The sequence below is a fragment of the Telopea speciosissima genome, chromosome 1 (genome assembly GCF_018873765.1).
Source record: "Telopea speciosissima isolate NSW1024214 ecotype Mountain lineage chromosome 1, Tspe_v1, whole genome shotgun sequence".
In the NCBI taxonomy this organism is placed as follows: domain Eukaryota; kingdom Viridiplantae; phylum Streptophyta; class Magnoliopsida; order Proteales; family Proteaceae; genus Telopea; species Telopea speciosissima.
This window is the reverse complement of record NC_057916.1, coordinates 5,854,040-5,998,218: the sequence shown is the minus strand read 5'-3', so window position 1 is coordinate 5,998,218 and position 144,179 is coordinate 5,854,040. Positions and strand designations below refer to the sequence as shown.

General features: G+C 38.2%; 8 protein-coding genes and 1 pseudogene across 14 annotated transcripts; 4 read left to right on the top strand and 5 right to left on the bottom strand.

Annotated features, from left to right (window-relative positions):
* Positions 1-528: 528 nt before the first annotated feature.
* LOC122657503 (benzyl alcohol O-benzoyltransferase-like) lies at positions 529-2,749 on the bottom strand. Its single transcript, XM_043852222.1, has 2 exons — positions 1,994-2,749; positions 529-1,264 (listed from the first exon to the last, which is right to left on the bottom strand). Exons 1-2 carry the CDS (start codon positions 2,665-2,667, stop codon positions 529-531), a joined length of 1,410 nt encoding a protein of 469 aa, XP_043708157.1. The 5' UTR covers positions 2,668-2,749.
* Positions 2,750-4,746: 1,997 nt separating this feature from the next.
* Positions 4,747-7,392, bottom strand: LOC122647952 (annotated as a pseudogene).
* Positions 7,393-24,286: 16,894 nt separating this feature from the next.
* On the top strand, positions 24,287-29,783 carry LOC122644714. 2 transcript variants are annotated; one of them, XM_043838118.1, is made up of 6 exons: positions 24,287-24,322; positions 24,473-24,709; positions 24,840-24,913; positions 28,325-28,448; positions 28,573-28,857; positions 29,407-29,783. In XM_043838118.1, the coding sequence occupies exons 2-6, from the start codon at positions 24,572-24,574 to the stop codon at positions 29,677-29,679; spliced, it is 894 nt and encodes a 297-aa protein (XP_043694053.1). In that variant the 5' UTR covers positions 24,287-24,322; positions 24,473-24,571; the 3' UTR covers positions 29,680-29,783. The 2 variants fall into 2 exon arrangements, with proteins under 2 accessions (XP_043694053.1, XP_043694045.1); XM_043838110.1 differs by having other exon boundaries at positions 28,573-28,884; positions 29,407-29,781.
* Positions 29,784-36,914: 7,131 nt separating this feature from the next.
* Positions 36,915-48,809, top strand: LOC122644261 (meiotic coiled-coil protein 2-like). Of its 2 annotated transcripts, XM_043837905.1 has the most exons (6): positions 36,916-39,079; positions 39,216-39,378; positions 45,350-45,513; positions 48,033-48,291; positions 48,391-48,515; positions 48,617-48,809. In XM_043837905.1, the coding sequence occupies exons 1-5, from the start codon at positions 37,401-37,403 to the stop codon at positions 48,496-48,498; spliced, it is 2,373 nt and encodes a 790-aa protein (XP_043693840.1). In that variant the 5' UTR covers positions 36,916-37,400; the 3' UTR covers positions 48,499-48,515; positions 48,617-48,809. The 2 variants fall into 2 exon arrangements, with proteins under 2 accessions (XP_043693848.1, XP_043693840.1); XM_043837913.1 differs by lacking the exon at positions 48,617-48,809 and having other exon boundaries at positions 36,915-39,079; positions 48,387-48,511.
* A 7,381-nt stretch (positions 48,810-56,190) lies between these two features.
* LOC122644301 (annexin D1-like) lies at positions 56,191-59,618 on the bottom strand. The gene is made up of 5 exons (XM_043837918.1): positions 59,459-59,618; positions 58,507-58,652; positions 58,071-58,289; positions 57,043-57,255; positions 56,191-56,814 (listed from the first exon to the last, which is right to left on the bottom strand). The coding sequence occupies exons 1-5, from the start codon at positions 59,532-59,534 to the stop codon at positions 56,518-56,520; spliced, it is 951 nt and encodes a 316-aa protein (XP_043693853.1). The 5' UTR covers positions 59,535-59,618; the 3' UTR covers positions 56,191-56,517.
* Positions 59,619-67,768: 8,150 nt separating this feature from the next.
* On the top strand, positions 67,769-80,896 carry LOC122644280 (protein LNK1-like). 2 transcript variants are annotated; one of them, XR_006330269.1, is made up of 7 exons: positions 67,769-68,123; positions 72,509-73,101; positions 73,859-74,225; positions 74,890-75,615; positions 76,246-76,394; positions 80,204-80,350; positions 80,445-80,896. XR_006330269.1 is itself a non-coding variant. In XM_043837917.1 (7 exons), the coding sequence occupies exons 1-7, from the start codon at positions 68,100-68,102 to the stop codon at positions 80,544-80,546; spliced, it is 2,097 nt and encodes a 698-aa protein (XP_043693852.1). In that variant the 5' UTR covers positions 67,789-68,099; the 3' UTR covers positions 80,547-80,896. The 2 variants fall into 2 exon arrangements, 1 of the variants encoding a protein (XP_043693852.1); XM_043837917.1 differs by having other exon boundaries at positions 67,789-68,123; positions 80,215-80,350.
* A 4,994-nt stretch (positions 80,897-85,890) lies between these two features.
* LOC122649081 lies at positions 85,891-94,204 on the top strand. 2 transcript variants are annotated; one of them, XM_043842444.1, is made up of 8 exons: positions 85,891-86,054; positions 86,699-87,234; positions 87,350-87,422; positions 88,689-88,769; positions 88,852-88,915; positions 93,305-93,392; positions 93,879-93,963; positions 94,046-94,204. In XM_043842444.1, exons 1-8 carry the CDS (start codon positions 85,947-85,949, stop codon positions 94,139-94,141), a joined length of 1,131 nt encoding a protein of 376 aa, XP_043698379.1. In that variant the 5' UTR covers positions 85,891-85,946; the 3' UTR covers positions 94,142-94,204. The 2 variants fall into 2 exon arrangements, with proteins under 2 accessions (XP_043698379.1, XP_043698380.1); XM_043842445.1 differs by having other exon boundaries at positions 85,893-86,048.
* Positions 94,205-95,660: 1,456 nt separating this feature from the next.
* On the bottom strand, positions 95,661-131,463 carry LOC122639195 (asparagine synthetase [glutamine-hydrolyzing] 2-like). Of its 2 annotated transcripts, XR_006329487.1 has the most exons (15): positions 131,277-131,463; positions 130,488-130,626; positions 128,529-128,624; positions 128,118-128,259; positions 126,011-126,106; positions 118,929-119,023; positions 116,961-117,122; positions 99,687-99,767; positions 99,368-99,589; positions 97,816-97,950; positions 96,899-96,979; positions 96,733-96,819; positions 96,435-96,542; positions 95,939-96,240; positions 95,661-95,752 (listed from the first exon to the last, which is right to left on the bottom strand). XR_006329487.1 is itself a non-coding variant. In XM_043832023.1 (14 exons), exons 1-14 carry the CDS (start codon positions 131,354-131,356, stop codon positions 95,995-95,997), a joined length of 1,770 nt encoding a protein of 589 aa, XP_043687958.1. In that variant the 5' UTR covers positions 131,357-131,463; the 3' UTR covers positions 95,661-95,994. The 2 variants fall into 2 exon arrangements, 1 of the variants encoding a protein (XP_043687958.1); XM_043832023.1 differs by having other exon boundaries at positions 95,661-96,240.
* A 1,707-nt stretch (positions 131,464-133,170) lies between these two features.
* LOC122648482 (reticulon-like protein B11) lies at positions 133,171-141,553 on the bottom strand. 2 transcript variants are annotated; one of them, XM_043841688.1, is made up of 6 exons: positions 141,253-141,553; positions 140,839-141,019; positions 140,546-140,687; positions 140,340-140,409; positions 140,047-140,217; positions 133,171-133,446 (listed from the first exon to the last, which is right to left on the bottom strand). In XM_043841688.1, the coding sequence occupies exons 1-5, from the start codon at positions 141,347-141,349 to the stop codon at positions 140,051-140,053; spliced, it is 657 nt and encodes a 218-aa protein (XP_043697623.1). In that variant the 5' UTR covers positions 141,350-141,553; the 3' UTR covers positions 133,171-133,446; positions 140,047-140,050. The 2 variants fall into 2 exon arrangements, with proteins under 2 accessions (XP_043697623.1, XP_043697624.1); XM_043841689.1 differs by having other exon boundaries at positions 140,052-140,217.
* Positions 141,554-144,179: the final 2,626 nt, after the last annotated feature.

The following is a 144,179-nucleotide window of genomic DNA, read 5'->3' as shown; positions in this document are numbered from 1 at the left end:
TAGTGATTCAATATCACCTTCGTCCCCTTTATTTGCAACCAAATGGAGCTTAAAGATTTTACGAAGAAAAGAGGAATTTTAAGAAATAAAATTTCAATCAAAGCAGTTTCCTCCACACTCCACATAAAAGGTGATATCTAACAAAAGAATCCTTGGATTCCCTGTCTAAAGATCATCATCATTATAAAAACATGCAATTTTATCCTCTTAAGTACGTTGCACTACCCAAAAGTACATTCGACAATGGGCAAAGATGAATTTGTGGCTTTAAAGGTGAATAGATACACTAACCATCATCAGATGCACTTTAAGATACACTAAACAGAACATCACACTAGAGAGAATAAAGTTCCCATGCTACTCTACTCAATATAGAAAACGAAAGAAAAAGAGCCATTGATGTGCATTTTATCTTTTTCTTTAATTTTTTGATAAGAGACATTTTATTTAAGATAACGTGAGAAACTCATAATTGAGATAAACAAAGATCCTAAAACCATGGATCAGACATAGACATAAAACATTGATTTACATAGAGGATGTTATAAAAGCGGCCTTCGTATTATCATACCGATCCAATGGAGGTTCTTTGAGCATGATTTCAATCTCTCTCATAAACCTCTCCATTGCGGGCCCAGGCAAGTTAACCGGCACTACAATCCCATCTTGCCCTTTATGGTTCCTGAACGGTACGTAAAAGCTCAACAGCCCTGGATTTGTTCCTACACCACCTTTCGCTGCCCCACCATATATCGCTTTCCCCCACCCGAAATCCACGTCTCTAAACCCCGCACGTGTCAGATCCGAAGCCACATAGGTTCTCACAAGTGTAAAGTGGGGCCTCCCCTTCATCACCATAAGATTTGCCACTGATCTCATATACTCCTCAGTCACCTCGGCTTTGGCTTTCTTCACCAATTCCAATGCGTATCCTAACTGATTTTGACGCAGTTTTGCGGCCGTTGACACTGCCATCGCCAAACCAAACGCGTTGCCATAGTATCCAACCGGAAGTGGTGGTTGGAACTTGGCACGTGCGTTGACGAGACAAATCATACGCATGTCCTCTTCCGGGTCGGGTTGGATTGCGATTGTGCGGCAACGCCAAAGGCAAGCTGTCAGCAACTCAAACGTAGAACACGTGCGTAGGTGCGAAGGAATATGCTTCCGCAAAGCTGCCACATCAGAGGGGCCAAAGAAGAAAGAACGGTAGGCCATGTCGTCGGTGACTGTGAGTGTGCCCTTCGTGTCAGGCACTTCATCGCTTAGTTAGTAAGTTTGGGAACGGCAATTGAACGGGAACGGATACGTACGGCAGTTAAACGGATTAGACGGTAATAATACTTTTCAAAAATCCGACTTCATAAAATGCATACGATAATAATACGGTACGCGTTTAATACGGATATAATACGGCATAGACGGCAATAATACTTTAAAAAAAACGGACATATATTCATTATATAACATGCATTCACCACCTAATAAACAAAATAATATCATGATTTTATTAACTAAAATAAACACAATAATATAATATGCTATATAACATCTCTAAGATTATCATTTAACATACCAAAATATCAATAATCTACAAGAAATGAATGTAGATTGTCTGAAAATGACATGAGCAAGTTGAAAGACCAGAGAAACAAGAGGAGAGTACAAGACTTAAGTGCCGCTTTGTTGAACAGAGATGGCGAGGATGATTGGAGATGGAGGGCGGCTACTTTTGCCTGCTACGGTTGGATGTTCAACCCAAATCGAAAGGGACGAAAGGGAAAGTGAAATCGTTTCCCTAAATTCTAATCTTTTGGATAATTTTTTTTTTATAAAAAAAACGTATAATACGTGTATTATTCGAGTATAATACGTGCTTGCTTAAAAAACGCGTTTTTTTATAAAAATACGGGAAAATACGGGGATGGGAGTATTATACGTTTAAAAATACGGAAACGCGTATAATACACGTATGATACGCGACTTTACTAACTAAACTTCATCGTACTCATGGTGCAAGAAAGTCACACGTGGTGGGTCCCCTGCGTTAAGGAGCTCCCTCTTCCACACGGGTGGTACAGAAGGAGCTTGTGCTCCGCGTGCCATCTCAGCCACAGCTGACATGAACTGGACCAAACCAGCTGCATCGCTCATGGTGTGGTTCAACCGGAGAGCAAAGATGAATCCACCACACATCAGACGGGTCACCTGAATAAGTAAGAGAGGGGAGCCAAGGATATCACCCGATCCATGGGGCTCATATAAGAGCTCCTCCAAGCATGGGAACGGTGGTTGCAGCACATCACCGAACTGTTCAAGCCTCACATCAGCGTCGGCTTCGATGAACACGATACCCTCACCGGTGCACTCCACCACCAGCTTCCGGCCATGCACTTCCTTAAGTCTACCAGCAAATGGATAGTAAAACACTAGAGCTTCTGCTATTGCCTTCCTTATGACCGTCACTGGGTCTTTCCCTCTCATCGTTGGCTCGTTTCGGTAGAACTGTATCACCGGAATTTGGAACCGTAGACCCTCTTGATCGTCAATGTCTGAGAGATACTTGAATTCATGGGGTGTGGGTTTAGCTGGTATGACCAACTCCGGTTCACGCCTTTGAACCTGGAACCCTAAAGATGGAGATGATGATGATGATGATGATGCCATAAAGGAAAATGGGTTTGGTTGCTGGAGAATGGAGAAGGTGAGATTGAGTGAGTTATGATAATGGAAGAGAGAGATTTGGTTCTGATGTCTTTTGGATATCAGTGATGATTAGAGCAGTTATTTATGGTTGTCAGTGCGAGGCATCAATAGTAGGACCGTTGGGAGTTGAGGGTTGGTCTAATACGCATCTGGTCCGAGTTAAGAAGCTACGTTGTAAGCTTCTACGTGGATACAATGAACCAATGAAAACTCTTACCCATAGGAGAGGGATTCTCTGGTCTGAGTCGTGATAGGTGATAGGTGGATAACTCAAGATCACAGAATTAATTTTCGTGTCTGCTGACCAGAAAACGTTTCTCTCATTTAGAACGAGATAAACTGTCTAAGGCTTATAATTATCGTGTCTCTGTACAAGTACTGTCTAAGGTCCTCCAGGACCACTCACATGGATTCCACTGTGAGACACAGTGGAGGATATGTTAAATGTTGCACGGAAAGAGCTGTTTTAGATTCATTGCATTTCACTAAAAATTTAAACGAAGCAATAATGGACTTCACTATCTCAACAAAATTTAATGGAGAAAGTTTTCCTTCTCCACACGGTTAAGATTCGTCACATCAACATAGGGTTCACAAACTCCTATAGGGTTTAATTTGTAATGTTCTTTTAAAAATTCCCTTGATACTCTCACACACAGATCTGAAGTCTCGTATAATTCCCCATTCACCGTGGCTTAAGGAATACACGGGCCATATTTAATTGTAAAATTCTTTTCAATTTGACATCATACAAATAAAAACTATGGCATGTTCATTGTTTTGATAAATTTATTTTTTCGATCAAATATTAATATATATGTAATGAAAAAAACATTTTTAGATAGCATTCTAAAATGTAATCTCCTAAATTCCCCTCAGGGTTGTTGTATAGTTCTTCGATCTTTTGCTTTAATATATTTTTATTCACTCGAAGAAAGAATGAATTAATCATGTCTAACAAAACGTTTACAATTAACGGGGAAAAGGGTAAGTAGTATTTCAAGACATGACTAAGGAAAATTTAGAGATCGGTTCCTCTGCACGTATCAATAGGTGAACGTACATGTGAGAGCCAACCACCTGTCCTATTTTTTCCATTTGCAAGGGGAAGAGGGGTATTTATGGAAACAAACTTAAAATGTGATTGGCTCTCACATGTACGTTCACCTGTTGGTACGTGCAGATGATCCAATCCATTCTCGAAAAGTTACCCCTACCTGGCCCTTTCAATGCATTTGATAATCTAATGGACCATTCCTTCTTCATTCAAGCTTTCGTCAGGGGCTTGGATTAAAGGGAAAAAAGGTAAGTAGTATTCCAAGACGTACTCTCTTTACATAAGTGAGTGTTTCAACTACTTTGTTTAGCCTACTATTATACTAGTTTCTCAAACCATTCATTTTGTTGTTATAATCTATTACATCATTTAACAATAGAGAGAATGTTCTCTATGCCGCAGCACTGGCTACACCTAAGCACATGGGTCTGCCATTCAGGGGGGCAAGGTGATCATTGCACCGACCCCCATGTGCCAGGGCGCAGCCTGCGTTGCGGCACAGAGAACAACACCCCTTAACTATATTATCAAATAAAATGTGGGAATTTATTGGAGAGATTTTCCACGACACCAATGTGGGGGAATTTGCATGCCACACCAGTAATAGTGTGGATAATAGAATAATTCACATGGGACCCACATGGTAAAAGTAAGAGAGAGACAATAATACTGAATTTAATGTGAGAGGGAAATAGTACTAGTTTTATTTGTATAAAAACACAGACCTTTTTTTTTTTTTTGGGGGGTAGAAAACAGGGTTATTCATTCAAGCATGCCCAACACCAAAAGAAATAAAACAAGAAACATAACACAAATGACTGACATGTGATACACAAGGTTTCAAAACCGACAAGGTTCAGAAACCAGTGAGAGACATATGGTCCTGACATACTTGGTTACATTGCTTGAGTAACTATAATGGTTTATTGTTTATTAAAAAAAAAACTATGATGGCTTATTAGTTTAGGATAGTTAACTTTGCATCAAAGTTGAGAGAGAAAACTCAACATGGCTGGACGTGGCTTGCACTTAGCCTCCAAGGGCTTCAATTTAGGCATGGTGAGTCTGGAGCCTTCAGTCATGTCGACCAGCTCTTCATCAACCCTTTCCCAGTCAAAACACTGAATCAAAGAGCCCAATGTCAAGCCAACCACACGCAAGGCCAAAGCCTCCCCAGGGCAACTCCTCCTCCCGGACCCAAATGGCATTAACTTGTATCCATCCCTTGCTCCTTTAATGCCCTCCATTCTCTCTGGCCTAAACTTTGTAGGTTCTTCCCATAACTTAGGATCATTTTGGATGGCCCACATGTTCACCAATAGTCTTGTACCACGTGGGATTGTAAAACCTCCTATAGTGCACTCCTCATATGATTCATGGGGTGCTAACAGGGGACCGGCAGGGTACATTCGAAGTGTCTCATTTATGATGCAATGAAGATATGGGAGATTGGCTACATCTGATTCATTGAGTCGTCTACCTTGTCCTACAATAGTGTCGATCTCAGCTTGGGCCTTCTTGAGGACTTCTGAGTTGTTCAATAATAGTGGCATCGCCCATTCGAGGGTCGCTGCTGCAGTATTAGTCCCAGCTGTTGTGAACACCTGCACCATAGTAATCATTATGTCAACTTAAATTGATGTAGGTGTACTAGGGGTGCAAGTTTGCCCTGTCAGCCCAAACCCACTCTAAGTTTGAACAGGGCCGCCTGGACTGAGATACTTGGCCCTGAGGGCGGGTCAGGACTCGAAATTTTTGATCCTGAATCAACGTCGGATCAGGCTAGGGTCGAGGCCTCGAGCTGAGCCTGGCCCAGCCCACCCCAACCCTATTTTAAATTATATATAAAATATATATTGATAATAAGTGATAATATATTTTATTATAGTATTATTTTATGTAAAATTGATAATTTTCTCTCCGATCCAGTCCAACTCAGTCCAATCCTTGCATCTCTTCCTTCTCCTACTCCATGATCTGGGCCAATCAGGGTCAGCCCAGCCTAACCCTGAGGGCGGGTCAGGGTTGCATTTTCCAACCCCTGAATCAGGGTCGGGCTGGGCCTGGGCCCAACGGAGGGGACTAAGGTTGGGTTGGGGTTTTAAAAAGCTTGGCCCAACCCGACCCTGTTGCAACCCTAGAGTGTACTATGTGAAGGACAACTCTATAGTTATATTTAGAACATTGTCACTTTCTTTTGTAGAAGTGTTACGCTACTTTCTCTCTATCACGGAGGGGACTAAGGTTGGGTTGGGGTTTTAAAAAGCTTGGCCCAACCCGACCCTGTTGCAACCCTAGAGTGTACTATGTGAAGGACAACTCTATAGTTATATTTAGAACATTGTCACTTTCTTTTGTAGAAGTGTTACGCTACTTTCTCTCTATTCCACACTTGAAATGATCTCGTTGCCTTCAAATGTATGATATTATTTTGTTAAATCTCATTAGTGTGCTCCTCTGTGCTGCTTGTTCAAAAAACATAAAAAGGAAATTTTTTGAAATCATTAACTCACATGATTATATTATATTAGTAACTCTAAATTATTCCATATTTGGTTATTAAAGTTCACTTTCCTTCATGCACTGTTAATGGCAGCAAGGGAAACAGATGTCATCACCTAATCAGCTTTTATTTTTTCCCTCTCGTCACCTTCCCTTCACAACTCACAAGTCTATAAAGAAAATAACAAAAATTAGTGCTAGATTTAATATAATAGAAAGAGAAGTCTTGCCTGTATGATGCCTATGATGAATTCATTGGTGTAGTAATTTGTGTCAGTTTCTTGAAGAGACAATAGAACATCAATCAACACCTTCTCATCCTTGGATTGATTTCTTTCCATCCTACGCTCTTCAATCAATTCCTGCATAAATCGGTCTCTCTTTCCCTGCAACCTCACCAACTTCTTCTCCAAACCATTAAAGCCAACCCATCTCAACAATGGAAAGAAATCTTCAACGTTTGATGCCCCAGACGCTTCAAATATTTCCTCTACAAGCTCTTGGAACTGTTTTGCCTTTTCCAAGTCCCTCATGTCATGACCTTAGTGCCTCTTCCCAGCAATCATCATCATCATGTTATTGAGAAGTGACTCAAAGAATAAAGACTTCATTTCTACCGTCTTAGTAGAATTTCCGGCGACGGCGTCGAAGATCCGCCGCAATAAAGAGCGTACCTCATTGGTGCGTATTTTGGAGAACATTTGGAGACGAGTAGAGGAGAAGATCTCAAGAGTGGTGAAACGCCTGAGGTTGCGCCAATGCTGACCATAGGGAGCAGAAGGGAGTGTGGTGAGATTGTAATCCAAGTAGTCTCCAAAGAGGAAGTAAGGGCGGTTGGCGAAAATAATGTCATTAGTTGTGAAGCATTCTTCAGTTGCTGAAGGGGAAGAGACATGTAGAAAACGGCGTGAACCAAATTTTAGTAATAAGATTGGGCCGTATTGGGCTGAAACATGGGCTAAGGTGCGGTGGAGTGGTTTCTTGAATAGATAGAGATGGCCAATTATGGGCAAGGAGAGAGGCCCACTAGGTGGAAGGTTTTTATTTTTTTTTGGGAAGAGAGATTTGGAGAAGAAAATTAAGAGAGCTAGAAAGAAGAGAAAGTAATAGAATGCTAACATATCCATTATTGGAAATATTCTTGAACTGATGAAGATAAACAGATCATGGCTTCATATTTATATATTTTTAAGTTCTCAAACTGAATTAGTATCTAATTATGATTATTTCTCAAAGTAAAACTACAATTATTAATGTCATGTTAGATGAAAATAGCAAGACAAGGAAACTTAATTATAACCTAACTTACATTAATATATACATGATTTCTGGGGATTAATTATTAATGTTATGGTTGGATCTACTCTCCACGCTCTAATGAATAAATTTAATTTTAGCGAAAAGATAAAAGAAAGTTTACCTGACTGACTAGATGCATCAAGAATTTGAAAACAGTTGTGAATAATGGCCTCATGAATTTATCACGCGTGCAGTGGGGCAGTTCGGGGTGGAGATGTCGATACCTGACAGCTTGGACATCTAACGTTCTGAGCTTATTGACTTCCGCTTCTTTCTTTTTTTTTCTCTTTTCGAGCTCGACACTGTTAGATGTTCGAACTGCTAAGTGTCAACATGATCTCCACCCCCAAACTGCTGCACTGCACACTTTTAGTCTCTCTCAATGTATCATGTTCAGCTAGAGAAGCTAGAATTGTCATTATCTATAAAAGAAATTCAGGTTCTAGCTAATCTCTCTCTCAATGAAAGGGAAGACTACTCATCCCTCGAGTATCATGCGCAGCTAGAGATGGGGATGTGATGTTAGGAAATGAAAAGGGAGACTACTCATCCCTTGTGTATCAGGTGCAGCTAGAGATGGGGATGGATGATCTCTGTGAAAGAAATAGGTTTCTAATCTCTCTTAATGAAAACTCATCCCTTGGGTATCTTTTTTTTTTTGGTGTAATTCAAGGGCCCATCGGCCATCAACCTCAACAGGACCCCACAGGGAGGCAATGAGGGGACCCACAAGGGGTCAAATATGGTACCCAAAGGCTCCACTTCTTGAAAGCAATTAAATGCGGATTAGGTGTCGCTAAGGAGACTTGAACCACCGATCAAGCGCCTGACGCAATTCTCCCAAGGAAGTAGCGAACCACCAGGGCAAGCCCTGGATCGACATCCCTTGGGTATCATGTGTTGCTAGAGATGGGGATAGTGATTTGAAAGAAATAGGTTCTCTCTCTCAATGAAAATCCATCCCTCGAAGGTGGTCTCTGCCCAAAAAAAGTAATATAAAAATTCTGGTTCTAGTCTCTCTCAATGAAAAGGAAGACTATTCATCCCACGCATGCATGTCATGTGCAGCTAGAGATCGAGATGGGCATACTGATGGAATCTTTGTCCCCTCAGTTCTCTGTCTGGTCCAGTTCCCCTAGAGACTGTAATAAGGGCGACGCAATGATCATCCTAGCCCTGTCCAAACACTATGCCCGAGTGGAGTCCACCCCACCCCACCCCATTATTACAGGCACTGGGGGAATCGGCCGGACAGGGAATTGGAGGAGATAATTTCCGATGAGAATGTCTTTGAAAGAAATTCAGGTCCATTAGGGAGACACTTGCAAAAGCATTGGTTTTTCACTACCCATTTGTCGGTAGGCTTAGGGAAGGGGACCTAGTGAGGTGCAGAGAGAAGAATTAAGGGTGGGCATTTTTGTTTTGTCTAGGGGTGTCAAAAGTTGGCCCGTACTGGTAAGCCCGCTAGGAACCAACCCGTTAAATCCTGAAATTTGATCAATCGGTTAGTAAACAATCTAATGTCAGGCCTAGAACGATTATTATAAGGTGTCTGATTGGGACCAACCGTTTTTAGCCTGTTAATACTTAATAGTTTGATGAACTCATTTATGACTTATTTACAACTTGTTTATAGTTCAATTAACCAGTTTAAAGACCAATTATAGCCAATTAATCTGACTAACTTGACCTCAATTATGGACTGGTAATCAAACGAATATAAGTGTATCCATGTGTAATCTATGAGACCCGATTAACTAAACGATGGTTAAACTGTAATTTGTGGTTCTTTAATATTATTATTATTATTATTTTTGGTAATGTTTTAAACTTTTAATATTAATTTTGATTTCTTATAAAGGTGGATGATTAACTTCAACTACCACATTATTTGAAGTTTGCCTTCCTTTATGGCATCACATATTTATTTTAATTTGGTATTTTACAAAATTTATTTTCCTTCTTTTTATTAATTTTTTTAATACAAATTATGTTAAAGGCTCCATTTGTTTCGATGTAAAATTTTACATGGTGAAAAATTTTCTAATGTTTGTTTCCACAGAAAAGCAAACATTGAAACATTTTTCAACATTTCAAATTTTATTTCTAAAATTTTTTGAAGCGAAAATTTTCAAGTAAAATTTTATGCCGAAACAAATTGAGAAATTTAGAGAAAAAGAATGCAACGTATGCAGTTTGCACTCAAACACAGCCCCACTCTGTACAAAATGAAAAATCCCCAATGATCAATGCCCCTATGCGTGCTCCCATTAACTACACGCTGGTATGTGGGCCATGCAACATAGGACTCATAGGAGCAACCCCTTGTGCAAAATTACCCGATGAGAAACCGGCACTGGACGACTTATAGTAAAATGACAAGAAACTGAAACCCCAAAAAAATAAGGTTTTTTTTCATTAATTTCCATATGTATACATGTAAACCCAAAAACCGGTGAACCGATAGTAGCTTGATAGCAAAAACCGATAAGAAACCAGATCAAAACCATGCCAAAATCGAAAACTTCCTTAGCAATTTGATTCCAGGTTTAGCCAAGTAAAGACTTAAATTGATCCAACCTAATCAAACCACCCAACCCAACCAATTGACACTAGAGTTTTGGTAATCTGTATCGGCATCGGTCTCTATCGATACCAATCTGGATCAATTGGTTAACCATTGTTTTCTTCAAAAATACATTTTTGTACATTTTTACCCTTGCCCGTACTAATCCACCGATATGATACTGATTCCTCAAACCATGATTGATAGCCTTAATTTGCTACATGTTCGCACAATTCGTTGCAAAATACAGGCCATTCCACATTGGCAATGTTTTTACCAAAAAAAAAAAAAAAAACATTGGTGTTAACAACACAAAACTTATCCTCCCGTGTGTCATCTAAGGTTTTAAAACTTGGAATAAAAAATGGAATCGATCAATGATGATTTTGATCCAAATCGGCCTAGATCGATTCAAGAATCGAGAATTGAAGCTATTTTTAAAGTGAAAATCAAATCAGTTGAGGAATCGAGAATCGACCCAATTCAAGATGGATTATAAAGAAAATGACTAGAAATCAACTGATTCGTCAAATCCAATTCCGATTCATGAAGCAACAATTAGGAATGGTGTAAATCGGCCGATTCATCGATCCGATTCATGATTTTTAAAAATTAAAACCATCTTATGAATTTCACTAATAGTATCGAACAAGACAATGAATCGTTTCCCATCTTATATCTCTCTGTACTCGTTGCTTTAGTAATATAATCTATTTTTCCCATTAAAAAAAAAAAAAAAAACAGACAATAGGTCGGTTCTTATTTCAAGTTCGACTCTTATTCCCGCCATTACTAACTGCCACGGTCGCTGAGCGGAACCCTAAAAGTAGGGCTTATAGCTTCCCCTTCTTGGGAGTTGCAGAACATACACAAATGGCTGGCCGGGACGGCGTTGAAGGAACTCGCGTTCTTATCCGGTAACTTAGCAGCCTTAATTTCCTGCTTTAATGGCCTTGGATTTTAGGGTTCCATAAATCAGTCTGTTTCACGATATATAATTTAGGTATTAAGATTTATGTATTACACGTCCAAGGCGATGTCAGATTTATTCAGAAATGAAATTTTGGCTATTTCTAACTGAATTTTAGCTAGAATTGCATCAATGATCCAAGGATTTCAGTAATGAATACCTCGATTATACCCGCCTGTTGAAGCTTTCCTTGGTTTTAACTGATTACAGTGTCGTTACAAGTAAGAAGTGCCTTTGAAGTAATGCAATCACACTAATGACTGCTACATTTTTTTTAAGGTAAACATTGACTGCTACATATGCGGGCCCCTTTGAACCATCAAATTCCCGGAACCAATTTTAAATCTGGTGGCTTCAAAGTGGGGCAAAATATGCAGAAGTCCTCATTGAATCATGATTCATTGGTAGACACAGTAATAAAATTAACTTCAGAAACTTACTTTGGATTATGGAGAGATATGGTGGGTGGGGGAGTATTAATGCTTATTGACTTGTGCATTATTTCATATGTCTTGCTGTACCTGGTTTTGTAACTACAACTGAAAATGGTAAAGGATCTTTGTTGTCTCTTTGCCATCCAAAGCCAGGTAATCTGATAGATGTGCCCAATTTTTATGCATTTCTCGATTAACTCCCTACTTCCTTCTTTAATCCTTATCTATAAGAACGAAGGTGTTGGGGGAACTTTTGATGGGAATTTCTTCAATAATTGCGTTTTAAATTGCAGAATTGTTAAGTATAATACTGAACTTGCAGTCTCATGATACATTTTTTGATGGGCATACCATTATACAAACTGGATTTTTTTTTGATAAATGTAAGCCTTATAACATCTTCCTGCTTTATCATATCAATATGACTTCACAACAGGATTGTTTTCATATTTCAACGTTCTAGAAGCTGATTTTATTTTCACTAATTTGACAGGAAACCAAGCTTATTATTTCTTCATCAACAACTCCCTTCAAGAAATTCATTGGTTCAAGCAATCCTATAGGGGATCTCTCTCTCTCTCTATCTGCATGATATTGAATGCAATGAAGGACCTCTGTGAGCCCCATGCACTTTAGCATATATGCACAAATGCACAATGCTAGTGTACATCTCCACTCTCATAGGCATACAGTTTTTTGCATAATGTCATGCTAGCTAGTATCATTCTCAAATTAAACCCAGCTCTTAGGTTTGTACTTTTTTATCAAGAAAAAATAATGCTATATATAGATATGTAAATCTTTTGTCTCATTGAATTTCTGACTTTATTCTAGTTATTGGTTGAATACACCTTCAAGATGCAGAAAAGGGATGGTCAGGGGAAGTTGAGCCAGTTAGATGACATAATGTTTTTTAGCGGTTATCCTGGATATCAACATCTATTGTCCATTGCAGAAGAGTCCATGAAAGTAGTTTGTGAAATAAAGGTGAACTGCTGCCTCAATTTTTGAATTCTTTGTATGGCATCACTTAGCATCTGTGGCCAAGACTGTAAACTGCAAGCATGATCCATTGGATTGAAGTGCTTTTCTTGGGGTTGATGGAATAGAACAAGGATCTGAAACTAGGTCTGTAGGCCCCATGAATAGGTAGAACTTTGCAATTGAACAGTTTTTTCTCGGGGACCAGTCCTTGATGAGAACATCACAGCAGGATTTAGAACATATCAGATGAGACACCGATGTACACAACAACATATCACTTCATTGTGGCTAGATGTCCATTATTAACTTGTGTGGATGCGTATTTCTATTTACTTATGTGTAGCTTGTTTTATTTTGTTGTTTTTTTTATTTTATTTGGTGTCAAAACTGTTATGTACTAATGTTGTAAGAGAGTTATCAGGGAGTTATTGCTGGAGAAGTAGTTATTAGGGAGCAGTTATTGCTGGAAAAGTAGTTATTAGGGAGTTATTTCCTTCTTTTTTTCATTTTGGGTTTTAAAAGACTGCATTTTGACATGGAAGACAATGAATAATGTTAGAACTTGTGAGATTTTCTCCCATTCTCTGTAGCATGAGGGATTCCCTGCAAACCTTGGAGTATATCCAAGTTGGTCTGAAGCCAAACCCCCTTTCTCTTCCCTAACTCTTGTCTCTTAGGCTACCCACCCTCTTCCTTTCCCTTATTCGTTTTCCACCAGTCCCAATTTTCCACTTTTTGCCTTAAATCATAGCCTCAAACATAGTGGAGATTCATGAATTAACAGCAAGGAGGCACTTGATCACAACATTCCAACTCGTGGGACAGCAAAGGAAGGTACTGCCTATCATGTATCTTTTATTAAATTTCCATGAATCCTAAAATGAATTTTCTGCACTTGTATTTTGGAAAATTCATTATTTATGGCTGCCGTTAAATCTAATTTTCTGCACGTATGTTGTGAGTTTTATGTTAGTAGAGACCCAAATTTATTTAATCCTTAGACTTGTATTAGAATTCCCAAACCTTTCTTGCACCAGTCCTGTTTGTAGATCTTTATTCTGTTCTATCAGTTACCTAATGAAAGTTCTAGTACATAGTTTCTGCACAAGGCTGTAGACCCTAGTTCTATTGTACATGCATCTCTTGTTGCAATGCAGTATTATGTTTATTCTCTTAACTGTACAATACATCCTATTCCATTTTGACTAAGTTTTCTTCTAGTAGGCAGAATACTATGCTGATATGCAAGGTTTTAAATATCGGTATCGGGTATCGTATTGGAGGGTTATTTCACTATCACATCGTATCTAAGAGACAGAAGATAAGTTAAAATAGTTCACAGATACCATGAGCCATAGCACGAAACTTGGCCTCTACACTAGACCTAGCAACCACAACTTGTTTCTTGCTACACCAAGAGACAAGATTGCCACCAACGAAGGTATAGTAACCAGTTTTGAATCTCTTATCATCAGGTGAACCTGCCCAATCTACATCTGTCAAAGCCTCAACGCACATGTGATCATGAGAAGAGAAAAGCACACCTTTTCCTGGAGCAGACTTCAAGTACCGTAAGATACGAAGCACAACCTTCAAGTATGTGGAATAAAGTTCATGCATGTACTGACTAACCAAACTCACTACATAGGCTATGTCTGGCCGTGTATGCGAGAGATAAATCAATTGCCCAATCAATCTCTGATATCTGTCTCTATCAACCGGTTCATCATCCTTGCTCTTGAGATGAGCGTTAGCCTCGATAGTAGGTTTGCATCCTAGCATCCCGGTCTCAAATAAGAGATCAAGAGAGTATTTTCTTTGAGAGAAAAATTCTTTGTGAGGAATGAGCAACTTCGATGACAATGAAGTACCGGAGCTTTCCCAATTCTTTAATCTCAAGCTCCTTTCCCAAATAGGCCTGCTGTTGAGATGTTTCAATTGGGTCACTCTCGGTGACGATAATGTCATAATATGATCACCTGATCGCTTGATGAACAATTCGTGATCAGCATTACTTTGTTTATATCCCACGAACACCATAGCCTTATGGAACTGTCCAAACCAAGCTTTGGGTGATTGCTTCAGCCCATACAACACTCGTTTCTGCTTGCAAACTGTCCCCTGAGTTTCCTTGCAGGAAAACCAGGAGAAATCTCCATATACACCTCCTCCTCATGCTCGCCATGAAGAAAGACCACCTTAACATCAAGTTGTTGCAGTCCCCATCCCAAGCTAACTACACATGAAAGGATAATTCGAATAGTATTTATTTTTGCAACCGGAGCAAAGGTCTCCTGGTAATCAATCCCATAATTCTGGGTGAATCCTCTGGCAACAAGCCTGACTTTATATCTGTCTAATGTTCCATCCATATTATGTTTAACACCCATTTGCAACCCACGTTTTTCTTATTTAAAGGAAGATGTACCAACTCCCAAGTGTCATTTTTCCCAAGTGCCTTCATCTCTTCCATCATAACAACTTTCCATCATGGGTCTACCAGAGCCTCTTGCGAATTTTGAGGAATGGAAACAAAAGACAAGGAAGACACAAAAACACGATAGGAAGGAGAGAGAGAGAGAGAGAGAATTGTATGACACAACATGAGAAATAGGGTGTTGAGTGCAAGTCCTTTTTCCCTTTCGGACAACAATAGGTAAATCAAGAGAAGAATCATGATTACTAGGAGGAAATGAATTACCTGATGGAGTGGATCCTGGATCAGAGGATGGCAATTGACTGGGTAGAGTAGGCACAATGGTAGTGGTGGTATCTACTTGCTTTCTCCAAGAACGATCATACACCTGTAGCGGTCTAGTCTCCCCCTAAATTGGAAGATCCTCCATCTCAACAGACAAATCCTCCTGGAACATCGGACCGTTAAGAGGTACAACCATCGGCACATCTTCCCCAGGTATAGCACTCTCCCCCTGAAGAGGTGGTGACAAAGTAATTGGCCTCAGACTCATGAAAAACCACATCCATGGTTACCAAACCACGGCGAGGTGGATGGTAACACTTATATCCCTTCTGTGTAGCGGAGTAACCAATAAAATGCACTTGAGACCTTGGGGATCAAGTTTGCCGTGGAGACGATGAATTTTGGCAAAGCAAATGCAACTAAAGACCTTTGGGGGAACAATGAAGGAAGACGAACCCTAGAGCACATCAAAGGGAGAACGAAAATCCAAAACCCGGTAGCCATCCTAGTAATGAGATAAGCAGCAGTGAGGACAGCCTCACTCCAATATCGAGTAGGGACATGCATCTCAAACATGAGGGAACAAACCACTTCCAATAGGTGACGATTCTTGCGTTCCGCCACACCATTCTGAGCAGGGGTATCAACACAACTTGTTTGGTGTATGATACCCTGCTCACAAGATAAGATTGGAAGGGGCTGTCCATATATTCTGTAGCATTGTCAGTGCAAAGTACCTTAACTTTAGCATCAAATTGTGTCTGAACCATGCTGTGAAACATCTGAAAACAGTGGAATACTTCATTTTTATGGTACAACAAATAGACCCTGGTAATTCGTGTATGGCATTCAATAAAGGTGACAAACCAGTGATAACCAGAAACAGAGACACAATGGCCAAGGCCTCACAAATCAGAAGGTATCAAAAGAAATGGAGCAGTGAGATACTGACCAAAGCCATTGTGAGAGGCCTTGGTCAGTATCCCCTTCTTTCCCCTTGTTCTTCTACCATATCTCTTGCAACCCTATTCCTCTTATGAAGCTATCAGACACTTTTCTGAAGTTGTGTTCACTGTCCTGCTGTACACCATCGTGAAGAGTTCTTATTGGTGATATCAAGATCAAGTGGAGTCATCCCTATCATCTCCATACCCTGCGGCATCTTGTTTTGGAGTTGCCATCATATCGTTTTCTCTCTATTGCATCTTCCAATCTGTCCAGCAGATCCTTGTGGGGTTTTGAAGAGTTCATGTTCATCTACTGTTGGAGGCCTTCCATTGATCGGAAATGAAACCCCATATAATGGTTAGTTCTGCAGAAAATTAGTAACTAAATCTGGCACTACTTACTAATTTCATACCTATGTTGTTACCTCTCAATCTAACCATCAGTTTGATGAGATTTTTGGAAGAACGTATCCACCCATCAGACCTCTCCTGCAACCCAAATTAGGTGTTGATCTGTTCAGCAGTTCGCTAGATATTGATTGTTGCTAAATCTTTCACCTTACTTTCCATTTTTGTTCTTCCTATTATGACCATCAATCTTCCCAATCATTGTGGCTCCATTGCTCGCTGTCTCTTTCCTTCTATCTTAAAAGAAAATCCACCGCAAGCAGATCCTTTGATCAATCTGCATTACCCACCCACCCATCCACACACCCCCCCCCCAAAAAAAAAGAAAATTTTAAATTGGAGAGATCAAATGCTCACATCATTTTTTTTATCTATGGAACCCCTCCATCACCTTGTGTCTTTTCTTTGCTTAAGGATTCAATTTCTTACCCTTTTTTTTTTTTTTTTTAAAATTCTTGTTAAAAGGAGGCACTCATGACTTGTATAAAATTGTCATCAGTGAATTTTCTTTCAAGACAAATGTTCATTTGCTGTTTCTCATGTTCTCGCTCCTCCTGAATGCAGGTACACCAATTAAAAGCCATCTACCCACACTAGACAAAAACTATGCTGTTCAGAATGAGAAGGATACATGTCTGCATTTTGTTATGCTAGAATAATAAAACTTTTGCTTGGGATTAGACCAAACATCTGTGCATCCTTCTTAGGTTCCTATAGGTCAACAAATCAACTTAATCTGGAATCTGGTCTGTCTGAAGAAGAAATCTTAACAGATATTGTTCTAAGGAATATCTAAGAGATCAAACTGGTGGGATCATTTATTTTGGTCACTTTGTAGCTTAGGAGGCCAACATGGTGACGTGCATGGAATGGCAGAACACAACACACATCCATGATGCATCATGTATTACTCCTGCTACTTATGGAACATCTTTATGGTTGCACTTCTTTTCTGCTTCCAATTCTTGTACTGACTTTAAAATACTGTTTATTCCCCTCCACCCTCCTTCCTCGTTGCAAACTGCATTTATGAACTCATTGTAGCTCCAAAGACCAGTAATCAAAAGATAAGGAGGAAGGGGGGAAAAATGTGGTTCTGAACTTGCTTGCTAGACTGTGATTCCTTTCCACCTCTTTTACTGAAGTGTTTTTTACAAATACAAATTCCGCCTCTCCCTGGTGCAGTAATTAGATGCGGTCTCTTTGGTTAGGGGAGTATTTGAAGGATGAGCCTTTGTTGAAGCTCTTGTGTAATAATCTTATGGTAAGACCTTGGATTTTTCAGTTACCCGCTCTGATACTTCAACCAAAGATTGTAAGTTTTCATTATTCTGAAGATTTTTGTTTCTAACTTTATTTCCCGATTGCATTTTCCTGTAGTGAAGGGGAGAAGGCTGCAATAACATTTTAGAAGCATGAAATATTCTCTTACTGGTTCTTACTTTAAAGCATTCGCATGATAGATATACGAGAGGCAACTAGAAAAATAACAGCTCATGAAATCCTTCCGATTGCTGCAGAGAGTAGTCCAGGGTCTTCTCATTCCTTGCCGGTATATTCTGGATATTCATTAGAATGCCACTTCTTTCACATCTTTCATCTTATCTCGTTTTGTCTCATGGTACAATCTAAAGTTAGTTGGGCTTTATGTTGTATTAAATGTTTCACTGAAGATGGACCTTGCTGTTGATTATCAAAGCTTAACCTAACCTAGCCTAATCCAACTGAATCGTAGTCTACAAACGGTAAATCCTCTAGTTGGGATGTGTTATTAATAATTATAATTTGCCTTTCTCTTCTTAAGGTTTGCCTGGGTTGAGTTGATTTTGTTGGCAGGAAGAATTGAGTCAGGTCACAAACTTTAGTCTAGGTACTACAAGATGTGCTGAATTTTGCTATTGTAGCCCCTTCAAGCATCCATGCACTAGGTGGCGTGATTGTGAATTTTCTCATGGGCATCCATTGTTGGTGTAAGAATTGTGACATGAAACATCTAGAGGGTGGTACTTGGTTAGCGAAACTGAGCTGTATCATTACCATTTGCAAATATTTTGGTCGACAAACTTGGGAATTAGTTCTAAACCCCCCCCCCCCCTTCCTCCAAACAAAAAAAAAAAGACAATCTCTATGCATTAGTTGATGATCTGAACTGTTCGATTATGGTCTAAAAGCCTGCTATAATGGTTCATTAAATCACTAACATCCATGCTGTGTGGTCTCCAGAGAAAAAAGGGATATCTCTCTGAGTTTGTTGAGGATTATATTTGGAGCTGTATATTCCTCATTCTGTAAAGTGTGTAACTGACAACCATTTATTGCAGTGGAAGAACCAAGAAATACATCAGCCATGGAGAAAGTAGAGATTTGGCCAGAGAAAGGAGTGAACAGTTTGCATGAAGCCTATGATATCAGCTCTTGGAAATAAAAGGGTTATGAAGTACCTGGCAATAGGTTATGTGACAATGGTTTTGGACCATGGCTATGGAAACTTTGTCCTCTTAAAAACCGTGCTTGGGTCCAGAGGCTATATTTGAATATTTGAGTTAAAAACATTCTTGAAGATGCAAAAACAGTAGCTCATGGCAGAGGACTTGGTGAACAGCATTTGAGGCACCAGCAGTCTGGTTGAATTGCAATGATTTTAAAAATCGATGCCAAGGAAACCTTTTTCCTTATAAAGAACTTGATTGAGTCTGTGGAACATAGTCTAATTAAATTTTTCCTTAAGCTTGAATGCTTCCATAATTTATCTGTGTTCTTGAAAAAGAGGGATACAGAAGAAGTGGATACAGAAGAAGTGTAGCAGAGTATTCTCTTTTAAAAAGACTTTAATATGTTATTGCACTATATTGAATACAGGAGATGATGATGGAGGAGGAATTTGTAATAGAAGCTTCAAAATGAAAGATATGGGTCTCAAAAGTACTTCCTTGGAGTTTAGGTTCATAAAACCGCATCGGGCCGAAATCGAAACCGACCAAAAACCAAAGTTCCTTAATGGTTTGGTTTTGGTCTAATTCATTCTTAGACCGAATCGATTCAGATCGATTGAAACCAGACCGAACCAACTGTTTGACACCCCTAATTCTAGGGTTCTTTGGCATGAATAAGCCGCATCGGATCAGTTGGATTTGGGAATGGTCATGGTTAATCCTATCCGATTCTCGACTTTTAAAAACAATGGGGAAGGGTTGTTTAAAGTTTAATTGTAACCAGGGACTTTAAACTTGGAATCGGTCCAAAAAAAGCCCTTAAATCAGCTCTTCATATCTGAAAACTATGTGTTCTGGTTTCAAAAATCCTATAATCGGCCGCTTTGGAACATCCAAAATTGGAGTCGGTAATAGCTAAGGATGTAAACGGATTGGATTTGGCTCGGATAGTGCTATATCCGCATCTGCATCAGATTGGCTTTCGGATGGATTCAGATAGTGCTAAATGGATATGGACACAGATATGGATTTGGATATTTTATTCATTTACATGTAAATATAGTTTTTCGGATAGCTATGGCCTATCCATATCCGCATCCGTTTAGCTTTCGGACGGATTCGAATAGTGTTAAATGGATACGGAAACGGATTTTGACTATTCATTTACACACCTAGACTCATAGCATGCTTTCGATCCTAATCGATCGATTTGATTGATCCAATCTGATTTTTTAAAACAAATATTGTAATTAAATTAAGAACTAGACATTTTCCTGCCATCCCTACCACGGTAATAAGAATCAAGAATCAGACTGGTGAATTGGCAGTGACCAATCAAGTTATTCTGGTCAATTCCTGCTAATTCTGCTCCATTCGGCCAATTCACATTGAAATCAACAATGATCGATTCAATTCCTGATTTAGATTTTTGAAACCTTGATCTTGGTTGAAGTTTTGGCTTTTTAGAGGACAATAACAATAAAGAAAACGAAATGGGTCATTTGTCAAGGAAATGAGATGATGGATGATGGATCGTTGTCAGTATTGGTGGCACTAAATTCTTTATCAATGATTGAAAATGGCTACCAAGAATCAGGTCGGCAAGAAAAACAACTGATCTGGTAAACGCAAACAATTTTTGTTACCGTGTAGCCTTACTAAACACGTCCTTGTTTTGGAGGTCTCCCAACCATCATGTTTGTGTTTTTCTGGTGGGTTTATTAGAATTTTATTTTCATTTCAAATTCAAATTATTTTTAGAGAAAAAGAACCCTGAAAGGCAGCATGGCCTTGCACCGTCATAGAAAAATTCTCCTTTAGTATCAATTTTTTCCACTTAATAAATCTTTATTTGAAAATTTTTATAATGTTTTTAGAAGGTAAAATATGATGCAAAATATTATTGTAAGATTTTCCAATGCTTATATACTGTTTATTTTGATATGGTAAAACTATTTAAAATAAAGTTAATTAATATTGTCATAGAGATTTGTTAATTTTTCAAATGTCACAAAGCATCTATTATGTCACGTGGATATATGATATGTCAATTTTTACCATTGGATAGAAAGGACATGGTCTAGATTAGCCACATGTCGAACTTCATAGTCTAATTCAATCAATTACCCTCTTTTATATGGCACTTATCTTATGTATGTCTTTGCATGTATGCCAATACTCTAGACATTACTATACACACCTTGAATTCTGAGTGTTAACAAACGGTTTAGATTAAAAACTATAGAAATGTATGGCTCAGATTTATCTTGTGAGTTTCAAAAACATCACCTTCTATTGTTACATGGATAACTATCCGTACATAAAATACCACTACAATAAATAAAGAAATTGGTGTAACTATAATCAAATTTGAATTACGATGCCCTATACATCATATGGTTGTGAGATCCATATATCAAAATGGGTCCCATAAATACATAGGAAAGATGTATTTATCCATGGCAACAAAGGGCACTCTCAACATATTGAAAATTTTACCAGAGGAGACTATATAGTAAAATTACGTCTAAAATTTATTAGGACAAAATCTGAATAATATGTGGCTCCCGTAAAGCTTTAAATGAAAATTTAATAAATTAAAAAAAAAAATCAATGAAAATTAGAATTTTACATTAAAATTTTCTTCACCCTCTATTATAACCAAAACAATTAGAGTCCTAGGTACAATGAAGTGATAGTTATTAATTATGAATTTAAAGAGAAAGAGAGAGAGGGTTCTTTGAGCAAGTAGTATAGGGGAATGTACCAATGAGATGCAGCGAAACGGGGGTATAGGAGGACAACAAGGTCATTTCATGTGAAAAAAAGGCAGAGTATTAGTGTAACCTTCTTTGGCGACTCAGACACCCTTTTCCCTTAAAAAATTTTTATAAAATTGGAACACAATTGTTTACAATTTTAATTTAGCTTAAAGAGAAATCCTGTCCTCCATCACAAAGCCTCAACAGTAAATTCACTGTTGAGCTGGATGCTCTATCAAAGATGCAACAGTTGATTCATCACCTTAACTAGTCCTTGTTTACATTTTTAATTTGTTTAGTTAGTCTCTCTTGTTCTGATTTTGAATGACTTTCTTGACTAATTGCTTTTGTGGACCAATCAATCTAAAGATCTATAGTAGATTAATGATTAAACAGAAAATTTACTTGTCGATATCATATAAGATAATTTATTAAGGGTGGATAAGTTGGAGCAATCCTAAAATTTGGAAACTAAGTTTCTTTTAGCTTTCCTTAAGGAATCCTAAATATGGTTGCTTGTGTACATTCCAAGTTATTTTGCTAACTTAGATATAGAGGCATAGATAGAGCCCACCCACTGACCCATTTCACTCATATTGCTTCTCTCAATTATTATTAATTCTTAGGGCTCATGTTCTCTGTGCCGCAGCGCAGGCTGCGCCCAGACACATAGGCCTGCCACTCAGGGGGGTAGGGTGGTCATTGTGTCCACCCCCATGTGTCTGGGTGTAGCCTGCGCCCCCGGCACAAAGAACATTCTCCCTAATTCTTTCTTCTGAATTAAAAGAAGTAAAGCTTTTCTTTTCCTTTAGCTTATCATAGAGCAGTGGGGAGTATAAATGGGTTCCTATACATTCCAAGATGTTCTGTACTCCTATGTCCTATATCAGATGAGGCTTATGGGCTCTAACCCTTTGTCATGTGTTTGACATCTTAGCTAACCTTTTACTTAATCTACCCTTTGCTTGAGCTTCCATGGTGAGCCTTCAAGGTTCTCCTATGAAAATCTTACAAACAGGATCTATCAATGGCTTACGTACATGCAAAGGTTTTAAACAGTTTGGCCTACCAAAGGGGTTAGGTGTAATCCATGTTTTGTGTTTCAGACCATCTAATTTCAATTCACTCTAAAAAAAAAAGGGGTGGGGGTGATTAGAATTTATTTGAGATATTAGATATTAATTTTTTCCAACATATATTAAAGGTTTTACTTAGCACTCCCTTTAATATTTTTAGGTTTGTTAATGGTTTGGACTGTTGCATCTTCTTAATCTCTTGGTTTAAAAGAAATTAGTCCTTTTAAACTTAGCTTTCAATATATTCTTTCTTGTTTCATTATATGAAAATAACTTCTTTGAATGATTTCTTGGAGAGGAGACTTTAAAAGTAGAAATGTACACACAAAAATATTTATCAAAGAATTGACCCATGTGTGTCTTTTTGAGAGCTCATCAAAAAATTACTTATAATCTAGTTCTTTTTACTACTTCTTTATTAATTTCTTAAAATTAAGATTGTTTTTTGTATGCATTCTCAAAATAGACTTTAGGTCTATAAGGTATTCTAAAATCCGTGTTTTCTCTACTTTCTCACTTCAAAATGCATTGTAGACCCAAAATCTATCATGAAAATGCATACCAAACACAACCTAAAATATACATTTAGAAATGTTATTAGTGGAGGAGAATTGGAAGAACTATGAAGTGTATGTCCACAAATATCATCTTTAGTTAGAATTTGATGTAACTCTAATAATCAATCTATAGTATTATCAGCCCTGAACCAACCCAAACCTTTAAGCCCTTCTCAACCATAACAAATTTCCGGCTCGCTCAGCCTTGCGGTCTGACCACTCTACTCCCTAAAGCCTATGGTCGGACCAATGTCCTTCTTGATTTGTTTGTTTTGGCTACTTTGTGATTAAAATAAGTTGTTGCCCTTACCAAATCAGGGGCACATTTGGTAATTCAGTTTGGTATTTAATTTGTTTGCCGTTGGTTGACTAGACGACGGTACGGTTTAACTAATTCCATCCAAGTATCCAAACCGGGCAACCGGTCAACTTGCTTCACAGACTGGCACTTGCCCGTAATGGGTATTGATAGGAAAAAACAAGAACCATTGTAAGGAGATAGACCCCCATCAAAAACCACTATTTTAGAATCTTTTGTACTAATATATTGATGCTCCCTGTGATGATCATAGATGGTGGTAAGACATACTGATCCAACGATCTTTACATGGAGATATATCATCCTGTAACATGAAATGCTAGGGTTTTCTAACTTCCAACGGTTTCCATTTCTATAGATTCCAAATTATTGCTTGGTGTCCACAGGTTTCTCTGTGGACCTATTAATTCAAATTTAAAGTGGAGGGGACATGAGAAGAAGGCTTAGTACCAGTTATATTATATTACAGCGACGGTATCGTCTTTTTTATAAAAAAAGTTTAAAATTCGGACTTTTAAAACCAAAGTGAAGGAGCTACAATTCCTACAAAGCTAAATATAATAAAAAATAATAATTTTCAGAGAGAGAGAGAGAGACACACACAGAGAAAGAGCTCCACGACATTTCCGGGATTTTAAGCAGTTTTTTTGTTGGCGTGAAGAGAGAGGAAACTCGGAACCAGAGCGAAGGTCACAGTACTCTTCTCCGCTACTCCTGACAGAGCTACAGATCTTAAACGGAGAAGTGATTTGAGAGAGATCTGTAAATACTGTTTGGAATTTGGTGTATTCTCGCTTGTTTTATTCATTTTCAGCTGAAAACTCAAGCATTTAAGCTGAAGAAAGTGAGAAATGGAGAGAACTACTCCGGTGAGGAAACCTCACACATCTACAGCAGATCTGCTCACTTGGTCGGAAAATCCACCGGAAGGCCCTTCAGCCATTGATTCTGCGACATCTGCTTCACGTTCAGGGATCCGTAATCACCATGTATGTGTTCTCGGTGGGGGAAATGTTGTTAACTTCCACCCTTTCCGCTGTTTGACTGGTTTTCACGCAACTTAAGTTCTCCTCCTTTTCTTTTTCCTTATTCTTTCTTTTATTGGCCGGAAAATTTCAGCCTTCAAGCAAGATCAGTAAGGTCGTCTTCGGAGGACAGGTTACTGACGAGGAAGCTGAAAGCTTGAATAAAAGGTGAGATGTAGCTGAGTCTGAGTGTATCAAGGGTTTTTTCTTTCTGTTTTTCTCATTCCTCGTTTGAAATTGGCTTTACTCTCGGACTTTTTTGGCGATAAATGCTCTCTTATGATGACCTCGTACGGAGATTCTGTTCTTCCCTGTTTTGCTTTTTAACTGCATTGTTCACGGTTTTCGCATTTTCTCGTTTCTGATTCTGAGGTTCTTTGGCCTCCTTGGACTACATGTGCTTTCGGATCTGTAGACATTATCACGTTATCGACATATTTCCTTTACTCTGCACACAGATATGTTGATCTGCGTACTAATTTTGTTATTAATATGCTTGTTCTGCGAGACCAGCGGATTAGGAACAGTATCATGCAAAGTCCTTCTCTACCTCCCTCTGGATTCCAGATTTTTCTTCCGATCTCTTAGGTGCCTTATTGAATTTTGGTGAACTTATGCGATGAATCCTTGCCAGATCAGGATCTTTAGATATGCTGGAACTATAATCATTCTGTCCTGATCTTGTTGAGAAGTCTGAACGTATTCTTAGTTTATTTGACACTTCCTTGGAAATGAGGATTTTGCTAGTGACAATAGTTCTGCTCTTTTTCAGTATATAACATAAAATTGAAAAGACTTTGTTGTCCTGCCTGAGTCGAATTGACTGCTGGAGATAATTTAACCGTTGAAATCTGGACGCCTAGTTACCTTTTCCTGTCTATTTCCGAAGAAGCTCAAATTATGGATTGGGTTCCGGTATTGTGATTATGTCCCTAAGAGATTTCCTATTACGGTTTAGAATGTTTTTCTCCTTCATAGATGCTATTCTTCAACTCCATAAATTTCTAATACATTAAAACCATATTTTGTATTGAGTTGCATGTTATCCTCCTTTTTTTTTTATAGAAAAACTTGTGAAATAGTAAATCTCTAACTTCTTGACTGACATCAAATACAGACGCATCGTATGCATCATGAGAACTCAAGAATTAGAACATGGGGTTAGAGCTGTTGTACTTGTCATACTGCAAGTCTCTATCTTACCAGTGGTTAAGCTCGTCCAATCCAGTTGAGAAGTTCTGGTTTAAGTTCGTTTCATGGTACCACCCGTTATATTAAAATGTTTTAAGGTTCAAACACCGGTTTGGTTACACCTGTTTGGCTGGTGTCCATTTGAATATGCTCTATGATATCCCATATTCTAGACCTTAAAAATCTGTTTCGTTGGTGTCCATTTGAATATGCTCTATCATATCCCATATTCTAGTGTTTTTCTTCTAGATGAATGGAATGCAATGGCTGTCAAATTTTGCTGCATGGCCCAAATGGACATAAATTTTTGCTTTGTTTCCTCTGCCCCCCCCCCCCCCCCCTTTTTTTTGCTTTGATTCATCACCCTCATCCCCAACCAATCCAATTGTTAGATTCTTTCTGTGTTGAATTGTTTATGTCCATGTTAAACGCAGAAGTTAATTGGGTGTACAAGATAGGTTTCTGTCATTGCATTTCAAAGAAAAACAAAAATGATTATAGGGATTTAGTGATATATGCTATGATTTTCAATACTATTTAATGATAATTTTAGAGGGAACTATATTATACAAATATTTTCAACTATATCCTGGTCAATGTGTTTCTGGTTTAATTTTTGTCCTTTGTCTTTGACTATGGTAAGTAGAAAATTTTTTATCGATTACATTCTTATGGAATGATCTTGTGTGACATTATTTTCCATGAATTGGATTTTGTAAGGTCTGTCCTCTCTAGCTGTCGTCTTCATCCAATGTGCATTGCTTCCTCTTGAGTTCATATGCATTGTTGTTTTTGCTAACAACCATTTCAGGTAGTCTTAGTCTCCTAGATAACTTAGTGGCCTTCAGTCCAGAGTCAAATGCCTTTGAGCCCTGAGTCACGCCAACCTATCAGCTGACACTTCGTAGCTAGGAAACTTGCCTTATGTGAATTATCATACACTTAACATTATGATGAAATATGATGGTTTGCTACCATTGTGCACCGCATACTTTTCTGTACTTTCTGATAATTAGTTAGGTACTGTGTTATCCTTCCTCCTTTCTTCTGTTTGAACCAGGGATCTGGGACATTAAATGGAAGCTTAGACTTAAATATTGTGCTTTTTCAAGCAACCTTTTTCTCCTTTTTGTATTATTACAGCATACATAGAATAGAATGCTTAGGAACAATCTAGTGGTTGGTACAAAAATGTTTGTATATTCACTTTTCATTCAGGTGCTCGATTTGGAATTCTCATAGATCCTGAGGAAAGGCAAAAATTACTTTTCAGTTTCTGGCTTTATTTAAGTTCTCCACATTTCCTTTCCTTCAGTCCGCTCTTTTTATTTCTGATTGCAACTATACCTTTCGTTAGTAATGTAAGCCGTTTAAGATGGAGATAATTTCCTTTTCTTTGCTCCCTCTGCATATGTATGTTTGTTAAAAATGTTTTTGTACAACTGAAAGGTCACATACTTTCTAAATTCTAAACTGATGGATCTTGTAGACCATACACTCATAAATAACAATACTTTTCCTTCACATTATGTTCTCACGGATTGACTAGGGCTGATTTAAAGTGGAGCATGCAGTGTATTGTGGATAGTCTTATCCTACGGTGGATCAGGCAGTCCAATCCTAACCAGGATCTACTGGACCAATGTGATCACAGATCCAAGTCCTCAAAAAATGCTTCAGGGTCTAATTACTGTCATGGTGTTGTAATTATTTCCTTTCAATATAAATCATGCTATTGGATTTTCTTTTTTTTTATTTATTGGTCAAGGGGGAGGGGGGAAATACTCCCTCCATTCCTTAAAGACTGTCTACTTGGGGCATTTTAGTTGTTCCATCAACACGCTAATACAAATGTTTGGATTTTCATTGAAGATGAGAGCAAACTTAAAAATATTTAGAGAAAGTGGAAGTTGGAGTGTTAATAATGAATCCTTAATGGAATTTTCTAGTATCAGATTATTGTTGTTGACCATGGCACCTGAGGAAATTATAATGCTAGAAGGTGATGGTTGTAATTTTTGTTTAGATAATTTGTACCATCATGACTGATGAATTTGGCAAAAAAAAATAAAAAAATAAATATACAGATGAGTTAAAGTACCTACGTTTGGAGAAGCACATGGATGCAAATTAAAAGGTGGAAAGGAACAGAAAAATTGTAGGATCTTATCCATGAAGATACTGCTTTTTAAGGGGGACAAGAAAAGTCAATTTTGTATTGGGTGGAATATATTTGAACACTAAATAGGATAACATGTTCAAGCTCATTTTTTATTAAAGGGAATTCTTACCCTGAATAATAGGTTGAATTCAGTTAAATCACACCATTAGTCCGTTACATGTTAAAAGAAGAGTCATATGCTGAAACCAAGTGTCTGCAACTTCCAGGAAACCATGCTCAGGCTCTAAATTGAAGGAGATTACTGGTAGCCGTATCTTTGCAGCTGATGGTGAAAACGGTGCTTCAGATTCTGGCAGTGCCAATCCAACTCCTAGTATACGAATTTACCAGGTGCTTATTTTTTTTTTCACTCTACTGGCTGTTGGAAGTACTTCAGAATCCTTTATGATAATACTTCCTTAAGTGCTTGCTGCATTAACGTATCTAAAATTTGCTTCGTTGTATGATGCCCCAGCAAGCTGTTAGTAGAATCAGCCAGATATCATTTAGTGCAGAAGAGAGTGTATCTCCCAAGAAGCCAACCTCGCTGCCTGAGGTGGCAAAGCAGAGAGAGCTAAGTGGAACATTTGCAAGCGAGTCAGATGCAAAAATGAATAAACAGCTGTCTGATGCTAAGTGTAAGGAGCTTAGTGGACATGATATATTTGGCCCTCCTCCTGAGATTCTACCTCGACCATTGGCTGCACGTTCTTTGGAGCTGAAAGAAAGCAAGGACATGGGGGAACCAGCACCACGAAATGTACGCACATCCGTTAAAGTATCTAATGTGAGTGAGATAATTGTGTGAGGTGCTAATGAATTTTATAGTTTACATTTTTTTGTTTGCTTCTTTTTTGCTATTTTCCCCTTGGATGCCTGGTTTTAGCACAGAAGGGCATGAAGGTCCATACCTGTGCAACCAACTAATACTTGTAGGACATGGTTAGGAAGGGCAGGAGCTGAACCCACGAAGAAAACCTTCTGGATAATTTACTCATATAGTACATATAAGGACCTGGGGAAAGAGGGGTCCTGGGGTTTTTTGATGGTCGGATGATTAGGGAACAAGAACAAGTCTTAATAGGTCAACTGTTATCAGTTGGCTTGTTAAACTAAGGATGTAACATGGCATGGGAACAGGCATAGACCAGGAAATCATCCTTTTCTGGTTGTCCTGACACAATTATCCTCTGCTCCAGTAGATACTTGCTGAGCATTGATTCTGTTTTTCATTTGTGAGAGCAGTATAAGCTCTTTATCAATTACTATCTCTGGCTTTCAGAGTTCTAACATGTTTTCAATTTTAAAGCCTGCGGGAGGTCAGAGTAGTGTCATGTTCAACGATGAAACTGTTACAAAGACTGCGAAGAAGATACATAATCAGAAGTTTCAAGAACTTAGTGGCAATGACATATTTAAAGGGGATGCACCTCCAGGGTCTGCTGAGAAGCCGCTCAGCAATGCAAAGCTACGGGAGATGAGTGGCAGTAACATCTTTGCTGATGGAAAGGCAGCCTCCAGAGACTACTTAGGTGGTGTTCGCAAACCTCCAGGTGGGGAGAGCAGCATTGCCCTTGTTTAACCTTCTTGTCTTATCTAACCCTGTTATTTTACTTTAATTATTTTCTGTTCATGTTTGGTTGTCTCGACCCTTGCAAGATTGGAATATGATTTTTAACGATGGACTGTAAACTAATTAGATTTTTTCACTCAATCGGTGTTATTTTAACGTGCTTGGTCTCTGGATTTATTTTCTTCTGACTTCACAATTTGAACCGATGAGTGAATTGCAATGTGATTTTTTTTTTTTTTTAATTAAGATATGAAATTATGAATGATCCATTTCGTTATGTAGATGACAATACAAACTGTTTGTATCAATCATATTGATCTCACGCTTATGATCTTTGTACTGGGTGAACATAACTGTCATGATTTTTTTGTGAATTTTTCAAACTCACAATGCCCCAATTTCTAGATGGATTCGGATGGGTTCAATGTTCATGTGAGGGGAACCTGCAAATTGCAATCATCTTACCAATGAAGGAAGTTTCGTCTCAATAGTAGTACAATGGGGGCCATATATTTGAATTGGGGTTCAAGTTTGTGGTGTCTTCTTCCTAGGCGTGCAACTGGGCCAGGTTGGGCCCAGGTGTTTGAAGGCCCAAGTCCAGCTCGGGTTGGCCCTAAGCACTGCCCACTGGGCTTTGGACCAGGACCAATCAAGTCTGGGTCTTTAAGGCTAGAACTTGTATTAATTTTTAAGTTTTAAAAATAAAATTGAAGTTCTTGATTGCCTTGATGGTTTATGGAAGCCAAGTCTCTGAGACTTCAATTTTAAATGAAACCCAGACAACCCTTATTTCTTTTATAAATATGTGATTTTTTTTTTAATACACATATATACCTTATATATGTGTAGCTAAGGATCGGGCTGGGTCATCCAGGCCTAGCCCGCAGAGTCTTGAGTCTTGACCCAAACCCTTGTCGCTCCAGTTAATAGGGTATGCAACGGTAACAAGGGTGGATGGGGTGAGTTTATTATTAACAAATAAGAAAGGTTAAAATTGTCTTTTTGGGTTATCATTCAGGGGTATGTACATAATTTTTTAAATTTCAAGGGTAGTAAACATAATTGTTTGAAAATATGGGGTGTTAGATGTAAATTTTTCTTATGTAAAAGCATCTTCATTAAGGGTATTATGGATAGTTAGTTAATTTTTGGGTGATGACATCATAGGGGAGGTTTATGAAATAGATGAAATTCCAAAGGTGGTAAACGTAATTGTTTGAAACCAAGGTAAACGTAAATTTCTCTTTTATATAAATCATTTAAAATTGGCCCATCTGCCTCTTAACATTTCCCTTGCTAGGCTCTACTTCTATGATGCCTTCATAGGGCGTGGATAGAGTTAAGCCTGCAAGCCTAAGCACACCCAATACAGGTCCTAGTGGGCCGAAGTTGTCAGTGGAGCCTCTAATGGTAATGATACTGGAACGGAACGTTAAATGGTCGTTGGTTAAATGGTCGTTGAGCGTGGTGTGTACCTGTGTCTAGAAATGGCCAAGTGCAAAAAGACTGGTGCACCCCGTGGAAAGGCAGAAAGGATCAGGGGTGCATCATCTTTTCGAATTGGGCTGTGTTTGGGCGCAGGTACATTCCAAGGCACAACACCTCTATTTAAGGATTGATTTTACGAACAACAATGGTGGTTTGGATAGTGGTTAGGACTTTCGTAGTTTGATTATTGTCTAGGGAAGGTTTCAAACTGGCAGAGTTCAAAGAGGGGAATTATCAAAATTTAGGGTGTCAGTTGAGACCAGGGTTATGAAAATTGGAATCGGTCTCAGAAACCTATAATCGCCTTTCAAATTTGGAAACCCAGCAATCCAATGAGGAAAAAAAAAACTTAAAAACTCTGTCAAATCATAACGCACAGAATCAAATCAATCACAGCTGATTCCATCCCAATCTTTTTTGATAAATTGATTCCAGCCTAATCGACCAATTTGAAACAGTGATTCCTATTTTTGGTAAATTACATGTCACCCCCTAGTTTTCAAACAAAATTTTGATCACCCTCTGATTTTTGAAAAAACTCACATCACTCCTGATTGAGATCTCAATATGACAAATTAGTCCCTACCGTCAGTTTTTGCTGTTAAGTGATGATGTCAACTAGTTAAATAAATTTGAATCCTTAAACTACCCTTGACCACCAATGTTGAAGATGAAGGAAGGATAGTATTATAAATTTAATTCTAAAGTTTTAGTACAAGGACAAAATAGTTCTTTCACACCAATAACTAACACCAGAGTAACACCATTTCTGTAGAAGAGATGATTTGAGTTTTTTCAAAAACCAAGAGGTGATCTGAGTTTCATTTGAAAATCGGGAGATGATGTGTAATTTACCCTCCTATTTTTTGTTGGGATTTCCCAAGCCGAGGTCAAGTTGAGTCAAATTTTTTTTGGTAAACCAACTTGAGTCTGATTACTTCTGGCAATTAAAAGTTTGGTTGGAACTAAATGTTTTCAAAAAACTAAACTATCGGAGTTTTACGGTTATACCATCAAATCAAAATGGAGGAGCTAAAAAGAGGAGGTCCTTCCCAACTTCCCATTAACTTATATTGACGATAGACCAAAATCAACTTTGAATAATTCTTAAGAGAAAGACCCACTTTAATAGTGCAATAAATGACTGCAAGTCAAGCAAAGAACGTCACTTACACGGTTGAAGGAAAACCCATGAATTATCCCTCCCAAGTCTCAATCATGGATTTAAATCACGGTATTGATATCGGTATCAATATTCGTATATGGGAGTTTGATTCCTTTGTTACTTGTCTTATTTTTGTCATTTACAAGGCGAGGAGGGATAAAAAGCAAGTTATGGTCCAATATCGATATGAAAAAAACTTAATTTTAATTTATTTTACAATTTGGGTCTACACATAATTTGCTTTCTTTTTCATGATGTTCAATCCACTTAATTCCCTTATGTGGATTTGTTCAAAACAAAAATTTCTATTCAACAACAAATTTTGTCATCAATTAATTTATTTTTTAGAGAAAGGCTAATAGTAGGAACAAGTAGGCTACAAACTCTACTAACCGTCATGCAGCTTTAAAATTGTCAAAAAGTAAAGGGGAAAAGGGTTCCTACATGCCTGTTTAGAACCCCATCCCATATGCCTTTTATTTTTTATCACATGGACAAATGATTTAGTATTTTTGATCATTTGATACGTAGAGAATTCCTTAAGTCGGGTTGTCATATATCAAATTTGATAATTTATCTCAATCAAATGATCCACCACGTATGAGATCTTCTTAACCTATTATTTCTTAAATGGTCTTGATTATTCAAAAAGTTTCACAGCATGTAGCCATGAACAAAATTCGAATTGGCCTCAAATTCGGCACGTCTACTATTTGAATGTATGGAAAATAGTCAAACTATATTTAAGCATTTTTTAAATTGTCTTGGGATAAATATTGATGATTAAAATGGGCATGTAGAAAGGGACTCCAACAAAGGGTTTAGGAACTTGGCTACAGAGAAAACCTTAAGAATGAAATTTTGTTATTCTTTTTTTAAGGGGAAAGTTTTCATACATGACTGTGGAAACTGTGTATGTGAGAGGGTGAGAGTTTCAAGACATTAACAATGGGTGGGGGCTTATGACTTTTTCAACTCTTTGTGAAAAGAGACACGACCCTACATGCTTACATGACTGTGTATGAAAACTTCCCCCTTTTTTTAATGAAAAAGAAAAAATATCATTTAGAAAAACAAAACTAGAACACTTCAGTCACACAACGATTTAGCTTTCCTAGTCAATTCATGTGCAACCAACATTGTTGATCTATCCTTTTTACTAATGTATATTGATTTGAAGAAGCTAATTGTTTTTAAACCCTCAGATAAAGGAGAAAAAGATCTCATGGCCACCCCAGCTTACTTTTATGTGCAAGTGTATCAACCATCTCTTTGCAATCAATCCAAACTTCTATTATATTCTATCCTTGTCTTTGTGTTGCTTGTAGTCCTTGTAGCATTCCTCTCACCTTTGCAACTTGTGCGCCGCCTAAAAATCCTTACTTTATAAAAGTAACAAGTAATTGAAAGTTTACAAAAACTGATGTCCACCCAACCTCTCTAGTTTTTTGTTAGTATGGCCATCTCAAATTATGATGAGACGAGTCACATGTGATAATCCTTGTTAACCATCAAATGATGACTCTTTTAACAAAAAAGATATAATCCTCAATAACGATAGAGTCATGAGGCACATTAGAAGCAAAGGAAATAACATTAAAACTTTAGAAGTAGGGAAAGAGACCGCTATTTGGCCATGTGCGATGTGTTGTCCCTATGCCCTCGTGAAATGACTGTCGCATTCCCATAGAAAGACATAAATTTTGGGAGGTGCGGCGATCATTTCGCATGCCCCTGTGTCTAGGCGTAGGGGCAACAAACTGCACACACCTAGGTAGCGTTCTTTCTCCTATAGAAGTATTACAATATTAACAAATGAAATTTGATAGGAATAGAACTTTGATTTTGAAAAAACATATGATATCGTGTACACTACAAAAGGTAAGAAGTAATAGCAACCACTGACAGAATATTCTGACATTGAGATTTAGAAAAAATAGATGAGTAATCCAGATCATACAAATGGAACACAGTAGAATCTTTAGGATGTTTTGTTCAAAAACCTAATGGTTCTGCTGCCCAAATTTATTTAATAACTTCACAGGAGAACAATATATGCCAATTCGATTCAACCTCCTTGTGACAATAACAACATAATACATCTATATTAATTTCAAAAGCCTTAATTTAGTATGAAATCCCCCTTTTAAAACCTTCCATAAAAAACAGTTTAAAGTTGGGATGAACTGATAAAGACCAAAGATATTTCCACAATCTACTATTTCTAACAGCACCCTCTAAACCACAAATACTTCTCACAATATATTTAGCAACAACTTTTTTTTTTTTTTTTTTTGGGTGGTAAATTTTAGCAACAGCTTGAGTAGTAAGCGTATTAGTTAAAATACAAATGCATTTATCACATAAAAATGATGTATTGAAGGAACTAATGTTGTTGTAAAATATAATTTTCAATTTTTAGAACCTAAGGATTAGTCAAATAGAGATATTGACTCCATTCCCTAGCTATATATCAGCACACCACAACATTGAATGTTGAGGAATGTTAGCATCACAAGAAAGTAGACCATTGTATTCTATGAGTCTATATTGCTACTCACATCATTCGAGTGATCCCCCTCCCTCGATAAAGACCGGCTCACCTCCTCGTATGAGGTCGGTTCGTGGGAGCTAGCCTCCACTCATATGGAATCCACTGGACCCATTTAATGGCAGTGGATTCCATCTTAGTGGAGGTCAGCTCTTGAAGAGTAACCTCGTACGAGGATTTGAGCTCAACTCGAATCGACATATCGCCAACATATATTGATAGATAAGAAAGTATATTAAAATTGAAAACAATCGAAATCAATATTTTTTTTTTTTATCGATTTGATTTCAAATGGGTATATTAACAAACCAAAACTAGACCGAACCAATCGATTGACATCCTCATGGTGTATATTCTCAAAAAATTTCATTGGCAACCAACTTATCACATGTCACAATTAGTTGTGTTGTCTAGAAAGATCTTAGAAATAATTACCCACTATAGTAACGTTATTCTAGTTAAATCGGATCAAAGCATTACAAAATTTGATTTGATTTTTTTTTTTTTTTTTCTGATGGTATTACAAAATTTGATCCCATTGGCAATTAGAATGATATTAATCAGATTATTAGATCTTTAATTGAATCGGATCAAAAACCTTAATTGGAAGGTTAAAATTTGATCGGATTTGGATCTAAATCAAAATTCGATCCGTATATCACTTTAGTTTTTACTAGCGAATCATTTCTTGGTAGTTTGAGAGGAGCAAACCGGGAATTTTAAAATTTCAATAATCCAATATGTCATTCTACAATTGGATGCAAAGATATGAGACACAGAAAAATCAGCAAAAAGTAGAAGCTTTCTAGTTAAGGAAAATAGGAAAGCAAAAAGATATATCCTTACCTTTACTAATGGGAACTAGGTGCGTATTCAACCCTAACCTACGCAACCTACGCAAGTTTCCCTCCAAAAAAAATCCTTGTGGTGGGGGTTTTCCATGTATTTTCTTGGGCATCAAGGAAAAGAATAATGAAACAGCAAAAAAAAAAAAAAAAAAAAAAAAACTATTCTCATTAGGGTTTGTGATATTGTGGTTTCAGTCAAATACCATACCAATACAAATCGGCCATATTCTATTGAATTAGACGTTTTTACCCTTAATTTTGATAATTAAAAAAAATTTAATCTTGAATGGTTTTACATTTAATAAGAATAGCTCCATTGACACTGGATTGGTCTTCAAATTCCACTCCAGATCATGGCTTTAGTGCATAGTATCGAATCAGGTATTGTTCAATTCTAAAATCAAAATCAATACTGATATTGATACCTAAAATCGGCACTAATACGGTCGATTCAATACCAATACCTAAAACTGTAATCCAAATTGATAAGAATCTGTTAGAAATCAGTGGAATCGACCAGAATCGATCATAATCGATTCCGATCTGATTCAATCATTTAATTCCAAATTTTAATCCCAAAACTTCTTTCCTAATTTGTTGCATGTTCGTTTCAGGTAGCTTTCAATATGTCTACTTCACAGCAAAACTATCCCGTATATTAAGAAAAATAAGAAGAAAAAGTAATATTTGACTTTGACTATTTTAGAGTCTCCCGTCCTTAGTCTACACAATAAATGGTAAAGTTAGTTTGTAGGGAAAAATTACAAACTAAGAGCAATGTTATACACTTTAATGTGCCGTGTTAAATATCTAATTATGTGACTCAATCTCATCCGTCCAATTATTATCGTAAGCTAAGATCTTTTACTTCCAGCCAATCGTGAGAGATACCTCATGAAATATAGAGCTATTTGGTTGTATCATTTTTTATATTATCATACCTCCTCTAATCGGAGCCCAAAAAAATAAACGGAAAAGGGTAATTTGTCATTTCAGTGCTTCAAGCTTTGCAATATCTTAGGGTGAGGTGGATGATATGGAACCGTTGGATACGAATACTTTCAAGTTTGTAATTTTCCTACCAAAAAAATAAAAGTGAAGTAAATTAAAAATTTTAAAAATTTGATTAAAAAAATGGGGTTTTGATTCAGTTTAAGGAAAACTATACTGTAACTCACAGTAGTATCCTTCTCTCTCTCTCTCTCCTTTCTTCTCTCTGTGTTTGTTTTTCTGTACAAACTACAAAGCGTCTCTCTCTCTCTCTCTTTCTCGTTTTAATGGCGTGAGCGGGTACAGTATCAAGCCGTATACATACGCTACAATGATCGTATAAATGGAAACGAATCTCATCTCCTTCTTCATCTTTGCATGCTTCACCAACTCCTCTGAAATCCTCACACAAAATGGGATAAAATGAGGTGAGAATGGAATTGAAATTCCATCATCACCACCACTACCTCGTTTCGACGATCGTCATCGCCTCTAGTACCCAGAAGAACTGGTAATATCTCTCGGTTATATGGTTTTCAGTCATTCTGAATCGATAACTCTGTGGGTTTTGGGCTTTTGAGATTGGTTTCTGGATTCTCAGTTTCTTATTCCTCCCAATCTGTCTATGTTTTCTTTGTTCTGAATCCTGATAAGTCTGAGATAAAAGAGTTATAATAGTATCGAAAACATGAAGGAAGACGAAGAGTTTGAAATGTTGTTGTCGCAAGAGATCCCTCATGCAACATCTCTCAATCTTCTTTACTCCCATCATCAAAACAGTCATCACGTACATGTTCATGGTGGCCATGGTCACGGTTCTCTTCCTGCGCAGAGAATTCATGGATTGTGTAGGGATGACCTATCGTGTAATCGTAACTATATGTGTGTGCCCCCTCCTACTGGAATCTCTCTGCATTCTGAAGGCTCATCGTCGGGCTCGCTCTCCGGTGGGCTCTCATCCTCTGACGACGGATCGCCGACTCCGCCTGAAACTAAATCACAGGCGCCATCTAGAGATGCTTATTACCCGAATGGATTGTGGTCGGATTCGAAATTGACTGGCTCTACTGCAGTGAGGAACTCCGGCGATAGCTTCGTCGATGAACTCGGTTTGACCGGATATCTACGGAGAATGCATATAAAGTGTTCAGAGACGGATTCATCAACAGAAACGTTCAAGGTAGAGACCCCCAATAGGCTTCAGTTTAATGAACATTCATCCATTAGGACTATCCATGGCCGTTTTGGAGAGAATGGTTGCCATGAAGATTATAGAAACGATTTTTTTAATCACGGAGGGCTTCAATGCTCTTCTCGTGCAGGTCCCACTAGTTTCGACGATGAGACGAGATCTGCATTGCTCAGATTGCAGAGAAATGGTAAAATGGGTAATTTATCAGGGTCGAATTCCTCTCCTGGTCTACGTGAGGATCTGTTTCCTAGGCCTTTTCACTGTTCAGACCCATTGGATTATCCGAGGCGGCAAAGGGAACAACATGCCAGCAATGAAACCTTATGTAATTTATGGTTCCAAGCTGATTCAGGTTTTGGTATGAACTGTTACGATAGAGGAGCACAGTTACTGAACGTAGCCCCTTCTGTGACTAAGGCTTTCTCTACTGATTCTTTCCTCTCCTCACAAAGAAATGGAATGCATTCTAGCAAAGACAGGGTTCTGTTGAATTCACCAAGTCCTCCTCAGTTGACAGACCCAAAGCTCCCTTTAGATGCAGAAGGCTTAAATAGGTATAGCCTCCCAATGTTCAGTGAAACGACAGCAGCATTCCCAAAAAGTTGGGTCACTCAATATCTTCCCTCAGTCAGAAGTAGTCCAAATATTGAAACTTTTAATTGTGAAGATAGCTTAATCATACCAGGAAAAGGGTTGAATTATGTGATCAACAAGGGCACCGATTGGTCACGGGGACACAAAAGTGTTTCCTGCAATGAGATTTGTACAGGACTGCCCCAAGAAAAGGGTTGCGGCTCAGATAGTCAATCCCATTTTGAAGGGAGTTCTGCTTTCAAGTGCAAGAATGGTCGTGATCTAAGGATTCATTGTCCTTTTATTCTGCCGCAAAAACTCAATTCCTTGATGGAAGTCCAAGGTTGTATTTACTTCATGGCAAAGGATCAGCATGGCTGTCGATTCTTACAAAAGAAATTTGATGAGGGGACTGCTGAAGATGTTGAAATGGTATTTAATGAGATTATTGAGGATGTTGTTGAACTTATGATGAACCCGTTTGGGAATTACCTTATGCAAAAGTTGTTGGATGTGGGCACTGAAGAACAGAGAATGCAAATTCTGCTCATGGTAACAGAAGAACCTGGCCAACTTGTCAAAATCTCTTTAAATACTCATGGGTAAGTACTTCACATGTCGTTTGATGTTATTTCCTTTACACATCTAGCTTTCTGAGTTAACTTTGCTTCAATCCTTACTGCTAAGGTGCTCTAATTGAAATGTTTTTCTTTTTTTTCTTTTTTTTATAATTATTAGCACACGGGTGGTTCAGAAGTTGATTGAGACTCTCAAAACGAAGCAGCAGATTTCGATGGTTATTTCAGCCCTTGAACCTGGTTTCCTTGATCTCATCAATGATTTGAATGGAAACCACGTGGTCCAGCGTTGTTTGCAATGCCTTAGCAATGAAGATAATAAGGTATTGATTCTTCTTATTCTTTGTTGAAAAAGCTTAGTATGAAGTCCAGAAAACTTTCATTGTTCACCTGTTCATAGTTCACACCAGGTACTTATATTGTTCATTTAGTTCTCATATGCCAAGTGGTAGATTGGACATTATCTTGGTCTAAGATGATGTCTTTGTGTGGATTGTTTCTGAATCTCGCCGAAAAAAATTCTAGATTCCTCAAGGGTGAGCCTTATTGTTTCTACTGTCTTCGAAGTGCAGTTTCTATCCTATTCAGCTTCTCTAGGGAGACTGCATCCACATCAGTCCCCATTTCTTATCCAGCTGCTTCTAATGATGTTAACAATGCCAGGAAACTGCTTTAGGCATATTTATTGTTAAATGTCCTAAATTAATTTTTTTGGGACATTGGTCCTGTATGGAGGCTTGTTTTGTTCATGCGACAAAATATACTTTAATTAGTATATTCATATGTGATATTTTCTTATTCTTTCTCTGTTAATCTGATTGAGTAACGTAGTACCACTTAAACTTCGCATGACACATGACCCTTTTTTAAAGCTGCTAAATTACTGATGGTTGTTTCTCTCCTGAATTACAACAGTTTCATGTTATATATGGAAGATATAATGTTCTAGTTGCTCTGTTTTTTAGTAGTTTTACTTTCTGAATGGAAGCTTCTTTTGGTCTTCCTTGAGTGGTGGCTTTGTCATTCTTGAAGTTAATATCCTTCAGTCATTGTGGATTTTTTTTCTATTTATTGGATGTTATTCCAAAACACAACTGTCAACATTGCCCAGCTTTTGGTGTTTTCTGTGTCTGAAAATCTTCTCAGCTTATTCACGGGTGATAGAAAATTTCAATCACCTAATGATTGCATTTTACTGGGGAGTTTTCATTAAGCAATATCCAGGTTGATAAAGCCTGCAGGTGTTCTTTACCCAGACAACCTGTCTTCACTCTCCAACAGTCAACATCTATCATTCAGTACTTTCTTACCCCTTCTTCCCTTTTCCCCTCTGCAAACAAAAGAAAGAGAAAAAATAAGGGAAAAAGTTCAACAGAATCTATGTGCATTTCTTGTCAAATAGGGATTTGATGCTGTAGATGGTGCTTCTATAATCATTATAAAAATTAATTGGGTGTCCTCTTGATGATTCAGGTTGTTCCTGAACATTTTAGTTCACCAGCACACGATATCAGTATTATTACAAAGGTCCCATGTTAAAACGTCATGGTCATCTAAATCTACTTCACTGATCACTTTTAAGTTTTGGACAAGGATTTGTCATTCCTTGCAGCCAACTTGTATAAAATAGTTGTGATTCATAATTTTCTTACAAGTGGGCAAGTCTAGGACCTCAAGCATGTTAATTACTATGATTCTGCAAAAAAAGATGCTCACAGAAAAAAGATTGGAACAATAAGAAAGGTACGAGGAACTTAATAAAACAAAATGATGAAAATTATGTTGACCTTTTTCTGTTTGTTTCTTTTAGCTCTGCTTATATGGATGTTGGTCTTCAAATGTGTTAGCAACTGCAGCTTCACGTCCTAGCTAAAATTCAATGCCATATCCTTGACAACCATCCCTCTGCCAGCTATAGGACCTTCCTTGGCTACTTTACCCAACAGCAAATCCATACATTGTATACATCATTCATTTCGTGCCCTTCTACCAATACCAAAGGCTATACATGGACACTGAACACCAATGACAAAGCAACAGTTGAAGGGGAATGACTGTTTGGGTGGAGGGTGAAAAACTGCACTAGTCTGACATAGATCCAATATGTATCCATCTTCTTTATCACTTTCAAGACATCTGCATTTATAGCAGTAGTATTATATTAGTCAAATATATGAATATCTTACCATATCTTGACATTTGGATGTAGAACTCTGAACTCAATGTTTTCTTGGAAAAATAGTACATCTAACTGCATATGTGATGCAGAATTGGCATCAATTGGGTTTCAAACCAGGTCCATACTAGGCCCCTATTTTGGATTATTTAATTCCAATTTCCCAGCTTATAATCTGCCAAGAATAGCTATTGGCCACCCTTTTTTTTTTTTTTTTTTTGGGGAGGTGGGGGCGGAGGGTATATATAACTATTGGTTTGCTGATTTCAAGGAGATATTTCCATAATCGAGTGCTGCCCAGTTGCAGTTGAATTCTGTCCAAGGATTAGCTATCTAGCTTGCATTTTGATCCAACAGTTAAGGAGGAGATAATGATCAGATTGTGTGGGGCCCCATGGCCAGCTAGTGTGGAGATAATTGACAAGATCTTGTGAGCCCCGTGGCCAGCTATTGTTAAAAACCAATGCTAATGCGTGGAAAGCTGTTAGATAGATTAGTCTTTGTTTCTATTTAGGATATAATTCAGTTATTTGATGTAATTAGAGTTAGAGATAACTTAGGATTATTCCCTTTGATGCAGTATAGACTAAAGAGAAAATTAATTCCAGGTTTCAGTGGGCACCATGAGAGCTAGTGGAGATTGAATTGAAGAGCAATTTGAAGACTTAACCTGTCGAGGAGATATCAATCAGCTAGAGTGCTTGAGTTAATTAGGATTAATTTCCTTATTTTTTTTATGTTATCATTTATGTAATTTGAGTCAGTTTAGGAATGACTTTCCTATTGCTATTATGATTTTAATTGTTTCTAGAAAGTTATTAGGTTGTAACTGATTGCTATAAATAAGGTAAAATACAGCCAACGATTTAGAGAAAAGAGAGAATTCTGGTTTGATAGCCGTTAATACTGTGAGATACAGTGAGGGGAGAGATTCCTTGAGAGGGTGAGAGGCCCGGGAGAGAGTGAGAGGCTCAATCCAAACTATCCTTCTTCTATCTTCTTCTATTTTCTCTTTTTTATCTTCTATTCCAATTGATTTCAGTGAGAGTCCTGCCCTGAAAGTTACTGATCTGCTGAAGACCATTTGAAAGCCTGAATCAGCCACTGGAGTTGATGTTTGATTGTTACACATTCAGTTAATCTTGTCCATATTTTACAAGCTTTTGTATATCATATTAATGTAGAAGTTAGTTCAACTAAGAACCAACACTACAGTAGGATCGATGTACTGATAACTGGGGAAATATGGTCCTGACATGCAGTCAAAGCACAATTTGGGCATAAGCACTATCCTTGAACAGCTAACTTGTGTAGGCCTATAAATGAGATGGTGGCGTAGGCGTCCAGCCTCCTTGGTCGCCTAGGCAGGTGCCTTGCCGCCTTGTTGGTGTCGCCTTGATTTTAGACCTTCTCCAACGCCATGGTCGCCTTGCCACCTTGATAACTATGGATGGTGGATACTCGCTTATGGGAAGTTGTGTATGATGGCTTAAGAACATGGTCCTGTCCTGTATGTATAGCAGAGATTAGATGTTTACATCTCCTACTTCCAAGAATTCATGCTCCAGATTCAGAACAACAGATTAACACTCCTGCATTTACATATTAATGCTCCTTTATCTCCTGATCTTAGTTTCTCATTTCTTAATTCAAGCTTCTCTTTTCGATGTATTCATCATTTGCTTCTCTCCCTATTTCAGTAATGGATATCTTCAGTCATGAAATATATCAAGAGCCAGTTAATCCCCATCTATATATTCAAGAATTTATATTTGATAATTTGAATGTTTTTTTTTTTAAAATCCAGAAGTTCCTCTCAACAAATTTTCACTTGAGAACCACGATGTTACATAGAATCCTCTAAAGCACAGCCCTTTTCTATGATATAAGTTTCACTGTCTCACTTAAATGGCAAAGCCAAGCAACAGTATAGCTGAGCATTCTTGGTATAGAAGACAAGGATCAAAGTCTACTGAGATAATTATTAACTCAGGAAAGACTGTGTGTGTTGATAAATCTTCTTTGATGCTACTTTATATTCAAGGGATTATTTAGTCCTTTTACATGCACACACAAGTTAGTAATCTCAAATACCATCATCCAAAAGCTGTTTCATCACCAAAACATGAGGTATGAACCCAATGGTTCAGCATGATTGAACTGTACCAGATCGATATCTCTTTGGGTTGGTGTTGAATTGGACCGGATGGGTTAGGGTTGAACTGGACTGGATTGATGTACAAATCTTTCCAGGTGAGGGTTGAGATGGACTGGATTGATTTACAAATCTCTACAGGTTGGGTTCATGCAAGATATTATTCTCATCTATGGGTTGATGTTGGAAAATCTTTGTTGATGCATGCATATCCTGCTCCTGATGAACATATAAAGGGGAATCATTTACAGTGACGATGGGAAGAGATACCTGTGAATATGGCGATTGAGCAGTTTCTCACATTGGATGCATATTACATCACTGGCCTCTGTAGATGCACCTTTCTGATCAGGTTCACCTTTCCTTTTGTAATGAAGTTTTGGATCATCTGTTAATAAGGGAAACACTTCGCTTTTAGTTTATGTTTCAGATGATATTGCTTAAGCCCTCTCTAGAAAAGGAGTCTGCCTTTGTTTCCAGAAACCCTTTTTTGTTAAGGGGAACATTAATAGGAAAATTAAGACTGTGTTTGGTAATTTCATGTTTAAACGTTTGAGTGTTTTGCAAGGCAATGGCATTTGAAAACAAATGTTTGAAGCAATAAACTGGTTAAGGATTTAAAGAAGAACTAACAAACCCTACATGGTCATGGACGGAGTGAAACTGAATTTTTCTTTTTAATGAATTGTCAAAAGATATTTGGAGAATGTCTTTAGATTCTTGAGTTGATAATGGACTAGACATGCATATGTGGGAGTTGAGAGATGTTAAATAGAGCGTAGCATTAGGATTTGGATTTTAGATATGAGTGCTTATCTTTGGGATGGTGTTCATTTTATATGGTGATATAATCTTTCTCTTTTCCGGCCTCACTCCTGTGCTCTCTCCTCTCTCTCTCTCTCTCTCTCTCTCTCTCTCTCTAGGGGATAGAGGGGAATGTTTCTTCCCAAAATCCAATCTAAACTAGCCAACGATGAGTTCACAACTCAAAAGTCTACCTGATCTCTTGGATCTGTATGGCATGCCATATCTGAGTTTTTAGGAGAGAACATATACAATTAGGGAGAATTGCCCTTGCCCCTAGCAGCCTGGGAAGTGGATCCTCTCGTATGCCTTCCCTTACTATGATTTGTTCATGAGTAGCATTTGGACTATTATTTGTTGTCTTCCTTTTCAACTTGGGAGTTCTAAAAAATATCCGTTATGTATTGCCTTTATCTCATCTCAGTGAAATCAGTGGTAAGCATCACTGTATCATACAATTCGGTGGAGGCCATAGAAAAGAGACTATTCAATGGTAAGCATCAGTAAATGCGATTGTGAAGGCCTTATTAGCAAAGGAAATAAATTACAACCAAGATGTGACAAACTGTGTGTACATCATAGAACCAGTAGAATGAGCATATTGAGAGTTAACTCAAGCAAACATGTTTTTCCTATTCTGTAAATGATGCTTACCATATAGGAGATAGGAAGAACGAAATAAAAATGTGTGTTGATATGTGGTGAAATCTATGCTTGCAGAACTATTATCTTGTCCTATCTTCCTTTTAGCCTCTTGGATTGCTTGCTATGATACTGTTTATGTAACATAAATTCTTGTCTATTGTGTAACAATCTAGATGAAATGGCAGAGTTACTTTAAAAAGGAGGAATTAATAAATGAACTAGAAAAGTGCAGTAGTTTAAAAAAAAATGTGTATTGTGTACCCTCATGGATTGCTTGCTATGATACTGTTTAAGTAACATAAATTCATGTCTATTGTGTAACAATCTAGATGAAATGGCAGAGTTACTTTAAAAAGGAAGGAATTAATAAATGAACTAGAAAAGTGCAGTAGTTTAAAAAAAATTTTGTATTGGGTAAAAACATGTCCCTACTTCATTTGTCAATATTAGTAATTGAAATTTTTTCTAGGGAAAAGTATCTAATGTACCTTTTTTGATTAATTATTTTTGACAGTTCATTTTCAAAGCTGCTGCAAAATATTGTGTCGATATTGCTACCCATCGGCATGGGTGTTGCGTTTTGCAACGATGCATTGCTCATTCAACGGGAGAACATAGAGAAAAATTGGTTGCAGAAATTTGCACTAATGGACTTCTTCTCGCTCAAGATGCTTTTGGGTAATTATATGATAGAAATCATTGTGAATTCTTGTGGTTTGTTGCTTACTGGTCAACATGATCTGACAGTCTCGGTTATTTTTGACAAATAAAATTTTTCAGATGAAGCATTTTAACTATGAATTTTCATTATATTCTGATTCCAAATTAATGGTTATACACGGTAATGATATGTAAAGCTAAAACTTCTATGGTTTTATAACTGTTGTAAGCTTGATTCTTCTTTCTGTGAATGCTTTTGCGTTACATATAGATGCCGAAAATACAGCTAATGAGTAGTTATAAGGAAAGTAAATAAAAATCTACAGGATCCTTCTATGTTCATAAAAAATTGTTTGTGCATTATCTTTCAGTGTCTTTGATGCTCATCTTTTTCTATTGAAAAAGTTGGAATTGGATTGTTTGTAGCTAGCAGTTGGTAATTAATTCCTTTTTTCATATGTGACAAACTTATGTTCTTAGTGGCGAAGGGCTTAAATTTGGGGGTATAGTTTCCTATGTGGGTACTGAAGAGTCATTTATGTGATGAGTGGCAAGCTTATAGCTTAATTTTGGTAGTTCAAGTATAAAAATTTGGAAGAGCTGATGAACATAGTTGTGATGGCGTCTAAGCGATCCAAGGTGTTGGAGGGGGCCTGGACGTCAAGCCGCCTAGACGACCAAGGTTCCCTTCCAGAAAAGGGCGCTTGGATGCCTAGGCAGTGCCTTGATAAATATGCTGATGAACAGGCATGATGAATGACAATAGCATGAGTTAATTGCTGTGACATTCTCTTTGGAAGCTCATAGAATGGCAATGAGCTTGTCACCCTTGCATCTGGTCTACTTTTTAAATATTCATGGACTTTGAAGTGCTGTTATTGTCTTCCCTTTTCTAGCATCAGAAGCTTCTCTTGAGCATTATGATGCTTTATGTACCTGTCCTTGTCATTCTCGAACAACTATTGTCCTTTAAATACAGGGTTGCATGGAAGGAATATCTACAACGAACATGCTGAGGTGTGGTCATTGATGAATGTGTAATATTTCCCTTGTCAGTGTGGCAATTCAAAATTTTCTATCCATATTTGGTGCATGAATTGCTCTTATTTTGCTCAACTTTTCCTTTTTCAAACCAAAAGGCCATTTACCAAATTATTTCTAACTAGTTTAGCAGCCATATGGCTTAACCATTCAAAGAGCTTGTTGAGATTCATTTCAACCTAAGGCCTTATACAAGTGTAAAGCACATGATGCATACTCAAAAATGAAAAGCTGGAACCAGAGTGCTTTATACAACATTGAGAGATAGTAAACTATTTCTTGGCTTCTTAATTTTGAATTTGTTGGAAAAGGCACTTAAGTTGTCATTTATTCCCTTTCAAAAATATCTCTTTAGGTATTTTCTATATCTTTATTTGTCTTCTTTTAACTTTATCATGTTTATACATCATATATTTTTGGCAATATTTATTTACTTCTGAGGAAATGATCTATTTACTGAGCCATGTGCCTATAAATGCCTATGCCCACGCCTTAAGCCTTTGAAAACATTGGATGATACCTTAGCTACCACCACCACATGATATTGTCTCTTGATGACTCAAAGTAGTGAGCCTCAGCAACCACATGAAAATTTTGTTTCTTTATGATGATATGCATCTGTGTTGAGACGGGTTTTCTTCACAATACATGTAGATGTGTGTGTGGATTGTACTGTCACATATTGCAGATAAGATAGCCACCTTGAGCATTACACATGTTCACAATCTTACCATCTCTTTTTGTGTGGCAACATTGCACGCCAGCTTTAAGGTCTGATGGTTGTTTTGATGGGGGAAAAGCTTTATATAATACATGGTTACGGGTCATCAGAAATGGTTATTGCATGACAAAATATCTCAAGGAAAAGCTTTATATAATTCATGGTTACGGGTCATCAGAAATGGTTATTGCATGACAAAATATCTCAATCGGATATTTTGACTGAGGGATGTGATGAAGCTGTAAATGGTACTTGAACAACTAGGGGAAGATAACTGCACCTTTAATAACATGTACCTCAAAAGTTTAGGTTTGACCTTATGTATTTCTATTATTTGTGAACATCTAAGCATATGTGAAGGAGGTTCCATTTCGAGACGTGTGGTTGAGAATGATGACAAGAGATGCTCAGTGCAACCATTTTTCTTTATCTTGTTTGTAATACTTGCCTAGTTTTCAACTTACCTTTTCTTCAGAAAAGTACATGGCCAATTTTCTCCTTGTATAATCTAAGTGGGTCAAGATGTGTTCTTTATTTTATCAAATATTTACTTCAGTTATCTCCAAAGATCCCTTTTCACCATTTTTCACTCTTTTAATGTTACCAATGTATGTGAGTTATGTTGATTGGTTTAAATAAATAGCTAAAAAAACAGAAAAATCATTGACGTTCTTTTTCATATGGTATCTCCTTTTTATTCTCATTTCTGTGGTTTAAATAGTTAAAAACATCAAAACTATTTTTTGATTCTTCTGTTTTTTTTTTTCGGTTACAGAAATTATGTTGTTCAATTTGTCTTAGAGCTAAAGATCTCAACTGCCACTGCCTACTTAATTTCTCAATTTGAAGGGAACTATGTGCACCTCTCAACACAAAAGTTTAGCAGCAATGTGGTTGAAAAATGTCTTAAAGTTTTTGGAGAGGAGAACCGATCAAGGATCGTCCATGAATTTCTGTCTCATTCTCACTTTGAACAGTTGTTGCAAGACCCTTTTGCAAATTATGTGATTCAATCTGCTCTTAGAGTTACCAAGGTTGGTTTTATTTATGATGCATTTATAATGAGGTGCTTGAGAGAGATAGAGGTAGACTTGATCTCTTTGTTTCCTTCTAATTCATTGTTTTGAAGCCAGGGTTCTCTCCATGCTTCATTGGTTGAAGCCATCCATTCCCATGCAGCAATTTTACGCACCAGCCCATATTGCAAGCGTATTTTCTCACGTACACTTTTGAAGAATTGATGTAAATTCTCCCCATGGTAAGGGATGTTCTTCTGCTTCACTATCAGTAGTACTACTATATAATTACCACATTTAGAAATTGTAGTTATAAAAGTCTCTTGTTGGCAATTCTTTGCAGGACTACATGACTCAAGTTGCATGGATACGACTTCCATGGTTTTTTGTAGATTGTAAAAGATAAGAAATTTTGCTTCCAGTTCATAAATGTGGACAAGGGAAATGTATTATTTTGTTGTCATGCAAACTTTTTGAATATTATCATCTTCTATCTATGGAATAGTTGTTGTATGACATTGTACATTGTGTTGTCTTCCCACCATTTCCTTTATGAATTCAGGTCAGTGATTTTTTTTGGAAATCAGGTGTATGGGATTACCTTGTTAGCTTCTAGTTTTTTTTTTTTTTTTTGTAAATATTGTCTCCTTCAATTTGTTCTACATGCAAGACGCTGAACCTCCTGATTACCCCTCTCCGTCTCCCATTTATGTTGAATATTAGAACAGTTTTGAAGTGCTTCGGGATGTAAAATTATCATGTTAATATTGTTCATCACTTCATTGTACCTCTTCAGGACATATCCATGAACAGATTCCTGATTTGTGTCGCAACTCGCAACAAGCATCAATCCAAGCCTTTGCAAAAAACAATTCTGATATGATAGCCCCAGGGTTTTAAAATTCAAGTCATTTTCTTGATTGACCACGTAGTCATTATCTTTGGCGATGAAGTCTCTGTTATATGTATGGAAGAACTATAATATCATTTTTACTGTGAAAAACATCTATATTTAACGGCTCTGCATGGGAGAAGGGTGTAGGGGATTAAGTATTTAGAATGTGACCCAAGATAGTAGTATGCCATTAAAGGAACTCTTATTGGATGTCTATGAAGAGACGAGAATTCTTAGTTACAACATAAGGGAGGAGTTTGGCCCTTTAACATCCCCATCAAAAGAAAAAAGTTAAATTTCATATTTGTACCAGACCGTCTGTTTGCTATAGTGTCCTAGGCTTGCCAATTTTTTGAATGACTTACATATTCTTTATTTTTTTTGGTTAGAGAATGACTTGCATATTCAAAAATGTAATTTGTTTCAGCTGCCGAATCTCTGCTGTTCTTCATCTAATAGCCCAGTAACTGTCATGTGGAAAGTACTAGGGGTAATCATATATATGGGTAATATTGTAAATACAGAAATAATCTACCGCATTTTATTTACCAAATTAGCTTTATTGATGTGGAGATGGAGTATGGAAGACCATGGATGAAGGACTAATGCTAGATGAATGGGACTATAGGCCAACTGAAAATCATAACCATAATTTGTTCTTCAAGGAAGAATACAAAAGACTTCTTACAATATCAAATATCACCATCTAGCCCCTGCCTGTTCATCCCTTATCCACCCAAGAGGGAAAAGAAGAGGAAATCTTTTTGTTACCCTTAAATAGAAATACTGCAAAATTCGCCTCTCAAAACATCTTTTCCCTTGGAAAATATGGCCCGTAGAATTACACTAGGAGTGATCTCCATAGTTTTCTTCCCTTACAACCGAACTGATGACCAAAATTGTGTTGCTCTTGCTCCATGAAGGAGAGTAGCAAAATCACTATAACTTAGCAGAAGAATGCCAACTCATATCAGTCTTCTAACATTGTAATGTTCATGGTGTTGAAGAAGTAGTGGAGATTATAAAGAAGAAATTGTTAATACCTTGTGTATCTGTAACCAAAGTTGGAAATCGATACCATCTTTTGTGAGTTTCAGTTTTCCAATTGTTTGGATGGATAAAAGGAAGATGACTTCAATCAAGTCTTTAGTTGCAGGTCTCTTCTATTTTTTTTTTTTTTTAATAATTAGAGGAGGGTGAGACAACATCTAACAAAGAAACACAATTGAACACTCCAAACCAGAGAAAAAGGATTGGTTTATAGCAGTAGTAGCTAAAACAAATCACCTCTGTGCCAATTCTGTTAATAGAAGTTAGCTCATTCTCCTACGGAGTGAAAAAAGAACATTTGATGCAACTCAAAGTAGAAAACAGGGTAAAGCAATGTACTAGACTACTAGAGAGTGGAATGTCTTTAATTAGGCATTGTAGCATAGTTTAATAGTTTCCCCTATTAATCGTAAATACTGATAATTTTGTACAGAGAAAAAAATGCATTACTTGTATAAACCAAGATGGCGAAAGAGGATTCATATAGCCGCCGTCCCCATTAATTGGGATAAGGTTAAGTTGAGCTGCTGTACTTCTATAAACCAAGATTCCGCTGTTAAATGGAAACTCATGGTCAAGTATGTGGGATAATAGTAGCTTACTATTCACATCAGTATTATGCAAAAAAAAATCTGTTCTAAAACCCAAAGGATCATCTTTTAACCTTGTCGTAGAATATGATATGTGTTGATACTTCAGAAAGAAATTCTGGTTTACAAACATGTCTAACAAGGATAAACGCATATGAATATGTTTAATATACTTCTTTGCTTACAAAACTAAATTAAAAATTTACACCAATCAACTAGGTTGAAGAAGAAAAGAAGGCTGTGTAAAGTGAGAGAGAAAATTTCTTTCCAATCAATACCAAGTATATATGCCATAATAAAATGTATATGAAACCTGAGAAAAACCATCATAGCCAAAACTACTGAAACAATCAGAAAGCTGCTAGTACAAATCAAGTTACAATGGCCAAGGGGAAGCTGGCTATACCTTGCGGAAGTCCCTAGTCATGTGATGTGCAACATCTTCTTCAAGGGATCTCTTAAAACGAGCATGATTAACTTGCCTCACCAAAAATAGTTCATGCGAAGACCTTGTATAAGGTATTTCCATAATGACCTGATCAGTTGAAGTCCACCTCTTGGCAGCTTCATTAGCTGAAAAGGCATCACGTTCAGCAGGATTTAATTTCCACAGAAGTACTGCTCTCTGTGCAAAACACATACATTTTGGGAAGTCAGATGTCATATGTATTAGCACTAGACCTGATTAATCCTACCCTCAACAATAAAAGAGTAGTCCTTAATTGACACAATTGCAATGCCTCTATCACAGAGTCTGTCATTTTGGCAATTATAAAACCAGTATGTTCGTAGTAGTAATCCTTTATTGACACAATTGCAATGCCACTAAAAATGCTAGAATCAGCGTAATTTCCATATGGGGGGCAAATAAATAAGTACGCCAAGAAAGACTGACCTCAAAATCGTTTGTGAGTTCTTTGTCCAGAACTTTAAGAGTCTGTTGCTGGCAATTCTTTGCAGAACTGTATGGCTAAGTTGCATGGATATGGCTTCCATGACTTCTGTAGAGTGTAGAAGATAACCAATTTGGCTTTCAGTTCAGAAATGTGGATAAGGGAAATGTATTAATGTATTGTCATGCAAATTAGATTTTGAATATTATCATATTTTAACTTCAAATTAGTTGTTGTATGACATTGTACAATTTGAGACCTTTCCTGCCATTTTTTTTTAATTCAGCTCAGTAGTTTTTTTTTGTCAATATTCTCTCCAATTTATTTCAAATGCAGGATGCCAAAACTCCTAATTTATGTTGAATATTAGAATAGATTTAAAATGCTTCAGGATGTATAAATAATCATCATAATAATGTTGTTCATCATTGTACCTCGTCGGGACACTTCATTTACGCATTCATGATATTTGTACCAACAATCATCAATGCAAGCCTTTGCAAGAAATAATTCTAAAAAGATTGTCCCATGATTTCAAAATTCAAGATGATAAATGTCTGTAGAAGTCTAACAAGATTGGCAGAGAGATAAGGATGAAGTAGAAGATCCAAACATTAAAGCTTTCACAACAGCAAAATCTTAGAATCAAGTGCAAATGATCATCAAAAACATAATCCATCACTCAACAAATATGTTTAAGAAAGGAGTGACGCGTGCGGGGAAAGGGAAGAATTTACTCCTTGATATCCAGACCATATTTCTAAGGAAAAAGATTTTTTGAGAGGCTGCAATGAAGAATCTTATATCACTTTAGATTGATGGATTATGTTTTTGATAATCACCGATTTTGCTGTTGTGAATACTTCCAAGTTTTGAATCTTCTGGTTAATGGCTATCTCGGCCAACCTTGTTAATTGATTTTGAACATTTCTCATCATGAATTTTGAACTTTGAAATCATGGGAATATGTTCTTGAAGGAACAACATGATTATTTCTATTTTCTACATCCTATCCTGAACAAGTTTTTGGGCATCTCCAATAACATTGACATAAAAACTAGTTTTTAATCAAATATAACCCCTACCCCTAATTTTTTTTTAAAAAAAATTAGCTGAATTCATAAAAGAAATGGTGTGAATGTAAAATTTCCCTTCCACAGAAGCAAAAATGGTTATCTTTCAGAAGTCTGTAAGCCATATCCATGTAACTTGAGCAACGCAGTCGTGCAAGTATTGCCCACAACAGACTCAGACTCTTATAGTGTCCGACCAGAACCAAATTAGAAAGAAAAATTAGAGCAGAGAAAGAAATGCGGAGACCTGCAAAAGGTTTCTTGAGCTGCTTGCAGGGACGGAGACATTGTTTTAAAGCTCCTTAGCAGCTGTATAAGTATTGCAAGTATTGCCCACAACAGACTCAGACTCTATCAACCGATGAAAGAGCCAGGGAAATCGGTGGGTCACCGATAAAACGTGATGGTAGTGAATCGGTTCTGTTTAATTCGGTTCTTATTCGATTTCATTTGATTTCTATTTATGGTCTTATTAATTCAGGGTCTTATTAATTGTCTACAAATATAATTTTATTAGAGAAAACAGCGCTACTGGAACTTGGAAGCAATAAAGTACGTTGGGAAGGAAATCACAATCTCGTGAAGATAAAATTAGGTAATTTTAACTGAGAGAGCCATATTAGTTTTCACACAACTCAACAAAAATTGAAACCAAACCAAAGTTGAATTAAATTTCTCTTATCAAAACCAAAATTAAACAGAATTTTTTTATTCGATTTGGTGGTTAATTTTAAATTCAATTGCTATTGCAATTGCTCATAAATGCCCTAACATGCATGGCTATGATCTGTGAGGTGGTCTTTTCGGCAGTTTTGGGGCCTCATCTATTGGCACGCATGTGCATACGCTTAGTGTTAGCAATGCCTACAGCTCTTTTTCTAGGGTAGTGGTTGTTACCCATCCCCTAGTCTGGATGATCCAGTCAATGGCATGTGAGACTGGGTTAATTTTCACTCCTTAGTTTTGGATATCGTATATCCATACCTTGCGTTTATCATGTTCTCTATCTGTTTTATGTATATTGTTTTCCTTTGCTTGGTGTTGGGTTCGCATGAATGAATACCCTTCTTTCTATAAAAAAATATAAAAAAAAGACCTGTGACGTGGTAAGTGAGAATTTATAGTTATTGCCGACATGAGAACCCATTAATTTGTCTCATTCCCACTCTGAATAGTTTTTGCAAGAGATATTTGAATTTGTTGAATTTGGTAAAGGATTTTGTTGTGCTCCACTATCCTTAATACTCTATAACTACCACATTTAGGAACTGTAGCTATAAGACTCTCTTGTTGGAAATTCTTTGCAGTACTGTATGGCTCAAGTTGCATGGGTATGGCTTCCATAATGAAAAGCAATTTTGCTTCCAGTTCTGTAAACTAAACTTTGAATACCATTGGTTGGAATAGCTGTTGCATGACATTGTACAATGTCTTGTCTTCCTCCCTCCTGATTACCCCTCCGAGTCTCCCATTTATAATGAATATTAGAACAGTTTTGGAGTGCTTTAACGATATAAAAATAATCATGATAATGTTGTTCATCAGTTCATTGTACCTCTTCAGGACATATCCATGAACAGATTAGTTACAACAAATGGGAGCAGCTTGCCCCTAATATAATGGTAATATTGTAAATACAGAAGTAATCTACATTTGGTTACCAAATTGTCCTTCCTACTTACTAATTGACGTGGAGATGAGAGTATGGAAGACCATGGATGAGGACTAATATTGCTAGACTCATGGGACTAGGTCAACTGAAACTCATAACCCATAATTTGATTTTCCAGGAAGAATGCAAAACTCGTGAAATGACATATTTGTTTCTACATGGGTATTTTAGTCTTCCCTCATATAGCATCTCATGGGTATTTTGATTTGGGACATAAGGATTAAGTTTCCCTCCACCACCCGACCAGTGAATGGAAAGCCACCATCCTAAGGTTCACAAAACCCCTCTTAGGTTTTAGTATCTTCGCAAAATATCCTCCTGATACCCTTTCTCACTCTATCCCACCCGGGGTGAATGGGAATGACTAAAGGGAAATTTGGTCCTTTTGATACCCTTTCCCATCATATCCCAACCCACGGTGAAGGAGAGTGACATGGTAGAGAAAATCCACTAAGAAAAGTGCTTACCTACTCATATGAAACTTGCACACAACTTGGACCCAACATGACCCAATACCAACAAGGTCTCTACTTTCTCCATTAACCTATCTAGACCATTAAACCAAACTTTCAACTAGCCTAGATAAAAACCACCAAACCCAACAACCTCTATTGTACTTTCTAAGTATATCAAAAACCCTTCGTAGATCTGCGAGGTGAGTTGATCTACGACCACCCTCTCCTAAGTTTCCTTGCTGACTGAGCTTGGGTTTCATGGAGTAACCTACTAATTCCCTTTCCGAATTAATCTAGTTGCTCCCCCCCCCCCCCGCGCCCCGCGCTTCCCTCAAAGCTTGTTTCATTGAGCTCACTGTCTTTCGTTACCTTCTGTGAACTGTAATTGCCCCAATCTCAACTAGAGAGGGAGAGAGAAAAGGAACGGTAAAGGGAAAGAAAGTCAGCTTTACTTGTGAAGATGCCGGCACCGGCAGAAATCCAGGCAGTTTTCAAGCGGCATTCGAATAAAGGGAGGTCTTTAGGTAAGATCGGGGCTTAGGCTAAGGGGAATTTCTCAATATGACCCCCCAAAATGATCAGTACTAGTCATCTTAGTAAGAGAAACAAATATGAATATTTCTAAGTTTTCTCTCCATCGAAGTTAATTAGTTTAGGTTATGTTAAGTGCTATACAAAGTATGGTTACAAATTCTATTTATAAAATACTAAGAGGTATATTAAGTATGGTTACAAATTGATGAAACCAAAGAAGAAAAAGGACCAGGGAAAAATAAAAAATTAGTAGACCAACAAACACAAATATAAATATCAAATGGTGGCTTTTACAGGGGGTGTGTAGCTTTGGGTGTGTTTAGCTAGACTGCTTCTACTCTGTTAGGACCTTCAGATATGGTATCTGCAAGGAGATCAAAAGGATGGACTGAAAGTTAGCAACAATATTCTAAATCTTACAGTTTCTTACGGAGCTGGAAAATCGTGAGATTCTCCCTGTAACTCTCAGTCTTATCTCATATTCAGACCTGTTTCAGTGTTTCCCTGAAGGCTCAATCTGCTTGAAAGGAAAAGGGAAAGGGGAGTGAAATTAGTTTAAAAAAGAAAATAAAAAATTTTGCAATCATGATTTTGTAACTATCTTAAAACTCTTACTAAATATGGTTATTGAACTTTTCAAATGAATTAACAAAATTTATATTTTAGTATCTTTGCCCTTCATTTACCATGTAACGACGGAGCCGTTGTTGTGCTGAAGTCAAAGAATCCTCAGGGCAGCCAACGTTAAATTTTCAATCCAAAGATACCCCTTTATTGCTACACATATGGACCTACAGTTCATCAAGGGAGTACATACATCCAAGCATGCTTCTTAATTTGTTTAAAAACTAAAATAACAGAAAGAGAGATGAAAGCAACTCATACATATTATGCAGTTACCATTTAATGACTAATACAAGGGTACTAAATTGTATCGCTTTATTCCAAACCACTTATGTAACAAAGAGGGTTCATAAACAACCAGGGCATAGAAAACTATAGGTAGATATGCATCTAAGCATGGTAATGATCAAGATACAGCACTCATGGGAGAAACATTTCTCAAGTTCACAAATTTGCTTTTAAGACTTTCCATGGCCTATCAAGGCAAGAAGCATTGCTTCATAGTCCCCAGTGGTGTCTTTGCTTATGGCATGATCGAGAGGGACACTGTTCCGGCGGTAGTACTCCTCCTTTATCTGTTGCATGTCCACCTCAGCCCGGGTGGTGACAACTCTGGTGAGGGCCCACTCATCTGTTCCCATCTTGTTGATCGTCTGCCTAAGAACCTTCTCAAAGTATTTCTCTGGAAAGGTCAAGCACTTAACAGTGGCTCTCAGAAGTGCAAGGAAGTCATCCTTGGGATCAATTTTCAGATCCTGTAAACATTCAAAGATTAATCAACATTCAAAAAGGCCATGACACAGCAATTTAAATGGCAAATTCTTTAGCTGCCAGTATTAGGTGGTTCCAGTATAGAGGATCTCCATACCAAAAACCAACCTAGTAGCATTACAGTAATTTTCTGATCTATCTATTGCTATTCTGACCTTCAAAAGGACTTTTGGTTACAGTTTGTACAGCTTAGATAACAACCATGCACATACCTTGTTGATAGCATTGCCAAACTCATTATTGTAGTGGTTAAAAGTCGCATTAAGTTGTGCTTTGCTCCTTGTTGTCAGAATCCTGATGAGATCCTCATCATTGTAAGCCTTATCTTGGATCTTCTCATGGAGTATCTTAGCCTCATGTTTTGCCAGTGTCATGTTCACCTCTGGTCCCTCATAACGGTATGAGCTCACAAGAAGAACTAAAAGCTGGGATTAGATGAGAGACAGTCATTAATCAGACAGAATGAGAAAGAAAAAAAAATCTTTAATAGAAGTTAGCTCATTCTCCTACTTGGGAGTGAAGAAAGAACATTTGATGCAAGTCAAAGTAGAAAACAGGGTAAAGCAGTTAACAGACAGTGAACTGTCTTTACTTACAAATTGTAGCATAGTTTAATAGTTTCCCCTACTATTAATTGTAAATACTGATAATATGTACAGAAAAAAAATGCATTACTTCTACAAACCAAGATGGCGAAAAGAGGATCCATATAGCCGACCCCACTTAACTAGGATAAGGCTGAGTTGAGCTGCGTACTTCTATAAACCAAGATGCATCTATTAATTGGAAACTCGTAGAACCAGTATTTGGGATAAAAATAGCTTACATTTCACATTAGTAATATTAAAAAAAAAATTAATTCTAAAACCCGAAGGACAATCTTTTAACCGTGTCACAGAATATGATAAGTGTTGATACTTCAGAAAGAAATTCTGGTTAACAAACATGTCTAACATAAGAAATCAAGGGGTACAATACAGCAACAAGGATAAATGCATATGAATATGTTTAATATACTTCTTTGCTTACAAAAACAAATTAAATTTACTCCATTCAACTTGGTCTAAGAAGAAAAGAAGGCCGGGTTAAGTGAGAAAATTTCTTTCCAATCAAGACCAAATATATGCCATATAAAAATGTATATGAAACCTGAGAAACCATCATAGCCAAAACAACTGAAACAATCAGGAAGCTACTAGTACACAACAAATTACAATGGCCAAGGGGAGGCTGGCTATACCTTGCGGAAGTCTCCAGTCGTATGATGTGCAACATCTTCTTCAATGGATCTCTTGAAACGAGCATGATAGGCTTGCCTCGCCAATAATAGATCATGTGAAGACCTTGTACAAGCTATTTCCATAATGACTTGATTGCTTGAAGTCCACCTCTTGGTAGATTCATTAGCTAAAACGGCATCACGTTCAGCAGGATCCAATGTCCACAGAAGTAGTGCTCTCTGTATAAAACATAAATTTTGGGTAGTCAGACGTATTAACACTAGACCTGATAAATCATACCGTCAACAATAAGAGGGTAATCCTTTACTGACACAATTGCAATGCCACCACTACCACACATTCTGTCATTTAGCCAATTATAAGCCCAGAAAAGTGTTTGCTTGGGAGCAATTTCCATATCTGGGCAAATAAATATGTATGTCCAGAAAAACTGACCTCAAAATCGTTTGTGAGTTCTTTGTCCAGAGCTTTCAGTAGATCTTCTCCATAAGTTTCAGCATAAGTTTGTCGGATTTGCTTGCGCTGCGCTGCATTTCTGTGAGCTAATATGGATATGATTAAGTCCTCATTTGTTCCCCATCCTGTTCGATATTGATCAGGATTTCTCAACATCAGTACATTTAAAACATGTAACTGAAACTGGTTCCATTCAGAGAAAGCAATACATGTTCCACTAAAATCGTTATGATAAGTCAATATCACAATTTTGCAACGAGCTTTAACAGAGAGCTGGAGAACACGAAAAAAAACGTCTAAAAAGGTATCAGAAATTATGCCCTGAGTTTTGCAACTTCAGTCTCTACGACATCCCAAATAAAGCTGAAACAGAGTAGCCAAAGAAGGCCAGAACTAAGCCACTACAGTTTTAAGGATAAAATAAAATAAAAATCGCTGGACGATCATCGACATAAGAAATAGTTCAAACAATAAAGTTTTAAAACTTGAGTAAACGAATGGGATCCACTTTAACCCTTTGATCTTGATCAGTGAAAGCACAACTAAATCAAAATCTGATGGGCATGGATACAACTTTGAAAACGCACATATAAAAAGTGCAGCAGATCTTCACCATCACGGACTAAACGCTAAGGATCACACCAAGGATTCTAGATTAACATAGATCACTCGAAGAATATAAGATCGGCAACCAAAAAGTAAATATTTGCATTTCTTCCCTAACAAATACACAGAAGATATCAATCTCTACACTTTAAAATAGGAAAATAGGAAACGATCATACACAAAATGACAATGCAAGCACAAATGATCCACCAATGAGAAATGACATCAAGTTAAACTGCAAAATCGACTATGATAGTAACCGATCAGGATCCAAGAAATGAGAAAGAAAAATTAGAGCGAACAGAGAAAGAAATGATGAGGAGACCTGCAAAAGCTTTCTTGAGCTGTTCGCAGTCTTCGGACGCAGGGGGAGCCGATGAAGGAACCTGAAGAGTCGACATTGTTTGAAAACCCCTTATCAGCTGTGTTTGCGCAGAATCGAGAGCTAAAGCAAGAGTGCGAGATCCGGAAGCGAGATCAACAGATGCAAGAGACAGGGAAAGAGGTACGGGTAGGTCACCTATATAAAACGTTTGGACGAAATTTCTTCCGCAATTCCTGCTTCCTTTATTTGTGTATCTAAATTTTCGCAAAAAATCATACGCGTCTCTGACTACCGGGTACTACCGATTACCGAGTACCGACATGCATGGCTCTGTGAGGTGGCATTCTTCGCTTTCCTTTCGAAGCTTTTTCTTTCCTAATTGGGAAAGATTACAAAGGCGCCCCCACCAACACCCCCATCCCACTCCCCCTCCCCCTCCCTTATCTCTAACCGTTTGTATGCCGACACTTCTGGAGCTTGGTTCCCTCGTCTATTATAAAAAAAATTTTCTAAGGCAGTGTCAGAATCTTTTTATATGAGAAAAAGATCGTAACTGGTCGTGTGGTTCCTGCGCCCGGATATAAGAAAATCCGGAAAGACGATTCAGTCCTTTTTTTGTTTTTTTTTCCTAAGTACCGTTCAACCTCTTTTGTCCATGAAATTCCTCAGGGGTCGTGTGGGTGCTTTACAATAATGGCATTCCTCATAGGTGGCACTGATAATTTTCCTTTTTTTTTTTTTTATCTAGAGACCTCTTAGTACATAATGAAATTTAAATTCTCACCCAAACCAATGGTTTTGTGATTGGCCTAGTCTTGATGTAGGGGATTAGGGCTATCCAATAGAGAAAAATTCTCTGTAGGGGAGTCTACCGTCACATGAAGACACACAGGGAGCAAAATGATTGCCTGCCCCATAAAAGGCGAAAATCCCAACCCCCCATGATGCCAACATGTGCACTCTCGTTGGCCCCTGTTCATGTGCAGGGGCCATGCTCCACTAAGGGTGCAAGTTTGGCTCTATTGGCCTGAATCCGCTCTGGCCCACCTTGAGTCCGAACAGGGCCTGGGCTGAGATACCTAGCCCTGAGGATGGGTCAAGGCTGAAAATTTCTGGCCCTGAGTCAAGGTCGGGTTGGGCCAGGGTACAACTGTACAGGCCTCGGGTTGAGTATGACCTTGCCCAGCCCAACCCTATTTTAAGTTATACTATAAAATATATATTGATAAACTATATATATTATGGCCAAATGTTCTCTGTGCCGAGGGCACAGGCTGCGCCCAGAAACATGGAGGTAGGTGAAATGACCACCATGCCTCATGAATGGCAAGTCCATGTGTGTGGGCACAGTGATACTATATTTTTTATTATGTCTATTATTTATGTAAAATTGATAATTTTCTCCCCGACTTTGTCCATCTCAGTCCAGTCAATGCATCTCTCCCTTCCCCCACTCCATGATTAGGGCCAATCAGGGTTAGCCCGACCCTAAGGACGGGTCAAGGTCGGATTTTCTAAGCCCTAAGTCAGGATCGGATTGGGCGTGGGCCCACCTCAGGGAACTTAGGATCGGACGAAGGTTTTAAAAAGCCCGGTCCAACCCGACCTATGCTCCACCATAGAGAACGCTGACCTTTAATTTATTGTTAGGAAAACATCAAAGTAACGTTGGACATCGACAATCTTTTTCACCAGGTCTACACTGGCAACTGGGAATTAAGGGTGTCAATCGATACAGTATCCGGTATTCGATACGATACCGAAGTCAAACACCTCATACCTATACCGTATCATATCGCACACAATACTATTTTCTCATACCGATACCATATCATATGGTATCGATACGGCATACGGTTTTATTCGGTATGTATATGATATGGTATTTGTTATATGGTTTTTTATATTATATATGCATAAATTAATATATATAGTTTGAAATATATATATATAAATATATATATATAAACTATAATATATTTAATACATAGACTTATATATTATTTATTATATATAAATTAGTATATATTATTATAATACGATATGGTATCGATGTTTGGTAATTCGACACGGTATCAATATATACGATGGTATCAACCTCTATACCGAATATTTGGTATGGTATGGTACCGGTAATATGGTACGGTTCGGGTTTCAATATTCGGTATCGGTACTGAATTGACACCCTGCTGGGAATCTTTCCCCTTATTAATTAATGTACCCTACGCTCTTCCTCAAATTCTGAAGTATAAGCGAGAGCAGGATACGCGTGCTCTGCTCGCCACGTATTGTCAAATGAAAATGAATTTTTATTCGTTTGATGGTGGCTCTCCCGTGAGGTGTCACAGTCACACCGCCACTTCTAAGTTCTAACTCAAAATCTGATCCGAATCAGCTGGATCTGTTAGGATCTAGATTGGACAAATAATAAAAAATAAAGACAAAGGTTTTCAAGGTCGTAAGTGGGCGAGAGAGATCCGTTTAATAGGGAGCCATGTTTTCTCTGAGAAGAGAGTTTATGTTATGAGGGTGGTAGTGTTCAATTAATAAGTAAGAACACTATTATTTTCATAAAGTAGTATTATTTTAAGGTATGTTCTTAAGTTAGAATTTTTAAATGGATTTTTAAATTAACAATCGAATCTTTAGTTAAGTGGTATATGAGACAAGATATCAGACAAAATTGAAAAACTGAAAAAAATAAAGGACTCAATCTTAGCTCTCATGACTTTAAGTCTTAAGAATTATATAATATATAGGGTTAGAATGTGGATTTGTTTCGATTCAAATGGTTCCTAATTGGTCTATTGGTTATAGAACTGTTGAAAGACCAATAACTTAATCGATAGATTCAGACCAGACCAATAACTTATTGGTAAATCCAGAACTAAGCCAATAAGCTATTGGGTGGGATCAGTTATGAATTTTTGTAGGGCGTTTCCGATCCATTTATGATTCTAGTGCCCAATTTACACCCTTAGGTGTCATGCTTTTACTAGCTGGTACTTTAATGCGAGCATTTGACACCCTTACCCAAATCATTCCAAAGGCAGTCAATCATCTTCATACCATGGGGGGTAAAAATGATATAACACACTGTATTATATATTCATCTTTGGTAAGAACATTGCTCGATCGCATAGCCCCTACACCCAGACACATGAACATGCAAAATTACCAATTCTCCCTTGTAAAAGAAAAAACTTCATCTATGTATATGCCCTTATGTGTGTTCTCATTACCCCCTACACTAGTGCAAAGGCTACGATACTACGCAACCAAACAACTATCGCTTGCCCAGTATATTTTATCTTAGTTGAACCACAACAATAGTTACACTTTAGTGGGCATCTTTTCAATACTATAGGGACAAAAGTAATATTACATACCAAATGATATAATTACACTTTGTCAAGTTGCATAATTGCGTTTTACATTATTTAATCCATGTTAAATGGTTATAACTCCAAATAATCAAGCATAATTTAAACAAAACACTAATAGTATTCTAAATTTCAAAAAAAAAATTAAGTTAAACATTAGGCTGGCTAACCGCCCCTACTAGCTAGTCCTTTATTTCATTGATATTGACCTTCCAGTCAGCCTTTACCAAAAAAAAAAATTAAGAACACTCCCACTTGGCCATGATATATATAGTAAGCATCTTTAAATTGAAGGGCTGAACGGTCAAGCAAGAAATGTGGGATGGATCATGATTATGGATAGTGTTGCCCACGTGAAGTCAGTACGGTTGATGTTGTTGAGCGACACAAATGTTGTTTTGTTTTTTTTGTTTTGGTAATGGTTAGGCAACACATTATGAATGACAATGTTTGAAACACATAACATCAGATGAATCAAGTGTGGCAGGCATGAATCACACATAAATTCATACCCAAAAAAATGTTACACATAAAATAAGTATTTTTTTCTGGACAAAGTTTTTCTCTGTCCGCAGAGGACAATTTAACCATCATTTTAGGGTTAACAAACCTTTTCTAAGGTTTTAGTCTTTTCCAATACTTATTCCCACCCTCTCACGTCCCGGCGAATGTGATCCATGGATAGAGAAACACTTAATCCTTTCTTTTTTAATTAGCTTTTTTCTACCTTGTGGATTTCTTAATCTTGTGTCTTTAAGTCATCAACCTTTCATTCTCCTCCCATGACAAAGACACATGGGGCCACATAATCACATATGTGTTGACTGTATCATGGTTGGATGAACATCTCTCATGGGAATCCATGTACCCTTGTGCATCTCATATGTGCTTTAAAAAATGAACCGCCAAAGGTTATGGTCTTATGCAAGTGAGAAATATTGCAATCCAATGTAAACACAAGGATCGAGTTTTATTTCAGTCACAACCCATTCATCGAGGTGGGTTCAAATGTGCAAGGGATATTGAGAAGGTATTTTGGAGAACATACTAAAACCTAATAGAGGCTTGTGAACCCTAGGATGGGGCAATTGTGATGAGAATACTTTATTCTTCACTCAAAGTCAAGAGAATATCAAAGGCCACCGTTCTCCTTCTACGAATTCTACCTCTACCCTTAGAATCACAACATGAAGAAAAACTTGGTTATAAACTGAATGTTTGTATTTACGTCTCAACCTTCTACTCCAACTTGAGAACTAGGTGATACAGAGTCTCATCACCTGTGAATTTATCGATTAATTAAAAGAGTGATGTTTTTTAAGGCTCGGTTTGATTAGAAATCAAAAGTGAAATAATTTGAAACAAAATAAAAAAAAATTTATGGCATAGTAAAATGATAAGAATTGAAAGAAAAGTATTCAATTGAGTGTGAGAGTGGAGTTAGAGTTAATGTAAAATGATATGAAAATATTTGGAATCCATAACATAGAGGATAGGTACTAGGTGAAAAAAAATTCAATATATTTTGGTTGAAAAAAAGAAAGATCTAGGTATCAAATTTAGTATAAACCACATTTGATATATTTTTGTGTAAATTATACATTTATTTATGGTATTGAATAAAACTTTGATTTTATATTTGTCTTAATTACACATCGTCACTCTAAGCAAACGGGTCCTAAGTAAGTCATTTTGAGGATATTCTCTCTGTGTCCAAAAATTGTTAAGAACTCGAGTATTAGACTATTAGTTATAGTTGGCATCTCCAAAAGTTTTGAGAACCCTTTATTGCCATTGGTAAGTTAAACAAATGAATTTTATGTGTGTTGTTATCAAATTTTTTAAAACTAATGGAAAAAATGAAATATAATGAATTGAAATCACCAAATCAACTTTCCCAAAATAGGTGACATATTAAATATAAAAATAAAAATAGAGACATGCGTAGACAATATTTTCAAAGACATCATTTAGTTGGAAGTGATGAGAAAACCAATATTCAAGTGAATCTACAATTCTTCTTTTTTTAACTTCAGAGAACAACTAAGCACAATTAAACATCTCTCTCTATTGCATCAATCCTCCTCATACATATTCAAATAGTTGACATGTGAAATATTAAAAAAAATGGAGACATGTAAATCTCTCTCTCTCAAAAAAATAATAATTTGGTTTTACTTCATTCTACTTGTAATTAAATAGGGTCAACTAGCATATCTATAGAAAATCGGCTTCGAATAAATGTATAATAACATTAGCAAGATATTTGTACTCTTATTTCATCCTTGATGAAATATTTGGTTGTTCTACTTTCCAATATGGTAAAATCTTATTTGTAATCATGTTGGTTACAACAACATTGTAATTTTAATTTTTTTGCCCTTTTAGTACAATATTTTATTTTTCAATGAGGATAAATTTGTCATTTAATATAAAAATGGCTTTTAACTTTTTAAAAACCCTTTTTAGTCCTTGCATTAAATATTGTATTAATATCTTGTCAGAATAAGGCAAAGGGCAAAAAAAAAAAGGATTTGGATCCTCTGCGGCCTGGGGTTGAACGACCATCCTGCTGCACTCAATTCGTAGGCCGCCACGTGGATTTGATGCAAATCCAATGGTTGGTAGACGTGCTCAATTCAAAATTCAAAATTACCGTTCAAAATTTAAAAATGTGAGACCATTGTCTACCAACCATTGGATTTGCATCAAATCCACGTGGCGGCCTGTGAGTTGAGCGCAACATGATGACCACTCAACCCTAAGCCGCAGAGGATCCAAATCCAAAAAAGTAAAATTACAAATTTGTTACTTATTATTACTTCACCATTTTGGTGACAATAAGGGTTTTTTTTTTTTTTTTTTTTTTTTTTTTCCAATAATGATAGCGTACAAACCGCACACTAATCCCAATAAATTATTATATTTTAATACTCTCATTGGTCACGGATGTGTATAAGATAGACTTATGGTATAAGTTAGAAAAGATACATGTGACAGGCACCTAGTAGTAATTTTTCACGAGTGAAATAAAATGGTCTATTCTTACCAAAAAAAAACAAAAAAAAATAAAATGACCTATTACCTTTTTTTTGATAAACATAAAATGGTCTATTACAAAAAAAAACAAAATATAATAAAAGAGTCAAATAAATGATTTTTATCGTCGTTTTACATGATTTTGGTAACACATCAAGTGAGAAACATGCCGGCCATAAATTGAATTTGTCAAAGTACAAAATAAAGTAGCGTGAAGCCTTATGAAATTGGTATAAAGTACATTATTATAAATTAAAGGTTGATTATTTATTTTGGTAAACATTAAAGACTGATTATCTAAACCGTTGAATTGGTATCAAAATATTTTGACGTTAAAGTACTCCCACCATATTTCAAAAATTGAGATGAGATGATAGAGATTGCTAAAGCCTGCATGAGCTTTAGCACATCATTGCCATCATTCATGACATCATTGTCACATGCTCCATGTTGATGATGTAATACCAAGTGTAACATGCCATCATAGTGCTACATAGTATGTCTAGTTGGAAAAAAAGAAGAAGAAGAAGGGAATTGAAACAAAATTCAAATTAAATTGTAGTTTTTTTAATTATTATCTAAATATAATTATTCAATTAACTTACAAATATTTTAAATTTGATTATTCCTTTAATAGAGGGGACGGCAATGACACCCTACCCTTGTTCGGACATATTGTTTCGGTGGGTTCCACGCTCTTTATTAGAGGAATTTGGGGAAATAGAGCGGACAGAAAATGGAGCAAATAAAAATACTTGTTAGGTAACCCCAAGGGGTCAGCTCGGTTGGCAAAAGTCCAACTCTTCAAATAAGAGGTCATGAGTTCAAACCACCTTGGGGACTATCCGGGTAATATAATATATAAGCTCTTATTAACAAAAAAAAAAAAAAAAAATTTTTAGGTGTCTATTTCTGTCACATGTTAGATTAGATTCAACAGAAATTTTGCAAACAAATGGATCCACAGATCATCTATCCACATTTTAAGTTTAAACGTACCTGCGAAATATATATATATTTATTATTTTTAGAAAAATATTTTTTCTTATACACGATTTTCTCAAATCTAAAAAACTAAAAAATAAAGATACTTAAAAATGTGCAAATTGAAATATTGCACATTGTTGTAACTATGGTTGGTGAAAAAATGAACATAACTTTAATTTTTTGCCCTTTTAGTATACCATATTTCTTTTTTCAAAGAAGGTAAATCTTGTCATTTTACATGTATATTTGAAAAAATTATAATTTATAAAAAAAAATAATGATAAATCGTTTTAAAATTATTTTAAAATACTCATTTTTATCCTTATATTAATTAACTTTAGACAATAAGACAAAGGGCTAAGATGACAACAAAACTCACCCGGAAAATAAATAGGAAAACGAAAAAACTCGAGGATGGCCGAGAAAGACATTTTTCCGATATTTTTGTCTTAGGCTCTAACCTATTTAATAATCATAAATTAACAATTGTTAGGCTCCAATAATCTATTTAATAATCATAATTCATAATCATTAATTTAAAATATGAAAACTGCTTCACGCGATGGAAGCAAGTGGTACTACGTGATGCCATGCGTTCTCCACCGCCGGATTAAATAACGAGTGGACCAAAGTGGTCCCCTGAAAAAATTTCACGACAGAGCAGCTAAATCAAGTTGACGTGGACCAATAGGATTTAATTAACAGATCGGATCTCATCTCGTCTTCTCGTCCACGAATTCTGATTTACGTCTCTCCTCATTCCTCCTTATACCGCCACTAGTTTTTTTTTCTCTCGCCACGTGGCAGACCGGCATGAACCTCCTTTATTTATCTTTTAAAAAAAAATAATAATGGTTAAATAAAAAATGACCTCGTTCGACATGACCAGAGGATCCAGATTCCAGAACCTACGACTACGAGTGCTCTCCGGTCATTTCAAGAATTCGGGTAAGCGGCTTTCAGTTACAGGTTGCTCTGGTTACTCTTCAGCTTTATTACTGGTTTTCCGGCGAGTCGTGTTGTGGACTTTCTGTTATCAGTGTTTAGCTTTCAAGAGTTGGATTCTTATGAACTCTTACACCATTGGTGAAGCAGAGAGTGTTCCGTTGATCGAAGTTACTGCAAATTGATAACCTGACGGAAGAAATTATCCATTCTTTTTCTGTGAGAAACATGAGATCAGATCGAACAATCATGTATGTCTTAAGTGCTGGTTAGAGGATTTCGAAGTGATGTTAGATTGGAGCACCTATGAGGTGGGAATTTTATTGTTTAATCTATCTTTAATTTTCATTCTCTATTGTTCTTTAGTTTTAGGTTCAATGGCGTCTGAGACCATAGTTTTCTTCTGATTCTTGCTTTGATTGTGCTTTATTTTAGGCTTGAATTGGAAGATTTTTTTTTTTTTTTTTTTTTTTGCGGTTATTATATACTTATTTTAGCAAATTAGCTTACATGTGAAGCAGTATTTTAATTGCCGATCTCCTGGTCTTGAGTAAAATGTTCTCAGGCTGTTGGTTTGAGCATGTTGTACTGATGCATACTCATATTATTTAATTATGAAGTGATCAATTCAGTAGATTGTAGTCCTTACCCTTTCCCCTTCTTCCTTTTTCATGTGTTTAACATCTGTTTTCGAACATATTGACTCCTATCACGTTATAAGACAAACCAGACCATGCCTTAAAACTAAACATGTTAGATGTTTTTTTTTCGTTTTGCAGATGCATGACTATTAACCACATCAGAGATTTGAGTCGTTGTTTTTTTTTTTTTTGGTGAATCTGATACGTCTATGAGCCTATATTCTGTTTTGTGTTACACTGCATCAGTGCATCAAAGCTCTTATCCACGAAGATAAATAACCCTTGGTTAGGTTATTAGTTGGAACTGAGCTGGTGTCGGTTTTGTATTATCCTGCTCCAACCTACCATTAATATGTTCCACACCTCTCCCCCGCCCAAAATAAATGTCCATGCAGAATTTATCACTGTCCTTTCTTGCCTTGCCTTGCAACAAACACAAGATGGTGTGGGTGTGGCTCCATAAAATCCTAGAAAACCCTAACTTGCATTTTGTCTGTTCGTATGCTAAAATTTGTTTGAAGCAAAAAAAGGGGGGAAAAAAAAAAAAAAACTCCAGAAGACCGAAAATTCTTCTCATGAGCTTCATAAGAAAATGGTTTATGTCCTTGTTATTTTTGAACCATGTATTCCAGTGAATGTTAGAACAATTAAGGGAAAAAAAGGTCTATGACAAGAAGGGCCCGGTCAGAGTGGTCAAACTTATCCCTGACTGGAGTCCAACCCTCTCCCATGCTCTTTAGCCCGTAACATACTCATCCTGTTAGGAGCAGGGTGGTTTTCATGGTAGGTAGTCCTTGATTGGCTTTAAGAGAAAACAAATGGCTAAAATTGGCAAAAAATTAATCATAATATGTAATTTTCCTGAGTTCATGGGTAATGGTAAAGATGTAGAGGCATGGTTACTATGGAAAACCAATTGTGCCCGAAACGATGTTAATAAAGATAAGCAATCAACTGTGGGGATTTCCAGATATATTACTCAAAACAATTGACACAATAGACCTAGTCGATTGGAATTGAGAAAATTTTGTTGGTATTTAAAAAGATATTGGTGATATTTTACGTTTGCTTAATGTAAAATTGTTATTTGTTGGTATTTAAAAAGATAAGATATGAAGGCTTCTAAGACAAATGCTTCTTCAAGTTTAAAAGATCTCTTAAACTCATGTTCTTTAATGCTTTTAAACCTAGATTTTTTTTTTTGGGGTGCAATTCAAGGGCCGACCTGCCATCACTCCATCAGGGCCCCACTAGGAGGCAAGGAGAGGAACCACAAGGGGTCAAATATGGTACCCAAAGGCTCCACTTCTTGGAAAGCAAATAAATGTGGACTAGGTGTCGCTAAGGAGACTTGAACCACCGATCAAGCTCCTGACGCAGATCTCCCAAGGGAGTAGCGAACCACCAGGGCAAGCCCTGGATCGACAAACCTAGAATTGACAAGTCCCTTTTCTGTGAATCTGAGGATTGGATTGATTGGCATGCTAACCAAACTTCCTACACTCAAGGTTCTTTTCCCCGCATGTCTCTTTTGTTTATTTTTTATTTATAACATGTTTTTTTTGTTGTTGTATTTAGGTTACGTTAAAAGCTGTCTGCCTCCATAATTGAAATATCGAAACTATTTGCCTTGTAAGAATTCTAATTAAATACTCTTAAAAGTGGAAAAATAACTATGACTATATTTATATCAAAGTTACATGATGGTTAGATCAGTATATTGTTGACAATAAAATGCAATTGCAAAAACTGGAACAAGATTGTATCTTTAAAGGAAACTATTTATCTTAATCTTACATAACAATAATTTATGATAAGTTATTCTTAGTTTCATGACATATTTCATTGATAAAATTTTATTATTCATCAGAAGAGAAGAGGAATGACATAATGCTAACTATCAAAGTAGTTTTCTCCTAATTAAAGATTCCTATATCCACTTGAGGACGCCCCTATGCACTCAACGTGAGCCTTGAAAGACTCTCACACTCTAGCTATACTGGCAGAGTGGCAGTCCGTGTATGCAAATACACTACTACATGGAACTAGTCAGGCATTTGTTTGTCCTTACCAAGGATCCAGGTATGAAGCTTTAGTTCATTCTCTTAGAAAATGCTGTATTTTCCCCACTAAACAGGGGCATCTTCATGAGTCCTGTTTCACCATTCAACTTTGTTTAAAGCCACATCTCTTGTTTAACCTCCGGCGTCTACATCTTTTTTCACCACTGCTTCCCAGTTATCTTCGGCCTACCCCTTGTTCTGTTAGCCCCTTTAATCTGCAAGCATCACTAAGGGTGTCAATGTGTACCGAGTACCGAATACCAAAACCGTTTCCGAAACGAACTATCATACCAAACCGTACTGAATAAATTCGATATGGTATCAGTACGAGATACATGTACTGAATCGGTATTCAATACGGAGTCAGTATGGACATAATACTGAAAATACACCATACCGTACTGATACTGTACCCAATACCTGTACTGAATAATACCAAATCGATTTGGTACAGTATCGGTATGAGATACCTGTACCAAACTGGTATTCGGTACGGTATCAGTATGGGGTATATGTGCAATGTACCGTACCGGTATCCCGAAACCGTACCGATTGACATCCTTAAGCATCACTAGTCACTCCTCCTTACTAGTTCAGTGGCCTCCTTTGCACATGGCTTCACCACCTCTAATGGCTCTCCTTTGACTTGTCACCTATTAGGGCTGGTCCTAAATCACCTCTTGTGTGTTCGTTTCTCATTTTATCTTTTCTGGTTTCCATTTATCCACCAAAACATCCTCACCTCTGCGGCATTTTGTCTTTTTGTTGTTTCTTTGGTGCCCAACACTCAGTTCGTAACTGACTTGTTAACTGAAGTGTAAAGTATTCTTAATTTAGAAAATGGCTATTTTATTTATTTATTGTAGTTCTTGTAGAATGGTTATATCCTTGTAGGATTGTAGCATTTGAGTTCTCTCCCTCCCCCTTTTTATTTACTGAAAATCTTGTTGGCTAAATGGGTAAAAGTTTTCACCTTGTTTTGATGTAGAATCCAATAAATTTTGCTACCGGCTTCAGTCCTTAAGCTTTGCACACAGTAATCTATTCAGCTGCCCTTGCTCTTCTGTCTACGTCTCTCGTTTCCTTCTCCTAACATGGACAATTAGCCTGTCCTCTTTATTGGCAATGATCTTATATTGGGTTGCCATTTAGAATTGCTAGTAATGATGAGGGGAAAAGTATGTTACCAAAACCAAGTTTCAGAATCCTCATATGATGTGTTTACATCTTTAGACATGCATAGAATTTGTTTATTAGACTTACCGAATTACAACAGTAAAATATTCTAAAGCAATTAAAGATTTTGAAATTGTAGAACTTGGAATATACCAGCTTGTAGCCATGGATATTTTGGTGAAATGCCAGGATTGAACTCTCTGTAACAGGGTTGAATTGAATGAATTCTGGTTCTGAACCTGACAACCTGTAAGTTTTGAAAATGGAAGTTGATGATTGAATCCACGCAAAAATAAGCTTATCTGGTGCTGACATGTTTCAAATTATTTTTATGTGTGATACATTTTGCCATAAGAAATTGATGTGTTTTGACTCTCTATTGATGTCGTAAAGTGTTTATGGCATTCCCCTACCATGTCTTTTAATGCAAAAAAAATAATTTATTCCATACCAATGTTATACCCCTTTTATACCAGACTTTCTTGTACAGAGCTTCTGTGGTAAATGATTTAAATTCCGGTGTATTACTTGAAAGTGGCTTCAGTGCTAGATGGTTAACACCTTAGAAGATATGATGCACTAGTACAGCTTGTGGCTTACAATATTCTCTCCCTTCCCTAATCAATTTCTGTTGACGTGAATCGCTTCTGTGGTGCTTACATTGATTTATATGTTCCCAAGTAATCTCTGGTGACTAGAGCTTTTTGAAATTGTGCTTATGAATCTGTCTTGATCGAAGTATTTCTTCTACTTATTTCATAGTATGTTTATATTTGTGTGTAATCTAATAACTAAATGCTCTCATTGGTTTTACAGCTTGAAGGCACCGTGTGGGATGAGTTTAGCGAGAATGATGATCATTTAGTACCTTATCCTGGTGGTGAAGAAGTGTTTGACTCTGCAGGTCAAGTTAATTGCCATAAGAAGCCACGGCATGAAAATGCAAGTGCATTTTCAAACAGTGCAAATGGCAAGTATGCTGCTAAAGGTGCCCTCCACAGAAAAGATGAAACAAGTTTTGCAACTGTGAAGGACCAGAAGGCTCCAATGCCGCGAATGGGTTCATGGTCTTGCACAACTGATGGAGTCTTTCCAGCTTCATGTGATACTGACTCCATTAAGGGAATGTCAACGTTAACTGCTGATGGTACTAAGCTACCTAGTAACTGCTTCAATAGTAACCACATAGATTTTATTAGCAATGAGTTTTGTGCAAATGATCCTATTCTTGGTAATAGAAGTGCTGTAATAGGCAGCAGCTTGTGCCACTTTCCACTTGGTGATATTTCTTCAACAGGCAGTGACCTTGAATTTTTTGCTAATGTTCATGAGGACAAGGAGAACAGTGGTCATCCGTATTACGGTTGGCCTGATATTGGCAATTTTGAGGACGTTGACAAAATGTTTAGGTAGTCATCAAACATCTTTCTTATGTTTATTAAGCTTGATTCAATTTGCCAAGTTTTCATTTTTAGATGCCTGCTTACCTGAGTGGGAAGATCCTTTTATTTTCCAGTGACATGTCCTTGATTCAGTTTCTTTTCAACTTTGAGTTCCTAATCATGTTAAAAACGTGCTTATCTCGTGTATCACCTGATATTTGTAGTAGTTGTCTTTATGATGATGGTTATAACTATAATAATTAAGGTTGATGTTTCTTTCATGGCCTTCGAAGGTAAGGCCCTCTATGTGGCTCTAAATATCTACATTTTGCAGCCTTTTCAGCTTCAGGTTTTGTGAACATGTTGTCCACATCACCATCTGTCAATGTGGTTAGTTCTAGGCTAGTCCACATCACCATCTATAAATATGGTCAGTTTTAACCTAAAAATATTTCAGCATTTTGCAGTATGGAGCTTTACGAAATGGTTGAAAAGTTAATGGCTAAATTGCAATGATAAATTTTCAGTAATTTGATTGAACATATAGATGGAAGGGGACCCAAAAATGACATGTTGCTAATCCAAGGGGTACAATACCAGCTAATGTTTGGTATGATCTGACCAGCTCTCAATGTGGATCAAAATTGTAAACTGTGAACTGAAGGGTTCCTTCGATACCATGTAGTAGTAATAATAATAATAACAATAAGCATGAACTTTTCATGAAATTTTTATTTTTTTCTATTATGTAGGCCTTTGATATTATCTTGTCTTGATTTTGTAGAAACTGTGATTCCACATTCGGATACGGAATTATTATGGGTCATGATGATGAGTTGTCATGCTTTTCATCTTCCTCTCTTGCCATTGATGGTTCTGAAGATGCTATGAAATCAGGCCTTAAATCTTCATTATCAGATTCAAATGAATTGAGAAGTACATCCGAGCATCATGAACCCGATCTGAAATTTGTGGTTGACACTGTCTCTCCTGTGATCAATTATTCTGGTGAAAATAGTGTACCCAACAATTATAAGATTGATTCTCGGGTACTAGATTCTGGTGAACCTAATACTTTGGGTCACAAATCTTATGTTAGTTGGTCTAATGCAAATGCTGAAAATAGGGAGCAATCTGTATCCATTAAACAGGTTAGTAAAAGTCATATTCCATATAATACCATGGTTCAGTTCAATTTTGCAATGGATTTGTGCACATGATTGGTTTATTTTTATTTGTTTAAAACTTTCCAGTTTACTTTGAATTGTGCTTTAAAACCTGGAAATGCTTTCAATGTTCCTGTAGGAAAGTGTGATCATTGGAGAGGCTGAGGTGAAAACACGAACTGTCTCCCGAACTGAGAGTGGAAACGTTGTGATGGTATGTCATGAAACTGATATGTTAATTTTCCAGAGTTCTATGCAGTCCATAATTCCTTCGTGAGTTTTGATTGAGTTATAAACTCACAATAGCATAAGGTATAAAATTAAAAGCTGATATGAACTATTTGTTTAGAAGGGAGTCATGCTCTTCTCTAGCTATCTTTTTCTGGTTCTGATTTTGGGTTGTTACATCATTTTGACTGTTCTATATCAAAAAAATGGCACCTCTTGTTTCAGACGCTGAGACATTTGGTATTCTATACCAAAACAGATTTCCCCAACTTGATATACATGTGGTATCTGAAAATAATCAGTGGGATAGTTATGTGGAAGTCAATCTTACTAGCTTTTACCTTTTTATTGTTGTTAGTATTGTCCAATATTCCATGACCTTTCAGTTCATCATAGTTACGCTTTCATTTCCTTGTTACAGATCAATTTGCAAAATCAGCAGTTGAAGCAACACAATCAATCTGAAGAAAAAATTAAAAAACAATCCTCAGAATTCAAAGCTGACAGTCCTTCCCATGGTCTTGGTCCTTTTCAACAATTTGCAAATGTGAAGGTTCCCCCTTCTGTTCCCTCATACCCACACGTTTTTCCTTCTCTAGACATTCCACAACAACAGCAAAACGTAAAACCTAATTTTTCAAGTTACTCGCACAGACAAATGCCTTACATTCACCCAGAGTATAAAGATCCTTCACACCAAGTTCCAGTTACACCAACATCCAGTATCAAGACAGAAAATAATGGTCATCCTTCTGTTTCTTCAAAAGCTTCTTCCTATGCATCAAATCATGCTCAACCCATAAAAAGGTCTCCTGATTCTTCACCCAAAGCTTCAGCTATGAAATCAGGGAAAAAGGTGGGAAAACCTTTTCAACAGCAGCAGCTACATGTCCAACTAACTGGTGATCCTCAATATGAGGACTTGGGGATGAGAACTGCATTTACCAGTCAAGTTTCAACCCAGAAATACCCATCTCAAATTCGAGATGAAGTTGGAGCTCAGAGCAAAATTGAAGGAACAAACATTGTACTTCCAGCAGAGGATTCTTCAATTGTACAGCAAAGCTCTTGCATGAGCTCTGCGCTGTCTGTTGTAGTACCACTAGAAGAAACTAGTTTTCAGCAGCTTCAATATATCATGGAACAGGTATAATTATTTCCTTCCTGGAACTTAATATGGTATCATCTCTCATGTCTCATGTGTGCATGAATAGGTGTATGTGTGTTCATATATTGCGAGCATGCACACATTTCCATGTGTGCATTTTCATAAATTTTATACACTGCTCCAGTGTCACATGTATAACATGAGTTGGTCATCTTTATTCAAACTCCACTTTTGGTCAACTTAGCATGGCCATGCAAGGGTTATTATGTGCAAAAAAGTTACATATGGTACAACGGATAGTAGTCATGGGGTTATTATGGAGGGAAGATAAAAAATTTCCTTTATATTGGAACTTTCATTGAAACTGCTGGCAGTTCTAAATTTTATGATTCCCATAGTCCATATGGAGCTTCTACATGAATGGACCATTATGCTTTTTGTCAATGTTTTCAAATGTCTGCCTGTGCATTTGCTTATTGGCGAAGGGGAAGTCATGGTGACATTAAAATGGTGGTGACAAGTGAGCTTAAAGGTAGAAGTCAGTAAATTCAGCATCTATGTCATGATGTGCTGATGTACTAAAAGTAAACGCTTTGTGCTTTTCGCCTTTATTTTTCTTTCCAATATATTTAAATAAGTTGTCCCTGACTGAGCCGCTCTTAAATTCAGCTGGATATTAGGACGAAGTTGTGCATAAGAGACAGTCTGTACCGCTTGGCTAGAAGTGCTGAACAAAGACATAATATTGGAAATTTAGATGCTTGCAGCAGAAACTGTAGTGTTAAAACTGGAGTATTGAAGACCGAAGAATCAAATAAGTATGGCCACTTATACCATGCTGTCTTACTGTACTGTTTCATTATATGTGTACCTGATACTTTAAAATATGTTCTTACTTTCATCACATGTGAAATTATTCTCTTTAAACCTTCCATATTTAGTATATAATATATTTTTTGCATTGAATGCATCGATTACACTTCTCAAATGATCATTTTGTGCTAAAGTTAGCCTTGGTAGGAGGACATCTCGAACAGAAAAGAGCCTTGATATTCTGAATGATCCTCCCAATTCCCTTCTTCCCAGGGAGAGAATAGAAAGCCCCACAGGAAAATGTATGAAAAATACCCTCCAATAAGCATGTTTACCTCAGCTGTTCATTCTCAAAAGTCCCTTGAATTGTTAAAATACTAGGAAATGTCCTTACTTTAGAAGCCACAGTATGAGCAGAGGCTTGTTAGTGTCTTCCCAAGCATATGCAATGAGAAGTAGCTGCACAAATAAAAATGGACTGACGTTCAAATTTTACTAACCTTGGAATTTAACCCTTTTATATACTCAAGGAAAACAAAAGAAAATTTAATCTTGATATTTTAACGGGCACTGCATGGACACTTCTAAATCAGGCCAACAAGGTACAATTTGGGTCCTCAACATAAGTAAGCTTAGCTTTTAGGGAGAGTGGAGGATGGATTTAGTTAAGAAATGTTACAGAATAAAATTTGAAGTTAAATTTGAGGTTTAAGTATTCAGAAATGGGATTGGAACAAAGAAATTTTGTAACCTCACGTACAGGCTGCACTTAAGTCATGCCTTTAGAGTTTAGGTTTTATCACAAAACTTAAGGATTCAAGAAGGAACTAAAAGAAGTTACAAAATTTCAGTCACAACATCTATAATCAAGATTGAATATTCCTTGAAAAGCTAATTCCCAAATAGCCTTCAAAATAAAGCTAATTCCCATAAATCGTTCAAGTTCTGTGCAAAAATATTATCCATAAGGATGGACTCAGTTCAGCCAACAAAATATTCTCTCTTTCCATTTGCCAATTTGGGAAAGAAAAACAACTAGCATGTATAGAGAACCGCTTGGAAAGCCAAACTAGGGCTCAAGGAATAGAAAACTTGTATACAAGGAATGGAACCAAACCAACTCTGAACTGATTCCAATATGCAGAAGTGATTAGTCGTGAACAAACCGTAACTAAATCAGTACTCAACTATGTAGCTTTAAAACTAACCTAGTCAAGCCAGAACTTGATGGAATCAACCTGACTATTTTTAGCAGCCATGTGACCTAGTCTCAATTTTTTTTGCTACCAAGTTGACTTGCTTGATGTGGTTAAAGTCGGCTAAAATTTGGCTGAGTCGCCTCAAGAATCTCACTAATTTCTTTAAAATTTCATACTTTTATTTACAAAAATGCATATTAAAACCTAATTACTAATTGAGTCGATTCTTGAATCATCAGTTATATTGAAGTTGACAAATTTCTGACTCAAACTGAGGGTTAAAGCAATGCATCAGTAAGAACCTTTTGAAATCAAGGTTGTTTACACCATAGTGGGGCCACACGACTGATTGTACTCTTAAGAAAATTTTTCATGGATACTGGATAGGAGTTGTCTATTGTGTCAAAACTGGAGCGTTAACTGTCATAGACTCAGTGCAGCATATAATTTGATCTTTAATGACAACACATTTCCTTTCTTGGTTAGTTGTATACAAGGAGAAAATCTTATTTGAACATATACACTTGTTGCATACATGGCTTTAGATGTTGAGGGAAGTCGCCATATATGATGGGTGGCTAAAAATATTTATCATGGATATTCACTTGTAGCAATTGATTCTTATATGGTCTGGTAAACATCAAAATGACCCAAATGCTAGCAGATCGTATCCAATAAAGCTGAAGTTTTAGGGTTTAAGAGGTCCCTGTGAGATATCATGTCAACAGTCACTCGCCTGAGCTAGGGTTTTAATGGGCCTTCAATTTCTAGCAAAAAGTTCCAGTTTTATGCTAGGCTGAATTATTCTTTCACAGATGGTCCTAACAGCTCTTTTAATCATGTATGCCAATGGAAACAGCCAATCTTCAACAGTAAAGGTTGGTATAATAGCTTATCCCTACAGTAAAGTTTTCAGTCAATGGACTTGTGTTAGATATTAGTAGAAACAGAGTTCAAGAACTTAGAGAAACCAGTTGATGTAGGGCAAGTTTGTGGAGATTTTATCCTGCAAATAGTGGGCATAGACAGATCATGAAATGTGGTAAAAGAAGTAACAGAAGTGAGAAACTGACGAAGAGAAGAAAAAGGAGGTTATAGTAGAGATTTAGGGATTTGAAAATGGAAAGCAGGCTGCCAAAACATAACCTAGGATGTTTGGTGGAAGGAGGCCCTTTCTGTTTGGGTGTGCAGTTGGTTTAATCCCATCAGATCCTACTGGAGATGGTGTAAGAAGCACTTCAAGCTGAAACAGTTGGATGTTTTATGTCCTATATACTTTTTCCTTTCATTACAAGTGTCTCGAGCCCCATGAGGATAGTCCCTGAAAAATAGAGCAATGGAGGCTGTTCGGAGGGTAAAATTTTATTTTAAAAAAAAAAAAGACAAAAACCAAAATGAAGATAGGGGATGTATCCAAGATTCTGCATCTATTCCTTTTGTCCAGGCTGAAACATTTGAATCTGATCTTTTTGTGGTACGAAACCTGAAGAGAAGTACAGATGAAGCCTTAAGAAAAAGAAGATTGATGATTGAGGAAGAAGAAAAGGGATTGAACTAGGTTTTAAACTTAAACATGGGAACTTTCAAAGATAAGGCTCCCATGTTTTTGATAAACTTAATGGAAGACTAAGATTAGCTAATCTCCATTCAATCTGAAATTTTTGTGTCAGTTACTCCATAATTAATTTCTTCCTTTGTTGTGTGTTTACTTTTATTTGGGGTGTGTTTCTCAAGTTGAGGAAAAGTGAATGCCTACCTGGTTTTGATCACTGTTTTATGTTAATCTTCATTCTTCTGTGGGATTCTTTTAAAGGTTTTCCAAGCCAGATTTGGGTGTCTGCCATAGGAGTGGGAGAAGGCAAAAGGAACTCAAGGGATAGCTTCCTTTTTACATTCCATTGTTCTTCTTCATTTTTTACTTTTTCCCCCTTGAAATTCTCTGTTAAGAGAATCTGCTTTTTTCCCTCGTATGGGCTTGGGGGCACATTCCACCCTCCCCTGACAAGTAGAGGGAGGTATAACTTAACAAAGGAAGTGGCATAGGGTTTCTAATTTGGAACCCAAAATCCAGAAGAATGGGGAGAAGGATTTCAGTCTGGAAGAAGAATTTTTTTATCCTTCCATTGCTGATTGACTTAATAGAAATATGGTAAATAGCATCCCGGCATATGCAAACAATCTGGATATTAGATTAGGGAAGAAAAGAACAGAAAAGAAGCTGTGCTCAGTTTGGCTGGTAGAATAGCCAAAACATCTGATGATTAGAAAAAAAGAAGAATTTTTTTATCCTTCCATTGCAGATTGACTTAATAGAAATATGGTAAATAGCATCCCGGCATATGCAAACAATCTGGATATTAGATTAGGGAAGAAAAGAACAGAAAAGAAGCTGTGCTCAGTTTGGCTGGTAGAATAGCCAAAACATCTAATGATTAGAAAAAAATTCAATGTAATTAGGCCTAAAGTGGTTGATTTTACATGGAAGTACAAAAATCATATTACCAATACTCATTTAATGTTCCAATTTCTCCTAATTTGAGTAATGGTGTCTCAGCTAAGACAATATTATTGTTACTTTCAGAATTTAATCCCCGAGTTTAATTTAATTCTGTTAGTTCTTGTGCAGATGCACACGATTTATGGATATGGAAACTGATACAAATCCCATAGATCGGTCATTAGCGCATTTACTTTTCCACAAGCCCTCGGATGTTTCTACGATGGCCATTAACGATGTCTTGTCCCAAGAGTCGCATGCTATGGTATGAATCCCAGAGATTGGGCCCAAACGTCTGAGTTCTATATTTTACTCTTCTTTCATCTGGCTAAGAATTTTTCTTAAAACTTAATGAACAGCTTCATTGGTCTATTTCAACTCAACCTGCGATGTCAGAGAAACTGGTTTGCCCTGAAGAAGTCGCTGGTGGTGCAGAAACAGAGCTGCATACTGAGAAGTAGAATGTGAGCTTCAGCTGCAACTCAAATGGAACACTTCCATGTATTTCAAATTGCTGGGTGATATGTATAAATAATATTTTGAAGAGGCACCAGCAAACATTTCAGGTTTGATGGCATCTTCTGGGAATGTCATTCTATGTCATATAGCCTCAAAGCCCGCGTATCACTTTGTGCTTCAAATTTAACCGTACACGTGTTTAAGATATTTATCTTCTCACCGGTTGCACATATTCAGCATTTAATTTGTATGTTAACTTCATGTCTTGTAATATACCTACTCATTTCTGAGTAAAAGAAAAGGGAAAAAAAAAAAAAAAGAGTGGCTAAGAGTTGCTTCATTTTTGCTTTAACTTCCTTGTTCCACATTTATTATATTTGCTTTTTACAATGTAGTTAAGGCGTAAACTCAACCTTCTGAACAATCTCTTGGTCCCTTTCCCACAGAAACTTTTCCTCATCTAGAAAGAGGGATGGGAATGGGTTGCTGATCCATAACATCCATTAGATAGGCTACCAGGTTTGTCACATATTCAGTACTCCTAGCACATGAGCTTTTCTCCACCATAATCATGTATCAAAATTTTCTGGATCAACACCAGAAATTAAAATTTCAGATTTTTATTTTTGCTGTGCTAGAACTTAAGTGAATCCTTAATTGTCTTATGCCCCAAAGAAGATTAATTGAAGACAACCTTCTATCAAGCTTGCCCACATTAAATCCATGATCAATTGATTTTATAGGATTTGGTGTTCTTCTTTTTGCCCCCCTTGGTCTCCCATGCTCAAGATCTTGATGAGTTCAAAATAGGCTGGTGTGTGAGGTTGAAGAATGCTGTTTCTCTTATCTAAGGAATAAGCAATTTTTGCTCGTACCATGGTTACCGCATAGAGGGTGGACCTCGGCGCAACAGTAAGATTGCTCCATTGTGACCTAGTGCTCGTGGGTTCAAGTTGGGAATATAGCTTCTCTGCATAGTAGGGGTAAGGTTGTGTACAAAATATAACCCTCTCCACCTCTTTGAATCTCTCTCTGGTCTCCGAGTCAATCTCCTCAAATCCAAAATCTTTCTCTCTGGTATCTCGGACTTTACCAAAGAGACCCTTCGCCAGTTTACTGGCTTCTCCATAGGCACCCTTCCTGTCATTTACCTTGGCCTTCCCCTGATTCCTGCCAGACTTTCGAGCCACCATTGTACTCCTATGCTCGACAACATCCGCAAGCGCCTACAGCTTTGGAAAGGCAAGCTTCTCTCCTATGCTGGAAGACTTAAATGTATTCGCGCGGTCCTCCAAGCCTTCTACATTTACTGGACAGGTATCTTCTGCATCCCTAACTCCACCATCAAGGATATTGAACGCATCCTTTATGCGTTCCTTTGGAAAGGGAAAGACACCCCCAGATTTCTTCACCCTGCTAGCTGGAAATCTATTTGCCTCCCTAAATCCGAGGGTGATCTGGGTCTCCGCCGTATTCGTGACTCTAACACGACGGGCATCCTTAAACTCCTCTAAAAAATTTCTTCCCACCAGGGCTCAATCTGGGTTTCCTGGGTCCAGTGTTATCTCCTTAAATCCGACTCCATCTGGACAGTCCCCATCCCTGCTGACTCCTCTTGGATCTGGTGAAAGATTCTCTCTCTTCGCCCCCTTGCTCTCCATGGAATCTCCTCTTCCATTGCGGATGGTACCTCCACCTCTCTCTGGCTCAACCCCTGGCACCCCCTAGGGATCCTCTATAATCTGCTTGGTCCCAGAGCCATCTACTCCTCTGGTCTCCCAAAGGATGCCCCTATCTCCACCCTCATCTCCTCTGGCTCTTGGTCTCTGCCCTCATCTCTTAACCCTGCCGTCATCTCCTAGATCTGGGAAACTCTCCCCGCCTTGCAGTCTTCCCCATCCCATTGCGCGGACAAGGTTATCTGGCTTCCCTCTCCCAATGGTATCTTCACCTCTTCTTCAGCTTGGAACGTTTCCAGAGACCCTAGCCCTTCTTTCCCTTGGCACAAATTAGTCTGGTTCACAGGCCACATCCCCCGCTATAGCCTCACTGTTTGGAGAGCCCTCAGACTTTGCCTGCTTACCCAAGCCTTCCTCATCCACCGTACCATCCCCCCCCTCATGTAACCTTTGTTGGATTGGCCGAGAAGACATCCCTCACCTATTCTTTGACTGCCCCTTCACCTCCACCATTTGGAATAAGGCCATGTCATCTATCTGGCCGCGTAGTAGAAGGGTCCGGAGTTTTGACCGTGAATGGCTCTGGTTGCTCAAGACTTTTCCTGGGAACTCCATCTGTGATACTATTGGGAAGCTAGTTTTTAGCGCTGCAATTCACCATATCTGGCTGGAAAGAAACCTCAGGAGATGGACTTTCAAATCTAGATCCTTTGACATGATTTGGAAAACCATCTCCTTCGATGTGTCTTCCAAGCTCAGCTGTATCGGACAGAGGCACTCCATGGACACCCTGAGGAACAGGCACATTTTGACTTTTTGGGGCCTTGGTATTGCCCTCTTGTGGCTTTCCTCCTCTGCGTAGGCTGGTTGGTCACGCTTTTCCCCTCCCCCCTCCTTTTCTTTCCCCCTTTTTTCTCTTCTTGTATATTGGTTCTCTCTTCCCTGCCCCCCCCCTTGGGGTTGGGTAATATATTCATTACCAAAAAAAAAAAATGTAACCCTCCTCAGATCCTGCAGTAGCGGGAGCTTCGTGCACTGGGTACACCCTTACCATGCTTATTGTAATAAGTTTGGGATGACATATCTTTACCATCAATTATTTCTTTATGTGAATTAAAATTTTGATCTTTCTAAGTATTGCAAAGGGAAATTCTCTGGAATGGTTACATGTCAAATTTAATGATTTATCAAATATCCAATATATAGGGTTCGTGTTTTATCCTTTGGACCCCTTGTGGAACTTAGTGCTGGGTCACTTGTTTAGGTTGTGGTACTCATCCATATTATATTGGTATCATTCTTCAGCCTAAGCTTGGAAGGATAGAGAGATTTATATAGGCCTAGCGAGTAAAAGATTCAGATAAAGGGATTCTACAAATTTATTTAACAAATAAGAAGAGTTGACTGCAATTAACTATGTTTAATATGAAAATTTTGAAACAAATATTTTAGATGCAACTGATGTTGATTTAGATTCAGTTTGAGGTGGTTGATGGAATCAATTTTTGAGTGAAATTGACTGTAAGCAGATAAGTATTTGTTTTAGTGTTGCTGGTGTGGGTTGTCCAACCACTCTCAAAGGTGAGGGCAGCGTCTCAAAGCACAAAATCGCTATTGTCAATTCAATCTTGAATTGGTCCCACAGCCAATTTTGATCTAAATAGACCGACTCACCTTCACCAATTCGATTCCCAATTTTTTAAGGGATAACAAATGAATGGACCTTTCCCCCCCTCCCCCCCGCCCCCTTAAAAAGAATGATTTGATGGTGGAGATATTTTTACTCTCAAAGCTCTGAACGGTCAAGTGATTCTCTCTTTACAGTGGACCAGGATCCTCTGTAGTACCGGCGGGACGACGGTGCACATCCGACAATACAGCAGAGGCCAAGTGGTACACATGGCACACATGGCCTCTGCTGTGCCATCGGATGTGCACCGCCACCCCGCTGGTAGTGCAGAGGATTTTAATACCTTTATAGTGGGGTGAAGGAAAACTCGGTTCCATGTATAAATTATGAGAAAGAGAACGTTGGTCGCATGCGATCATTTTGCACAACCCTGTCTCTGGGTACAGGGACAACGTGTTGCACATGATTAGGTAGCGCTCTTTCAATAAAACCTATCTTCTAATAAGTGAGCATTAACCCTTGTAATGTATCTTGACTCTCGAGACATTTCACAAATCTTTGTAACCTAAATCACGACCACAATTTTCACCATTTGGGTTTTTATCCTCGTGAGGTCGTGCTTTTTGATCCTCTGCATCACCCTAGCCCTATCCATTAACAAGATCTTATTTTTCACCTTCAATGGCTGAATGTGGAACAAGATCTTTATCCCCTCTAGTTTTTTGCCTGGCCCAGTTCCCTAGTGCCTCTAACAAGAGGGTGCAATGACCATCCTACCCCTGCCTGGGTGGGGTCCACCCACCCCTTGTTAGAGGCACTGGGGAACGGCAGAAAGCATATTCAATTTCCCTTGCTATTTTTTGTGGAATTCTAGAAATCATTGTCGGTTACTGTAAGGAATCTACTGAGACAGGTTGGGCATCGGTTGTTACTTTTGAAAAGAATTTTGTGACTGTTGCTTTGGACTATACGTATGCAGGGAACGCACAAGAGACAGAGGCAAGAGGACTACAAACAATTAGGTATAGAAAATTGTCCGTATCTAGATTGATTGTCTTAGCCTAATGGAGATTTTAGATAAAGGGATAGGAGAATGTTGGCCATGGGAGTTGTTTATTTTCATTTTGGACATCAAAACTGCAGTGAATGATTTTACTATAGTTAATGTAGTTAAGCAAGATTAGGGAACACACACACACATATGAAGCATCTTGTTGTCAGAGAGTAGGTGAACTAAGAAATTGTAATTTTACTACATGAAGAGTACAGGTTTCGAAACCAAGACGACTTGGGGGGGGGGGGGGGGAAGGCAAGGCTCTACTATCCTATGCACCAAGTAGTTGCGTTAGCAGTTGTCCCAAAGACTGGTTTCATATTGTTAAAGTATAAAAATGGACCATTTGACACGAAAGGAGGCCTAAAATTAACCTATGACCAATACAAAAGAATTCTTCTTGAATCCAGGAGTTGTTGAGACTGAGATAATTACCAAACAAAAAAAAAGACTGAGATGGACAACAAATCAACTATAATTATCTTCAAAATATAGCGGGGTGATACATGAGATGATAGACTAGGTCAACGAATCTTTGAGTACCTATCAAGGGTTGGAGGAGCTTGCATTACTTTCTAAGTTTTAGACTTAAATCTACTTGCTCTGTTGACGTGGAGACGTTCCCACTGAACCTGAACTTGAGCCATGTCAAAATGCCACATGGCAGTTGGATCCGATCATACATATGTGGGCCCTTTTACAAATATTTTTGATGGATGGGCCCCATTCCATTACTAATGGCCATATGATACTAATCACTGATAGCTCTTCACCGATTGATCAGAGGAAACTGCCTTCCCTCCTCATCCGAGCTCTACCCCAGTCTTCCACTCTTCCAAGTTTCAACAGAAAAAGTAGAAACCAGATAGAATGAACGACATGGAATAAAGATATACTTTCGTTATTTGAGATTTGGTCTATCTGCTTTTGATTATGTCAGTCTGAGTTTCTTAAATAGAAGCTAAAAATCTGGAGCACTTTCAGCTAACTTTTTCAAATTTATTTTTGTTTTCCTTACTCTTGTTCTTAGTGACCATCGATGGGCCATGAACACTCCTTTCGTAGTAAAGCAGCCCATTTCGTCTCTGATCTCACCACTGTGCTTCTCAATCCAATCTCCGATGAACCCTCAAATCATCGTGTAAGTGTTTGCTTCTTTAACCAACTTTTTTTTTTTGGTTCTCTTTGAACTATTGTTTCTGAGCTGAAAATTTATATCTATTTGTAACGATCCCTATTCTGGTTTTATGGTGATTAGTGGGATTACGATACGGCTTTGCTTAACATCGATTCCCTAATTGGTTTCTGGGGTTTGAATGTTTTGGCGGTAGGGTTTCTGCTTACTGGCAAACCTTTAGTTTTACTTTTATATGATTGACAAGGGTTCCGTTCTTGGTCATAACGGTGGGTATGATTTTAGTTTGCCATTTGTTGATACGATCACTTTGAATTCATTGGTTTATAATCAGGGTTAAATTTTGGCAAAAACAGGCAAGGTATTGTTATCAATTTGATTGTTATTAATCCGATTAGATGTCAAGGAGTACTACTGACTCGAGATTGACACTAACGCCAATCCTTGGGAGGTCCTTTTTCGTTTGTGTTTGTTACAATCAGGATAGATTTTGTTTTTACAGAACATTTCTTGTCATCTTAGCTGACCACAGGAGTGAGTATGAATGGTAGTTCTCCAATTTTAGTGAAGTCCTAGCGCATGACAAGAACACATGAGAACTTCATTCCTTTCAATATGGACTTTTTAACTTATGTTTAGAGCCAATTTTTTCTTAGGAGGATGCCATGGAGCCCAAAGAAAGTGAAGAGGAGTCAAAAGCAGAGGAGGATTCTGAGCCTCTAGTAGATGGCCCTGATACATCTTCTTTCACAGCATTCCTCTACTCTCTGTTGGCACCTTCAGAATCTGAGGGTCATTCGCATGGTGAGGAACAAAATGGTTATCAAGATGAAATGGGTGAGTCAGCATCTGACAGCTTACCGGTGAAGGAAAATAATCCTAGGAAGACACTGTTTTCTAGGGGAAAACAATCACTTGTGAGAGTAATCTACAATGCCACAAAGTTCAATGGCTACAGAAATCAAGCCTTAGGGCGGAAGGGTGATCAGAAAATGAAGAATGATGACATGGGCGGTTCGAACTTTCTTGGGCTTGAGTTGAGCCCTGTAAAGAATCCAAAGGAGACAGCGCCAAGATGTTGTCTCCCAGACATTTCTGAACCTTCATTGCTTCTTTCTGAGAAAACACGAACTGCTCTCTGTGCTTCACTTCCAGCACTTGTTCAAGGGAGGAAATGGGTGCTGCTCTACAGGTTCTGAGACACTTCTTTTATAAGTTAATATTTTCCTATTTTTACATATACTATTGTTAGGTTTTAATTCGTTTATTGCATTATTCTTTTGGACATCTCTCTTGTCTTAATGCAGTACCTGGAGACACGGAATATCACTTTCAACCTTGTACCGGAGAAGTTCGCTTTGCCCTGGCCTTAGTTTACTGGTATTACCTCTTAATGAATGATGTTCAAAATTAAATAGTATGAAGCAATTTTACCTATATGATACATCCGAACACAATCTAGAAATCAATTATGCACTTGTGCTCACACTGTTGTAAACCAAGCAGATTCTTTGTAAGCCAACAATTTTTTATGATTTAACTTGGTCAATGCAGAGAGGTGCCACCCTTATGTTACCAATTTTTTTCTTTATTAAATTAAAAAACCGTCACTTAGTGCAGATGCACAGTGTTTGAATTAGAAATTGCTTCCATTGTGTAACTTGTGTAGCCAAACCAAATATCATGCTAACTGTTAATATTGCCTTGTCCCTCATTTGAGATCACCTGTTTCGGCCTTCCTACTACATGTAGAACAAAGGGTTAAGCCTTAAGACTGCTGAGTATTGCAATCTAGATTAACATAATCAGAACACAAACGCCTATTATATCTCCACTAAATACTCAACATATGAACATGTTTGTATATGCATGTAATAACATTTTCTTCTTGTAAACAATTACTTATGTGTCAATATCTCCCCTTCTCTGTCCCACTCTCTCTTGCTCCCCTCACCCCCTTCCCTTCTTTTCTCAAGAAAAAGGAGACATGAAGTGTCTGATACCGTGGACATACTTGTTGGACACCAATATGTTTTGGTATTGCCCAGAAAAACAAAAATAGGCTTGTCCTTGGGATATAACAATATACTAGGCGGTTGACCAGTGGCTACCTACATTGCCAACACTATTACTAGGAAGCTCATCCATAGTGGGTTGCAAACCTCTCGCTTTATTATGCTTTGCCAAACATAGTATTGTTTGGACTTTTGTCTTTTGCTATCTCTCAGTTCTTTCAGGCGTTCACTTGTTCTTGTATTATTTCTTGCTTTCCTCGTAATGTAATTTATTGCTGAGAAATTATACTGTATAAAGTTCTTTTCTGTCCTCACTGATGCAAAAGTTGCTTCAGCATTTCACCAGCTATCAATATTCATAAACGCAACTGAACTCAATTCAATGGAGCTTTATTTAATTGCTTGGGGTGAGCCAAAGGATTTCTCTGTCAGATTCCAAATCTATTTATGGCCAAGTTTTCTATTAAAACTATGAACCATCATGTCTTTTCTCATTACTTCGCCCACAATTCCTTTTATTCCTATATATCAGTACTGGGGCTCACTGGATTTTGATTGTATGTGATATTTGAATGCCATTCTGGGATAAACTTTCCTTGTTTATCATTTGTTTATGTCCCATGCATCACAGGTTGTTGGGGACCAGAAAGGTGCAGTATTTGGTGGATTAGTCGAGGCACCACTGAGACCAACCAGTAAGAGGAAATATCAGGTCTTGTTAGAACACAATCTTCTTGTACTTGTCACCAGCTCTCAGCTTCTGCATTTTTCACTGAAAGTTGTGTGTCAAACAGGGGACTAATGATACCTTTGTTTTCACAAATATATCTGGGCATCCAGTGGTATTCCGTCCCACAGGTACTAGTTCCTTCTTATCTCTTTTAAGCCAGTAACGGATACTAAAAATTCCTGAACTTCCAATTGTCTGTAGAATGAGTCAATGACAATTTTGGTACTGATCATACAGTTCCTTAAAATATATTATTCAAGATACAGGAAAATACCCCGCAGGTTCTAATGTTCCTTTATGTGCTGCGTTTGTTTCTTAAACTTCCATTTGCTTCTGGTGATAACAATTTCAGTCTTTGTTCATGATTTAGATACTAATATAAGGAAGAGGGGAGCGACTCAGAGAAGTTACTTTCTCAACATGGGATCACATCACACACCTTCCCTAAACAAGGACAGTATTTCTCTCTGGTGAACCATACCCTTTATAGTTGCGCTAGTTGAAATATTAGACTTTCTCAGTAGCAGTCTTTAATAATTAAACCCCACAGCCCATGCAATGAGATCAACTACTAATACGTCGAAGCATTTAAGTATCGGTATTAGGTATAATCATAGTTCAAAAACTTGTTTCGTTTCGGTCGAAATTTCGAATATTTCGGTCGAGTCGAAACGAAATGTAACATCGAATTGAAAAAATGCAATATTTCGAAAATTTTGGTCATCTCGTTTTGGAAATTTTTGCCATTTTTACACCCACAAATGGCCAAATCTCTCGGTCATTTTGCCATTTTTACACCCACAAATGGCCAACCGGCGAGATCTCGCGAGTTCTCGAACCTTGCAAATGGCCAAGCAAAACTCCTAGAAAAAATACCATATTTCGACGAAATTTTGGTCAAACCAGAACACCGAAACAAAACGAGATTTTAAACCTTGGGTATAATGTCGGAGGGTGATTTTATGAGACATATCATATCGTATCGGAGAGATGCAAAATACACTAAAGATATGCATAGAATGGTCAAGAAATGCATGGATGTGCTTGTGATACATTTAAAATACAGTTTTGAAGCATAAAACAACTTATTTTGCAATATGCAAGGTTTCGACTAGGCTCGAAATTGAAATATTTCACGAAACTGAGAAATTTCAGTTGAAACCTGGATGGATGGTTTTGAGATTCAAATGGTCAAATTAGGTCCCGAAACTAATCGGATACGAATATGATAATCCCCCTATTCGACCGATTATTATCCGATTCGTTTAGCAATCCGAATTTCTGAAATATATCTCTGTGTCCGTCTATCCTTTTAACTTACCTTATTCAGTTCTCCTAGGGTCATTTTGGGTCTTCCCCTAGCTCTTTTAGTTTCTTCAATCTGAATCAAATCATTCCTCCGTACTGGAGCATCCAAAGGCCTCCGTTGAACATGGTCATGCCATCTCAAGCGTCTTTCTCGTAGCATATCATGCATCAGAGCTACTCCCAAATCAACTCTAATATGATCATTCCTTATTTTATCCTTCCTAGTTTTGCCACACATCCATCTCAACATCCTCATCGCTGCTACACTAAATTTATCTACATTATGCTTCTTAACTTCCCAACATTCCGCATCATACATCATAGTCAGTTGTATGACTATCCTATAAAATTTTCTTTTAAAGTTTTAAAGGAATATGTCGATCTCACAACACTTTGGACTTTAATTCTCTGTGAAACATCATCTTCTATATCACCTTCTTTATTTATGATTGAGCCCATATACCTAAAATAATCACTTTGTGGAATCTCTGTTTCATCAATTTTCACCACCTCATTATCCGTCCTAGTGTAATCAGAGTTACACACCATATACTCTGTCTTCGTTCTATTTATTTTAAAGCCTTTTGATTCCAAGGTTGATCTCCATAACTCCAACTTGGCTTTAATCTCTGCTTTTGTCTCATCCACCAAAACAATATCATTAGCAAAAAACATACACCAAGGAACCTCATCTTGAATGTCTTACTTAAATTATCTATGATAAGCGCAAACAAATAAGGGCTTAAAGATGATCCTTTATGTAACCCAATTGTAATTGGGAATTCACTACCTTGATCCCCCACAGTTCTTACACTAGTCACCACACCATCATACATATCTTAATTATGTCCAAATATTTACTGGAAACTCTTCTTATCTCTAGTACTTGCCAGATTAACTCTCTAGGGATTCTGTCATAAGCTTTTTCTAAGTTAATAAAGTCCATATGGAGATGCCTTTTTGCAATTTCTAAATCTTTCAATGAGTCTCTTAAGTAAATAGCTTTTATTGTGGATCTTCATGGCATAAAACTAAATTGGTTCTCCATAATAGCAGTTTCTTGTGTCAAGTGAGTTTCAATAACCCCCTCCTATAATTTCATAGTATGACTCATTAGTTTTATGCCTTTATAGTTATTGCAGCTCTGAATATCACCTTTATTTTCTATAAATTAGAACCAAAATGCTTCTCCTCCATTCAGTTGGCATTTTCCTTCTACTCATAATCTTATTAAACAGCTTGGTTAGTCAAGATAAACCATAGATTCTTAGGCTCTTCAACACTTGTATTGGGACCTCTTGTGGGCCTAGTGCTTTGCCTACTTTCATCCTCCTTAAAGCTTCTTTCACTTCAGACTCCCTAATCTTTCGTACATATCTACAACCTAGGGTGGTGTCTTGATGGGTAATGCAAAAAGTCCTCATTTAGTAGGCTGTAGAAAATAGAAATAATATTTCTCTCTCTCCTTAATATCCTCATCCCTTATTAGTATTTTACCATCTTTACTTTTAATACATCTAACTTGATCGAGATCTTTACTTTTCCTTTCCCTCGTTTTAGCTATCTTGTAGATAATTTTTTCCCCTTCCTGTATGCTCAAATTGTTATAAAGATCTTCATATTTCTTTGCCCTTGCTTTTCCCACAATTTTCTTAGCTTCATTTCTGACAAATTTATACCTTTTTAAATCCTCTACATCTTTAGTCCTTTGCCATGTCTTATAAATAGCTCTCTTAGTCTTAATGGTTGCTTGAACCTCATCATCCCACCACTAAGTCTGTCTAGAGGAATGGCGTTTTCCTTTCGATTCATCTAGGACATCTTTTTTAATCTTCTTAATACAAGTAGTCATCTCGTTCTACATCGTATTAGTATATCCCTTAAAAGTCTTACTTTTCTTGTTTGACCACTTTATCAGTAAATGATTTCAAGGTATCTCCTTTTAAGCTCCACCACTTTATCCTCGGTTAAATAAGCTCACCTTTCTTACAATTCTGTGTAATGAGGCAAATAAGCTATCCACTTTTTCACTTAAATTTGTTTCGATCTGAGATTTGAGCACTGTAAATTCCCAAAACTTGTTGAAATGGTGAAGATAGGATCGTTGTTTATGCTATATGATTCCTCCAACTCATATCAAGGAGAAAATCAAGATTCCAAGGCCTTCAGTTGCTCTCAGATCCATATTTTACGCATGGTTTCTGTTTTGCTGGTTTAAATGAGGTGTAACAAGTTTATCTAACCTGTATCGGACTGTATTGAACCGTATAGGTCGATTTTTTTTATATTTTTTTTTAAATTAGTATCGTCGATACCCACCAATACTGGTTGTATCGATACGATATGGTACGATATTTTTCGATACTTAAAAATCTTGGATACGGCTCCCTCCAAGGAGCTTCTTTTCATGGACTTGCCAGTGCATACTTACATGAACCTTTAGATGGCCCACATGGGATGTGGCTTCTGTGGATATCTTTTTCTTGTATACTTTGATACTGTCCTCACATTTTGCTTGAGCTGTTATGATCATTGGTTTGACTTTTTGTCATTAGGGTCCGGCTTGTTTCCTTGTAAAATCCCCTACAAATGCAAATCGTAACATTTTTGCAGTTGTTTTTATGAGGAAACAAAGGCCTAGAAGAAACATCTATTAGTGATTCCAATAACCATATCTTTCCAAGGACTTCTTTTCAATACCCTCTCTTAGGTGGGTGGCATAGCTCTCTTTTCTCTCCAATTCACCATCATATCAAGGCATCAGTTTGCCTTAGTTCCTGTAGTAATTCAGATTGGTTGAAATAGAGTTTGTCAATTGAAGGATGGGGCAGGACCTTCAAGCTAAGTATTGTGAAGTAGGTGACACTTGTATGTACGTACCTAGAACATAGAAACACTTTATGGTCCTCTATCTGGGTTAAAACATTATTAAATTTTGTGTCTCACAGAATTTTCTCACTCTGCAAGCCCACTTGGACCATGCTAAGTTGTTAATAGTTAATACATATCTTAGGATGGCTTACAATGCTAGAGTAGTGTGTATTTTTAAATATTTTCGTACCGTTCTTCACGCATTCATCTAAAAGGTGCTTAACCCTACTGAAACATAGAATCATCTTCAATGAGTTCATTTTTTGGCTTAGGAACAATTGTGATGCAAATCTTATCGAGTTGCAAAGATTTGGATTCTAACTGCTGTAAGTGTGCAGGGGCAAATCATTATTTCACTCTTTGTTCCCCCGACTTTTTAGCATTGGGTGGAGGTGGTCACTTTGCACTTTATTTGGGTGATGATCTGTGAGTCTCTATTCCTATCCAATCCCCTCTTTTAGGTTTTTAGTTTGTGAAACGAAAAAGTATTATTCAAAAACCCATTGTTTAATTTGTATGTGTATCAAACCCGCACCCCCCTTTTTCTTTTGGTTGGAGTTTTTTGTTTTTGGATGGAGAGGGGGGGGGGTGGAGAATCTATCTTCCCCATTTCTGGATCGGGCAAAATGACAAAAAGACACCTATAATTTGGGACTTTCTTGTTTCTCCATTTTGAAATCATTTCAAATGGTGAAGAGGACCTTTTGTAGGTCTGATACATATACTGTGCCATGCGTGCTTTGGATGATACGGGTTTTCTAAATGCTGGGAAATATAACTCCACCACCCTCTCTCTCTCTCTCTTCGGGGAGGGTGGTCAGTTCCTTCGGTTAGCCATAATGTAAATGTATCTAATACTTTAATGATCAGTGACATTGATATCTGTTGCCTGACTTCTATACATTTTTGCAGATTGAGGGGGTCAAGTTCAGTTTCAGAAACTTACGGGAACTCCTGTCTGGCGCAGTCCGAGGACTTTGAAATTAAGGAGGTTGAGGTATGCTTTATTCTGTGTCCCACCCGACCGATGATTAAAATGCATGTGAACTCTTGAATCAAACTTTTATGATGCTATGCAGCTATGGGGCTTTGCCTATGCATCGAAGTACGAGGAAACGATTGCTTTGTGCCAGTCAGAGGCTCCTGGGATCTGCCGATTAATGAATCTTTCTTAACGTCCTGCGAGTTGATCACATTTTATCATGAGGATAGACATCTCGATACATCAAGCTAGTTGTATGATGCTGAATATACTGACTCGCTTTCTCCCGAAACTGGTAAGGACTTGTGTAAATGTCAACCTTGTACATAGAGTGAAGTTGCTTCACAACTGTATATATATGACCGCTTAACTAAGAACTATTACATACAAATTTTGGTATGACATGAACTGATTTTTATCCTCTGTAGTTCTCCAGTTTTGGCCCTATTGATTGTAATGATTGGTTGAACTTGTACTTGCACATTTCAGTATTGACTAATGAGCCTTCTAGCTCGATCCGACAGTTTCTTTTTCTGGACATGCTTGTCCAGGTGGCTTTCAGGATGAGTGGGCTGAAATTTTGTAGACAGAGACCCCCAAGGTTCCCTGCTAACATATCAGGTTTCAGCCCAAATGAAGATTGCCCAGGTGAGAAAATAAATATATTAAAAAATGAATAACCTGTAAGAGCGTGCGTGCTGGCGGGGACGCAATACATGGGAGGTAGGTGCTTGAATTGGGGTCTAACCCTTCCACGTTGCACAACCATCCAACAACTTAATGTGGAAGAAAAGCAATTAAAAGATCATTGTTTTATATTGGGAAACAGTAGCTTGGCAGAGCTGCCTCGATTTCTAAATCATAGTCTTTCATATAGATGAAATGAACAACATTTCAGATTGATGTCTCATTACTACGGAGCATGGTTTGTAATCTCGGATCGGTATCGGTCATGTCCGATCCTGAGATATGGCCGATTCTATCCAGGTTTCATGGAACGGTGGTCGGATGATTTGATCTGATACGCATAACTAAAAGGGTTTTTCCCTTGTTCTTCATCCCAAGCCTTTCAAGCCACGATACACAGATTTGAGAACCTCAAATCCGCGTTAAAAAGGGGATTTTACATTTTTTTACTGGGGAATTGAGTAAGGGAAGATTTTATTCCATGTAAATATTGATCTCCTTCACAGCATTGCATAAGATGGTCAAGGATTTAAAACCCAGATTTTTCTATTCTTTGACCTGAGCCTTTTAATCCACGATTTGGAGATTTGGGAGCCTCATCAAACCCACGAGTAAAGAGGGGGAGGGTGTCAATCTTACCTTTTGTTTATTGGAGAATCGATTAAGAAAAGATTTAATTCCAAAACAATATTGATTTGATCCCACAAAACCTAGAAATAGTGAGAAAGTGGTGATAATGGTGGTAGTGTTGGCGATGGGTAAGGTTGAGGAAATGGAGAAGATAAGCTCAACAGATACATAGGGGTTATGATTCATAACCAAAGCACAAAATCTGGAAAACCCTGTGACTACCCATTTTTAGATTTTTTTTAAATTTTTTATTGATACAATAACCAATCCGATAAAACCTGGATTTTGATCATTTTGGGTCAATGTAAGCCGATTTTGACTGATCCGGATCGGTATCAGATCAGTTTCACCCTAGATTGATCTGAGACTGATTCCGGGATTTTGAATCTTGCTACGGAGAAGGAGAGAATAACAAGCTTGAATTAACAAATCAAAGGATCTGAAACAAATGTTCCAATGCCGTACACTTCCAAATGGAACTAGACTTAACTAGTAGACACCAACTCAAACAATGACCTGGTTGAATGAGGGAAGACAGTGTTTCCTTGCATTATCCTCCAAAGAAAATGTACAATTGACATTCCTAAAGAGGATATAACAAAGAATTATATTCAGTTGGGGGGGGGGGGGGCTAGGACCCTAATCCTAGCGAGAATAATCTCTTGGCCATTAAGAATGCAACCCTAGTTTAAGATTAGTATGACAAAAGAATCAGGGTTGAAAACTTAATCAAACAGCCATTGCAGTAGCCTCTACAATGCCTTCCTGCAATTTCTGAGGAATATCAAGCAACGAACTTGTATTCTTCACAGAAGAAAGTGGATCCACTGTTTCATTGTACGCAGCAGCATGAACACCCAGAGCAGCGCGGCCTGAGGGATCAGGATTTTTAGACCATGCTGTATCCCATTCTAGTGCTTTAGCAGTACTGCATGCAACGCTAGGACCGCCTGGAACTGTTGACCTTGCAGCATTCTGTCCGAAAGAGTTAATCAGTAACACAAATACAATCAGTGACCTTAATTGGCATATGAAAAGGAAAAATAAGGAACAAAGAAGAAACTGGTCTTTGCAAAGCTGCGTCTCCCATCAAAAGTTTTTAGTTTCTCAAGAAAGCAAAAAAAAAATTATAGACAAGAAATAATATGGGGGAAAGCTAGCATCCAGACCTTGGGGAAGAACTTCTCAAAGATAGTCCTGTAGTAGTAAGCCTCTTTTGTTGTGGGGGTATTCTCTGGATAAATGAAGCTTGCCTTAGTCAACATTGCATCTGAGACCTGGCAACGAGGGAAAGAAAAATCACATGCATCATCAGTTTTAGGAAAAGAAACCATTTATTCACTCCTGGATGAGAGTACCAAACAAGAGTCATTCATTTGGAACGCTAAAGCTTTTGTCACTTTACACAGGTTAGTTCTTATAAATAATTTGAAAAAAAAAAAATCAAGGTAGTAAGTAGTAACGTACATGTCTGTTTGCGTGATCCTTCAAGCCATCAATCCAGCTGTAACCAACTCCATCACTGAACTGTTCCTTCTGCCTGTACAATATGTGCTGAAACCGAAGAGAAGGGATAGTTGGAACAACATTCAAAGTACCAGAAATGGCAATAAAGACATAAATGATGACAAACCTTCGGCAGATATGGGTTCTCATCATCCTGAAATGCATTGCGTAGAACCCACTTCTCAATGCGACCAATATCAGCTCTTACCTGTGATTGTTCGGTAAGCATGTGAGTTTAATCAGGTAGGCATTATATAAATTCATAGAACTTCTTTATCCGAATCACAATGAAGAAATAAACCTGTCAATTCTAAGTACTGAGACTTGCAACATACAAACAACTTTGCTACTGTTTCTGAGCCAAAGTATGAGTATTAACTAAATAAGTATCAAAATGCTTTGCTTTCACCAAGCAAGCTAGGTATGTCATACCATAGTTCCAAATGTGTACTGACCCGGTAGGTCCAATTAAGTTGAACTGAACTGGCCTCTTTCCAGTTGTCAGTTCCCTGATTGATTACTGGCCTTGGAGAACCAGAAAACCTACTGGACATTTTCTGCTTCCCTGTCTGGTCTGTTGTGAAAAATATGAGTCGTAATCCTTGATTCTTACCTTCAGCATGTCACTTAATACAGATGTAGACATGTGAACAATAGTTCGCATGCACGCATGAACAAGAAATCATAAATAACGATAATGGACCTCTGATAGATACAAAGCGTTGGAAACCACTAAAAGGAACACAAATCAAGGCATACATGTGCAGGACTTGAAGGGCTCCAGACCTTTTCAATCCTTGAGGTTATTTTAAGGTCAGTTTTCCCAAGCTTATCACCTTATGCTGCCTTGGGTTGGGTTTGGGTAGGCTTGAATTATAGAACAATATGTCAATTTATGCAATGACACATTCAAAAGAGTTTCCATGCATCCAAAAATACTCAATAAGCTCTAATCAAAGAACATATTTGGGGTGCCAAAATGTTTTTGCAGCTACACAAGGACAAGATAACATTACGAGAACAACTTGGGATTAACATCTTTACCATTTTCCACTGTGGATCGATGTCCATAGCAACATTTATGAACTCCTTATCCAGAAATGGAACACGAGCCTCTACACCCCACGCTGATGTAGATTTGTTTGCCCTTAGGCAATCATATAGATGAAGAGCTTTAATCTGACAAGGAAAAATAACCATTAGTGTACCACATCAATGTAGGAGACATGGTAAGTATAAAACTATCGCTGCATGGAATGGACTCAGGCAGCCCCAGCATCACATCCTAATACCTTTTTCTGCTTATGGTTCTCATTAACACAAATATTTATAAAATACAATACACAGGAACACATACAAAGTGGGCTGTACAGTTGGATGGGGGGCTGAAACTAATCTGATGGCCAACTCGGGGGTAGTAGCCTACCAATCCAAAAGACTATCGGCCAGATCAGCCATCCAGATAACACAAGTTGGTGGGCAATCAAGGCAAAGCTTGTCTTGACAGCACCACATATGATACATCTCCCCAATATCTACCTACCTGTCTATATTGTGGCTTGGTTTGGCTCAAGACAGGACAAGGTCTATCCAAAAACAAGCCAAGAACAACTCTGGCATCAGAACACAGCCTAGAACCAACCCAGCCAACTTAAACCATGTGCAAGACAGGCCAAATTTTGGGCAGGACTGGCCCAGTCTGATATATATGCTGCCATAAACAGCACATATAAGCAATCTGATTATATATATATATATATATATAACATCCTGTAAACTCAGGAACTGAAAAATATTTCTTAGCAACAAGAAACTAGACCATGGTGCTCATGAATAAAAAAAAATGGAAGTGGGTTTTCTTGTAGGCCCAACCAGGAAGGGATCTCTGGTTGGCAGACCTAATTCTGTCACACAAAAAGTCATACGGGGATGAAATTTGGTGGACAAGTAGACCTTAGAGTCCCCTGCTCACATATCAAGTTTCAGCCCAAATGGAAATCGTCCCATAGCAAAATGAAGCATTAAAACTTCTAAACTACCAAGAATACACTGATTAATTAGGGGATGCATGCACATCATACATGGGAGGGTATGCCATCACAGGGAGGGCAAATGACTGAATTTGGTTTTGAAATTTGATACGTGGTCAATCTAGACCGTTCCCTAAACATCCAACAGTTAGAATTGCCACATCATCCTTCCAGGTGGGAAAAATGTGTCACCAGGAAGGCAGGAAAGAACCCTGGTTGGCCTAATCAGCAACTTTTTTTTGTGCCTATAAAAATAAGGATAGTGAAAGTCAGTCTTTACCAAAAAAAAGAAAGTCAATGTTAACTCTTTCTTTTTTTTGGGGGGGGGGGGGGTGTGGGTGGTGAGGGGAAGGGGACTTTTTTCTTTTTGATAGGTCCTAGTCTATTCTATTCTATGGGGGAAGGGAGATGTGAACCAAGAGGCCTGAACCCAAGACCTCCTAGTAGTAATGGGCTTCCACATACCACATACTACCAAGTGCGCTAGGCTGTTCACAAGGGGGCTATTTTTTACTCCCTATTCAATAACAGGAACAGGAAAAAAAGAATTCCCTTGCATGCAGTACCTTTTGACATGTTTCCCGATGAAACTCCTCCTTGTTAGGTGCCTTGTGGAAATACAAGTAACCACCAAAAATTTCATCAGAACCTTCTCCAGAAAGAACCATCTTCACACCCAATGATTTTATTTTCCGAGACATTAGAAACATCGGAGTGCTGGCTCTGACAGTAGTCACATCATACGTTTCAATATGATAAATGACTTCCTCGATTGCATCTATTCCTTCCTGATATGACAAAGAAACCTTCACAATCCTGCATTACGAAGGACAAACCCAATAGGCTTTTCTTCTTATTTGCAACATTAACTAGAGAAGAAACTACCTGAACTGTGAAGTGGAACTCATGGTGGTGAGTACCAAGATAATCTGCAACCTCCCTTGCAGCTTTAAGATCTGGTGAACCCTGAATAAGAAACATGCATGGGAAAAATAAGAAAGTTCAAAGGTAAGGTATACAGATACATATTACTAAAAAATAGATAATAAGATGAAAATAAAACCTCAAGCATATAACTCTATCAACATAGTATTCTGGACCTTGTTCTGTAAGGAGATAGACATTTGAGAAAAGCAAAAACCTCCATGTAGGTACCAATGAGCTTAAGATGTAAATTAACCTAGAGTTTAGAAATAACAGCATGATCCTACATTTTGGGTTGAGATTCAAATCATCTATAACCCAAATGCAGAATATAAAAATAGGATGAGCAAGGAACTGAGAGGAAAGGGGACCAATGTGTCATGCATGTATAAGATCAAGAGAAATATATAGATTATGAATCTGATTCTCAACTTTTGAGCACCTCACACAGCGTTCAAGACAGTAATCCCCCTATGGATTGTCCCCAGAGTTTGAAATCAGATTATCAGCATCAGTAAGTCTGTCTCAAGGGTACGAAACATTCACATAGAACTAAAACAGAGTTTTAGACACCTCAAAGATTGGCCATCTATAATGCAGTAAACACCCCTGATGGATTGTTCTAGTTTTTTCTGTTTGATACTCCTTCAATCTTCTTGAACAAGATAGAATCTCCAACTTTTTTTTTGTTGGAACCTACAAGAAAATGTTTAGGTATTGATTGCTCTACGGTAAGTGTGGCTAAAATAGTGGCATTTGAATGCTAATGATGCTATACCCCTAAAATAAAAATGATAATGATGAAAAAAATTCGTATGATGATACTATACACGGTACCACACAGTGTCATATGTATTAAGGGCGTACCCAGTGCATGAGGCTCCCGCCACTGCGGGGTCTAGGGAGGGTCATAATGGATGCAGGCTTGCAGCCTTACCTCCGCTTGGCGGAGAGGCTGTTTCCTGACTCGAACCCACGACCACAAGTTCGCAATGGAGCAACCTTACCGTTGCACCGAGGTCCGACCTCACAGTGTCATATGTATTGATGCCTTTTTTATGCTAAATACAAAATTAATTAATCATCCCTTCTCATCATTACATATTCACAGTCAAACAAACAGCCTATGGATTGTGACTCTAAATTCATTTAAGATCGATAACCATTGGGACAATATCTAATTGATCTCTCTCTATGCTCTGACTAGATGGTATTTGTCATCAAATTGTTCAGAAATTTCTCTCCTCCTACAGTCCCCCCTAGCCACCAAAAGAAAAACAACAACAACAATACTACCTTAGCTTGACCACTGACTGCTGGGAAGAGCTCCCATGTCTTTGTTAACTCTTATCAATGAGGACATCAATGTATCATCATTGTGATGCAGGTAAGTCACCTAAAGGGCTTATTTTATTGAAAATAAGCTTTGGGTTGGGTTATGTAGGTGTTGTGTTTTTGATCCCATAGGTTTACTTTGTAATTGGCCAATTTAATGAGCCTAAAATATGGGTAGAAAGTAGGAAAACGGGATTTATTTCATTAGTTTAGTTAGATTCTTGTTTTGAGTCTGTTTACCTTTAATATTTCACTTTCCTAGTCAACTTAGGTTACCTTATTAGGTAAGGATTGGGTTAGGCCTTTCCATTTTATTGTCTTAGTCTGTTTTTGAGTCTTCTATATAAGTTTGTAAGGTAGGCCAGAATTGCACACAAATATGATTAATGAGATTTTGGCTTGAGTCTTTTCTTTTATTCTATGAGACTCAGATGGCTGTGAGATGCAGTGCTATATGGTGAGAGGCCATGTGTGAGAGACTCAATCCAAACTATCCTTCTTCGATCTTCTATTTTCTTTTATTATTATTATTATTTTTATTTTTATCTTCTATTCAATTTGATTTCAGTGAGAGTTCTACCCTGAAATTTACTGATCTGCTGAAGACCATTCGAAAGACGGAATCAGCCGCTGGAATTGATGTTTGATTGTCACATGAAAGCCTGAGAATATCAGTACATTGATCCTGCTGTAGTGTTGGTTCTTAGTTGAACTGGCATCTAAATTACATTGCCATGAAACCCAACGGTGGAATAAAACATGATTCTTTGCATACGGACCCATTTGTCATTTGTATACCTCAGATGACTAGATGGCTAGTGGTCAAGATTTCACAAGGAGCTAAGTTATTTTTTTTGGCACTGCTGTATTCTATATTTATCTAGGTGGAAAAGGGAAGTTGCCTGGCTGGAGCATTTCAAGAGGAATTTAGCAGTGAATCTTCCATTAAGGACTTGATGCCTCACAAAGGCACAGGATAGAGCCAACTACCAGCAAGAGAGAGTACAGAAACAAGACAGGTAAACCTCCAACTCCAACCCTTTGAAGTCCCCACTGACAACAGATAACAGCAGAAAACCAACCCACCCCCCATCCTCAGGACGAAGGAAACATAAAGAGGAAGACAAAGAAAAAAGAATGCAGTCTAAGCACCTTAACCCCCTCCCCCCCCCCCCCCCCTATAAAAAATAATAAAAAAAAGTTAATCTCCCCCTGCTCCACTAGTTTTTTTGTTTGAAACACCCTGTTACTCCATTCCAAAATATCAATATCACCTTCAAACCAAAATCTGCCTTTTACGTCCACAGCCATGAGGAAATTTACCTAATTGATTCTTCTTCACAAAGACTTATCTTTGACAGGACTCCAAACCATCTCCTCTATCAGCCTTATCCTCTTCTGGCTGGAGTAGATAACCAGATGCCATCCCTGTCTTTAGACTCTGGCATTGGTAACCAATACTATGCTTCTTCCTTTCTACCTCTACTCATGTCCAAACTAAGCCTTGAGCACCCTTAGCAAGCCAGCACCTCCTTGAGATGAAAAAAACAAACAACACTGACCTGACAGGCGCAAAGAAAGAGTCGATAGGTCTCAACTTCTCTGATATGACTCTCTGTAACCTCCAAAGCCAAAGAATATTACCTGCAAACCATTTTTATGGCCAAAAGTGGAATGCAAGGGGGAGGCCTTAAGAATGGTCAACCTATAAAACTAGAATCTTTTGCCATTATCTGACGTTTCCTTCCAGCTTTGAGTCCCATTCCTCAAGGAGGGGCTCGCCCTATATTGACAGCAACCACATGAAGAAAAGGTGGGAGAAAAAATAGAATACAAAGGGGGAAAAACCCTAAAATTCCGAAACCAAAAATAATGTAATCCTAGATGGGGATAAAGCCAACTAGAACTAGAACCAGGATTTACTAGGGTTTAATGGATTGGCTAGGGTGGAATTAGATGAATAGTGAAGTTAGGGTTAGGGTTTGAGAAGGAGATCAATGTAGGGATCTAGGGTTTATAATGAGTATTATGGCTAGGGGCTTGGATCGAGTTTCCCAAATAGTGAGGGGGAGATTCGGTCCAAGTTTGGGCTGCTTCTAATGGTGGAATCAGGCTGGGCAGGTTTTAGGTTATGGAAGTGACGTTTGGAGATGGAGGGATATTAGGGTTTGGCTTAGAGGGTTAGGAACAGAAGGGTTTGGGGATGGAGATTTACTCTACTGGTTATTGGATGGATTCTTGAACTGGTAGCGTCGGATAATCGAGCCATGAACCTTCAAACAATCAGCAGTAGCAAACTTGAACAAATCTGAATGCACACGAATGAGAGAGACAGTGAACTCGTGAAGGCTATCTCAGCCTCACCTTCACAGCCTATCTCAGGACAGTGGAATGTAACAAAGCAAATTTCTTATTCATTAAATCGTGGGGGGCTCAATGGAGCTCTTACATTATATAGCCTTCAAGGCTGGACATGAAATATAAATCCTAACTAGGACTAGGACTCAAAATAGGAATAGGAATGCCAACTAGGACTAGGACTCAAAACTAGGACTTCTAATTAGGATTCAGATTTGATCTAGGAATCCTAATTAGAATTACAACTCAATAAAGAATAAAACATAATAAAAACAAATAAAACAAATACTAATCTAAATCCCCACGACTGCTGTTGGTGTAGGGAAAAATCCCTATACCTACCCGATGGCTAATTATGCTGGTGTAGGGAAGAATCCCTACACCTGCGGCTGGTTTTACACAACCAGTTTACATCAACTCCCCCCTTCTCAAAAACATTTGTCGGATGAAAGACATGTAGCGCACGTAGAGATCAGGATCAAGGCGCCTGAAGTCGTCGGCGTGAATCCAGGTACTGTCACTATTAGGGCGATCCTTCCATTTAACAAGGAAAGAGTAATAGCCGCGACCACCCCGCATAGTAGTAAACTTGTTATCATGCACATTCTCAATGACATCAGCAATAGGAGTGGTAAACTGTGGGAGGCGGAGAGCATGTGCAGTATCACCGTCGTCCGAATGGTAGCCGACATAAAGAGTGAGATCGGCCACATTGAAAACATTGTTAATATTCATAGACGGAGGAAGCTCGAGCATATAGGCATTGGTCCCAATGCGTTGTTGCACCTTGAAAAGACCCATTTTGCGAGGGTGGAGCTTATGATTGGCTCCAGGAGGAAGTCGCTCAGGAGAAAGACGGACCATTACCAAATCACCAGGTTGGAATTCCACGTATCGGCGATGATGATCCGTTGCTGCCTTGTAACCTTCATTGTTAATAGCAATGCGTCGGCAAACGTCGGTATGGACCTTGGTGATGTGGCGGAGGAACTCATCAGTGTCCACACTAACACGAACATGAGGAGGAAGAGGAAGCAAGTCCACGGGGCACTTGGGTTGGAGACCCAAAATAATCTCAAATGGAGTACGGCCAGTGGTCCGATTGACAGAACTATTGTACGCGAACTCGGCAATATCAAGGACAGAAGGCCAATCTTTCGCATGATCACGAATAAGACATCGGAGGAGATTGCCTAAACTGCGATTAACCACTTCAGTCTGCCCATCTGTCTGAGGATGAAAGGTGGTGGAGAACTTCAGCTTGGTATTGGTCTTCATCCACAAGGTCTTCCAAAAATAGCTAGTGAATTTGACATCACGATAAAAAACAATAGACTCGGGTAGCCCATGACTACGTACTACCTCTTTGAAGAAGAGCTTGGCGATGTGACTAGCATCAAATGTCTTTCGACAGGGAATGAAATGAGCCATTTTCGAAAACCTGTCCACCACCACAAATATAGAGTCATAACGCTCCCGTGTAGATGGGAGACCGAGAACGAAATCCATGCTGATATGTAACCAGGGTGCATGAGGCACTGGAAGAGGTGTGTAGAGGCCCGTGTTTTGCTTATCACCCTTGGCAAGCTGACAATCTCGACAACGCTGAATCACCTGTTGGACGTCACGCTGAAGATGTGGCCAATAATACAAATCAGCAACTGCAGCATATGTCTTGCTAATGCCAAAATGCCCTCCCATGCCACCGCCATGTAGTTCCCTAATGAGGTGTTGCCGAAGGGATGTGTTAGGGATACATAGGCGTGTCCCGAAGAAGAGATATCCATCACTTAGGGAGTATTTGGCATCAGTTCCGCCTTGCTGTAATGTAGTATGAATGGGGGAAAAATCAACATCAGCCGTGTACTCATCTCTGATATGTTCGATGCCTGTGCTGTGAGTAAAAGAGGTGGATAGGGAGAGAACTTTCCGACTTAGCGCATCAGCGACCTGGTTCTCTTTACCTGCCTTGTACTTCAGAACGAAATGAAACTCTTGGAGATAGGCGATCCATTTAGCATGGCGGTTGCTTATGGATCGCTGAGAATGGAGATACTTAAGGGCCTCATGGTCAGAGTATAGAATAAATTCTTTGCCCACAATGTAGTGTCTCCAATGCTTTATAATCTGGATCACTGCATAAAGCTCCAAATCATAGGTAAAATAAAGCCGCTTAGCATCGTTGAGTTTCTCACTATAGAAGGCAATGGGATGATTTGATTGCAAGAGAACTCCTCCAATCCCAACATGGGATGCATCTGTAGCCACCTCAAATATGACATCAAAGTTTGGGAGCCGTAGAACAGGTGCCTCGGTCAACTTTTGCTTGATCAAGGAAAATGCTTTGGTAGCAGCCGGTGTCCACTGGAATTTGCCCTTACTTTCTCTCATGCACTCAGTAATGGGTGCCATGATGCCGCTGAAGTTCCGAATAAAAATGCCGATAAAAAGATGCTAGGCCGTGGAAACTCCTAACCTCTGTCAAGGTGTGTGGCACTGGCCAATCGACTATGCTTTGCACTTTCTCCGGATCAGCTTCAACCCCGGCTGAAGATATAATAAACCCAAGGAAGATAACCTTAGGTAACATAAAAGAACACTTTTTGAGGTTGATGAAGAGTTTCTCTATACGTAACACTCTCATCACTTGCTTTAGATGATCGAGATGCTCCTTGGTGGTGTGGCTGTAGATAAGAATGTCATCAAAGTAAACCACAAGAAACTTACCGATGAATGGATGAAGTACCTGTGTCATTACACGCATGAAGGTGCTTGGAGCATTTGTGAGACCGAAAGGCATCACCTTCCATTCATATAGACCATCCTTTGCCTTGAAAGCAGTCTTCCACTCATCTCCTGGGCGGACCCGAATCTGATGAAAACTGGCTGTGTAAAACCAGCCGCAGGTGTAGGGATTCTTCCCTATACTAGCATAATTAGCCATCGGGTAGGTGTAGGGATTCTTCCCTACACCAACAGCAGTCGTGGGGATTTACATTAGTATTTGTTTTATTTGTTTTTATTATGTTTTATTCTATATTGAGTTGTAATTCTAATTAGGAATCCTAGTTCAAATCTGAATCCTAATTAGAAGTCCTAGTTTTGAGTCCTAGTCCTAGTTGGCATTCCTATTCCTATTTTGAGTCCTAGTCCTAGTTAGGATTTATATTTCATGTCCAGCCTTGAAGGCTATATAATGTAAGAGCTCCATTGAGCCCCCACGATTTAATGAATAAGAAATTTGCTTTGTTGCATTCCACTGTCCCGAGATAGGTCAGAAGGTGAGGGAGATAGCCTTCACGAGTTCACTATCTCTCTCATTCGTGTGCATTCGATTTGTTCAAGTTTGCTATCGATTGTTTGAAGGTTCATGGCTCGATTATCCGAGATCTCTACCAATTCAAGAATCCATCCAATATCCATAGTAGTAAATCTCCATCCCCAAACCCTTCTGTTCCTAACCCTCTAAGCCAAACCCTAATATCCCTCCATCTCCAAACATCATGTCCATAACCTAAAACCTGCCCAGCCTGATTCCACCATTAGAAGCAGCCCAAACTTGGACCGAATCTCCCCCTCACTATTTGGGAAACTTGATCCAAGCCCCTAGCCATAATACTCATTATAAACCCTAGATCCCTACATTGATCTCCTTCTCAAACCCTAACCCTAACTTCACTATTTATCTAATTCCACCCTAGTCAATCCATTAAACCCTAGTAAATTCTGGTTCTGGTTCTAGTTGGCTTTATCCCCATGTAGGATTACATTACCCGAGTCTATGATATCCGCTCTTTAAGTCAATCTTCGAAAAGATGGAAGCACCTGTGAGCATGTCTAACATGTTGTCAAGTCTTGGAATAGGAAACCTATATTTGACGGTGATCTTGTTTATTGCCCTGCTATCAATACACGTCCTCCATGTACCATCTTTCTTTGGAGTAAGTAATGCTAGAACAGCACATGGGCTCATGCTCTCAACAATAAACCCCTTGCGAATCAGGTCATCCACTTGTCTCTTGAGCTCGGCATGCTCAGTAGGGCTGAGACGATAAGTGGGCAGATTTAGTAACACCGAACCTGGTACTAGATCAATGGCATGCTGAATATCCCTCATAGGAGGTAGCTCATCTGGAAGATCGTCTGGTACTAGATCTGAGAAATCATCAAGCAGATCTTTTATGGACTTGGGATGAATAGTGGTAGGGGTTGGTGACATTGCTCTCGTGACCAGGGCTAGTATCAACCCTGTCTCTTCACTTGTAGTAAGGAATTCTCGGTGAGGCAGGGACAATTCGTTGCTCCATGGGTTGTGCTTTAGTAGTACTAGTACTAGCATGTGGTGCCTTGCTGCTTGACCCTCCTTTCATTGGCTGTCTATTGTCAATAGTTTTCAAGACCTGTTGCCGCTTCAGCTAGGCAGCTCTAAGCCTTGGCTTCATCAATGGTACATTGAGGGGGTTGAGAACCAATGGTTTCCCTTTGAAGTCAAAGAAACACTGATTTTTTGTACCTCCCGTCAATACATTGTTATCATACATCCATGGTCTCCCAAGTAAAACATCAGTCAGAATCATAGGAATTATATCACACCAGACATCCTCCTCGTAACCAGAAATCTTGAGTGGCACTGAGCATCGCTGATTAACCTCTAAAGTATCATTATTAAGTAAGGATACCTTGTATGGTTGTGGGTGAGGTTCAGCTTTAAGCTTCTCTTCAATGACAAAAGCTTTAGAAACCACGTTGACACAACTACCGCTGTCCACGATCACTTGTGTTGTTGCTGTCCCGCTATCCATCAGTGTATATTCCTTCAGATCCAGTTTTACCTTATGCTTATCATCACGGTAATACTGATTTCCATCGTGATCTTCATCTTCTTCATAGGCAGAATTGTTGTTGATCCTGTGTGTCTGTAGTGTGGGAACCCTCTGTGGTAACCTACGTGGATGTCGGTTGTTAGTGTATGAAGCAGCAGCTTCAGTTTGTGATATTTGCTGTGGAGGTGCAGTAGGACCTTGTTGTGACAGTACATCAACCTGTTGCTTGATGGTCTTCACATCTTCAGATTAAACCTTGACTATCTCAGCCGATTCTTTGTAGAGTGGTTGGATCACTTGATTTTGGAGAACCCATAGCTAGGCTTTGATACCAAATAATGTAATCCTAGATGGGGATAAAGCCAACTAGAACCAGAACCAGGATTTACTAGGGTTTAATGGATTGGCTAGGGTGGAATTAGATAAATAGTGAAGTTAGGGTTAGGGTTTGAGAAGGAGATCAATGTAGGGATCTAGGGTTTATAATGAGTATTATGGCTAGGGGCTTGGATCAAGTTTCCCAAATAGTGAGGGGGAGATTCGGTCCAAGTTTGGGCTGCTTCTAATGGTGGAATCAGGCTGGGCAGGTTTTAGGTTATGGAAGTGATGTTTGGAGATGGAGGGATATTAGGGTTTGGCTTCAGAGGGTTAGGAACAGAAGGGTTTGGGGATGGAGATTTACTTACTGGTTATTGGATGGATTCTTGAACTGGTAGCAGATCTGGATAACTGAGCCATGAACCTTCAAACAATCAGCAGTAGCAAACTTGAACAAATCTGAATGCACACGAATGAGAGAGACAGTGAACTCGTGAAGGCTATCTCAGCCTCACCTTCACAGCCTATCTCAGGACAGTGGAATGCAACAAAGCAAATTTCTTATTCATTAAATCGTGGGGGGCTCAATGGAGCTCTTACATTATATAGCCTTCAAGGCTGGACATGAAATATAAATCCTAACTAGGACTAGGACTCAAAATAGGAATAGGAATGCCAACTAGGACTAGGACTCAAAACTAGGACTTCTAATTAGGATTCAGATTTGATCTAGGAATCCTAATTAGAATTACAACTCAATAAAGAATAAAACATAATAAGAACAAATAAAACAAATACTAATCTAAATCCCCACGACTGTTGTTGGTGTAGGGAAGAATCCCTACACCTACCCGATGGCTAATTATGCTGGTGTAGGGAAGAATCCCTACACCTGCGGCTGGTTTTAAACAGCCAGTTTACATCAACCCAGCTACCATAAAAGCCATAATAGAGGTACCAACACTGCAAAGTCTTTACAAACAAAATCTAAGTTTTGGTTTAAAAAAAATCTTCACGCGTATATGAAACTTAAATTCACCTATGAAGAATTATAACCTATTCCAGTTAAATATGTGCCACATGGGCACCAAAAGACAAAGCATATGTGCCACATGAGCAAATCTAAAATGTCCAGCCCCATGCAAGGGCCTGATGATATCATGGTTCTAAGTATTGGTATCGTATCAGCACATCGGTCAATACATATCGGTAATGCCAAAGCCCGATACCAATACGGATTGAGTGTACCAGCCAAAAAGTGGATAATATTGAAATTATGCCTGATACCGGCCTGATTCCAGCCGATCTATATCAGTGTCGTATTGGTAGCGGTATTGGTATCGGCCCAATCTGATATGGACACTGATACCAATACCTATAACCTTGAATGATATGGGTGGTTTGATGAATCTAAGAAGTCTGGCATAACCAGGAGTTTTTTCCCTTGCGTGCAGCACTGTCAGTACAAGTAATGTAGCTCACAATAGGATAAGGATCCTATTAGAGGCCAAGCAACAAGATCTAAGTACAGCTGTTGGTTTGGCTAGGCAGTTTGGGGTTGTTTAGGGCAGATCTAGGGTTTAGGCTAGGGTTATGGATGAAAGTAATATATGGTAATGATCAGCAGGTCTAGGGGGTTATTTTGATATCAAAATATCGGGGATTTGGATCAGTTTAAACTTCCTGCAGAATTAGGGTTAGGGTTTCGGGTTTTAGAAATTAAGAAAAATTACCAAAACTAGGGTTTTGAGTGGGATCTAAGGGCTGGGACTGAGGTCGAGTTTTCTAAACAGTAAGGGGAAGGCAAGGATTTAAGTCTCGGTCCGTATCGTATCGTCTCGGTATCGGTCGTGGTCGATACGATACAGGCCGAGACGTATCTTTTTTTAAAAAAATGTAAATGTCTCGACTGTATCGAGACGTATTGACCGAGACGTACTGATACGATACGATACGATCGATACGTATCGATACAGTCGAGAGTTTTTAAAAAAGATTATTTTATTATATTTAAAAAACGATATGTATCGAGACGTATCGAGTCGTCTCGATATGTATCGATATGTATCGACCGATACATACCGATACATATCGAGACGACTCGATACGTATCGTTAACTTAAAAAACACATGGCCATTTCATTGTTTTCACCTAAAACTCGATTTCTAGCAGTCCTGGCAGAAAAAAGGTCTTCCCAGCTTTGAGAAACCCTTCCAAAAACACATTTAAACTTGCTTTTTGGGTAAGATTTCTTGAGGGCTTTCAATTCTTTGCCAAAAACGAACTTAGAGGAGCTGAAATCACATCATTTGGTGGATCTAACAGCCTACATTCGAATTCAAAAGCTGTTCTTGAAGGGTTAGGTAAGTTTTTTGAAAAAAACTTGAATCTTTTGCTTGAATCTTTAATTATTGGTATGTTTTTTGGTAGGAATCAAAGAGAATATGTTAAACAAACATAGATATTGCATTCTTTGTATGCATTTACAAAGATTTGGTTTCAAATCCATGTTTCTTTGACCATTTTTACCCAAAACCGAAAATTCCTTCTTTAAAATGAATTTTTTTTTTTTTTCTTCTTAACTTTAAAACAAATGGTAATGTTTATAAGATATGGAGTACATTATGTATAGATGTATGACATCCCAAGAAGATTATACATTTACCCTAAAATCTGTTTTTTTTTTTTTTTTTTGGGTATTTTTTGAATTTATAAAATACTTAAAAAAATGTAAAAAATCTGATTTTTCCATCTATACTCTTTCATTATAGTTTGATAAAATGTATAATTGGCTGAAATAGAATCAAAGACTTAGATTCATATATGTAGTACATTATGTCATTTTTTTTAATTATTTAAAAAATTAAATAATGTGTAACTAGTTGTAGAAAATATAAAAATGTTTAAATATTGTTTAGGGCAACTTTGCTAGGTAGTAAATAAAAGAAGATGATGCAATGCATGACATGCATCATAATGTGTGTCTATACTTGTATAAGTAATAAATTATTGATGTGTGGATTTGAATATTGTTTAATATATATCTTATATAGTTATCTACTTTTGTTTGGTATTTAGGACGATGCCGCGACAACAAGACATTGGGTGGTCTTATTGTACCAAAATAAACAATAATAGATTGCATACACAGTGCAACTTCTGTGACACTCAACATCTTGGAGGTGGGGTAACTCGGCAAAAAGAGCACATGGCAGAGGATATGGAAATGTTTCCAAGTGTACACAATGCCTGTAGAGTTAAGCGGGGCAATGCAAAAACACCTTAGAGATTCCAAAAAAAAATCCAAGCAAGCACATGATGATGTTGATGCATTGGTGAAAAATTTGATGGAAGATTTTGAAGATTATGAAGGATCGGATATGGAAGCAGAGGAGGACCCAGAGTTGGCATTGGCGATGAAACAATCAAGACATGAAGCAAAAGAGCAACAATGGAGAGCTGAGCAATTGATTAGAAGTCAATCAGCTCGACCCAGCCAGGGCCTTGTAGATATTGGTGTTGGCTCCTCTTGTCGTCCATCTCTAAGTAAGGGTAAGCAACCTGTTGGCCTTAGTAGAGCAACCAGTGTGAAGGGGATGTTTGACCGGTTTACAAAGAGTGGTAAGGGTAAGAGAAAGAAGAGCCCAGATATCAGAGGCATGGATCCTAATGTCTATAGAGCAAGGGATGCTAGCCAACATCGCCAACAGATGGATGAGGATGCAACACAGCCACCATCACAAGATCCTTGTCCTAATGTTGAAGAAAATGAAAGTAGCTCTGAAGAAGGTTTAGTCAGGAGGACGAGGTCAGGTCATCCGTATGGAGGAACTCAACAACATGTTGATGATGAGGATGAAGACGACGATGGTGATGGTGATGGTGATGGTGCTGCTGCTGCTGCTGCTGCTGATGATGATGATGATGATGATGATGGTAGTGGTGGTGGTGGTGGTGGTGGTGGCCATGGTGCTGGAGGTAGTGGTGGTGGCCATGAGGCTTCACAACATCGTGCTGGGGTTCAGTTCACATGTGAGGCAGGATACACACATACTACCCAAGATATGGATCATGGTGCTGAGCCTGCTGGCCATAAGACTTACTCGCGGAAGCCGCATAAGGGCAAGTCTGCCAAGCGCTCCCACAATCCATATGATAGTGATGTGCTTATGAGTGGCATGGAGTCACTTAGCATTAGTTCTGATTATGCTGGTGCTTCATCAGGCCATGGGCATTATGCATCAGGTTCTTCTTCAGGCTATGGACATGGGGCTTCTGTAGGGTATGGAAGTTATGGATACGGAGAAAATCAAGTACAAGCACAACCTAGTGCTGTCGTGACATTAGCCACTCCAGAGCAGTACACACGATTCTACTATGAGTGGGAGAGTCACTACCATCAGTATTTTGACTGGGCTCAGTATTGTGCTTATGTTCGGACAGTACACAACATCATCCTAGTCGCTCCTATTGTTAAAGACCCTTACAGACATGACTTTGATCCACCCCAACATTCTTCATGGCAATAGAGTGACTCTACATGTAAGGAATTTCATCTTTTAATCTTTTATAACAATTTCAAAGTGCTACACTTGTCTGGTTATTGATTATTAACAATTCTTAGTATATATGCATGATATATGACACAAATTGCTTGTTTATATTGTTTTTTGTGTCCAAAAGTGTATTTTCATGTGTATTTTGATCATTTTCATGCGTTTCTGCACCGATCGATACGTATCTCCGATACGATACGATACGATACGTCTCTTAAAATCGCCTGACCAATACGATACCCGATACCGAGACTTAAATCCTTGGGGGGAAGGTTCGACTGTAATATGGGCTGAATTGAATGGCTAATTAGGTCAGAACAGGTTTTTGACTATTTAGGGTTTAGTGGAGATGAAGGGGAATTAGGGTTTAGCTATGGAAGATGAGGCAGCAGGCTAGGTCGAATGGAGGGGTTGATGTAGTGATGCTGTGTCTGAAGTTTGAAGGGATTTGGCTGATAGGATATGGCTGGACTGAATTTAGAACACTAGGGTTTATGAAATTAAAACAGAAAATAAAGGGATCGAATGGGGAAGGAGAAGGAATGATAAAAAAACAGAAATTAAACTCAAACTCACCACTGGAATCTCCCGGCAGCAGCTTGAATGATGAAGGATGAAACCACCTTCAGAGAGAGATCCTCCCAGCCGTCACGGCGTAAGGAGTCGCAGGAATCCACCCACCCTTTCCACCTTGAAATCCACAAGGATGCACACTCAAAGGAGCAGAATAGCAGCAGCAGTCGGCCAGCAGTAGAAAACAGTCTTTTTAATTAAAATTTCAATGTGGGGGAGCCCTCCACGATTTTATTATTTATAATATGGCTTGAAGCCAAGTCCTACTACAAAATAAAGTCCTTTCCCTCACAAAATCGTGGAAGGGTGGGACAAAATAAAAACAACTTAAATCTTTTAAAAGAAAAAGACACAACTACCCCTACTAACTTAAAATAAAAGAATCTAACTTAAAACAACTAATTTAAAGGAAGATTCCATATTAGCCAATAGGATATAAGGACCTATTAACAAATAGGAACACTTCACTTAAATTAGACCAATTGAACCAATTGGATGCAACCAGTTCTAAACCGGTTCAATTTAAAAACAGGAAAATAAACTAAGTATGGAAAATAATAATCCTAATCTATGGCTCCCTATTCAAACCCTAAGTTCAGGGCTTCTTCTTCTTCTTCTTCCTTCTTGGAGCTGCATCAACAAGTCTATTGGATTCAGGCTGGGGTTTGTGAAGATTTTCAGAAAGAGGGGCTTCTAAGGTGATAGTTTCTGTCAGTCCAATCAATTAATAATTCCAAAGACCTTAGGAGGAAAACTTATCATCAACAGATCTCCGTGCCTCACGAGTCTTCCCCCTTGCCTCCTACTCCTTTTTCTTCTTCTTTTTCCTTCTCCTACTCCTACACAATTTTCTTCTTCTTCTTCTTCTTTTTTTTTTTTTTTTTTTCTTATTTTACCTTTCTCCTCTCCTGCTCCACCGTTTTCCTATTTTTTTCCCCCTCCTCTTTTTTTGTCCTTAATATTTATATATTCTAGTTAGGCCAGCCCGAATTCGCTTGATAATAAATTAGTTGGATACTAATCAGGCAAGTTCAACCCAGGCCTAAGTCTTCTTATCCCTGAAGCCCAACACACCCAAACCCACCTTGTTACCATATATATATATATGCATTAGGCTTAATCCCCCTAGCTCACCGGCTCACCCGATCCAAACCCACTCTGGACCCTATATATATATATATATATACTCTACAGCTGAACCCTCTTTTAGACATCTACTTAACTTCAACTTAACAATAAAAGACACCTCACCTTATCCTAGTACAAATGTACCCGACATAAACAACTATATTATATTTGTATGGAAGATAGGCAGCTTTGCTAAGACCCATATAACTTATCCAATACATAGTCAAACTGATTACATAACTATTATATATGATTAAACATCTCTACTTAAAAGAAAATTACAAATAAACCCTGTATCATTTAATATGATAAAGCATTTTGCTAAATCAAAGGATCAGATTTTTTGACACACTCTTGCATATATGAAAGTCTTTAGGTCGAAGTAAAGTCGAACATAAAAATAAAGAACAAAAAAAGCCAGGTCATCCAGTCCCTTCAAAGTTCATAGAAGGGGTATATTAGGTAAAAGTCTTCCAGTTAACCTATCAGGCTTTAATGCCCTAGGTCAGGAAGAGAGTTGCAACTCTTCTATTTGTCCTTTGTGCCCAATTTGCCAAAATTCTGGCTTCTATGTTGCTTCTAGTCGCTGTACTTAAACAGTATTTGATAGTAAAATTATCTATTTCTTTTCCCTTTAAGTGCTAGTCTACTGCCACTTATGCTCTTTTCACTGAATTCTGGTTTAAATCTCTGTATTACTCAAGCCTCTGTTCTCTAGTCAAATGATCCTCTTATAAGCATTTTAGTGTTATGCTTTACACTCTTCAATTATCCCCATCATGAATAGAATCCAACACATAGGATTTCTCTCTTTTACACACTAATGCACGAAAAGAAAGTAAGTGATAGCATAATAGACAACAAAATGACATTTGACTGAGATAGTAGGTCATGTATTTTAAAAAAAAACAGCGACAGCATTACTAAGGAGTTACTTGGTGACACTTTGAAGTCATAGAAACTAAGTGGAAGGCCCCAAAGATGTGGATTGAGGTAGCTCGAAAAGTTTTGAAGACCAAAACTTTACAAAAAAAAATAGCCCAAAATGGTTCAGAACCATTGAATAAACTCAATAGCAACCTCAGATGGTTAGGAAAAGGTTTCAATTATGATGTCAATGATTAACACAATGAGTTGATATGATCCTACAATGGAAGAAGAAAAAAAAAGGGGGGGGGGGGGGGGACACAAGTTCATTTACACAGTTCATCATGACAATCTCAGGATGGATCACCATATCGAGCCACATGGACAGTTGGTTTTCGCCAACTGACAATTGGATTTGTTGTACAACTTATGGACTACCCACGTGCCAAATTTCAGACAAATTCAATCAAATAGCCATGCATGTATGTCCATGCATCCTTGGATTTTTCAGCTGTCTGTGTATGTCCATACACCCTCTCTCGTAGTTCCTAGATTTTCAAAGCTTATTTTGCCACTTGCTGAACTCTGTTTAGTCTGGAACAGTAGACAAGGGACCTTGGGGTCTCCCATCCACAAAAATATGAGCGCTATCCGATTTGCCGCGAGGCAGATATTTGAGTGGTCATGAGAAGCTTATCAGGACAGTCCATACTGGGTAACTCTCCTTACCAGGGTTTTAAGAATTGGGAAACAGAATCGGCCGTGACCGATCCCAATTTCTACCGATCTGACATGGCCGATTCACACCCAAAAACCCTAGAAATTCCCTTTTTTTGTATCTTAGAACCGATTCTAGGGTTCTTGAGCACCAATTCCGATCTGATCTGGATAGGAATCACCACTGACCAATTTCATGTTTTAAAACCTTGTTCCCTCCCCCTAAAAAAAGAAATAGGAAAAAACTTCATTTACCAATATAATTTATAATAGAAGACCCCAAAGACATTTTTACCAATATCAGCTTCTAGTGAAGTGGGGCATGGGAGCAAAAGCTCTAATTATTCCTACAAATATGGTCATACGCTTTACAATTTACAGATTGCCAAGAAGAGAAGATGACAAAAAAAGAGACCAATACAACAAGTGAGGTTGAATTATTTGGACTTCCCAAGTGTCATCAATACACATCATAAACCGTGTAAAATACCTCAGAACAAAATGAAGATATAATAGATGACCTGGAGATAAATAGGTCAAATTCAGAAAGTAAAATCACCTTCAGACCAACGCAAAAGGTATGTAGCTTTGATCCCCATTGTCTAGCAACTTTTGATTCTTCCAAGTAGCGGGAAGCCACAGCAGCAACAAGCGACGAGTCAAGTCCTCCAGATAGAAGTACACCAAATGGCACATCCGTCATTAGTCTCTTAACTACTGCCTGCATGAAAATAGTACAAGGGGTAAGAGATAAAGAAATAGTGGAAAATGCAAAGGAATAATCTTTACTTTTAAAAATGAACTACTACTACTTTGTCATATTAATGTAACCAAGATAAGGTAAAACATAACCACTCAACTGAAAGTTCATGTCGAGAAAATTATTACCACTTTTTCATCTTAGATAAGGTAAAACATCACCCACTCAACTGAAAGTTCATGTTGAGAAAATCATCAGAGAGAGTTAAGCAATCCCAAAAGAAGTTCTTTTGATTAGTGCTAGAACAAATAAAAACAAAAGAATCTGAATTTTTTTTTTTAACCAGGAATTTTCTTGATGGCTGTTATCATGTTTGAGCAAGATCTACCAACATTATGTAGTTCACTGCAAGAATAGAGAAACCTCCCCCCTCCCACCCAAAAAAAAATAAAAAATTGAAGAATAAATTATTGTTGATTATATCAGCTCCTCTAAGAAATCCAGCATTGATTATATAAGCTACTATGTGCAATGGTTCCCAGAAAAACTAGACAACATATACATTTATACACCATTCGTAAATATATTTTTCAATCCACACAAATATCAATGAGAAATGAATTTTCTATTAAATATTGGCTATATACTAATGTCACAAACATCTGTGATATTTCTTAATAGCACCAGGTTAATTTAACCCTCAAGCATATGAAAAAGATGATGGTAAAACGAGGGTGGTTTAGCAATTTCAGACCATCATCATTCTACTCCCTTGATCTTCCTTCTCCATCTCCTTCGATTATTTCCCCTTTTCTCTGCAAGTTTGACACTGATGGTAGGCCACATTGGACGTCAGAGCGATCATTGCAGTTGCAGCAGACAGGGACCATCTACAAATCCTGCTCTGGTGATCTTCCTTTTCAACAGCTGCAATCCCCTCTCCAACAGTGTTTCTCAGTCCCTGTCTTTCCTGATTTCTCTCTCCCATCTCTGGCAATACATTTCACTTTATTGTCTTCAGTGACCTCTTGCAACTCCGGAGATTTTTCACAGTGGATTTTCATATTGGAGAATTCAATGGTTCCGCATTTCAGGTTTCGGTTTCAATTTTTTAAGTCAAATGTTTTATTGTTTAAGGTCTAAGGCTAATGATTTCACAGTTTATGGTCTAGGATTTTATGGTTGAAAGTCTCATGGTTTACTAATTACTATTTTAAGTTTGCATGGTGTTTATGATGGCTTTCCGGTGACTCACTGAGAAGGAAGAGCTGAAAAGGTGATGTTTTTGAAACTTTGCAAATTGTAGCTGGCCAGAAAAAACTACTTTGCAAAGTTTACAGTTCACATAGAAGGAGCCATGGAAATGGACGATCCAGATTCATTTGTGGCATCTGGAACATCTTTGACGCTAATACGAACCCAAAAAATTTTACAACCCATTTTATGAGTAAGCAATTATCTCCAGTTTTGCCTAGTTACCAGAGATTTTTCCAAATGAATATATGAAGGTTCAACCTCAATGATCACCAAAAGCAAATACTCATGTCTTTCATTTGCCACTAAGAAGCTACAGCAAAGAAACTACTGGATGAAAGTCCAAGAATTTGAATATGTATATAACCAATCAAAGTTTTCCTCGAGGAACCATCTATTGTACGCATGCACATATTACAGGATTACTTTATAGTAACTATTCTTTGCTCACACGATGATGAAAACATAAAAAGCAAACTGTTGGATGAAAAATTAAATGAAAGAAACACACAAAATTTTAGCTCCTAATCGCCAAAAAAAAAATACAAGATGCAAATAAATTTCAGTGCTTGCCTTCTCAAAGGCCTGACGTAAAACTAAAGGATTGTAAGGAGTTGACGGTAAGCCTTCTGAATACCATGGTGGATTATACCATCGCCTGAGTTCACCTGCAGATAGCTGGACATTATCAGATCAAAATGAATAGCAGATGGAACTAAAGCCAACAGTTGAAACATCAACCCCTTGGGAAATCATGATGACAGTAGTATATTAAAAATACAACAAATTTTTAACTTATCTTTTTTTCAAAATGTTATAACTAGTAACAAGGAAATAGATGTTCAAAAACATAACTTACATTTTCCAAATCTTGATGGCTATTAATATGGGAAGAGACTTCGTAAGAAAAATGGGTGGTTCAGCAAATGTAGACGGTTGGATGAGGAATCTAGAAGAGGGACCAAGGCAATATACACAGCTCTTTCATCCTATTGGGTCCTTGTGTCACAAATGCAACTCATATTCCAATGGACTCCAAGATGTTCGAATAATATTAATGGTAGACTGAGAAAAGAAGGGGTTGTTCGTTCTAGGATCTGTTTTGGGGATAATTTTCCTCATAGTTCAAAATCTCGCGAAATCTCGATCGAGATTTCAAAGATTTCGAGAATTTCGAGAATTTTGACCCCCTCGAAACGAAATGGCCCCTCGAATAAAAAAAATACAAAATTTCGATCGAAATTCTCGAGATATTTCGAGATTTTTTCAAAATCTCGCGAGATTTCGAAAATCTCAAGAAATTGTTTTATATAAAATACCATGTTTCGATAGTCTCGGTCGAAATTTCGACCGAGACTGAGAAACAGAGAACATTTTTCCTCCTTTGGCACTTTTGCTTGGTTTTTGAAGGTTTTTGCTCATTTCTTCTTCAATCTTCCACTTCCCACTTGAATCCTTGCCGCATCTACGCCGGAATCACTTGGAGAAATGCATGATCAACATGTTTGTTTGTGATGAAATAAATATATGTTAGACACCGGAAGCCGATCTACGACTTCACGGTGTCGAATTTTTTTTTTGGTATATATATTATTGTTATAGCAAACACCAACAAAATCACGAAAAGAAACAAGAACCAAGCAAAAGAACACAGAGATATAACGTGGTTCACACACCAGTATGGTGTGCTACATCCACGGGCGAAGACGAAGATGATTCACTATGCAAATCGGAGAAAAAATTACAATGGAAACTCTCAAGAACACCCAAATCACTGCTGCTGCTCTCTCTCAGAAACCCTAGAACGAAAACCCCAAAATCTGCCTCTCTCTTTACAATAAAGCGGGTAAGGAACATAAATACTCCTCCATCGGATCCGGGTCGATCCATCGGGTCGGGTCGATCCATCGGGTCGGGTCGATCCATCGGGTCGGGTCGAACCGTACCGCTGGGGCTTTGCCCCCGCACCCCCAATGAGATCAATGATGGATAGGCCCAAACCCTCTGCTACCATCACAGATCTCAGAAAAAGTTCCATTCGGGTCGCCACCAAAAATGTCGGAGCGGGTCATTCTTCGAAACGGGTCCAAGAATTCAAGACATACATAACAATTATTTATTTATTTTTCTACTTCAAAAATTGGATTTATTTACAATAAAAATCAAAAAATAATAGGGGTTATGTATATTGTATGGTGATGAATAAAATATATGTTAGACACCATTGGCCAATCTATGGCCTCATGGTGTCAAAATTATTTTTCTGCCAATAATTAATTATTTTAATTTTCAAAAATTATAAAAATTATTTAAAAATTTCAAAAAAATAGCAAAAAATAAGAAAAAATATGAGGTTTTTGTTTTAAAATTACTGAAAAATATAAAAGTAAATTGTACATACTTCTTATTTGCTGCCCATTTACATATCTTTTCGATTTTGTTGTGCTAGGCCAATATTTATTTGAAAAATATTTTTAAAAATTGTTTTTAAATATGAGGGTTAGGGGAAAAATACTAAATAATTATATACTTATATACTTGTATTAGTGCTCTTAAATCTTAATTCTTAAACATTTAAACTAAAAGAATTGATGTGCTTCAGCGATTAATGAATTGTCTTTTATTCATGCAACAGTAAACTAGTCCGATTATGGCGAACCGTGGTAAACGACGAGCTAGAGGCAAGAGGGGCAGAGGCAATGGCCCGCACTGTGGGGAGGGGAGCACACCCAGCGCACTAGGGGTGACATTGCATGGTTGCATGGCACTCCAATTGATGGGGATAAAAGAAAATCCCAATGCAACTATTGTCACATGCAGTTTTTGGGAGGTGGTGCCACTAGACTCAAACAACATCTAGCTGGGAATTCTCCTGAAGTGGTTGCATGTCATATGGTCCCTCTGAAGGTATCTAGGGCTGTCATTGATTACATGAAGAGAGGGAGTAAGAGGAAGGCTCAGAGGGAGAAGGCAAAAGTAGATCTTGAGGAAGCAGTGAGGTGTACAGCGGGAGGCCAATCAAGCCATCGTGATGATGATGATGATGACAGTAATGATGTCTATGTTCCTGATGATATAGAGACTGAGCGAGAGGCTAGGGATTGGAGACGAGCATAGATGATGAGCAGAGCCAGTTATCATGAGGATCAGGAGAGAGTCGAGAGACAGAGAGTAGGTGGTACCTCTAGAGCTGGTGCTAGTGGTAGTGGAGGAGCAGGTACAAGTGGAGGAGGTGGGTTGCCTAATCCCTTTAGGAGATCACAGAGTACGAGGGCAGCTCCCCCTCCGCCTCCGCCTCCGCCACCACAAGATGACCCAGCACTTCACCAAGCACCTGGTATTTATAGAAAGAAAGGCAACAAACAACCAAAAATCAAGGGAGCATGGAAAAATCTGAAGGGGATGGTGAAGGAATCTATAGCTAAGTGGATGTTATATCATATCATCCTAGCAAACACAGCACAAGGCCCCTTTTATCAGACTATGATAGATTCCATTGCTGAGGCTGGCCCAGGGTATAAGGGGCCCACCCCATATGAGATTATGAATGTGTATTTGCCCCAACAGAAGAGAGAGCTTGAAGACTACATCAATGAAATGAGGGGGTTGTGGGAGAACTATGGGGTGACCATAATGTGTGATGGTTGGACTGGTCCTACAAGAAAGTCCATCATCAACTTTATGGTGAATTGTGATGGGAGGACAGTCTTTCTGAAGTCTGTTGATGTATCCAAGGAGAAAAAGGATGCAAAGTATATCTACAAATTGCTGAAGGAAGTGGTAGAAGATGTAGGAGTGGGGAACGTTGTCCAAATTATAACGAACAACGGAAGCAACTACAACAGTGCCGGTGAGAGGTTGATGCAAAACAATAAGTACCGGTTGTTTTGGACTCCATGTGCTGCCCATTATATAGACCTCATGTTGAAGGAAAGGGGAAAGATAAAATTGGTACAACATGTTGTGGAAAAGGCAAGGCAAATGACCCACTTTGTCTACAACCATGGGCTTGCACTAAACCTCTTGAGGGAGAAGTGTGGGGGTGACTTAGTGAGGCCAGGCATAACTAGATTCACCACCAACTACATTGCACTCAAGAGTATAGAGACCAAGAAGTCTGGACTGAGATCAATGTTTGCTTCTGAAGACTGGTTCAACTGGAATGGGTCCAATACCCATGGTGGTAGGGAAGCACAAGCTACAATTTCATCAGATGACTTTTGGTCTAAGTTGCATAAAGTGGTACAACTTCTGGACCCAGTGGTCAAGGTTTTGCATATAGTTGATTCTACTCTCAAGGGACCAACCATGCCACATCTATATGCTGCCATAGACTTGATGAATGAAGGTGTTTACAATGCAAATCCACGAGGTAGCAAACACTTTCTCAAAATTATCAAGGAGCGCTGGGAAAATCAACTTATGCATCCACTGTATAAGGCTGGTGAGTGTACACTCTTTGTTTTTTATGCAATTACATCTTTTAAAGTTAATTTGAAGGATATATTACTAACTAGTCAATATGTAATGTCAATTTCATCATATTATTTGAACCCCAAATACCAATATAGTCATAGGCTTGGGTTGAATAATAGTCTTATTGACGCAGTCAAAGAAGTAGTTGCCAAGTTGGAGCCAAATAGTAAATTACAGGCGATATGCAACAATGAAGTGAGTCTTATAAGTTATAATTCATTTGGAATTACTCAATTCAATACTAAATAGTAATGAGTCATTACTAATTTTAAATATTTTCCAAATAATTATAGTTGAAGACTTTTAGGGATGCATTGGGAAGTTTTGGAACCGATGTCAAGAGCAAGGCCAGACACAGCGGTGATGCCGTACTCATTAGTCATTACTTCATTAGTCATTACTCAATTCAATATCTTATTCTTTTGAAATGAAGATGACATGTTTCTTTTGTTGTAATGCAGCTGAATGGTGGGTGTTGTATGGGGGTTCGGCAAACAATTTAAGAAAAATAGCAATCAAGGTTCTCTCCCAGACATGTTCAGCATCTGGATGTGAACGGAATTGGAGTACATTTTCTCTCATCCACTCCAAGAGGAGAAATAGATTGGGTTCTAAACATCTCTCGACTTAGTGTATGTGCATTATAATTTGAGGTTAAGATCTCACATACGCATGGGCGGGTATCGGGAAAATATCGATCTCGTTTTCGTGGAGTCGATGATGAAGATCTTATTGTGATTGGGTAGGATAGAGGTGAGCAGTGTTAGATCGAGGTAGACTGACCATGATAGTAACACATGAAGCTAATGTGGATGACTTCATGGTCGCAGAGGGTGAGGTACACGCACGGGATGCGTCACCCATGCCGTTCCAGCCTACTGGTGGTGTTGATGAGGAGGATGAAGATTGGTCTATGTCATCTGGTGGAGATGGTGGTGGTGGAGATGGTGATGGTGGTCCTGGTGGAGATGGTGATTTTGGAGGTGATGATGAAGGTAATGATGGGCGTGATGATGATGGTGATGGTGGTCAAGCATATGAGGGAACTCGAGTCCCGTTTGTGGTACAAGAGCGAGCGAGGCAATCCGTGCCCCCACCGCCCCACACCCCACACGGCCCACATCGTCCACCTCGACCTACTCGAGAAAGCGTGTGCGATCCGTCCGGTGGTCGTGGTAGTGGTACTAGTAGGCGGTGAGCTTATGGACATTGATGCCCTATCCGGCTCTGTTGGTGGGTGAGTATTGGTGAGAGAGACAATGGATCGAGTGGGCATTTTCGTGCCCCATCTTTTCATGTAGACAAGATCCATCTCCAAGCTGAATCGAGCATGGTTCATCTCATTCACATCCATATGACGAAGGGCATTTGGGCAGTACCCTTGGGGGCAGCAGCCTATATCTTCTCCATCCATTCCCAGTTTTGAGTATGACTCCCACTCACAGGGATATAGTGGATCGTCTTTTGTGGATGACTTCTTTTCCTACACTGGCTACCCAACCCACCAGCCGCAGCCGTACAACCCATACATGCTCCCAGAGCAGTCATATGACTCATATCATAGTGGATCAGTGGGTAGCACTTCTTCACAATTTGGTGACCTATATCCTAGGATAGGTTACCTTCAGCATGTTGATGATGCAGTTTACATGGCCACTGTATATGACTACACTCGCTTCTTCTCCCAAACTATGACGTGGCATGCATTTGTCCTACAGTCGGAGAGCAATACACGTCGGCTCCAGCGGACCATGAGTGGAGTTGATCCTGGACGGCGGAGTAGTTATTATTAGCAAATTTGTAAACATTTGAGATGAATGATGACTACTTGACTTGTAGCCTTGTAGGGGACAATTGGGGAAATTGACATATTGTGATTTGGAATGTTTGATATCATCTTCTTAAATCTTAACTCTTAAGTTGTTATTTGTTAACTTGTTATTGACTTGATGTCTTATGTACTTAATATTATGATTTATAACTTAACTTATGAGTCATTATGTTTCCAACTTAGTTCCAAGTCAATTTACTTGTTTAATGTACAATGTATATGTGTAAATGTGTAATTAACTAAGTTATACATTAGGGTTCGACCGTACGTTGCCAATCAATGGTGCACATCCAAAACACCATTTTGGGTGACTATTTTTGCAATTTGAACATTTAAATGTGTTTATATAGCCTAAAATAGGGTTTCCATGAAGTTTCAGGCCTTAACTTGGCCTAAAACCCACCGAAATGACCTATCGAAACATACCAGAAAAAATACAAAATTTCGACCGAAATATCCGAAATTTCGAATATTTCGGATATTTCGGTCAGCTCGAAATACCAAAACGAAACGAGTTCTCGAACTATGATTTTTCTTTGTGAGACAGTGAGCGTGCTAATGGTTGTAGCACATTATGTGGCATTATGTAATAATACGTACTCTTATTCCGATGTTGTACTTGTTTTGGATTTGCTCTTTGAGTTGATCCTAAAGTGGAAGGGTGTAACCTATGGGGGCTTTGTAATTCTTTTCATTAAAACAATAAATGTAACTCATCAAATAATTTTGAGATTTTGAAGGCTTATCCCTGTTGGGAAAGCCTAGATTTTAAGGAGGACCAGTTGAAGCATTTTTTTAAAAACACTCATTTTTAATATTGCCCTATCACTCACTATTTAAATTCTCTTCAAGTTGGATAATTAGTGAATGTGCTAATCAATGCAGGAGGGCATAATAGTATATTTAATATAGCTCCTTACTTAGTTTGTGAGTGGGAACAGACAAAAATTGGAAGGAGAACTGTCTTTGCAGCACAGAGGGAGTAATTATTTTTAAGGGAAAAAATTTGTAATGAATTTCTTGAGATGGGGAGATGATTTGACCACTTATAGGAATGTTCTTCGATAGCACATCAAACATCCCCAGATTTTTCATGGCAAGAAACAGTCCCGCGATCAGCTTCGTGGCCACCCTATGAATCCAGTTGTTTTCAATTTAAGGGAAGTGTAGTCAGATATGTAACCATGGATTATATTACACAAGACTTTCCTTGCAAAAATGAGAGGGTGGGGCTTGTACAATTGTTAGCAGTTCAGACAGACACAAGCTTTTCAACTTTAGATCAGCCAACTCTTACTTCCAGAACAAATAATTTGATATGATTAGCTCAGCAGACTAGATAGCATACCGCTTTTGCTAGAATATATATGCCCTGGAAGGAAGGATACAAAGCGTTCACAATCGTCACTCAAAGCTTTCATTTCTGATGCAAACCAAATTGATCCTGGCAAAGACAGCTGCTCCTTTTAAGTTCAAATACCTCAGTCTGTCAAGACATCAATTATGAAACAGAAAATTGTCCTGTGGACCAAACCATCAATTCAGCTAGCACTGGTCATACAGAAATGTAAACAATGGATCAAGTACACCAAATCTAAGGGAAAGATGAAAATGCCGAGGAACTATCAGCTAGCATAAGGAGAATAAAGAGTTGCAAAAATGGTATATCATCAAGCAGTAGACCTCATACAAATAGTCCACTAACTATTTAATAGAAAATGTTGACCAATGACCATGTAGCCTGAATCTTCTTCTGAACAATCAGATAAAGCATTTATAGTCATGTTTGAATACGGTAGATCCGATATTGGCAAACCCTTATCTAACAATCGCCAAGTTGGGACCAATCCACTGACCATGACGACAAAGATATTCCAAAGCATAGAGTTGTAGTGCAACATTTTAGTCATTTAAGGACTTAGATCATCCGTACAAGCAAATCTAAACCCCCAACTACAATCTCCTCCCCCCCCCCCCCCCAAAAAAAAAATATTCTAAAATGGTAAAAACACATAACTTTGGATCTTTTGATTAAATCACACAAAATATATCTTACTAATGAGACCAACACCATTTGAACCAACTAATAGATTCGAGATATTTGCAAAAGTAGCATAACCTAGGCACCAACTGCCAATCATCACTCAAGCAATTATTCCACCAATCAATAATCTAGGAGTTCCAGTTTTCCACTTCCTACTTTCCATTCATTAACACTTAATTTCTAAGGGAATAAACCCTATCTTGCCCTACACACCTCCCGATTTTTTATAAATTTTCCTTTTTACTCTCAACCCCAAAGGATCTAATTCTTTTATTATCAGTTGCCACTCCTACCACAAATCAGTTCAAGGACCAACCTTGTACCTTCCTGTGATGCAGATAAGTCATCTAAAGTGCTTATTTTATTGAAATAAACTTTGATTGAGCTCTATACATGTTGGGCTTTTGATCTCATGGGTTTACTTTGTATTTGGCCAATTTAATGAGCCTAAAATATGGGTAGAAAGTAGGAAAACGGTATTTACTTCATTAGTTTAGTCAAAGTCCTGTTTTCTTTATTATTTCACTTTCCTAGTCAATTTAAATTACCTTATTAGTTAAGGATTGGGTTAGGCCTTTCCTTTTTAGTATCTAAGTCTATTTTTAAGTCTTCTATATAAGTTTGTAAGGGAGGTCAGCATTGCACACGAATTTGATTAATGAAATATTGGCTTGAGCCTTTTCTTTTATTCTGTGAGACTCAGATGGCTGTGAGATGCAGTGCTATATAGTGAGATACCTATGGGTGAGAGGCCCGGGAGAGAGTGAGACTCGATCCAATCCTATCCTTTTCTATTTCTATTTCAATCAATTTTATTGTGTGATCTACAACAAGTTCTTCAATTGTTGCCTAGTGTTTTGAAGATCAAATCAGCATTAAACTTCATTCAAGAAGATCCTGCCTGGGGCTAGGTCCTTCGTAATCCAGCTCTACATTATCCCGACATCTTACTTTTCCTGATTTTAAACCCCAAAGGTCCCAATCCTTGAAACTCTGAATAGCAGATAAGTTCCTCAGGGCCACGTTTCATCTCAATACTTGAGGCATTATCTGCCAAAAGTCTGTGTAAGGTAAAGAACAATCCATTCTAGTGGTTGAGATAAGATCCTTTGGAGAAATTTGCACTCATTTCCATGGCCCTAGACCCTAAACTTGGGGTGGGTAACTCAATAGATGAAACCATCACATTTTATGCAGATCACAAATGCAACCCAAAAATAAGTGGCTGTGATTGACCTTTATTGAAGATTTACAAAAGTGGCATCCCTAACAAGTGTTCAAATTCAGAAACTGTCACATATGACATAACAATGTATCCTAAAGAAACATTCATACAGAAGTAGCATCAAGACATTTTCCAGGATAACAAATCAAAATTCTGAAACATAGTAGGCCAAGTTACACCACATACCATCAAGACCCCAACCCATGTATAGGGGGGTTATACCAATAGGATCTCGAGCAGCAATGAAACTATTGTCACGGGTGTCAAGAAGGACAAAGGAGAACATTCCATCCAACATGTCGACAAAATCCTCCCCGTATTCTTCGTACTGTGACAGGTGAAAAGATAGATAAACTGACTAATTGCAACTGCATGTCCAATTCTTCATTCCAATTATATTCAAATTAAGACCATATATTCATGGGTTTCTTACTTACTAATTACTATGAGGAGCAAAGAGCAAGCATCACTTCCCCTTTTTTTTGCTTCTTTGTTAATTTCGTTCATTTTTAAAAAAAATATTTGCTTCCAAATTGGTATTCCTGACAAACAAGAAAAAGAGCAAAAGAAAAAGAAAAAAAAAAAAAAAAAACTTACAAGATGGGCAATAACTTCACAGTCGCTTCCTGTTCGGAATTCATGAGACTTTAGCTTTGCTCTCAGATCCATATGGTTATAGATCTCCCCATTTACCTAATGGCATAAACCTATAAATTAAACTTATAAAAAAAGATATAATTTAACCAAAGAGGTAAGTAAAATACTTCAAACAGTGAAATTTTGCAAAGGAATGCACAAAGAGATTATCATGTCAAGAAAAAATGTCAAAAAGAAAAAATCTGTAGGAGATGAGACAAGTCTCTAATTATTTGGTGACATATTGAAGTAAAATGTTAGGAATGCCAGAACCCTCAGAGCATTGATCAATGCAGTTGCGGTACATTTCCACAATAATAAGAAAACAAGAAAATACTAACTAAACTTTTAAAAACCATATCCATATACAACTTTCCTATAACGTAAACATAGAAACATCTGCCCTTAGAGGCTTGGAGCTTGGATTGTAAAATGCTGATGTACAGTTGCCTGTAAGCAGGTGAATTTTCAAATTCTTGATAAGGTAATTGAGAAAATCAAGATGAGTTGTCAATTGGGCATTGGCAGAAAATCGTCTTAAAATATAGTAGCCAATCAGTTATTTAGAGATTGGAACCCCTAGATATTTTCAAGGGAAGGGGCAGACACCATTAGATGGCAGCATCCACCTGAAGGTTTGTCTAAACTAAATGTGGATGGATGTTCGTTAGAGAATCTGGGTCCATCAGGAAGATACTTCAGTGGTTTGGGTATTCTCAGGTTCAATAGGGGACAGCAACTCCACTATAGCATAATTGTTGACATTTAAAACTGGGATTGAGGTGCTGTTGAGGTTTAGACTCCATCAAGACATTACTGAGGGTGACTTTGTCAAGGTGATACATTGGATACAGATTTGGGATGCATGATGCAGGGCCATAGTGTTACTCTTATTTGATTAGATTCATGCAACTTTTAGCGTCTCAAATGCATGTTCATTTCCAATGGAATCCAAAGAATGCAAATGAGTTGGCAGATTATCTAGCAAAACATGGGGTTGTAAGGCCCAGATACTATTCCATCGTGATTGTCATTCCTTACAGATTTCAGAGTGTTCAGGCTTATATAACAATGGGTTTGTGGTTGTACTTCTAGTTGTTTTGGTGTACCTCAATCTTGTTCTTTATTTTCTTTTACCCATGTATCATTAATTAACCCCAAAAAAAACCAAATTCTTGACAGAAAACACCCGCACTATTAGTAGTCCATTTTACTATTATTTAGGGGTACAAAGCAAAATTCAACCGACTTGGAAACATATCATAGAAGAAAAGGTGAAATGAAGCTCCGAGTTTGCCCAAAATTAATAAGAAAAGGATTGCAGTCTCAATAAATAAATAAGAAAAGCATTGCAGTCTCAATTCAGGTTGGTTATTTGATTCAGCAATAACTCACCTGTGGATCAAATGCTTACCTGGACAGTTCAAATGAGCCATACCCATGACCAGTATTCACTTTCATACTTAATCTATATCCTTATCATACCCAGGTAACAGAGATCAACTGAGTATATAAGACAACTCAGACTCTGATCTGATAAAAAAAAAAAAAAAAGACAACTGAACTGAACAAAGCCACATCCCAACTACTAGGTCAGCGACACAAATCCTGTTCTTCCAATTCCACATTATAAGCTCCAAGCAACAAATTTCCAGGATTTAAATATACATTATTTGTCTAAATGTCTTATGACCACAGACAATATGACAAAACCTTCGTTGACCAGGCGGGGGGCAGTACTGCAAAAAACACTAAGATAATGATGGAATTTACATTGTCAAGACAAGTTGAGAATCAAAATCTGAATTCGGTGGCATACAATTAGGTTTATACTTAGGGTCTTTAGGTGATAGCATTAGAAAATAATACAGCAAGCAACCCTCAGTGACATAAATTATCCACATGACCACAAGAGAATACCGTAACAATAATAGTCTTGTCTTCATTGTATAGTGGTTGATCTCCTGAAGCAGGATCAACAATAGCCAACCTCTGGTGAGCAAGATAACAATCACCATGACAATGTAAACCACTCCAGTCAGGACCTCTGTGGCGCAACCTGCATTTGAGGTAGAATGGAAACCAACGAAAAAACAATTATGTCTCTTATCCTGTTCGTCAAAAACCAAGAGCATCAATCATAACTGCCAGTACAGGAGTTCACACCCTGAATCACATTAAAATCTTCCAAACTAATTAACTTTGGGAATGGAATTTATCAGAAGAAAAGGAATCTTATTTCTCCTCGTTAGAAATTTTCATTAAACCGGGATAATCTTCGTTCAGGTCCCAGAGCGAACAGAAACGGTGCTACTTCATATTATATAACAAATCCAGGAAGCTGCTAAAGTAGAGAAAAGATTTACACACAATGAAGAGACATACAGAAAAAAGATTCAGATATAAATGGTATTTACATTCACAAGAATTTCTAAACGCAAGCTCTCATCAGAACCATGAAATCCAGAGGCCATTCCGGCAAAAGCCGACCTTCAGGCCATATACTTAACAACGGATTTTTCAACAGGTTCCGACCAGAGCAGCACCGACCAAAATTTAAAACTTCAATTAACAAGAATGACGCTTCCCTACCAAAGCAACGGCACGACGATGATAGTAATCCCGATGATTTAGCAGAAAGTAAGTTAATGCTGCAAATCTGCAATAACCAAAATCACAGTTTCGATTCCATAAATGATGCATACATACCTTCGAGATAGTTCGATGATTCGGGCTCGTTTGGTCTGAGAGTTGTCGGAGCAACCGAAGACAGCGAGTATTCCACACATGGCTTCTCTCTTTCACTCTCCCTCTCTCTAACTAACGGTGGAGCGAAGTTCTTTCCTTTCTTCTGGGGTGGAGGCGCTAGTCTGTGAGCAAAAGAAGGTGGTGGATTTAACGTTTTATGATGACCATCGGAACTGAACAGTTGGAGATCTTTTTCTTTTCTTATTCAAAAGATTCTGCTTCGTTTTTGGTTTAAGTGGAAAAGATTCTGCTGTTCTAGGGTTACGTGTTTTCACCTTTCCGGAATCGCCCAGACAAGCGTGGCTCAAAGAGGTCCCCACTTCTGTCCGCTTCGGCTGCCAATTGTTTTTGTGTAAACTATTCAGATTTCAGACAAAAATTCTTACCAACCAAGGGGTTCACATGGTGGGCCGGTGGCTCATGGCTGCGACTACGAGTATCAAGGCTAAGGGTGTCAAATTCAGCCCAAAATCGCTCGGTTCGACCGAAATCGACCAGTTCATCCGAGATTAAAATTGAATCAAATCTTTTTTTGTTTTGGTTTTGGATTGGGTCTTATGAAGTATTGAAATCAAATCAATCGACCAAATGCCCAACCAAACCCGATCAAAAAAAACTGAGATCGGACTAAATAGTAACTAGATGATAAATCAAAACCTCAAAAAACCCAGGAGTTTCCCATACATATAACCCAAAAACGGATTGGACCAAACCTGAAACTCTTTAATGGTTTGATTTTGGGTTGGCATATTAACAAACCAAAATTGGATTGACACAGGCTATGACCCCATGATTTGAGGTCAAAATTGGATTGCCTAATACGGCTGATATTGAACGTTTTGAAGGTAACCAATACCGTATCGGTGGAACGGTACAGGTAAATGGGGTAAAATAGTCAAGAAAATCCATTTTAAGGAAACTCAGGGGTAAAATTGTTCGATACGAATCATATCGTATCAACCGATCCATGTTGATACCATATCAATATCGTATCAATTTTAAAGATGACCAATACCTGATCCGATACCTAGCACTAAAACCATGTCTGAGCCCATAGTAAATTTAACTGCTCACGTTCTCAACTTCTAATTGATGAATGAAATGATGATGTATAGTCATATAGGATTGCTACTACGGTAGCCAGCTTGAGGCTAATGCAATAGATCCTAACACCCAGGAGGTTTCGAGTTCAAGACCTCATGTTCCTCACCCAGATCCATGGTCACAAGTGGGAATGCAAGTGGTTTCCCCATGTGTCTAATCACAGGGCGAACACTCTCGAACGTAAGGAAGAATAGGGTATGAGAATATGCTAGCACGAATCCGGCACTCCGGATCCTCTCCAGGGCACCAGTGAGTGTTGCGTGCATCGGACGGCTGAGCTGTTCAGCACGCACACCAAGGACAGCTCCAGCCGTTCAATGCATGCTGCACTCACTAACACTGGAGAGGATTTTTTTTGCAGATATGAATAACTTTGCTACCCTCCTCTATGCCGCTTGCTCATAGAACCCTCTTCCATAGGATATTTGCTCATTTTAGTCTCTTTCTGGAATTTCTAGGTAAGAACTTGATTGAGCCTAGAAAGACATGATCAAAATATATTCTTACAGATGTGATTTTTTTTATTTTTTTATTTTTTTTGTGTGTGTTAAAGAGTACCAAAATCATGTTTTTGTCCACATTAAAAAATATAATCAAGAATACTAAATCCAGCCAAAGAACCAAGGGTACAATACTCCCCCTCCAACTGCTCTAAGTTTCATTTTGCATTAATGACTAAAATGGTTGCAGCAGAGCACTTATGCATCAATATGACTTAATAAAAGCTTAAGAAAGGGAGTAAGTGAAACAGATAAGAGGGATTAAATATATGCACAAACAATATAGTTTCGTAACACAAAAATTGGGGGAAAAACAATTTCTTCATTCTGTGGAAGAAATTAAAACCAACCAAAAAAAAATCAACTACTAGTTAAATCATTACATCAAGATTCTAGATGAACCAGTATCAGGCAAACAAGATTTCTCCCACAGAATATGAGTTGATGAACGATGACTCATGTTGTTAAAGGTATGCTGTACCGGCAAGAAGGGGATAAAACCACGTGGCATCCCAGCTAACAAGAACCTGAAATGTTTTACTTATTAGTTAACTATATCCTGTAATAACTGACAGATAGACGCAGCCAGCAACACAAGCATCAGAATCTAAATACAGGTAACTGAAATAATTTACAATGACCAACATCACTGAGAAGGGTTAAAACAAGTAGTCGTGTGAATTCACGAGCAGATAAACACCTTTAACATGAAGAATGTCACTAGCAGGAAATAGAAGTAAAGCAAGCAAACCAATTTTAGAATGTTTTTTTCTGTATGTCCATCTCCGAGAAGAAAACAGTGGGTTGCCAGTTGCTAGTCTAGATGATTTGCCTATATACATTCTCACTTACTGTAAGAGACGTCTCTATCATTTTCACCTACTGCAAGAGACATCTCTATTCCCTAATACAAGCAAAACAAATTTCTCAGCCAAAACTAATTCTTTTAGAGATCCACTTGCATAGTTTTTTTAATTTTTTTTTTCACAGGGGAGGGGGAGGGGATGTTAGCAGTTCCCACAATAACACAATTTATTTTGATACACTTCAACTAGGTTCTAGATGAGAATTTCTACATTCAACAGTGAAGTCCAACATAATTGTTTCAGCTTTTCTCTTACTAGCGACAAGTGTAACAAGTATTAGCAGTCAATACTCAAGCAAAGATGTATATCTATGTAAAGAATAGGTTCAGTTCCCCAGGATGGGCTTTGGATCAATGCATATGAGAAATTGAACCTGCATTCTCATGGTGGTCATGGCAGCTAGGCTCTGGTTCTTGCCTATATTAGAAGGCGATAACAGGTTTGGCATCCTTAAATCTAATGTGAAGTGAGAAAGGACTCCAGCAAGCCTGCTTTATGCTCCAACAAGTACTGAGCCCCTTTTCTCCATTGGAAATGCAAGAGCTCCATGCTCCTCACCCTGAAGCATGGACTCCTAGCTATGGAAGCAAGCAATAGCCTTGCCGCTCCCCTAACCAAGCCCCCTCCATGATTAGACTTGGGGCTTGGAATATCAGGGACATTGACAAATGTGAAGCATCTTAAAGTTGAAAGCTTATTGATAAGTTCACAATGAATCGCTTGGGCCTAGTTGAGACCAGGGGTTAGAGGTCTTAATGTGAGCAAAGTGGTCTACTCAATTGAAAGGCATTGGAGCTGCCTCCAGAACAGTCCCACACTATTAATGACAGGATCAGGTATCTCCAAAACCAGAAAAACTCTAGTTTGCTCCAGTTTCTGTTTCTGATCAATTTATTCAATGCATGATCACATTGATACCAGGAAAATTTGCTATGATGATTAAATTTGTTTAGCGCAGTAATCAGCCACAGATTTCCTTTGGCAAGAGCCTAACAAGTCTGGGGTTTCTAAAGATGCCCTTGGCAGGCTCTAAGCAATTTTAATACCGACTAATCCTGCAATGAGAATACTGCATGCCAAAACATTCAATCCCTTTCCCTTGAAGGGTCTCACAGACACTCTTTGCACATCTGGCTTATTCAACTTCAGGTGAGAGAATCAGAACTTCATATCGATGAAGCAAGGTGAAGGGTCAGAGAGAATCTCCGATAAACTAGATAATGCTCTAGTTCCCAATCACGCAAATCTTACATCAACACAAATATGGTTTATTTTTAACCCTGAAAAAGATATAAAGTTTCTGTCACATGGGCTCATAAACCCAGTATGAGCATAGTTTCTAAATAAGAAGCGCTAAAATACAAAGGCTGGCCATTGCTTAGAGCAATGGTAAAAGATTCGGGCTGTCAAGAGCAAATGCCCAGGTTCGAGTCTAGAGGGCAGCCACTTTGCGCAAAAATGCCTAAGGTTAGGACCAACTCCAAATTCACTCCTTCAACCCACATAAGCAGGACCAGCACTAGGTAATGGCTCTTTTTTATTTGATTGCCCAGACAAGAAGACCATCTAGCACCATTCAAACATGATTCGTTATAAAGAACGCCACCCTACACTTCGGGTATCTACAACCAAATAACCAATACATTATCCATCCAAGTAAAAAAAAACAATTTGACCTAGTAATTACCATGCTAGCAATAGAACATAGGTCCAGGACAGGGTACAACAACAACAACTCAACCGTACCCCAACTAAATGGGGTCAGCTACATGGATCATTACCTTCCAATCAGCTCTATTCCTGGCCATACTTGATACAAGGCCTAAGCTATGCATGTCTTTCCTCACCACTTCTCCTAGAGTCATTTTAGGTCTGCCCTAGCTCTTTTAGCTCCTTTAATCTGAATCAAATCACTCCTCTGTACTGGAGCATCCAAAGGCCTCCGTAGAACATGACCATGACACCAAAATCGAATTTCTCGTAGCTTATCATGTATCGGAGCTACTCCCAAATCAGCTCTAATTTGATCATTCCTTACTTTATACTTCCTAGTTTTGCACTTTTGCCACACATGCATTTCAACAACCTCATCTCAGCTACACTGAGTTTATCTCAATGCTTCTTAACTGCCCAACATTCTGTACCATACATCATAGCTGGTCGTATGACTGTCCTACAACATTTTCCTTTAAGTTTTAAAGGAATACGTCGATCGCACAACACCATCCTATTTTAATTCTCTGCAAAACATTATCCTCTATATCACCTTTTTATTTATAATAATAATTGATCCCCAAATACCTAAAATAATCACTTTACGGAATCTCCCTCTCATCAATTTTTACCACCTCATTATCCATCCTAGTTACTCCGTCTTCATTCTACTTATTTTAAAACATTTTGATTCCAAGGTTGATCTCCATAACTCCAACTTGGCATTAATCCATGCTTTTGTCTCATCTACCAAAACAATATCACCAACAAAAAGCACACACACTAAAGAACCTCATCTTGAATGTCTCTAATTAAATCATACATGATAAGAGCAAACAAATAAGGGCTTAAAGTTGATCCTTGATGTAGTCCAATTGAAATTGCGAATTCACTACCTTGATCCCCCACAGTTCTTACACTAGTCACCACAACATTATACATATCTTTAATTATATCCACATATTTACTTTAAACACTTCTCTTCTCTAGCACTTGCCAAATTAACTCTCTAGGGACTCTATCATAAGATTTTTCTAGGTCCAGGACAAGGTAACATTCTTAAATGTTGTCATATACAAAAAATAATTTGTTCATGAAAGTTGGCAGGATTACGTTACCTAGGATAATAGGTCATAGTAAGAATGCATATTCTTAAGACACAATTATGTAACCTTACCTAGCTTCAGCTTGACAGCTTCTGGCTTCCAAAAGCCAGCTTCTCAAGTTTACAACATGCGGCCAACCAAATTAAACCATATTGGAATCTTAATGCCTGAAGTGCTAGAAGCCCATGAGGGGCGAGGGGGGGGGGCAGCTCCTCGGGCTTATGGGGTAAAGATTCCAAATGTTAATCCTTTTTGTTGGCCATTCGTTTTGAAATCCTCATAAGCCCCAAAAAAAGATTGCTTCGGAGAAGCCACCCCAGAAGCTCCCCCAAAAATGCACTTAAGGACAGCTATACAGTTGCACCTGCCTCATTCTAGAAGAACATCTTTATAAGTGTGAAATATCTCACTCCCCCTCTCCCCCGCCCCCCCCCCCCCCAAAAAAAAAAAAAGAAAGAAAAGAGAAACAATAAACTGCCACACAAAATACCAAATGGGTGAGGCAACATGTTAAGGGAAACAACTACATCATCTAAAAGTTCCAATTCCAAGGATTGATAAACCTGTAATCATACAATCCTCCATAATCATTGGCAAAATTTCCATCAGACACCCACCACTAATTCTTGATTTCTTTTCTAATAGTCATTTGGTACCATTTTGGAGTCTTTTTTGGATATTAAAAAAGATAAGAGTAAGACTGCTCACCAAGATCATACACGCTATGTAAAGGAGGTAAATTTTCCAATCTGATGAATTGCATACAGGTATGCAATTCTTAAAGCAGATAACTATATAACATTACATCTAATACCTGCCACCTTGAATTTTTCTTAAGCCTAACAATTTGTCAGAAACAACTTAAAAAATCTTTCAGATTTTGAATGAAATCCTCCCAAACCTACCTAAAATCCATCCCTTCCATCTATTCTGAAAACCCTTCTCCACTTGTGCGTAGTTGACAAACTACTGGAAAACATTATCATAGGGTCTTTCCAAGTCCATATTAATCATAATACTTCTTTCCGCTTTGATCCTAATGTCCTACACACATTGAATGGCCCGAATAGTACCATCTAATACTTCTTTTCTTCACAAATACACCATAAGAAAAAGAGACTACAAACTCCAAAACCACCCTCACGTGCCCTGGAAACACATTAGCCATAATCTATGCTGGTCACAAGCATTATTATTCTAGATATTTTTTATGAGAAAAGCCAGATTTCTTCGTAAGTGATAGCGTTTCTCCCTTTATTTCTGGTGCCATCGATGCCCTCTCCCGTAATTCCTTGGGGATTTTCAATTTCTCATTAGTTCATGAGGACTTGTTTAACCACTCCCTCAAAATCATAAAGAATAAATTTTTATTTTTTTTTAAAAGTAAGCTCTCCAAGTTTCCAACAACACCAGCTGCTCTCCAGAAATGGTTCTTTGCTTCAATCTAATACCTTGACACATCTCTAGGAGAGGGAATAATACAAATTTTCGTGACAATTTCTAGAGATCCTCTCATTAGCCAGCATATTCTCAAAACCGACACTCACATTACAACCTTGAGCATATGATTTTGTCTTCTAGCATTGGCTAATCAGTGAAAGTACTTTTTATTGTCATCTCATTACTTGATCTATTTGTGCTTTGAGTTCTAAAATTAAATAATTTCTCCATTCCTTGTCAATTCTTCGTACACTTTCTGCAATTAAAGCCTTTCCCACTCTTGTTCCAAAAGAATTGAGATCAAACTTAAGGACTTAGGTTTCCTCCCATATGTTAAAAAGCTGCTTGTTCCTTCTTCCAATCAGTGCTTTGATTTTCTGGAACTTTAATTCTTCAACCATTCATCCCTCCCACACTAGTCCTTAACCTTTCCTAAGAGAAGAGGCTCACACAAAGCTAAATATGGTTGGGCCATACCTAACCCCTTTCAACTATTATAGGATTATACAGTGATTAGAAGCAAGTTGGGGAAGGGAAATTTGAGAGAGATTACAATAGTTCTTTTCCTAGCTATTTGATGCTAAGAGCCAACCCGGAGGGGTCCCCTTGTGGTTAGACACAATATAAGAAAAGCTTGACATTAAAAAGTAACGCTCATATTCCAAATTAGAAACTGCATTTATACAAAAAACATAATTATCACCAAAAATTCACAACGTAAGTACGCCAGCGTGGCTCCTCAAGCCTGCCCCACTTTAGGCTACCATATAAAGCCTGTACTTTGCAACACCAGATCTCTGAGATGTGAAATTGAGTGATTATCTATCATTACATTTAGGAATTTGAATTGCTTTGGCCTTTTTCAGTACATTGTCCATCAACAAAACATTAAATAGCAAACATGAATGGGATAAATCGTAAATGAAGTTCATAGTGATGCAGATAACTCACCTAGAGGGCTTATTTTATTGGAAATAAGATTTGGGTTGGGTTTATCGGGCCTTTGATCCCATGGGTTTTCTCAGTAATGGGCCAATTTATTGGGCCTGGGATTTACTCCATTAGTTTAGTTAGAGTCCTGTTTTGAGTAATTTTTCTTTCATTATTTTAGTTTCCTGGTCATTTTATGTTACCTTATTAGTTAAGGATTGGGTTAGACCTTTCTTTTTTAGTGTTTGAGTCTGTTTTTGAGTCTTCTATATAAGTTGTAAGAGGCTACAACCTTGTACACGAATTTGATTAATAAGATCGAGAAAGAAAAAAAAACATAGCTTTGTGCTTTGCACTGTGAGTGATAGCTTTGTGATTTTTTTTATTTTTATTTTATCGTTCTCAAATTTCTTGCAAATCTAAGAACCAATCGAAGTATTTACTATTGCTGGACCTGAAGTTTGTGATCCTCTTGTGGACTGGTTATCACTTGTGAGTGGTCTACATTACATAGTGTTGAAGTGGTAAGGTTTTTGGATGTTGGAGTGTTGGACGTAGAAATTATATTACGGATACATGTTGGAAACAGGTGGAAAACCATTATTTTACCTGGGCTTACTAATATGTTTTTAGGGATTATGTTTCCTGTCTGGGGGCATATCCTCCGCTAGCGCCCCCTCTCGTTCTCTCTCCTCTCCCCCATGAAATGACCTCTCTGCCCCTCACCCCTATTGATTGATCCGATAGGGGCGCTGATTGACTCTCACCTGCCTGTGTAGCCTCCACTACTGGGCAGGAAATGTCGACCCATGATTTTATATCATCTTCTTGCAAAAATCGGAAAGCGAAAAAATGATCATTTAAAAAAAAAAGTGTTCATAACCTCCTCCACAATAAGGAGACAACAAATTTTCAGAACCTTAAGATAGACCATATCAACACAAATTATTTAAATAAAAAAAAAAAAAAAAGGATACTTAACCTATCAACATTTACTGGTCATTTTTCTATATATTGAATGCGCAAAAATCAATGATAAGTAGAAAAATCAGTGCTTGAGATGAAGAACAACCATACTATTGAATCTTCTTTTCCTTGTTTACAGGTCTGGGTATCTTGCTTAAGATGTTATCAATTTTCCTGTAATGTGTTGAAAGGACTTCGAGTGCTTTATACAGCTTGTCATCAACATGATCCTGGTACTTGTCATACAAAGCAGGAACAGTGAGAGATATAAGAGCACCTGCGGCAAAGTCAACAAAAGTGAATCAACACAGAAATGTTCAGGGCACATCAAGACGTAAATGACACAGAAGAATCACTACAGGATAAACTAACATGGTATAAGGGGCGTTAAAAACTCACCAATATAGACAAGAGTGAGGAAGCTGAAGAGACTTCCAATATAAGAAACCAGCCATAGACCAAAAATTACCTAAAAATCCAACCACGGTTGCAGGCAGAACAAACCAAATCATTTTCACTAGACATGCACGAACAAAATCCTAATTCCAGATAAAGCAGTTTTAAAATATAAAGGGGAGTGTAGGAGGCAGGCCCAAATGAGGTACCTGAAGGAAAAGTTTCACATCTCCTCCAAGAGAGATATCATGGGCAACTTTCAGTAGGCGATTTACCCACACTCTTGCAACACCCGCAGCCCTCCCAACAAAATCCTCGGAGACTTCCAGATCCGGAAGAGGAGGCAGAGGCCTGAACCACGATACAAGTTAGTTCAGGACCCCCAGCAAGCAAAATACTAAAGAGCTTGAATAGGTTAAATTGAATAGTTTCAGAATTTAAAAGAGGGGGGGAGAGAGTGTGTAGAAGCAGCAAAATGTATCCGAAATTTCAAGCGCACTACCTATTGAGGAGACATGCGGACTTCGCCCACAAGAACAAGATTATAACCAGAAGCAATAGCACATTAGCGACAAATGATAGCAGACCGTATCCAGCCCATTCGAACAGGAACCAAAAGGCAGTCGTAGACACAAGCAGAAAAGCCCCTGAAGTCCATCTTTTCCACAATAGCGCCTCAGCAACTGCAGAACCCATTACACTATCAATATTCAATCCAATAAGAATTTGTGACATGAAAAAGAGGAATAAAAGAAGAATGACTTATTAGATCCAGAACACAAATTTTCCAATCCCGAAAAAGCAATGCCCGATATAGTAGTGACAGCAGTTAGACGGGATCTTCGGAAATGCACAGAAAACAAACAAAACGCGGATAGAGAGAGAGAGAGAGAGGGAGGTAGGTAGGAGTGTGTACTTGCGCCACCGCCAAGAGCTTGATGAATCGATTTCCGGCGAGATTGTGATGAAAATTGCTCCCCAACAGATTGACAGTCTAAATCACCGTCTCCCATAGTCGATACACGTAAGGGTTTCGTACCAGGAAAAAAAAAACGAGGAAGACGGAGAACTGGAGAAGACCAGTAGCCAACAACGAATTGAAGCTGAAGCAAACTAAACTGATATTGAAAGGAAGAGGTTCAATTCCTGCAAGGTGAGGCGATTCTCTATTGGGAGAACCGTGCGTTCACGACCAGACGACAGGTTCCCACTATGGCAAAATCTGGTGATCTCCTAACTCCTACGACGGCTCGCGTTTCACATTAATGACTTTTTCCTTTTCCATATTATTTTTTTAGAAAAACACGCGCGCGCGCGTACTTTTCTTTTTTTTTTTTTTTATTTCCAGCAAATCTGCAGTTCTGCACGTGAGAAAAGCTTGTGGTTTTAACTATTTAAGTGATTAACCAATTAACAAATCTTAGGGATGTCAAACGGTTTATTTGGTTTGTTGTTGATCGTTTTGATTTTTTAGTTTTGTATAACCACATCAACCGATCGATTTCAATTTTTTCTCGTTTCCTTCGGTCTATTACTGATCCTATTTTTAAATATAAAAAGGGGAAAAAGTTCTCTGGGAGTGTGGCCTACACCAGCACCCCCATGAATCTATCTCTCCTCCCCATGTGAAAAGACAACTCTGCCCCCTTCTTTTAAGGAGGAGAGAGATAGATACATGGGAGAGGGTTGGGCATGCAGCCAGCTTTTAATAAGCTAACGATTTATACCAATCACATGGTTCGACACAAAAGCAAGGGGTTTTTTTTTTTTTCAAAGAGGGAGGAAAGATGGTGACACATGCTAGGCACCCTAGCGGTGTACCCTACATTTATCCAAAATATATATATATATGTTGCGGGTGAAAACCTCTGATGCTTGGTTCGCCCACGGATGAGCCTGCAAAGACCAAGTGATGAGCACAAGAGAGCCGGTGTGGCTCCGGCCTAGGATTCTCCGATGCTAAAGTTAGATCACCAGTGCAACAGCGTAACTGCATAGTGAAAAGCAAGATGGGGAATGATACTCCATACCTGGGTATTTATAGAGTGAGGATGAGATGAGGCGGTTGGGAGAGCCCTAGTATGGTAGGAGTCCTTCTTTCGGAAGGTTTTCTCGTGTAGGGCGGAGTGGAGAGCTATTTTCGGGGCCGGGCTCTTTATTAAGGTAAGAGTCCATGTAGAATGTGACTTCGTATCGCGCTGGGATCGTGACTCGATTCTTATCCCGTGATTCTCGAGATGCGCTGACGTGGCCCAGCGATCCCCGGTGGGGCGCTATGGTAGCTTCCGTGTAGGAGGGCTCGGCCTGGGAGGTCGGCCTAGTCGGTCGGCCTTGGCAGTCACCTCGGCCTGGGAGGTCGGCCCGAGAGGTTGGTCTCGGCAGTCAGTCGGCCAAGAGTTTACGGCTGACCTGTGTGAGCTTGGCTCAGAGCTCGGCCTCAGCCACCGGCTAACTTGTGCGAGTCCGGCTCTGTTAGGTGACTTATCGGAGATCGGGTCGGCCCGATCTCCAGCTCGGCTCAATTCGGTTCTCGGACTAAGGTTAGATCGGCCACGTGGCAGCCTCTGATTGGTGGGGTGTTTTATGCCTCATCAATATAAAATTTGGGAAGTAGTTTTTTGCACGAAAGTGTGGCCTATACCAGCACTCCCTTGTGTTTATCTCTCTCTCCTCCTTAAAACAAGGGGGCAAAGGTGTCTTTTCACATGGGAGGAGAGAGATAGACTCATGGGAGTGCTGGCGTAGGCCACACTCCCGAACAAAGAACTTTTTCCTATAAAATTTTATCAGTTTTTGGGATTTTATTAAATTTAAGGTTTCAGTCCAAATGGTCATTTTGATCGATCTTAGTTAGTTTGGGATTTTTAATTGTTTTTTAAAATTTAAAAAAAATTAAAACAAGCCGATAAAAATTATTTTTATCGACTGGTTTTGACCGATTCATTTGATCCGGTCTTATTTTTTACATCCCTATACAAAACATATGCTTAGGCACATAAACAAGCTCACATAAGTTGGACCCAGATCCTCTCCAACGCACTAGTGCAGCCAGCGTGCATCCGATGACCGGGCAGCACCTGGCACTTGGGTCTGAAAATCTCAGCTCAACCCCAATGGGTCTTTTTCAGGCACTCAGGCACTTAAGCCTTCCTTGTTATTTTTTTGGTAAGAGGCCTTCCTTGTTACTTAAGATCTTAATTTAGTGTATACCGTACCACATATAAACAAAAATGTGTTTCAGTACATGGATATGGGATCAGTTCCTAAAAACCCAAAAAATCCGTCCTCCGATTTGAAAACTCAACGATTCTAGGGTTTTGGATAATGAATCGACAATGTCGAGTTGGTCAATATCAAGATTGGGCACAGCCAATTCCAATTTGAATCGGCTATTTCAACCGATCCGATTCCAATTTTTGAACCGATAGTTTATGCGCATTCTTGGATCTAACCCTATCCCCCCTCCCCCACCCAAAAAACACAAAAGTGTGAGGTGCTCTTTCAAGCATGTCATATACCATAAACCGGAATTGAGATCCGGATATGTTCCGGCCAATACGGGAATTGGTCTCAAATTGGGTTAATCCTAGATTTTGGAATTGAAAAGAATCGGCCAATCTAGCCGATCCGATCCCAATTTTTAAACTAAGGGATCCATCGAAGTCAAATAGAACTAAATTTCATATTTCCATATAAATTGGGTGATCATTTCATAAAATTTTTTGTTAACAACAAGAGATTGTGTTCAACAATTCAAAACCGTAACAGGTACGCAGACGCCAGACCATGAGTCGAATCCCCAATGGTTTGCTAGACCAGGCGACAAGTTTGAATCTGCTTTAG

Coding starts and splice junctions, on each gene's coding strand:
- LOC122648482 (XM_043841688.1), bottom strand. CDS start 141,349: ATGGGAGACGGTGATTTAGACTGTCAATCTGTTGGGGAGCAATTTTCA. Junction 140,410..140,545: donor ATGTGAAACTTTTCCTTCAG/GTACCTCATTTG, acceptor TTGGATTTTTAG/GTAATTTTTGGTCTATGGCT. Junction 140,218..140,339: donor CCTCACTCTTGTCTATATTG/GTGAGTTTTTAA, acceptor ACTTTGCCGCAG/GTGCTCTTATATCTCTCACT.
- LOC122644280 (XM_043837917.1), top strand. CDS start 68,100: ATGTTAGATTGGAGCACCTATGAG. Junction 73,102..73,858: donor GACGTTGACAAAATGTTTAG/GTAGTCATCAAA, acceptor TTGATTTTGTAG/AAACTGTGATTCCACATTCG. Junction 74,226..74,889: donor AATCTGTATCCATTAAACAG/GTTAGTAAAAGT, acceptor TCCTTGTTACAG/ATCAATTTGCAAAATCAGCA.
- LOC122657503 (XM_043852222.1), bottom strand. CDS start 2,667: ATGGCATCATCATCATCATCATCATCTCCATCTTTAGGGTTCCAGGTT. Junction 1,265..1,993: donor CATGAGTACGATGAAGTTTA/GTTAGTAAAGTC, acceptor TTACTAACTAAG/CGATGAAGTGCCTGACACGA.
- LOC122644301 (XM_043837918.1), bottom strand. CDS start 59,534: ATGTCGACTCTTCAGGTTCCTTCATCGGCTCCCCCTGCGTCCGAAGAC. Junction 58,653..59,458: donor GCTCAAGAAAGCTTTTGCAG/GTCTCCTCATCA, acceptor AATATCGAACAG/GATGGGGAACAAATGAGGAC. Junction 56,815..57,042: donor TTGGCAATGCTATCAACAAG/GTATGTGCATGG, acceptor GAATGTTTACAG/GATCTGAAAATTGATCCCAA.
- LOC122649081 (XM_043842444.1), top strand. CDS start 85,947: ATGGGCCATGAACACTCCTTTCGTAGTAAAGCAGCCCATTTCGTCTCT. Junction 87,423..88,688: donor GCCCTGGCCTTAGTTTACTG/GTATTACCTCTT, acceptor CATGCATCACAG/GTTGTTGGGGACCAGAAAGG. Junction 93,964..94,045: donor TTGAAATTAAGGAGGTTGAG/GTATGCTTTATT, acceptor GATGCTATGCAG/CTATGGGGCTTTGCCTATGC.
- LOC122644261 (XM_043837905.1), top strand. CDS start 37,401: ATGAAGGAAGACGAAGAGTTTGAAATGTTGTTGTCGCAAGAGATCCCT. Junction 45,514..48,032: donor CTCGCTCAAGATGCTTTTGG/GTAATTATATGA, acceptor TTTCGGTTACAG/AAATTATGTTGTTCAATTTG. Junction 48,292..48,390: donor CTGCTCTTAGAGTTACCAAG/GTTGGTTTTATT, acceptor TTTTGAAGCCAG/GGTTCTCTCCATGCTTCATT.
- LOC122644714 (XM_043838110.1), top strand. CDS start 24,572: ATGGAGAGAACTACTCCGGTGAGGAAACCTCACACATCTACAGCAGAT. Junction 24,710..24,839: donor CAGGGATCCGTAATCACCAT/GTATGTGTTCTC, acceptor GGAAAATTTCAG/CCTTCAAGCAAGATCAGTAA. Junction 28,449..28,572: donor CTAGTATACGAATTTACCAG/GTGCTTATTTTT, acceptor ATGATGCCCCAG/CAAGCTGTTAGTAGAATCAG.
- LOC122639195 (XM_043832023.1), bottom strand. CDS start 131,356: ATGTGTGGAATACTCGCTGTCTTCGGTTGCTCCGACAACTCTCAGACC. Junction 96,980..97,815: donor TCGATCCACAGTGGAAAATG/GTAAAGATGTTA, acceptor GAACAATCACAG/GTAAGAGCTGATATTGGTCG. Junction 96,820..96,898: donor AGAACCCATATCTGCCGAAG/GTTTGTCATCAT, acceptor CTTCGGTTTCAG/CACATATTGTACAGGCAGAA.